Source organism: Ictidomys tridecemlineatus, chromosome 1 (assembly GCF_052094955.1).
Source record: "Ictidomys tridecemlineatus isolate mIctTri1 chromosome 1, mIctTri1.hap1, whole genome shotgun sequence".
NCBI classification, from domain to species: domain Eukaryota; kingdom Metazoa; phylum Chordata; class Mammalia; order Rodentia; family Sciuridae; genus Ictidomys; species Ictidomys tridecemlineatus.
In genome coordinates, this window is record NC_135477.1 from 10,568,548 (window position 1) to 10,712,726 (window position 144,179).

Below are 144,179 nucleotides of genomic sequence, written 5' to 3' on the forward strand. Positions count from 1 at the left end.
AAAGGAAGGGAAAAAGTGTAAGATGAATGTTCTCTTTTCTGACAGCATTAAACTCTAGGGTTGAGGCAGTAGCTTGGTGGTAGAGTGCTTGTTTAGCATGCAGGAGGCACTAGGTTCAATCCCCAGCACCACCAATAATTAAATAACTAACTAACTAACTAAATAAATAAATAAAGTCACCCTTTATTCTGGTGAGTTTTCTAATGTGTAACAAAAAATATGTCTTTTGTAAACTAAGTGTTAAATTTCACAATGCATGGTTAGGTAGAACCAATTTCCATTGTCAAACCTGATGTTAAAATGTAGCCATTGTGAGCTGGCCCAATAGGTATAGCATTGTCCACATGTGGGCAGTAATGCAGACCCCGACCTGGTCATAACCCCACCTGTATTCCTCTTTTGTCTTCAGACTTCCAAGCATAATGCTGTTGTGTCCTTAGTGATCCAATTGTAACTATAGACCTTCCCTTTGCCTTCCACAATATTAAATTAGCCAATTGTGTGGATCTTGACCTGAGCTCCTGTCAGAGCAAGGGGCAGTGTTGCATTAGGGACTAAAAACAGGTGGATTTCCTTCCCGCCCAGGTATGCTTGCTTGCCAGATCTTGTTCAGTAGCATGCTTCTCTGCTGAAGTAATATTTGCCTTACCCAGCTGCCTCCGAGTGCATGTGTGATTCCTCAGAACAGCCTGGTATTTCTAACAGAAGGAAGGAAAAAAGACAGAACATGATGAAGGAAATATTGATTATTTTTTTAAAGCAGTACTTATGTCTTTCTAAGAGCCTTGACCCAATCAGTGATTTAATTCCCTGATAGGGATTAACTGAGTGGTAACTGAAGTGGTGGGGTGTGGCTGGATTAGGTGGGAATTGGGGCATGGCTGTGGGTATACATTTGTATCTGGCCAATGGAGACTCTCTCTCTCTGCTTCCTGATCAACATGTAAGCTGCTTCCCTCTGCTGCACTCTCCCTCCATGAAGTTCTGCCTCACTTAGGGCCCAGAGGAGTTAGCCGGCCTTCTATGGACTAAGACCTCTGAATCCATGAGCCCTCAAATAAACTTTTCCTCCCATATAGTTGTACTGGTCAGATTCTAAATTTAGTCACAGCAGTGAAAAGGCTGACTAAAATAAGTACCAGGCAGTCTTCGTTGCTAAAGTATTTAGCATTTTGATGGGGATTGCATTGAATCTCTGAAGTGCCTTTGGTGGTACGCTCATGTTTATTTTGTAATCCACTATTTTGCTGAATGTATTTATTAGTTCTAACAATCTTCTGGTGGAACTTTTTGGGATCTTCTCAGTTGAGATAATCTCACTCACAAGCAGTGATGATTTGTCTTCTTTCTTTCCTATTTATTTCTCTTGCTTAATTACTCTGGCTAGAATTTCTAGCACCATACTGAATAAGAATTATAGAGTGTGCAATACATCCTAGTGTGCAATACATCATAGATTTTAGAGGAATGCTTCCATTTTTCTCCATTCATTGTGATGTTGTATTTGTGTTTGTTGTACATGGCCTTTATGATGTTGAGGTGGGTTCCTTCTGTCCCCACTTTTTCCAGTATTTTTGTCATGAATGGGAGCTGGATTTTGTCAAAGGCTAACTTCCATTTTCTCAATCTCACCTAAATTACCTATCACCAATGACTGCCTGTCTTTAATTCTTGGTTCATTCCCCTCTCTAATTTTAGCCACTTCTTACTACTATTAAAAAAAAAAATGGTGATGACCACTCTTGCTGCTTTGAGCTGAAATGGGGGGATATGGGGTGGGGCAGGCAGTTTGGAATTCCCTTTGGGAAATCAGGTTGGTTGAGGGGTCTGTGGGAAAAGTCTGGTTTGGGAAGAACAGGTTGCAAAGTCAGCTGGGGGTGGGTGCTTCCATGAGAGAAACAAAACAACGTGAGTACTGAAATGAGATTAATGACAGAGTAAGTGTTACAGCATCTGGAACATGTCAATGAATATCATGAAGAATAGAAATCAATAACCTCTCATCAGGAGGTGTAAGAACTGACAAGCTTTCCCCATAATAAGGCTAGATAGACAGGACAAGCCCTTATTTGGGAATGTACATCTTTAAAATTGACAGAGTTATAAGAAATGTAAACACAACATTGAAGCTACTTAATGTCATCTGATTTTTATAGAATGTCTTTTTATTGGCATGACCTCTGTGTTTAATGGAGATCCCTTTATTTCTGTTACTTAAGGGCTAGATAATCATACGAGCAAATATTAAATAAGCCTACCTCTGTTGGCTATTAGACAGATCTGTAGGCTTTACAATGAGTAAAAATTTCTGTTGGACACCGTGGTGCATGCCTGTAATCCCAGTGGCTCAGGAGGCTGAGATAGGAGAATCTCAAGTTCAAAGTCAGCCTCGGCAACAGGGAGGCACTGAGCAACTGTCTCTAAATAAAATACAAAATAGAGCTGGGGGTGTGGCTCAGTGGTTGAGTGCCCCTGAGTTCACTCCCACACCCCCAACACCCCCTCCCCCGCATTAAAAAAAAAAAAACTTCTGACTTGATAGTTGTCAGGCACACTTTTCCAGGAATCTCTTTTTTGTAGCCTCCAGTCTTACTTATTCTTGGTGTGGCTAATACAGGTGTACATGTTAAGGTACTTTAAAGTAACTATTGTGGCTGGGGGTATAACACAGTTTGTAGAGTGCTTGCCTTTCATATAGGAAGGTTCTGGGTTCAATCCCCAGCACCACAAAAAGAAAATAAAAGTAACCATTGTTTCTTCTTTTAAATGCCCAGGGACTAGTGTGCTTTGGTCTTAACTGTTTTGCTACATAGTTGACCTTTTTCCCATCTGTTGTTAAGCATTAGCTGAGTTCCCACAAGGGTCATTCTCCGGGAACTTGAGAGCAGCTTCTTAGTTCTTTTATCTGCTGGGTGTTAGTTTCTCCATGATGAGGTGCCTTCCATTGGAAGCATCAGGGATATCTCTCTTCTCTAATGACCCTCTTTTTTGCAGCAAGTGCATTGGTTGGCTTTTTGTTTTTTTGTAGGTCTCAGTGACCACCCTCTCCATTGGGAAGTCATGTGGCCCAGAGTTGCAAAGCTCTTGGAGAAATTCCCTAGTTTTAAGCTGAGTCAAATATTGGTGTTCCTGGCCCTGTTACTTTAACCTTAATCATTAAGCCTTAGTCTTAAACATCCAGCAAGCCCATCTCACCAGTCTTAAAGTAACAGTGCTTGGCTTTAACTTTAATGCTTATAACTTCACAGTCATTTTACCCTTTTTACTTAATTAGGGTCTGTATTAGTACTGGAAGTTAGCATTATATACTATCTGTCTATAGATGATGGCTTAATATCTCAAACTACTTAGGTTGTTATATTGAAAGTTGTACTTCTGTAAGGCACTAATAGATAATAGTTAAAGTTTCTAAGGAAAATTCAAAATGAAATTAACAAGAGAAAAACATGTTTAGTTTGTACATGATCTTGAATCTTGACTGAGTTATATATTATATCCCATTTTTGAGATACCAGTTATCTTAACAACAAAAGTCAATCTTTTGAACACAATTTTAAATGAACTTGAGTCTGGCCTAGTTTGGAGTAATTCTAACATGCAGTAAGATGGGAGGCAGAGCCTTATCTCTGGTATGGTGGAGGTCTTCACAAGTCTTGGGTAAAGTGTTCTAGTTCTGAAGCTGATCTTTGCCTTTTAAATATCATTTTATGAGGTTTACATACATTGTTTCCTAAGTCTATATGAATGAAAGCTAACACAGTGTGACATTACATCTAAAATATGAATCAAAGAAAGGCTAAGAGAGCTTTTAACTTTTTTGTGGGAAAATGGCAAAATGCTTTTATGTTTCAAAATATTAACTTTGAAGTAGATCAGGCTCTCATTATCTATGAAAAATACATTTAAATTTTTTACCCCAGGGTAAAAAGTAACAAAGAAATTTATATATAAATATATATCTATATATATATATATATATCTTAGTTATAACAGGTCAAGTTACAGAACATTAAATGATATAAATGAATCCCCAACAAAATTTGCTATACTTATAAGTCTAAAATAACTATTACAGACAACTTTAGTTTAGAGAACATCAGTTTGATAAAATGGTATTTTAAACCTTCTACTTTAAAGACTTGTATACTTGGAAGATATGAACCCATTCAATATACAAATAAGAGTAGTAGCACCACAATTACATTGATGTTTTTCCTATCAACCAAGTTTAGCTTTTAAAGAATAACCTAGTCTCTATAATATAGTACAATATATCAAAATAACCGTTGTTGTTTAATAGGAATTGTATAGACCCTAATTCTTTTGAGGATAGTTGCTTTGAAGAATAAAACTTAACAGACACAATGTTAAGAGTTAATTAATTTCTCTTAATTTAAAAAATTCTTGTCATTTCAACACATAGATTAAACTTTGGTCTATGTCAGTACATTGATATTTGACCTTAGTGAAAACCCTGAATAGCATTAACTGATTGTGTTATTTATATACAACCAACTTAGTTTTGCATAAACTTTTAAAAAATTCCCTGAATTTTAAAATTCACACAGACCTTTTTATCACATACTGTGATCCTCTAGCTGTTGTCTCTTTCCAAGCTGTTGACCCATTTTTAAAATAAATACTCTAAAATCCTTGTAAATTTCTGAATTTAGAGAAATAACTTCATTTTAACAAGCTGAAATACTTTTTTATTTACAGTATTCTAATTGAAATGTGGTTGAAACTTGGACTCTTGGTATATAGAATTATACCTGTTGGGACTTTTGACTCTTAATAACCTTGATTTCAGTTCTATACAAAGCAAGTTATACCTTTTTTTTAAATTTACCAATTTATGAAAACACCAATGTTTAAGTATGTAACCCTACGGAACTCAAGGAGTTAAGAGTACTTTATGTTATTTAGTAGTTAGCATTTTAACTTTGTAAAATAATTAGATACCTGTAATAAACACATTTATGATTAATCCTATATAAGTCAAATCCAATTTAATCATTTTTAAAACCCAAGATATTGGACAAGTATATTAAACAGCATCAATCAGCCATCTCTTTCTTGTTGGAGAAAAAATAGTAGAATCAATAGATATTAGACATTTTATAGACATCATCATTTTATTAGCTGTTTGACACCCCCCACCCCCCTAGAATCTTGTGAGGCAGTAACTTTTAAGAGATCTTTACTTTCATTTTTTGACCTGATTTAAATTAAACTTTTTAAATTGTAGGAATTAAATGTAACTGAATTCATTTTCTTTTTGTTTTTCATTTTAATTTATCTATATGCCAATTTTGATACCAAATACATGGACATAACAATAAACCAGTGTACACACATGCACTAAATAAACAAAAGCCTTGTAGCTATTTAAAACCTCTTAGATTGAGAGCTGACCCTTGCAAATCACCCTCTGAACAAAGCAAGATTTAAAAAAATCTCTATAGTTGAATGATAATAGGACTGATCAGGAAAACGTATTAACCTAGTTGTGCAGGACCAAAATGTGAATTTCACCATAAAATGAGGAGGTCAAAAATATAGAATTAAAAAAAAAATACAAGAGTCCTAGAACAAGTGATAGAGCTGTGCCTGGTAAGACATTATTTTTTATTACTTTTTTCCCTTTTTTTTTTTTTGTTTGATGCTGGAGATTGAACCCTCTTGTGAGGCAAGCACTCTACCAACTGAGCTATATCCATCCACAGCCTATTTTTTATTACTTTGAGGATAAAGTTTCTATCTCAAGCTCCTAACTGAGATATGCCATTGGTTGTCTATTATGTGACTATTTCTAGAATTATTTCTCCTCTTGTCAGTGACAAGCAGGTTAAATTTTGTTCCATAGGTAAGCTCAGGACAGGGACTTAAAGTAAGGCCACTTTTTAAGATCTTCAAGGCTTCCAAAGCTGGCTTACATCTCAGAATGGGAGTAGACTTTTTGGTAATAGGCTGTCCAGACACCCATCACAGAGGAAAGAGGTCGGGTAAGAGGTGAGTATACAAAATCTGGCACCAGTGTCCAGGAGGAAACTGACCTCTCCACTTCCTATGGAGCTCATGCGTGGTGATAGGAGTTGGGGGGGGGGTGGGGCATTGGAATCCACCAAGGGCCTAGTCAGGCCTGTGTGGAAGAGTCTGGCCTCGAATGACATTCGTTTCTCCAGTGATGACCTTGACATTTAGGACAGGGCTTCAGAAGTGGCTGTTTTGCCTATCCACAACAAAAACAAGTGCCTTTTGTGGCTCAGGGTGCGTTCCATTTTATTTTTTCTTTCTTGTCCAGGTAGCTCACTCCTCTTAGGACTGTGACCAGTTCTTCGGCCTTTTTCTTGTCTCTATGTTCTTTCCTTCTTATTCTGACCTTTGTTGTAAAAGACGGAAGTTGCAAGCCAGAGGTTATCATCTAAGGATGAACCAGGGCCATATGCCAATTTTTGTAATTTCCTCTAAATGTCTGGAGCCAACTAAATGACAAATGTATCCTTTTGATACATTTTTGGCCCTGTATGAATTTAGAATTCAGGGTGGTGTATTTTCTTATTGCCTCCCTGAGTCTCTCCATGAAAATAGAAGGACTTTCCTGAGGGCCTTGTACAATATTATTTACCTTGGAGTGGCTAATGGGCTTTGTTTGGTTTCCTGAGGGTATTGATGATTAACGTTTGGAAATGACTAATATTCCGGGCATTCTGCTCATCACTCAGATCCCAGTCAAGATGATTCTGGGACCACCTGTGCTCAAGAATGATGATTAGTTTGTGCTGCTGGGGCATGTGAGCAAGAAGGAGGCCATTCCCTGTTCTTTAGCTACTTTTAGGGTACCTCCTTCTCACTGGAGGTTAAAGTTTGGTTAAGTAATAACATTACTTAACCAAATAGTGGGGCCAGGGTATGGAGGACAGGAGGACTGCTGATATTGCTAACGGATATCAGCAGGAGATGGGCGTTTAGGGGGTCCCCCTGATTTCTCTCCCTCAGTAGGTGATTCCTTAGGCCTTCTCCTCTCGTGGCAGCAATTACTGAGGCAAGGCCTGGCAGTATAAGAAAATGAGGCACTTTTTCTTGATTGTCTGTGGGTCCAACTTATCTTAGTTTTTCAGTATGCAGGCTAGTGGTGAACCTGGCTCCCTCCTACCTGGGTCCTTGGAGACCTCGATCCATGAGCTTCTGGCAGTCCGGCACATCACCTCTCCTCACCTGGATCTGCCAATCCTAATGGTGGCTGGATTGGCAGGTGCTAAAGTTCTCAGTTGCCCTGTGCCAGACACTCAGGAAAATTCAGACTTAAAGGCATTTTACTGATCTCCCTGCCACTATAAATTTTCCAAGTATGAAGACCCACAAAAAAAAACAGAAGGGAAAAAAAAAAAAAAACCTGTACACTCCTTTGTTCTGTGGATTAAAGGACTCTCTGGAGGGTAAGGGAACATCTAATGGTTATTAGGCAGAAAATGCCCTTTTCCCGGAAGAGTTTGTTGAAGGGATTGATTTAAAAAAAAAAAAATCACTTTTCTCTTACAGCTTTAAAAAAAAAATACATTGAGCACATGTGAGCACAGCAACAGTAATGGGGAGATCCTAAACAGGCTAGTAAAGGCTTACTATGTAAATAAGGTGGGTGTTTACTAACAGTTCTCACCCTAGAGTCTGAATTTCTAGTGTCTGATCAGTGGCAGCACCCTGGAAGGATCGGGATTTGGGATAGTGTACCTTGGCCCCCAGGGCAGTGAGTGTCATGGTATTTTCCCTCAGGGCCACATTTCAGCAATCACAGCCTGGCTCCCTACATGGGAATGTGTTTACCCCCCTGCAAATAGGGTTTCATTCTGGGCTGTGGGTGAAGCAGACACCTTACCTGAACTGGTTCAAGTGTTTGCATTTCTTTATTTTTAATTGCTTTTATTGCCATGTAACAAATTTGTCATGCACTTAATTGTATTTCCTTGTTGTCTTTCTATTTTCTTGACTGAAAAATGAGTGGACGGAATTAAAGTGTGAGCTGGCCTTGGCCATGTAGCCGCAGGCTCTACCCAAGACATGGATGCCTGCCTGCTTCCTTTCCAGTCTGGCCTGACCTGATCCCACCTCCTCCCAGGCCAGGGTTGGTTGCCTTCACACGGAGTATTTTGCTTCGCACAAGATTTTGACTCTGTGTCCAGGCAGAAGATGCAGAAAGGGTCTCCTGAGAGCAGGAAGACAACAGGGCCTGCTTCGGACAGCCAGGGTCATGTCTGCCTACGTTGAAATGTCCCCCTGGTGGGATAGGTCCCCTTGCAGGGAGGAAACTTTGCCTGAAAGGGGATTTTGCCAAGAACCTGTTCTTCCAGATTCATTTATCCAGGAGTCTGCTACATTTCCTGTCACTCAGGGCCCCAAAGTGTGCATATATGGGCTGGCAGGATAGAGGGGTGTTGTAGAGCCTGAGCAGTCAGCAGGCAGGGGGTGGCAGGGGGTGGCCTTCCACAGTCTCACAGGCCTTCATCTCTCACCCTGCGCAGCTCAGAATCCATCTCCAGGACTGTGTCTTCTCTGCTGTGTGAGGCCCAAGTGGCTCTGGCTCAGATCTGTCTCCCTGTGATTTGCAGGTGCCATGAGATCCATAGGAAGGCTGTCAGGACTCCCCAGAAGGCAGGAAATGGTGAGTATGTGGGGTCAGGACTGCTCAGGTGGGAGATGAGCTGGTCAGAACTGGGTTCCAGCTGTGGCTGGACTCTGTCCTTTCACTGTCCACTCCAGAGTCAGCCAATCCAGACCTGAGGAGATGTTGCTACAGCTCAGCCTTTGACGCCATCAGGCCATGGTGTGGGCTGGTCCCGTTTGGGCTCCCAGTGTGCTGTCTGGTCTGCAGCCACTTTGGCAGAACCCTCTCTTCACAGCTGCACCCCAGCCCTAGTCTCTCAGTGTGCAATGAAGGCGGACCATTTTCAGGGGATACTGTCTCAGGGATGGGGTTTCTTGTTCAAGGTTATTGGTCTAGGGGTCACCATCCCTCCCCCTCCCACATCTTCCACATGTTTGGGAAACAGGGTCTCCCTTTCCTTTCCCCGGCCCAGCCCCTCTTAGCGCTGGCAGTGAACCCCTCAACTTGCACATCTGTCCACATTTCCAGACTCCAACAACTCCTCCAGTTCACAGCATTATCATCTGTTCCCCTCACTACATTCAAGTGGGCACAGTATTTTAATTATCACTTTTTCACTGAATGATGCATGATACTTTCTAAAAAGTTTGTTTCTTATTTGTGAATATCTACCATGAGGGGAAAGATGGAACTCCACTATTAAAACTCTTTGGGTCTTCCTTTATCTTTTCCCAGTACAGACACCTTCATATCTTTGGGCACAGGTTCCTTTTGGATACTTTACAGGGCCTTGTGTCCTGAGCCACTGTCCTGGCCTCTCCTGGGGCTGCCACAAGGTGCCCACAGTGGCCCCGTGTCCTGCAGGTGTGGGGAATTTCATGCCGTGGGTCAGCTCCTCCTAGAGGACAGTCTGAGTTTTGGGGTGTATCCTTTCAGGGGAGCAGCTGGGGGTCGTGGAATTGAGGAATCTCTGTAACAGGCCTCATCTCTCCTGCTGGCTCCTTGGGACATTGTCACTCCTGTTCCCACTTCTTGAAGTCAGGTGGACAGTCGGCCTCTAGATGCTGGTGCTGAGGGGCCAGGTCAGCAGTGATTTCCATCCCCTGTGTTCTCTCACAGTTGTGAAGGATCAAAAACTCTGCCAAAGCTTAAGAACCTCCCATCCCAGTGCAGTGCTGGGCAAACCTGAAAAGCCTCGTAGAGTGGAGTCAGGGTCCAGGTCTCTTGGGAGGGTGATCATGGAACGTTTCAATGAGCAAGACCAGGTGAGAGGGTCCCCAGCTGTCCAGAACCTGACCTGCCCCTTGAGCCTGACATACCTGTGCTCCCTCAGCTCCAGCCCTATCTGTGTTTCTCATTTGGAAATGACCTTATTTACAGATAAATGTAATATCAGAATTCACCGTGATATATTTATAGAGACACATAGCATATTTTGTTCCATTTCTTTCCACAGTTCCTCTCTAAATAAAATATCAAAATAGTTGGAGGAAGTGACTAAGTGGTTATGTGCCCCTGGGTTCAACACCAATTACCAAAAAAAAAAAAAAAAATTGACATTAGAATTATTTGTAGTAAAACATGCCAAGGTGACAAAAACTCTTGCTGAATCTCAGTTTGGATTTCATTATTTTTGGGGACATGTAAACAACATCTGTCACTCTTTGGCTGTGGGTCCCTCCAGAGATGCTAGGACACGGAAAGCACTCGGCTCATTGCTGTGGACCTCCTCCGGGCAGTTCTGGTACCATCCCCGGGGCCTGTGGTTGACTGCCCAGGGGTGCAGCCTTGTCTGTTAGGTTCTGTGATAGTTGCTGTGGGTAAGTGAGTACCTGCTGTCCTCAGCAGGTTGCTTTTCATGGTGATGTGGAGCGTGGCAGCTGTGTCTGAACATCTGTGGGTTCTCTGCAAGTGATCTGTGGTTCAGAAATGTCCCCCCTGGCCAGCACGGCTTACTGGGGTGCTGTCCTCAGTCCTGAGTACAGAGGTTCCACTGGTCCCCTGGGTTCTAACTTGCAGTACCCAAGGTCATCAACAGCAGGTGCCCACTCCTTCTGCTGAGTGACTGAGGCACAGCATCCAGCTAGTGTCCAAACAGTGCCAACATTCCTCAGCTGTGGCCACAATGGCTCAGGCTGGGAGCTGTTTCTCTCTGCTGCTTTAGCCCGGACAACTTTCTGCCTTGACCCACCTCCTGATGTCTCTGTGGACAATGTGGGCACTTCCCCTTCAATTTCTGGGGACTCAGGCACCTTCTCCTCACAGCCTTTGGTGGGTGGCTGCCACAATCTGGGGACCGTCTCTCCATGCCCATGGATTGCCGAGCAGTTTCCTCTGTCATTGACCACAGGTAGTCTGTGGCTAAATCGGTGGGGAGATATTCTTTTTTGGGTCTCATGCAGCTTCCTGCCACTTCTCCCCCCAGTATTGAGGTCAGTTGTGACAGCGATCCTGACGGTTGCCCTTTCCTTTTCTCAGAGGCTGACCCTGCCTTGTTGCTTAGCGGGAGCTCTAGATCATCCTGCCCCAGAGCATGCGTGCTGCTGCCTCTACCCAGGCTCCCCTGGGCGGTCGTTAAGGTGGTAATGCTTTGAGCTCATGATCACTAGGTATATTTCCATTTATTTGTGTCTCATTTCATTTCTTTTAGGAACATATTATAGTTTTCAGTATAAAATCCTCATTCTTGGTTAATACCTAATTTTTTTATTCTTGATATTATTTTTCAATACCTTTCTAAGGTTACTCATTTTCAGTGTATGCAACTGATTATCTGTGAAGGGAGATAATTTTACTTCTTCTTTTCCAATCGGGTGCATCTCTTTCCCACTCTTTTCTCCCTGCATAATTTCCCCTAGCCACTGTTACTATTGCTGCCTTGGAAGGACCTGGTGAAAGGAGCAGATCTCATGTTCCTAGAGAGAGCTTTTCTTGATTTTACCGTTGGACATGATGTCCTCTGTGCTTTTCACATATCGCCTCTGATTATGTTGAATGAATCCCCAGTTTGTTTTTATGGTCAATGAGTGTATTGTCTTCTTCAAATGCTTTTTCTGTATCAATTCAGATGGCTCTGTGTTTTCGTCATGTTGCTAATGCTCTGTCACATCGATCGATTTTCATGTGTCTGCCCATCGTCAACTCCAGGGATACCTGTTTCTTGGAAGCAGTGTATAATTCTTTAAATGTACCTCCAAAAATGCTTTGTTAGTATTTATATCAAGATTTTTTAAAATTTGTTTTTATGTGGTGCTAGGATTGAATCCAGTGCCTCACACTTATGAGGCAAGTGCTCCACCAATGAGCTACAACTCCAGCCCTGAAGATTTTTGCATAGGCACTTATGAAAGACATTCATCTGAACTTTTCTATATACATAATGAGCAGAATTTTGGCCTCAAAGAGTGATACAGGGAGTAGTTCCTCCTCTTCGGTTTTCAAAAAGCATTTGAAGGAGATCTGTAGTGATTGTTGTGAATGTTTGGTATTTCAGAAGTGAACCACTTGGTCCTGGGTTTTCATTTGTTGAGGGTGATCCGTGCTGTCCATCTCAGAACTGTTCGTATTTCCTCCTTCTTCTAAGCATGGCATGTTTCTGGACATCTGTCCACTTCCTCAGTGTTGGTCCATCTGTTGTACCCTTGGGAAGCTGTTAACTGAGGTGTGACACCTACAGCTCCTTCTTCCATGCTGTCGTGATGGAGGTTTTCTGCTGTTGACGCAGTGTCTGGGGGGGTGGGGGGGATTCTGTTGACTGTTGCCTTGGCCTGGGTTCAGGACACGCAGACCTTCCAGAGCCATTCTTCATGAGCAATCCTCAGCCCTCCCTCCTCCCTGATTAGAAAGGAAGGTTAGCGGGGGATGGAGCTAGGTGCTTCTCTTTCCCCAGAAAGTTTGGCTCCTAACATCTTGGGTGAGTCAGCCTTCCGAGATAGTTTTTTCTGAATGCAGGGCTCAGGAAGGATGGAGTTCTCTGGGCATACTGGAAAATGCCATCTTTCTGCCTTGCTATAAGCAGTAATCTTGTGTGTGTGTGTGTGTGTGTGTGTGAAAGAGACAGAGAGAGCTCTTCACTGTAATATACTGACGGTGTTTCTGAAGGAAAAACATTATGAATTTGTAAAAATAAGTCATAAAAATCACTGGGCTGTAGGTCATGGTAAATTTCAGGTAAGAGGAAGTACCACGCAGTGCCAGCTGTCCCCGGTCTCCACTGCTCGCTCCCTGACGGAGGGGTCCTTGTCCTGCACTTGGTGTCAAGCCTCACCTGCTTGGCCTTCTCCTGGGGTTTCCTCTTCCCTGAGAGGGGGTCCTTTCTCCACTCGTGGCTCTCCCCTGCTGTCCCTCCTCCTGTCTGTTTCCTGACCGACGTGCACTTACTCACCTCACTCTGTGCCTGGCTCTCTGAGGTCGTATTATTGCAGGTTTCTCCTGCACTGTTTTTCATCTTCTAATTCCCTTAATTTTAATGTATTTGGTTTTCTCGTTCTTCTCCATTACTGTTTACTCCTCTTAGGTAAAAATGGTTTTTCTGTTCCTCTCAAATCATTTCCTCTAAACTTCTGGGAGTGTTTTGATTTTCTTTGATGTGAGAATTTAGAATTGTGAAATAGGACTGAAACACATTTATGCAATTAGGATTGTCTTGACCCATGTTTCATATTGCTTGTGATTTTTTTTCCCTTCTAGAATACCTGTTATGTCATCAATTGGCATTCCCTATAAGGTCACCCCCTGAAAACTTTCTTGTCTCTTGGTTCCTTTTTCCTGTGTCTGCTAATACGACGCTTCTTGGAGTGTCATAACTGGAAAGACCTAGATGTACAGTCATGTGTCACTTAAATACAGGGTTGCATTCTTGAGCAACATATGTAGGCTGCCTCATGATTGCACAAACATCATTCTCTATTCACATGATCCTGGGTGGCACAGCCTCTTGCACACCTAGGCTCTGTGGAGTTGGTGGTTCCTGGGCTACAAACCTCCACAGCATGTTGTTTTACCAAATACGCAGTTGACAATGCATTAGGTTTGTTATTCCAGTATCACTGCGCACATAAGGAATCCCTTTGCTATAGACACCTGTGTATGTGTTGCCTACGTGACCAAACATGTCTTTGAAGAAAACATTGTTGTGTGGCTCCTGACTGTATATTAGAAAAGTCAGCAGTCTGTGGTTCAGACAATGTTGACAATTGTTACACATTTCTTATGCCTATTAGGCTTGGCAAATTATTTCTTGATCACTATGAAGTCTACTTTGGAGATTTATAAAATTAGGCAAGGCTATCATTTGGAAGAGGTGACCTTTATTCACACTGAGTTATTCCTAAAACACACACATCTTTCCACTTACCCCATTATGCTTTGTTCTTGTTAGAACTATTCGACATTTGTTGTTTATGATTTATTCTTCTTGTGTCCTGGTTGGTTAGACTTGGTCTGGAGTAACCCAGTTGCAGCTAATTTTTCTCAATTCCCAGTGAGCACATTGTTACTACCTGGATTAAATATTGTCTGCCAGGGAAGCTTCTATCTCCTTGAGCACAGGGTTTGTATTTTCACTTGTTTATTTTCAGATGGGTGACCCTTTAAGTTCTAAGGTAACAGTGGAACAAAATAATCAAATTTCTGAAGGAAGGCAGACGTTCATTAAAGATCATGCTGTTTACCTGTGCTCTCAGCACTAGGACTCAGTGTTACTGCTTAGTTTGGTGGGATTACTTAGTTCTCTTTATCAGAAAAAGTCCAACTTTATCAGCAGGCACTTCTAAGTGTAGGTACTCTCAGGATGACGAATGTTAGCTCTTTTCTGCACATGAGATAGAAGGATTTCATTATTCCACGTATTAGACATGCACCCTACAAAGGAATTAAGGGTGACCCAGGAGCATACTGTACTCACTGGACTCCACAATGAGGAGGAGGTTTTTGCTCTGCTGATGCATTTCTGGATAGTCCAGGACTTATATTGGAATCCCTCTGTTTGGCCAATTGAGTACACAAGAATACAAGTTTTTTTTTTGTTTGTTTTTTTTTTTTTTTTTTTTTTTAGAGAGAGAAAGGAGAGAGAGAGAGAGAGAATTTTGATATTTCTTTTTTAGTTTTCCACAGACACAACATCTTTGTTGGTATGTGATGCTGAGGATCGAACCAGGGCCACACGCATGCCAGGCGAGCGCGCTACTGCTTGAGCCACATCCCCAGCCCAAGAATACAAGTTTTGATGACAAAATCATGGAATAAATATTTGGAGATCACAGAAATGTGACAACATCTCACATGATGGGAATAGAGCCCTAATGCTGTCAGTCTCTCCTGGCCTGCACTACACTTTTCTGGAATATTTTAGAATTCAGTGGCCTTTGAGGATGTGGCTGTGAACTTTACACAGGAGGAGTGAGCTCTGCTGGATCCTTCCCAGAAGAATCTCTACAGAGATGTGATGCAGGAAGTCCTTAGCAACCTGGATTCTATACGTAAGGATGATGTTTCGTTACATAATCAAACACTGAGTAATTGGGAGGGTTTTGTTTTTTCTTCATTTTTTAAACCAAGGATTGAATTCAAGGGTGTTCAGCCACCGACCCACATCCTTTTTTTTGTACTATATTTAGAGACAAGGCCTCCATAAGTTGCTGAGGCTGGCTTCGAACTTCAGATCCTTCTTCCTCAGCCTCCCAAGCTGCTGGGATTACAGGCATTGGCCACAAGGCCTGGCAAGTGGGAGTCTTTTTCTCATGGATTTGGAATGTGGAATGGGAGTGCATTGGGGAATATATTGGGCCTAATGTCTTGCACTCTGCCGCATAAATCCCATATTTTTTTTTCCCTTTTTTCTTCATTTTTATTTTTGCATTAGAGTTGTTCATAATATAAATCCCATAATTTATTCTGAAATCATGATGATTTATAATGTTTGTTCTGTGTCTATATTTTAGGAGACAAATGGGAAGATCAGAACACAAATCCCAGGAGAGATCTAAGATAATTTGTGTTCACTAGAGGAAACAGTGTCTTGAGGGAATTGTAACATGTCCTATAATTTTACAACACGAGCATAGAAAACAACCATGATATGAATTACAGTTATTCTCATTTAACCAGAAATATGAATTTTAATGTATGATACATGTTTTCACAAATAATTGATTAATTGACAAAGCTGTAAAATGTTCTCATGATACTACTGTTTTGATATTAGCTCTGAGAATCAGTATTTTCAAACAGTTTGGACATGACAGAAAACATACTTTCCCTGACATTGGTAATAGTGTAAGTGCAACACCAACTCATTAATATAAAAGCGTTAATGAGCCAACCATAAATTTCCATATAATGTTTTTACAGAAGTCATATGGTAGGTTCTGGAAAAAACAGGTACTCAGTGTGGAAATACCTTTAGTGGGATCCCAAATCTTAGTCTTCACCAGAGCTTTTCCACTAGAGTAATTTCATGTGTAAGGAATATGTATAGACAAGTCTTCATATATATATTTTTTCCTTAATAGGCACATTATATCTCCCTCTACAAACAAACCACAGGAGAATGAGGAGATTGGAGGGAAGTCATATAAACTTAAACTGAACAGAACATCTGTAATTTCTTTTACAAGTGTTCAAAGACTAGCATTAGTGCACATTGTAAACAAAACTTCTGAATGTTTGACATGTGGAAAAGAGTGCAGTTGTTCCACGTATTTTCAAAAATATAAACAATCTCATACTGGAGAGACAGCCTACAGATGTAACCAATTTGGAAAAGTCTTCACTCAATCCTCTTACCTTCAAGTACATAAACATAGTGGAGCCAGGCCATATGAATGTAAACAATGTGGGAAAGCCTTTGTTTCTTCTACATGCTTTTCAGAACATAAACAAATCATACTGGAGAGAAGCCCTATAAATGTAAGCAATGTGGGAAAGCCTTTGCTTCTTACAGTTCCCTTTGTCAAAATAAACGAACTCATGCTGGAGAGAAGCCCTATGAAGGTAAACAATGTGGGAAAGCCTTTACTCATTCTTTACAACTTCAAACACATAAACAAACTCATACTTAAGAGAAGCCCTATGAATGTCAGCAATGTGGGAAAGTCTTTGTTTCTTCTACTTCCCTTTGGCACCAGAAATGAATTTAAACAGGAGAGAAGGCCCGTGAATGTAAACAATGTGGGAAAACCTTTGCTTATTGGACCTCCCATTCACAACATGAACAAATTCATATAGGAGAGAAGACAATGGATGTTATAAGGTCCTTGCTTAGCATCTGGATGGCCATATTAAGTGAGAGCTGCCATTTTAAGTAAAAAATTTTGCTTTCCCACCCAACGGCATTTCTGAGAAAGGCTCACCACTCCCTCATACCAACCCAACCCTAACCACCCACATTAGGACCCATCCACTCTGATTCCTGAGCCCTCCCATAAAACTACTGGAACCCCAAGCCTGTTTTGCCTCTCTCCACTATAGAGATATGCCTTTATTTGTCAGCTCTGACAAAATAAACTCTCATGTGTATCTCTGCCTAGTCTCTTTCATTTCTCGATTACTCATCTCTCATTCCTCACTTTCCCTTCAGTTTGGTGCTGAAACCTGGGATAGGGTTCTTCGGTGTGCCGGCTCCCCTCTTTGAGGGTCACTAAGGGTCCCCAAGCCCCGATCCAAATTCCATCATGGGACCAGGCGCTCATTCTGCTAATTCTCTACACCCACAACTGGACATTCCAGGTAAGCCCCTGTCTCTGATTGACCTAAACAAACTACAGGTCCTGGGAAATGACCATTGAATGTCCGGCACTCCCAGGATTACCGCATGGTTGGGACACCCCCAGCCCCAACTTTCACAGCTATGTCTGATCCCTACTGTCAATCGAGTCTATAGGTGGTCTTTTATTTGGGTTCTGGGTGATTGTGAGTTGTTCCTGGTGAGACTACCTCTAAACCTTGGGTTAATCTCTACAGGCTTCTACCTCTACTACATAGTCCCAGCCAGGCGCCCAAGTGCCTCTACAGGCTCCTGCCCTGACATTTACCCAACAGCAATGATGACCCTGAGTGTAACCATCCTCTAGACTTGGAGATACTAGAGACTGGGGGACACCCCACCTCTAAACTCATCTCCTAGGTCTCACCATGGGCAACTCCTCATCCATTCCCTCCCATAGTTCCCTAGGCTGCCTCCTGGCTAACCTAGAGTCTCTCTCTCTCTCATGTGTATCTCTGCCTAGTCTCTTTCATTTTACATGGTTTAGTAGACCTAAACCAGGTAAAACCTATCTGCTTGGGCAGTCAGATCCTTTGGATAACGTTTCTGAATTGCTACTTAACAGCACTCTAGATCCAAGTATTATCACAGATCTTTTCAACTATTGTGAGCAACTAGGGAAAATGGAAAGAGATATCATATGTTCAGGCCTTTTTCTTTGTACATTCTAAACCCTCTCTCTGCAACTCTTGCTCTCCCACACAAATCCTCTCAGCTCTCACCTCCCCTCTGACTTCTTCCAAAGGGACAGAAGATCTTACCCTGGAATCCCCCTCAACCCAGCGGATGAGCCCCCGCCATACCACAATTCTTTCTAATGAAACCACTGCAGCAACTGTCCCTTCAGCCCCTCCACACTTCTCTCCTCTCACCACACACTCGTGGGCTGCCACTGCCCAACCCTCATCTCTGTGTCCCCTATGCTAGTTGGCTGGGGTAGATGGTGTAATCTGGATTCATGTGTCTTTCTCTTTGTTAGATCTTTCACAGAAAGAAAAGTGGCTTGAGTCCTACAATTCAAACCCCACCACGTATATATCAGTTTCAATATCTGACTCAATCATATGACTTGACCTTCCACGATGTCCATACAATTTTGTCTAAGGAGGAGTGCAGGTGAGTTTGGGAGCAAGCTAGGAACTATGCTGATGAGGTACATCAGATCTCCCCTGTCCATCAGACTGGCACTGAAGCAATTCTTGATCGGGACCACAATTGGGATTAAAATTTGCCTAGAGGAATAACTAGTAGAAACCAATTTATTACTTGCCTCATGGCAAGACTTAGAAAGGCAGCCCATAAGGCTATCATTTATGAAAAGCTCCAGGAAATCATTCAAGGTAAGAATGAAACCCTTCAGCATTTTTAGATCGCCTGACCGAGGCTTTATTTCAATATACTAATCTGGACTCCAGATGGGAAACAACTACTAACGACCTACTTTTTTTTCCCAGAGTGTCCCCAATATTAAGGCCAAACTAAGGTGCCTCTAATTCCCCAAGCTGAGGTTTTGAAAGTGGCCTTTAAGTGTATAGTGAGAAGGCCCAAAAGTAGAAATATCAGATACTTTCTCAAGCCAACCGTCTAGTCTTAGCATCTGTCCCTGGTTCCACTGGCCTGTGGAAGCGTACCTTGAGACCACGCGGACCCTGTTTTAAATGTGGTCAGACGGGTCACTGGGCTCATACATGTCCGAAGCCTCGCAAGCCTCCGGGCCCTTGTCCTAAATGCCATCAGGAGGGACACTGGGCCATTGACTATCCCAAGCCCATCACAGCCCCTAGTCATCCAGCCCTTCTGGTTCCCCTTTCCAACTCTTAGTACTGGCTGCAAAGGATGAACGAGGCCCAGGTCCCCATCACCTGACCACTACTATCACTCCTCGAGAACCCAGGGTAACTCTGTATTTCAGGTAGGCCTGTCTCCCTCCTCCTAGACACCGGGACTACATATTCCGTCCTCAAGGAGTGCTGAAGGCCTACTACTGGTTCTATGACCTCTATTGTTGGGGTAGAGGGTGAACCTTACCAACCTTCACAGGCACCTAGCCTTGTTTGTGCTTTTGGCTCTCTAGTTTTACCACTCCTTTTGGTCATTCCACAGTGCCCTGTTCCCCTTATTGGAAGGGACACCCTCACAAAGTTGGGGGCCACGCTTTCCTTCTCTCTTCATACATGCTTCCATCCAGACTCACCTGCTGCTCTCCTGATCCTCACCCTGTCCTTAGGACCGGGTGCTAGTGCCTTCCCATTACCCCCTTCTGAGATGGACCCTACTATCTGGGATGTTTCAAGTCCTTCCATCGCTTCACACCACAAGCCCATTCACATCTATCTCAAAGACCCCCTCCATTTTCTGGCCCAATCACAATACCTGCTCTCCCGACAAAAACTCCCAGGCTTGCAGCCTATCATTCAAGACCTCTTGCAAAAGAGGTTTTTCAGACCTACTCATTCCCCTTATAACACCCCCATCTTGCTAAAAAAAAAAAAAAAAAAGCCCAGTGGTTCCTACCACTTGGTCCAAGACCTCCGTTCCATCAACTCTGCAGTTGTCCCAATCCATCCTGTGGTAACCAACCCTTAAACCTTTTTCTCCACCTTTCCTTCTGGGACCTCTTACTGCTCAGTGCTAGACCTGAAAGATGCCTTCTTCTCTATTCCCCTCCATTCTGACTCTCAAGACATTTTCATCTTTACATGGACTGACCCTGAGTCTTATAACTCCACTCAGCAGATGGGGACAGTTTCCCCCAAGGGTTCCGAGACAGTCCTCATACCTTCGGACAGGTCTAGGCTAAGGACCTAGCATCCATCATCTCACTCAGTCTATGGTGCTACAGTATGTTGATGACCTCCTTCTTTGCAGATCAGCCATCAGGGCACCTATAAACTTAACTTCCTTTCTGCCCATGGCTACGGGGTTTCTCCATCCAAGACACAGCTTTCCTTGGCAATGGTAACATATCTAGGCTTTCTCCTGAGCCCTACACACAAACCCATTATGGTTGACACAAAGGCCTTATCACTAATATACCAACGCCCTCAACTAAGGAAGAAATTCTCTCCTTTCTAGGTATGGCAGGATTCCCCAGAGCTTGGGTTCCTGATTATTCAATGTTGGCTAAGCCTCTATATGATGCGGCTCGGGGCCCACTCTCTGAACCCCTGTTGCCTCTGTTATAAAGCCCTTCTCCAGGTCCTGCTCTCCATCTCCCTGATCTCACACACCCATTTCACCTTTATGTGGCTGAAAAGCAAGGATTTGCTCTAGGGGTCCTCAGACACATGCTGGGGCCAACCTCTGCCCCTGTGGCTTATCTATCGAAGGGTCTTGATCCTACTGTTTGGGGAGGGCCCCTTGCCTATGAACATTGGCCGCAACCTCTCTACTCATTAACGAGTCAAAGAAACTCACCTTTGGGGCCCCATTCACCATCCTGAATCCCCATCATCTAAAGGAACTCCTCACTTCAAAGGGCTTACGTTCCTTACCCCCTTGTCGCCTTTATCTCTACAGGTTTTCCTGGTGGAAGATCCCAGTCTTACTGTCCACATTACTCACTTTTAAAGTGAGCTACTCTCTTTCCTGCTCCTTAGGATTCTTCTCCTCTAACCCATTCATGCATTGAAACTCTGGAGGAGCTTCTTCCACATCCCTCCCACATACAGGAAGGCCACTTGCTCCAGGCAACACACACATGGTTCACCAATGGCTCCTCCTTCCTTCAGGAGAGAGTCCTTTGGGAAGGGTATGCTACAGTCTCTAACCTTGGTTGTGGAAGCGTCTCCCCTCCCCAGTAATACATCCAATCAGCAGGCTGAACTGGTTTTCCTCATCAGAGCCTTCACTTTGGCAAAGAGAGCCTCCCTCAATGTGCACACTGACTCTAAATACGCTTTCCACATTTTTGGACTCTGCTATTTGGACAGAGCCTGGATTCCTTACCAGCAAGGTAAGTTACTAATGTCCCCTTTATCTCTGATCTCCTTCAGGCCTCAAAGCTTCCCTCTGTCATGGGAATCTCACATTGTAAATCCCATCAGAGAGACACCTCCTGTGTGACACTCAGCAACAACAAGGCAGACTGAGGTGAGGGCCACCACCCGCCCACAGTCTCCTCCACCTGCAGTCCTCGGCCTTGCTACTCCCCTGTGGACTCTTCCCCACTGACACTCAACAGATGCTCACCTTCCTTCACAACCTCTTTCACCTAACACCACATCTAAAAACAATTTCTCACTTCCCACCTTAAACTCTCTCCAGGGAACCTACAAATTCTCTCTATCCTCTCTGTCTCCTGTGAAATCTGCCAAAACACTAATCCCACCTCCAGTCTCCACCCACCTGCTTTCCTTGACACCAGGCAAGGGGACATCTTCCTTGCTCTGACTGGCAGCTGGATTTCACCCGTACGCCTCCCAGTCAAGCAGTACAAACTTCTCTTGGTACTTGTCAACACCTTCTCAGGATGCGCGGAGGCTTTTCCTACCACCAGTACACGTGCCCCCACAGTGGCCAGTGTCCTCGTTGAACACATTCTTTCCCATCTCCCCTCCTCACTCCAGTCTGATAAGGGTCCTGAATTTACTGCCCATGTTTCATGGTCTGTAGCTAAGGCACTCAGCATCTCCTGGCATTTTCATATCCATTACCATCCAAAGTCCTCTGGCAAGGTGGAATGTACCAACTGAACCTTGAAGAACATTCTCACTAAACTATCCTTTGAATTACACTTAGATTGGACTAAACTCCCTCCCTTGGCTCTTCTTAGGTTACGGGCCCTCCCAAAGCAGCCACTCAACATCTCCTGCTTTGAGCTTCTATGTGGACGGCCCATCTCCCTGCTCAGCTCACCTCCCTCTGATTCTCCACCACCCCTTGCTCCTCATCTTTTCTGGCCCCTTCTTGCATACATTAGGAACCTTCTTTGGCGATACAGTGATGCTCTTCTGGCAAAGCCTAGTTCCTCCTCTTCCCCTTCTCCCACTCTGTCTCCTGACGACCTGGTACCTTTTAACTACCCCCATCAACAAGTCTCCCTCCTCCTCTCAACTCTCCGCAAAATGGACCCTCTCGGGTCATTCTTACCACTCCCTTGGTGGCCCATCTTCAGGGCATCCCATATTGGGTTCATAACTCCTGTTTAAAATGGGTTTTTCACCCTTTTATAAAGTGACTCCCACAGGCCCTCTCAAGCCGTGTTTCTCCAAGGCTGGAACCCCCAATCTTCCTTTGGTCTCTGGGGACCACGAGGACACTGCAGAACCCTGAGTACCATCCTTCCCTTTTTCATTTTTGCCCTCCTCCCTCATTCTGCACTCACCTCTCAGGGGGACCACTACCAGGAATTACCATTCCAATTTCTAGGAGACTGACAGCAACTTGCTCAAACCACACGAACCATACAACCCCAGCTTGATTCTTTAGCAGAATCCAAGGGGCCTTGATCTTTTTAAGGCCCCAAAAGGCAGACTTTGTCTGTACCTACAGGAGGACTGCTATCTTTATGTCCATCAATCTGCTACAGTAAAGGACAAGATAAAACAACTCCATCTGGACCTTGGACGTCAGAAACAATAGCTCTCCTCTGCTAAAGGATGGCAGCTAAGTAACCCCCTTTACCACTGGGCACTTCCTTTCCTGAATGTTTGCCCCTGTGTCATTAGATTAGTTCAAGACCAGATCCAAAAAATCTTTAATCAAACTTAAACCAGTTTTTGTTACAGAAATACCAATCCCTCACCAAATTGGGTGGTGGAGACAGCATTCCACGTCCACTCAACCTCTGTCATCATTCTACTGACATCCTACAGCCCTAATGAGGGATTCAAATGCTGCCCCTTCCCAGCAGGAAGCAGTTACAGAATATTGAGCTACATCCCTGTTCCCGAAGGGGCCCAATAAAAAACAAAAATAGGGGGGAATATCAAGTCCTTGCTTAGCATCTGGACGGCCATTTTAAGTGGCAGCTGCCATTTTATGGAAAAAGTTTCACTTTCCCACCCAAGGGCCTTTCTGAGAAAGGCTCACCTCTCCCTCATACCAACTCAACCCCTGACCGCCTGCATTAGGACCCACCCATCTCTGAGCTGGGCCCTGAGTCTGCCCCAGAAAGTCCCAGAACCCAAGCCTGGTTCGCCTCTCCGCTGTAGAAAGATGGCCTTTATTTGTCAGCTCCACACACAAACTCTGCCTGGTCTTTCATTTCTCGCTCACCCCTCTCCTGGTTCCTGGATTTCCCTTCAGGGAAAACAAACAAAAAAGTGCAATGAGGAGAAACACAAAGCCTAGAGTCAGAATGAGAGCCCAAAGTGTGTACACTTAAAGAAAATCTTTCATGTTTTTCTTTGAGCATAAGGAACAAGAAATGTCCCTGATGCTCCAGAAAAGGGCTGACCCCAAAGCCAGAAAGTAAGCATGCTACATTTTCCTGCCATCAAAACAGCAGATTCGGGCTGGGCATGTGGCTCAAGCAGTAGCGCGCTCGCCTGGCATGCGTGCGGCCTGGGTTCGATCCTCAGCACCACGTAGAAACAAAGATTGTGTCCGCAAAAAACTAAAAAATAAATATTAAAATTCTCTCTTAAAAAAAAAACCCAGCAGATTTCTCTCTCAACAGGCAAAATACAACCTTTTTAAAGTCCTAAAGTAGAAGACAGAGATGGTGTGACCATCAAGTGATGGGTCTGTTTCAGGCCATATGCTCAGTGTCAGCTCAAGGTTTTGTCTGACTCATTGAGATAGTGGGAGATGTTGGGAAACATAAGGTCAAGGGTTTACACCAATTTCACACATTGCCAAAAATACCACAGTGTCACAGAAGTCACAGTGCTTCTGTGCATTCTCCTTACACTCATCATCACACGCCTTTATTCTCAGTGACTCTGGAGGCTGAGGCAGAAGGATTGCAGGTTTGAGGTCAGCCTCAGCAACTTAGTGAGACCCTAAGCAACACAATAAGACCCTGTCTCCGAATAAAACTTAAAAAGGGGGGATGGTGGTGTGGCTCAGTGGTAGAGCACTCACCTAGCATGTGTGAGGCACTGGGTTCGATCCTCAGCACCACATAAAAATAAATATAGAAAGGTATTAAAAAAATTAAAAAGGGCTGGGGATGTGGGTCAATGGTTAAGTGCTCCTGGGTTCGATCTCCTATACCAAAAACATAAACAAACAAAAACAAGTAAATGGCTTAACAAGCTGCCACAAGTCCACAAATGGTTAGAGATAAACACCTGACACCCTGACAGAACAGAAAATAACACCTTTTTGAGATATCATCGATGGCATCAGAATAAGAATTACTGTCGGTACCAAGAAGACATCTTGAGGAAATTGTGCAAATAAATTCTGAAGAAGGCTCTGGGCGTGGTGGTGCACGCCTATAATCCCAGCAGCTCTGGAGGCTGAGATAGGAGGATTGCAAGTTCAAAGCCAGCCTCAGCAACCTGAAGGTGCTAAGCAACTCAGTGAGACCCTGGCTCTAAATAAAATACAAAACAGGGCTGGGGATGTGGCTCAGTGCCCCTGAGTTCAATTCCTAGTACCAAGAAAAAATAAAATTCTGAAGAAAGGGAAGTCAGTCAAACAAGAAAAGCGAGGAGGCAGCCTCCATAGAGGCAGTGTAACAGAGGGTGAAGCCCAAGGTCCACATGGTGGTCTTTTCCCTGCCACAGGGGCAACGACTCTCTCCCTTTCCTAGGATCTTACTATCTCAATCCACACGTGGCTGCTGCAACACAAGTATATATTCTTTTAAGGTAAAAATAGAATATATTAGCCAGATGCAGTGTCACCGCCAATAGTTCCAGCGGCTCTGGAGGCTGAGGCAGGAGGATCTCAAGTTCAAAGCCAGCCTTGGCAACCCAGTGAGACCCTGTCTCAAAATAAAAAAATAAAGGGCTGGAAACGTGGCTTAGTGATTAAGCGCTCCTGGGTTCAATCCCTGGTACCCCAAACAAAAACAAAACAAAACAAAAACTTTTAAAAATAGAATATATTCATGATCATATAAAAATTTTCTTCAGATATCTCAAAACTATTGAGAGTCATGATTCTATTCTACCAATTAAAATAAGCCAGGACAAAGAAGTATAGTCCTTTGGTTAGTGTATTAGTTTCCTATAATAATTTCCCTATAAGACTGCTGTAACAAATTAGCATAAATTGGGAGGCTGAAAACAACGGAAAGGTGTTCTCTTATGGGTCTGGAAGCTGTAAGTCCACAGTCAAGGTGTAGGCAGTGGTTGCTGCAGTCCTTAGTGTCCCTTGGTGACACTATCCCCTTGTCATGTGGGTCCGTGACTTCTCTTTTTGTGTGTGTGGGGAGGGGAGACGGGATTGGAAATGAAATCCAGGGTGACATCCCCCATCTTTTTTGTGTGGAGACAGGGCCTCACTAAATTGCCAAATCTGGCCTTGAACTTGCAATCCTCCTGCCTCCGCCTCCTGAGTAGCAGGGATTAGAGGTGTGTGCCACCGCGCCCAGCTGAAATCTCTCTCTTCTTGTAAAGACACTGGTCATTGGATTAGTGCTCCAGCATGATCTCATCTTCCCTTGGGGGATTAAAAAGGACCTATTTCCAAATAAGATCAAATTCACAGGTATCGGGGTTGGGATTTGAACATATGGTTTATAGGGACTCAATGCCATCCATCACAGTGAGTTTACAAGCAGGATATTGCTACCTCGAGTTAAATACACTTAAAACTACCAAAGGCCATAACTTTCAGACAAAAAGGAAGACAGCATGGTGTTTGGTGATGAAATAGTCAAGAATCTTTTTTCAGAGAAGCCCTCTAGGAGTTCTTCCCCTCCAGAGAGGGACACCATATAATCACATTTTTGAGCCTCTATTTCTGTGTGGTAGGCACCATCAGTCTGATTAATACGATGTACATGACTGTTTTCTGTTAGGGCTGTGGGGAATGAGAGGCAGAGCATCGAAGGAATGTTCTCATGGGCCCTAAGAGGGTCAGGGTAAGCTATAGATGGAGGCACCCTAATTCTGGTCCCAAGAGCAAGACTGCTGGTGTGGAAGGATGGGGAGGGGAGGCGGGGGACAGATGCTTCCTGCCTTCTCTCTGTACCTGCCACGGTCTATTGGAGCTGCTCTTTCTGTTTGTGCAGTGTTGCCTCCAGCACCTCAGCAAATTTCTGACCAATGGACAGAGTTAAAATAAGCCACTCATACAATATTCTACAACAGGGACCCATTGTCACGGAGGTCAGGTGGCCACCAGCTAAGCATTATTGTCCTGATCTGTACCGTCCATTGTTTTGTTGTCGGATGAAACCATGAAATGTGAGCCTTCTTTCTGCATCTGGAAATAAACAACCAAACTGAACTCGGTCCCACGCTACCCCAGATGCCGTCTTTTCCCTCAACAGCCTTGTTTTTCCAGCTTCCCCTCAAAAACCATTTTATTCCCTCAATCACAACTATGTGCTAGCTTTAGCAAACTGATCACCCAACGTCACAGCAGACAGCAGCTCCCTTTGTTTCCTTTAGGATCTGCAAACCCTCGAGAGGCAAGTCCTACGGCCTGAAGATTTCATCTTCATGCAAGAGAAAAACAAATAACCAGATTTCTTCTATCTCTTCTGCCTTAAAAATGAAATTTTATATGATTTATTTTTTTCAACGCTAAGATAAACAAGTAATCTTTCATATTCTCTCTCCCTCTCCCTCTCTCTCTCTCTGTCTCTCTCTCTCTCTCTCTCTCTCTCTCTCTCTCTCTCTCTCTCTCTCTCATCACACATTTAAAACCGTGTTTATTGAATATCTCGTTTTTCATTTGGGAGATGCCAGAAGAGCCTGAGGCCCTTCAGCCTCGCTTATTCTGGAGGCAGAAAAAAGTGGAGCCCAAACCTGGAGCCTGAAAGTTCTCTCCGACACACAGCCCAGGCCAAGAACAAGATACTGCTGATTCCTTTTAGAAGTAAGTGAGGCTTCAAATCTGCTCAATTGAGGTTCAAATTCTGCTTCACTTCTCATAGGTGTCAACCTGGTCAGGTCAGGCCTTACTTCTGAGTATCCATGTCATACTACACAGGTGTCACAGACCAGCCTAGGGGCCACAGAAGGGACTTCAGCTCTGGCATCCTGGGATCACAGCCACGGAACAGCAGTAAGCCTTCTGCTCCATGCTGGGCCAGGGACCCAGGGAGTGGTAGTTGTCAGGAACTGGAAAGTCTGAGGTGCTCCTCCTTGCAGCTAACAAGGTAGCCTGGCAGTTTTATGACGTCAGCAGAAAACATAAAGACTCCCCAACTCCAGAAACATGGGAAGACTTTCCCAACAGCAGGCCCAGGGTATTCAGCACCTGGAAAGGCGCAGTTAATTGTCTGGAATTTCTATCACCTTGCTCTGGAGAGGGCAGGGCAAGGCCTCAAACCATTTCAAAAGTGTCCTGGCAAGCAGTGTAGGAATGCAGCAGGGTCACTGCAGACCCCAGCACGCTGCAGGCTTGCTGTCATTTTCTCTTTTGACCTGTTTTGCTTGGCTCCCTCACCTGCTGTTCCGAATTATTTTTATTGCCTTCTTTGTCCTTGGAATTTTCCTTGTCCCCCATTTTCTTTCTCCAGCTTCCTAGTTGTCCCAGCTGCTTGCCTGTCTCTTCCTTATGGTTCTCTCTAGAATCAGAAAAGCGTAGACATTTAAGGTGAAAAGGGACTTTCAGTTCTTTTAGCAGCATCATTTTGTAGATAAAGGGCTAAGACTTAGAGAATTTAAGGAATTTGCTGAATGCAGTTTGTTTGTGGGAGGACCCAGCGGCAGAACCCTACTCATAAATACTTTGTCACAGCTTCAATTCCATCTTTTTTTTTTTTTTTTTTTGTACCTAATGTCACATCCAGAGAGGAAACTTTCCCAGCCCGGCCCTGCTGGCTCATCTCTTGTGCTGCACAGTCATGTCAAATGCAGCCGCTGGGTCATCAAGGATAGACCTAGAAGCTATTGGGGTGCATAAAATCTTTGAGGAGTCAGTTTTCTGAGTAGGTGGCAGACAGTTTCATACACGCTTATGAAATGTGGCACCTTTATTATTTAACTCTATGGAAAAGAGAAATATAAAGAAGTGAAGAAAAGGGGAAATTTCTGTACAGTATTACCAATAGTGAAAGTATTGCGAAAGCAAAAGGAAGTGAAATTATACAAGTCAAAAATACACTCATGATATACTCATAGATTTCCCTCATGATCACAATCTAATAATAGAACATCGAGGCCATGGGTGAACAAGTCATGTTTATCAACACAAGAAAGATGAGGTTTTCTACCAATAGAATGGGATTAAATTTTTGTCAAATTCTGTGCCCCAGCAGCCCCCACACTTCTTTTATTTTAGTTTTCTTTTTAAATATTTTTCTGTGGTACAGGGGATGGAACCCAGGGCCCCACATACACTAGGCAAGTGCTTGACCACTGAGCTACAGCCCCAGGCCTTTTAATGTTATTTTGAGACCGGGTCTCACTAAATTACTCAGGCTGGCCTTGAACTTCAATCCTCCTGCCCCAGCCTCCCATTTTCCTGGTATTACAGGCATGTGCCTCCATGCCTGGCTTCTCACAGTTCTCCATGCATCCTAAATACTTAATACACTTTTTCTAATAATATTGACCCCCCAAAATAGGTTGTCTACAGAAAGTCAAGTTAGAAGATTGAGTCAATTCTGGATTTAGAGTTCTTTTAATGCCAACATTCTATAATTTTAATTCTGAAAAGCAGCACCAAGAATATTACTAGTTAGAGCGGCAGGGGGAGTAGCTTGGTGGTAGAGCACTTGCCTAGCATGTGCTGGGCCATGGGTTCAAACCCGAGCATCATACACACACACAAAAAAAGGAATATTGCCAATTAGTAATAAAGAACCCCTAGTGATGAGCTCCCTCCAGTCACTAGATGTTGAGTTGTTTGTGTAGAATGGGTATGATTCTAATTCTTTGTTTGCAAGAAACTGTAGCCAAGTCAACCTAACTTCAGCAAAAAGATAATTTATCGTGTGGCACAAATGTGTACCATGAATCACCTCCCTTACCTTTCCTAGTCTCCTTATAATTCATTTGAGGCCACGATGGGACTAGATCTAGCCAATGGACTGCAACATACAATACTGATGGTACCTCCCTGAAGACATTGTACTAGGTGAGATAAGTCAGTCACAAAAGGACAGACATTATATATAATTCCACCTATATGAAGTCAGGGAGGATGGATAGTTAGCATTTAATGAACACAGTTTCCATTTGAGATGATGAAAAATTCCAGAGATGAACGGTGTCATGGTTGCACAACAACGTAAAGACCACTGAACCGGACACTTAAAAAGGGTTAACATGGTAAATTTTATATTATGTATATTTTGCCACATTTTTTTTAAAAGTAAGAAGCAATGTAGGGAAATTTTATATGGCACTGAGTAAGGAGAGAGAAAAATATGTTGGTCTTCCCCATCGTGAAGAGTTGGCCCAGATGCTTTTCAGTCTGTGGCAAGGTATTGCTAAGTTGCCCAGGCTGGCCTCAAACTTGCTATCTTCCTGCATCTGCTGGGGTTATAGGTATGTGCCACTGCATCCATCTAGGGTGAAATACGGTGACCAATACAATGCAGGTCAAGCACATGGTCCGGCCCAGGGTGAGCACTCAGTACCTATTGCTAACACTGTCTTGAACCTGAGGGCACAAGTGTGGCTCGGCCTCCTGTTGGCCTGGAACCAAGAGTGAGATCCATCCAGACTGTTAGACTCTACTTCTGCCTATATTTTATTTTCCCCAGACAGAAACTGGTTTTCTCTGCTTCTCTCTCCTGATGATAAATAGAAGGTCACGATCCCACAACCCATAAATTAATTTTTTCTCAATTCAGGAGAGAAGTTCAGGTATTGGCTTTTAGTCTGATTCCCTAAAATCTCAATCCCCTGAAAAGAGTATTATTGGTTTAGTCTGGGTCAAGTGTCCATTTGTAATCCAATAATATGGTCACTGGAGAAGAGTCCTGCCATGTCTGGCCCCTGCTGAGTGGGCCAGACAGTCACCCCAGGCCATCCTCAGCAGCCTCCTCCAGACGTGTACTCCCAGATTGATTCTAGTAGTTAGAATATGGTTTCAGAGGCGCCAGATAATAACAGCTTGAACAAGGGAGAATAGTCCGTTTTACTCCCTTAAATTACCGTAGCTATACAGTTTATAACTCGTATGCTGATTGTAGTGAGATGAATAGTATCTCCCCAAATTCCATGTCCACCCAGAACCTAAGAATGCGACCTTATTTGAAAAGAGGGTCTTTATAGATGTAATTAGTTAAGGACCTCAAGATGAAATCATCCTCAACTTAGCATAGACCCTAAATCTGATGACTGTCATCTTCAAAGAAAAGGACACAGACACCCAAAGAGGGCCAAGGGAAAGTGGAGTCAGAGATTGGAGAGACACTGCCACGAGCCAGAGAACATCCTGGCCACCAGAAGTTGCAAGAGGCAAGAAAGGATCGTTCCTTAGTGTCTTCAGAGAGCCATGGCCCCGATGACACAGAGGCACATCAGGTTCCGAGCTGGCAGCAAGTGAGCCAGAGGAAGGCCACCAAGGCTGGGCTGAGATCCTGAGGAATGGGGAGCTGCTCCTTTTTTCAAGCAGAGATTTGCTCTAGCATAGTTAACATGGTGGTGATACACAGGACTTCTTTTATTATAAAATGAACATGGTAAGACTTATTTGATAGGGTTGTTGGGAGGATGCAATGAGACAGCAGTGCTTGGCCCATGGAAGGTGCCCGGTGAACAACAGCTGTTATTACAGAGGAGAAAGCCTGGGATGCATGCGTCAGTTCGTTCATTTATCTAGAAAATGTCTGATGAGAGCTCATAGTGCCAGGGTTAAGGGTCTAGGGAGTCCCCCCACCCACTAGGATTCATACCAATAGAATGTATGTCCAAGGAACTCGATATCATAATGCAAAGCTTTGGTAAGAAATGGATTTGAAAATGGCTTAAACCCCAGGCCTAAGGGAGACCTAGTCCTCCTGCCTCTTCACTGAACTGAATATTAGAACTCCCACAACGAGGGTCATCGGACCCACCCATCCAGTCCACAGTGGAGAAACTGGAATAAAAAGAATAATAGTTCCCCATCTCTCTCCCGCAATGGGGTGCCCTGCCACAGGGTGGGCCAAATGCACCGGAGCGCCCTGAGCACAGGAAGTGAAAGAAGGTGGAACTCTGGGGCCTTGCCTTTAAGAACAGTTACCCTACCCAATGATGGGAGTGGTACAAGCAGAGGGGTCACCTCTCAACTGGGAGAGAGCAATTAAAAGGAAGGAGAAGGATAATGGAGACATTTTCTCTGATATTCTTCCAAATGGGAAGAGAAGCAGGAACCTTCTTCCTTTTGTTCTCCGACTAAAAGAAACTACAATTTTATCTAGTTCTCTTTAAGCTGAGAGATATTTGAAAGTTGGGGAGGATGTTCCTGGAATAAAGAGGAGGAAATACAAAGACATGGTGCACAAAAGAGCCTGAGTTTCTTTTGTCTGCCATGCAGCCAGTGTGCGGGGGAGACAACCGGAAGAGTGTCTAGACAGGTGGGCAGGTACAGGATGGTTTTTCAAAACTGACTAATTTGAAGAAAGGTATCATCTGAATCTAACAGCAAACATGGTATTCATCCATGAAATGCCAAAGGCATTCTCATTAGGTGAGGGAACAGGAAAGGAAGTCTGTCATCTCTGATAGCATTCTGCCTTTTTTGCTAGACAATGTAATAACACAATAAATAGAACAGGATCCATAATAATTAGAAATGATAGGACAAAATTATCTGATTGCCTACCTCTTGCTTTTTTACAGAAGAAGCTGCACTGAAGATTTTATTCATCTTCTAGACTTGCCAAATCTAATATCTGAAAAATAAGTCTTACCATTTTCATTTTATAGAAAAGAAACTTCTATATATCATTAGCATGTCAGTTTTGCTAGAACAAATCTCTGCTTTAAAAAAGTAATAGTTCCCCATTTCTCACTAATAAGCTTAGGCTTATTAATCTGCAAGGATTGCCATAACAAAACACCACAATACTGGTGGCTTAACAACAGGAATTCATTTTCTGCCATGGTTATGGAGGCTAGAAATCCAAGATCAATGTGAGGCCAGTTGAGTTTCTCCTGAGGGCTCTCTCCCTGGTTTGCTGACGGCCTTTTCCCTGTATGATGCATCTATTGTGCCTCTTCCTCAATTTTTGTTTTTTGTTTTGTTTTGTTGGTGGTGGTGGTGGTGGTGAAGGCGGAGATGGTACTGGATATTGAACCCAGGGCCTCACATATGCTAAGCACATGCTCTACCATAAGACTACAGCCTCATCCTTATGACCTCATTTAACTTAATTACCTTTAAAAAAAAAAAAAAACCTTTTTAAGAAGATTTTTAAAGTTCACAGCAGAATTGAGAGGAAGGTACAAAGATTATGCCTAAATATAGTCATAGTGAAGGTTAGGGCTTCAACATAGAAATGCAGGGACGCAATTCCATTCACAACAGAGACTGATTATGACTATAATCTTTTTTTAACCTTTTATTTTATTTGTGCATAATGAAGGGATTCACTGTGATATATTCATGCATGCACAACACAAAATTTGTTCTATTTAATGCTCCCCCCCCCCACGTCTCTCTCTCCCTTTCTGCCTCCCTCCCCATGGCTATAATCTTAACTGGGCTTCTTGATCCCCTCCCCCACTGAACTGAGCTGAGAAAGGGAGGGCAAAGAGCTAGAGCCAGAGAGAGGCAGATTCAAGTTAAATAAGCTGCTAAAACCTCCCTACCCAAACCTGAACTTCTCCTTAAGAAAGTAGCCATGTCATACCAACAATGGTTGTCAAGCCTGGCTGATTTTTGAGAATCACTTGCAGTAGCTGTACAGACTTTTCAATGCCTGGGCCCCAACCAGAGTTTTAGAATTAACTGGTTCTAGAAAAAAATATGGGCTTATGATTTTATTCTTTCTTTGAGTTGTGTTTCACATGCTATACAATCCACCTTTTTTGAAGTGAATAATTCAGTGATTTTAGTATACTCACAAAATTGTGCAACCATCACCACTAATTCCAGAATATTTTGATCACCCCCAAAAGAAACCCCAGGCCCATTATGCATTGCTCCCATTGCCCCTTGCAACGTACTCCCAGCGCCTGGCAAGCACCCATCCACTCTCTTCCTGTAGGTAAATGCCTATGCTATTCCAGATATTTCACATAAATGGAATCATATAACATGTGGCTTTTGTGTCTGGATTTCTTCATGGGCTTGTGTATTTTCAGCAAATCTATAGTTGTGCTGCCAGGGTCCCTTTAGGAAGTCCAGCTAGGTGGCAGGGGCCTGTAATCCTAGCCATTTGGGAGGCTGAAGCAGGAGGCTCACCAGTTCAAGGCTAGCATGGTCAATTTAGCAAGACCCTGTCTCAAACTAAAAAAAAAAAAAAAAATTTTACTGCATCAGCAATATATATATATATATATATATATATATATATATATATATATATATATATATAGAAGGTTTTCCCCACCCACCCACCCCAAACAACATGTCTCTAAGTGTTTTGATTTTTTTTCCTTTTCTTTTTATACATAGAGATTAGGGAATTTCAGAATTTTTACATTCATTTTAGCAAACACATTTTGATCTATTGGCTTCTCGGTGCAGTAATGCAATGGTAATCCGTTCTGGTGCCAAAGGCTCATACCATTACAAGGAAGTTGTGAACACTAATTTCTTAGGAGGTGAGGCCAGCCCCACATGAACTTCTTTTGCATCCCTCTGGTCCACCATGATTCATAAATACTTAGACTTTTTTTTTCTCAAATGAATCATTAGATGTTAAAAACGGAACAAGAGAGTCACAAAGGGCCCCAGGCTTTTCAGTGTAAAGCATTCTCCTTCTCTAGGTTGCTATCACAGTGCAGACTGCCTGCCCGAATATGCTCAGGAGATTTAGTCAATATGGTCTGTATTGGGTTATGGAAAGGCTTTTTTTTTTTTTAATCCAAAGTGCATAGTGAGAACAAATCAAAGCATTTTTTCCTTTTCAGCAGCAGCGCGGGGCGCGGGGGCGCGAGGCCTGAGGCCGCCGCCAGCCCGGGGCTGGGGTGGGGGAAGCGGGGCGGGGAGATGGATAAACTGACCATCGTCTCAGGTTGTCTCTTTCTGGCCATTGCCAGCATCGCCAATCTCGACTGGATCAACACTGGGAGCACTCACTGTGGGGCTAGTGCGACAGTGTCAAACAATCCATGGACGAGATAGGACGTGCATCCCCCCAGAGTGGGTCACCACACTGTTTTTTATCATCATGGGAATCATTTCATTGACTGTCACATGTGGTTTACTGGTGGCTTCCCACTGGCGAAGAGAAGCTACAAAACATGCCCGATGGATAGCATTCACTGGAATGATCTTTTTCTGTATGGCTGCCCTAATATTTCCAATAGGATTTTACATCAATGAAGTCGGAGGTCAACCTTATAAGTTACCCAACGACACAGTAGTTGGGTCATCATATGTACTTTTTGTCTTGTCAATTTTCTTTACAATAGTAGGACTTCTATATGCTGGCAAAGTTTGTTTACCAGGCTGATGAATATCTAAACTGCTTGACTATTATTTTTTATTTTATTTTATTTTTAGAGGGTGGGAGGACAAAGACAAGGCATCTGAGCAGTCCTCTCATCGGAAAATGCTCAAAATAAAAATTTTAAAAAGGCTGAAGGTGTAATAGCTCAGTGGTACAGTATCCCCAGGCTTAATCCCCAGGACAAAAAAAAAAAAAAAAAAAAGTCCCTTCATGGAAACAGAGAATTTCAAATGGAATGGGCGAAGCCTCACATGACTTGGGTTAGCCCACAGCTAAAAGATTCCTAGGAGATTCAGCTGCAAAAGCTGGGAAGGGCTCTGAATGGCCCGGTTGGGTCACATGCTCACACCTTGGCCAATCAGGGTAGTCAAAGAATAATCACCTTCACTCCTTTGGACTCTAAGAAAAATGAAGATTTTTAAGTAGAGAAGGACATAATCAAATTTAGAAACCTCTACTTGTCCAGGAAGTTTAAGGTTCTAAGAAAACCAGTTAACCTTAAAGGCAGGCATATTAATATGTCAGGCATATTAATATTATTAACACTTAAGTGTCTATTCTAATGATGTTACTTTTAAAAAAATCTGCTAACATATAGGAAATACAGAAAACTGAAGTCCTTGTTAAATGATATACTACAGGGACAAAAACCCAGCTCTGTGGAAAATTTTATTAACAGCACATTTGTTTGCTTTTCTCTCAGCAAATAAATTGCAAGGAACATAACTATAAAAGGGATAAGGAGAAACCATGGATTAAGAAGCATTTGGGGCTGAGGTTGTGGCTCAGTGGTAGGGCACCTGCCTAGCACTGGGTTCAATCCTCAGCACCATATAAAAATAAATAAATAAAACAAAGATATTATTTAAAAAAGAAGAAGCATTTAAAGGCACAACCAATCACAAACTATGGAATTTAGATTTTTTTATACACGTGTGACATTCGTGAGAGAATCAGAAGTATAGATGTTAGTATTTAATGATATTAAAGAATTATTATTCTTTTAGTTATGATAATAGCATTATATGACATTTATAAATGAAATGATAGGGTACATGGGATTTGCTTCAAAATATTACATAAGAGCAGGATGGATTGGGATAGGAATGGGATAGGTCTGGCCTGGGTTGCTGGTTATTGGGGCAGGGGGAATAGGAATACTATATAATACTCTGTCTTCTTTAATGTTGTTCAAAGTTCGGCATGATAAAAAAATAAAAAGGTACAAAATCATATATTTATATTGAAACAGTCCGGCCAACACTTTTGTAAATAGTAGTTTGAGTCTATGTATGTTGGAAGCTGTGTATGAACTATGGATTTTTTTGAGCCAGTAATGCAGGGAAGCTGCTTTTCTGGAAACTCCTGGGTGAAATTCCCTGGTTAGAGAAAGATCACACTGGGGCCCTGCCTTAGCTCACAGCCCCAGGTAAAATGCAGCCATGATTTGGGTATAACCTGTCAAGCACCAAACAATCTGTTTTCCCTACTCTCATCTTGTTTTCCTAGAGAAGCTCCTTACTGATTCCCTTTGGTGTGTACCGCTATAAAGAAAGCATTCACCAGTCCACACCTCTGCAGTTACCCACTCCTTCCCCACACAGGATGTGGGCAGAATGTGTATACATAGAATTACTAAAACTTCATTTCTTTCTTTTCTTTTCTTTTCTTTTTTTTTTTTTTGGTACCAGGGTTTGAACCCTGGGGACGCTTGACCACTAAACCACATCCCCAGCCCTGTTTTGTATTTTATTTAGAAACAAGTTCTCACTGAGTTGCTTAGCACCTCGCTTTGCTGAGACTGGCTTTGAAATCATGATCCTCCTGTCTCAGCCTCTGGAGCCACTGGGATTATAAGCGTGCACCACTGCGCCCAGCTACCTACATTTCTTTCTAAAAGGAGGAAGGAAAAGAACACTCTGCGTCCCATGGGCAACTGGATTGGGGGGTTGGAAAACTGAAGGTTGGGAGCCAAGTTAGGAGGCTGTTTAGATGACCCCAAGAAAGATGACAGTATCAGGAAGGGAAAAGAAAAGATAAAGAGATACTTAGTGGAACACTGGGAACTGGAGTGGCTCACCCTGTCATCCCAGTGACTCAGGAGGCTGAGGCAGAAGGATCATAAGTTCGAGGTTAGCCTTGGCGATTTAGGGAGATCTTGTCTCAAAATAAAATTAGATAAATAATTTTTAAAAAGCAAAGCACAAGAAAGTAGAACACTGGGTATATGACACATGAGGAAATTATCATCAAGTCTTTTATGTTGGGTGCTTGGGTGTGAAGAGTGAGAGGGGTAGGCACTGGGCATGGCTAGAGCAGGTGGGTGGTGCCATCTGTTGAAATAAGGAATATCGGGAGAGAAGAAAATTTGAGGGGGAAGGTGGTGATTTCAACTGAGCATACTGTGACTCTAAGGTGCCTGTGGGACATCTAGGTAGACCTGGACAGTTGGTTAAAAGGTCTGGGAGGCTAGGTGCCGTGGCACATGCCTATAATCCCAGTGTCTGGGGAAGCTGAGAGAGGAGGATGGAAAGTTCAAGGCCAGTCTCAGCAACATGGCAAGTCCCTAAGCAACCCTGTCTCAAAGTTAAAAACAAAACAAAACAAAACAAAAAAACTTAAAAGGCTAGGGATGTAGCTCAGTGGTAAATTGCCTCTGGGTTATATCCCCAGTAGGCCCCTCCAAAATAAATAGATAAATAAAGAGGTCTGGGAGGAGGCGAGTAGACATATAAAGTTGGAACCTGTCAGTACAGAGCAGGTGACTGCGGCCATGGGGAGAATGAGGCTACCTGGGTAGGTCCTGCATAGGAGGAAGGGCTCTGGAAAAGAAAGGAAAATCTGGACCCCGAGGAAGACCAAAGGAGAAAGCAGAGACACAGAAAACGGAGCCCAGAAGACAGGCAGGAAAGGAACAGCCAGAAAACCAGGGTGAACTAGGAATGTAGGGCTGGGGCTGGCTGAGCACCTGCCTACGCACAAGGCCCTGGGTTCATCCCCAGCACCACAAATACTACTACTACTACTGCTAATACTACTACTACTGCTACTACTACTACTACTGCTACTAATAATAATAATAATGGTGATTTGAAAACAAAAAAAAATTTGTGAAAATTATAGGAAAAGGGTCAAGAGTTTAAAAAGCCACTGAACTCATACCCAGAAAGAAATGAATGCTGACCATTGGACTCAACGACAAAGACACTGTTTATGACCTTAGCGAGAGCGGCTTCCGGGCTGCTGAACAAAGCCGACTGCCTTGGGTCGGGAAGTGAATAAAAGGCATACAGATATGTCTCCCCCTCCACAGTCCCTTCTAGGGCAGGCTGCCCTGTTCCTGATCCCATGGCCATAAACAACCACAGTGTGTGGGCATGGACCCCATGGTCATGAGGCCAGTGACCAACTTGTCTCCTCCCTGGAAGAAGTTACTGGGCTAATTAGGTTCCCTCTCCCTTGGGCATCTGTCTGCTGAGTTGGGCTCAAGTCCTGAGGTGGACTGGAGCTGGACTGATTATTATGGGATGTACTAGATGACTAAGTAGAGAGAGACCACCAGAGAAAAGCAGAGAAAGAGACAATGGAGAGGAGGCCTGGGGAGAGGCGAGGGGAGGCCACGAGCCTCTGATCGCGATGGGAGGGAGGAGCTCCCTGGAAGCTTCCATGAAGACAACCGTTCTTCAGCATCTTGTTGAGATTTGCACGTGACTGCAAGTGCCGCCTTCCAAGAAACGAGCCAGCCCCGTGGGTCTCCATATCAAAGAAACTCAAGCAGCACAGGAAGGAGGAAGTAGAGGCAGTGGGTGTGGATAGCTCCGTCAAGCAGTTAGTTTTTCTTATTTTTTTTAATTTATGTAGTTTGGTTTTTGGAGCGAAGAGAGAAATGGGGCAGCAACCATGGACTGATAAGAGCCACTTAAAGAGACTGTGATGCTGCCAGAGATAAATCAAGAGAGAGGGAGGAGATGGACCCAAGAGAGCTGCACAACTGATAATGCGGGCTCTCGGAAGAGGTGGCTGGCAGATTGTCCTCAAACATTGACCCCAGTGCGTTGGGGTCTCCCTAGCAGAGTGGGTCTCCTCTCGGCTGCCTCTTCTGTTGGTCCTTCCCTGGTCAGAGAGGAGCCGCACTGACTCCTGCTCTGTCTTAATTGAGCATGTCTCTCTAATTAGGCTGACAGCAGTTGGTTTCAGTGCCTGATAAATCATGTCAGAGGAGGCATTTGACCCCTGGATGTGACGTACAGCTTCAAAGATGGAGCTGGCTGTGTTCTGTCTACTTCTAGTTGTATTCTTTTGGTATCTGTGCTCTATGATACAGTTCACTTCAAAATGACAACCTCTGGTTTAACAAATGAATTTGGGGAACAAATGGCAATTTTCATGTGTGAACATGATAGTAAACAAGGAATGAAGGATTGATGTTAGAAAATTTGCAACTTTATTTATTCTGATTCCAAAGGAAACCCATAGTATCAATCAGCTTTTCATTGCTCTGGCCAAAATACACTGAGAACAACTTAGAGAAGAAAAATGTTATTTAGGCTCATGGTTTCAGAGGTTCAGTCCACGATCAGATGGCTCCATGGCCCAGGATGAGTCAGCACATCACGGCAGAAAGGAGTGACAGAGGAAATCTGCTTGACTCATGGCAGCCAGGAAACAGAGCCAGGAGCCAGAGACAAAAACATAACCCCTGGTCCTACTTCCTCCAGCCACGCTTCACCTGCCTATAGCTACCACCCAGTCATCCACTCAAATTATTAATCCATCAAATGGATTAACCCACTGATTAGGTTTTAGCTCTCATAATATAACTACTTTACCTCAGAACTTTCCTCCATTTCCATGTGAGCTTTTTGTGAGACGTCTCATATCCAACCATAAAACCAACAGTTTTCCTTCAAAGTAAATCAAAAAAGTAGAAATTTCAAAGTCAGTGCCAGGCTTGTTGGTACATTCCTATAATCCCAGCAACTTGGAAACCTAAGGACCTCATTCAATTCCATTGAAATTGTAAGTTTCAATTACAATTCCCCTAGGGAAGGGGAATTGTAAGTTCAAGACCAGCCTCAACAACTTAGATCCTCAGCACTTAGTGAGATACTGTCTCAAAATAAAGCATGAAAAATCTCTGGGACTATAGCTCAGTGATAAAGCATCCTGGGTTCAATCCCAAGTAGAAGGAAAAAAGAAAATAAGAAAAAAGAATTTCAAAGTCCAAGTTTCTGTCTTTCATTTCCAGAGGAAAAATCTGTTTATAATTTGATGTATCTCTCAGACCTGAGTATTCACATATGATATACACAAATGGACCCATGTGACGTCTATATACTTATGGACATAAATCCTGTTAAGTTCTCTTCTAAAGTATACTTTCTCATTTAACAATACTTAAAATGGAATATGACCTGGTATAAAGTATATGTGCATAGAAAAAAGAACAAAGGGAAAATTATATAGTATTAACCATAATCCTGGGGGGTTAATATTTAGGAGAATTTTTTTTCAGCTGGGTGTGGTGGCTCATGCCTGTAATACCAGCAGCTCCAGAGGCTGAGACAGGAGCATCTTGAATTCAAAACCAGCCTCAGCAAAAGCAAGATGCTAAGCAACACAGTGAGACCCAGTCTCTAAATAAAATACAAAACAGGGCTGAGGATGTGGCTCAGTGGTTGAGTGCCCCTGAGTTCAATCCCCAGGACCAAAAAATAAAAAAGAATTTTTTTCTTTACATGTTTTCTTGCCACCTTGATTTTCTGCAATGGAAATATATATATATTACTTTGGGGTTTGGGTGGGTTTTTTTGTTTGTTTTGGGATTGAACCCAGAGGTGCTTTACCACTGAGCTATAGCCCAAGCTTATTTATTTATTTATTGAGATAGGGTCTTGCTAAGTTGCTGAGATTGGCCTTGAATTTGCAATGTTCATGCCTCAGCCTCCTGAGTTGCTGGGATAACAGGTATATTACTGGCAAGTATATTACTTTTAAAATATACATCTTAAAATATACATATATTGTACATAAATATATATGCATAATCTGTTTAATCATGTGTACATGTACACATGCATATGTATAATATATCTGTGCACATATATACCTGTACATACTTGAAAAAGAGAGACAAAACCTGAGCTACACTGGCGAGTTTCTCATTTGAACCATTGTTTCTGTTCTGTTAACGTTGATGTCACTATAGAATTCCATCAAGATCCGAGGTGACGTGCGGGCCCCAGGCCTCAGAAACCAAGTGTCCTCTCCATGTTGCTGCACAGGGCTGGTGACCTCATTCACACTCCATTGACACACACCATCTTGCAAGAAGAGTCCCCACAGCAGGTGGCAGTGATTCAAGGTGGTGGTGGTGGGGGTTGTGTCACAGACTCAAGTGACCCTGCTAAATAAACCAAGGATTAACACTTGTGAGTCAGAAAGAGAAGGAATGTGAGTCAGCAGTGTATGGATTCAGATGATCACAGTTACAACTAAAGCACGACACGAAACAAATTTTAAAACACATTGGTCCACACACTGAAAAGTCCGGGGGGCGAGGGTATCTGTGATGGTTCGGGTATGGTTTGTGTTCCAAAGGCTGACAAGCTGGAAGCTTGGTCCCCAGAGTGGCAACGTTGAGAGATGGTGGAACCACACTCAGAGGTGCGGCCCACTGCAAGGTATTCAGGTCATGGGGCACAGCCCTCGATCTCAGAAGAGATTAATACTGGTCTTGCACAGTGAGTTAGCTATCATGGGTTGTTATAAAGTGAGGCCATCCTACACACTTTGCCCTTTTGCATGTGACCACTTTCCTTTCTGCTCCTCCATCCTGTTGTTGTGACAGCTAGAGAGCCCTTGCCAGAGACTGTAGCAATGGGACTGACTGATCTTAGACTTTCAGCCTTCAAAACTGTGAGCTAAATAAGCCTCATTATTTCATAAGGTCCCCATCCTCCTGTGTTTTGTTACAGAAACAGAAAACGGACTAAAACAATATTCTACAGATCTGGTTGAATCCAGCAGTTCAAATCATATTGTGAGGACACAGTCTCCCTCTCTCCCTCTCTCAACTGAGTTCTCTGGTTGACTTTATTTGGGGGCAGGCTTTCTTTGCATGGTGACTGCTGAAAGCTCTGGAATATTCTACCAGATGAAGAGTTCCAGAGAAAGACAGTTTCCCACATCTCTAGCAAAATCACAGAGCTGAAGATGGTCTAGGGAGGGGAGGGTACAGCCCCATCTGAGCCATCTGGAGGAGGATCAGAGGTTTCTCAAAGCAAAGCTGAGGTTCCTCTGTTAACAGAAGAGGGACACCAAGCTGGCAATGATCAAGTGCCCATATTGATCAGGCTTACTCTGAGATCGGCCATCACCTGTGGCGAAGTCACCTCACCTCTCTGGACGTTGATATCCACACCCAATAGAGAATAAGTCTACACCAAATACCTCCAAAGTCCTTTAGAAAAAAGAAAGAAAAGAAAAAGCCCGTAGTGATGATGCTATAAGATACAGAACCCGAGGGACCAAGGGAAATAATCTGGAAAGAAATGGCCTGAAACATAACAGCTAAGAAAGTGTCCACCCAGGCAGGGTATCGGCTGCTGAGCTCTGGCCATCTGTCAGGCCAGGTGTCTGATCTTCTCAGGCAGCGGGGGGTCAGGCAAGGACAGATACAGATGGGTGCCTCCGTATCCCACAAGCTTGAACTCTGGGCTAAAATCCGTCCTCCTGCCCATATGCATGCTGCTGTAGTCTCCACCTTGACCTCCGATTTGGCCCCCGTGAAGACAAGAGTCAAGGGCAAGACAGGGTCCTGCCTAATGTATTTATGTGTGTAACATGCCACTTCCCTGATCAATAGATTTCAGGAGCTCCCTCTTACCAATCACATTTGGCAAAAGGCTTCACCTTGAGCTTCAAGGACAAAATAACCCCCGTGAAACCTGGCAGGCATATTCCCCACCGCTATTTTGCATGTGCTTTATGCTCCAGCTATTCAGACAGCTCCCTATTAGAATGTCCCCGATCAGGGACCTGTGCTTACCTCTTCCCTTTTCATCAGTGCTACTAGATAGAACCTAAGCAATCTGTGGGAGGGAGGGCGGGGAGGGAGTCTTGCTCGTGGAGTAGCATCTGCTGCTAGCATAGTGCCTGGCATAGAGTAGGCACTCAACAATCACCACTGAGTAAAATAAAATGGGCTGGGGATGCAGCTCAGTGGAAGAGTGCTGCTGACCTAGTATGCTCAAGGCCCTGGGTCCATCCCCAGCACCACCACCAAAAAAAAAAAAAAAAAAATCTGACTATATCATACTTTCTCCCTGACAGGATTTTGTTCATCAGAACTGTTTCCCACAAGATCCTCTTTCAATTCTGCAATCTCTCCTCACACCACCGCCCCCCAGTCCTGTGAACTGCTCCTAAAGCCCCAATTACATCTGCATCTTATTAGACAATCATGATCTGCCGCGCAGGACCCAGCAACCACTGGAATGAGCAGCTTATCATTTAATTCCACTCACCCACCCCTCCCCTGCCTCCACAGAGGGGTGCTCTTTGCAGACAAAGGATAAGTCTTATCCATCTCCACATCTGGGACTGATACTCTCTATTTCTTTGCAACAACTGAAATAATGTCTGCCCCATAGTAGGTGTCCAAGACACCTGTATAGTGTCTGAAGTACTTTGGGCTGAAGTATCAGGCAGAGAGTAGAGACAGGAACCAAATATTAGTCCTATCATCTCTCAATCTGGAAACTGTCCTTAGACCATGAGATGCTCTATGACTGGTGGTGCCTGGTGGCGTCTCCATGGCAACGGAGGAAGGTGCAGCAGTTCTCTAGGAGGGTCCCTCCCAAGCGGACCAGAGTGCGCTCACCACCCCTTTGCCTGCCTTTACTCGTCTTTGCCAAATCAAACCATGTACCCAAGGTCCAGGTGGATCTCACAGAGGATCTCTCAGGAGCCAAAGAAACGTGGCACTCACACAACTCCCCTGCACTGGCCCTAATGGAGAGGTCCTGGAACAAGGCCTCCAGAAAGAGGGCGCCCACAAACATGCTCCTTCTGTCCCCGTTTCTGCCCATCTGCCCTCTCTGCCCTCTTCCTCCTCAACCGCTCTCCTGCAACTAGACCGGATGCCCTACCCTTTTTCTCTTCATGGCTCACCCTTCACCCAAACCCCGGGGATTTTTTTTTTTGTTTTGCCTGCTTACTCTATCAGCTCCTGAAAAATGTGGCCTAAAATCTCCCACTATTATTGTCCACTCCCCTTTTTATTTGTGTCCATGTTGTCATGCATTTTAAGTTATTTTATCAGGTGCCAGACAACACACACGGAAAAATTACAGATAGAATTTGTGAATCCGAATGATGAAAAGCTTTAGCCTTGCTTCTGACAAGCAGTTTAGGGTCTGGCAGATGTCATTAATCCAGTGGTTTTCAACCAGAGGGGATTAGTGGGCACCTGGCACACCACTGGAATCCCAGCTACTTGAGAGGCTGAGGCAGGAGAGCATTACAAGGTTGAGGTCAGCCAGGGCAATTTAGCAAGACCCTGATTCAAAATGAAAACCAAAAAAAAAAAAAAAGGGGGGACATTTGGCCCTGTCTGAATGCGGTTTGGGTCGTCAAAACATGGGGAAAGGAATATGCTAGTGGCATCTAGTGGCTAGAGACCAGGGATGCTGCTAAATATCCTACAATGTGAAGGACAGTTCACAACAGAATTTTCTGTTCTCTGATGTCACTAGCAGTAGCACCAAGGAGGAAAAATCTGGCCTTAAGCCAATCAAACATTATGCTGATTGTAGCCTGGGCTTCTTTCTCTCTCTATTTTCACCCCCCACTCCTTTGGTGCTGCACTTGAAAAGTCCCAGCTGAAAGCCTGAGGTCATTACTTGCTCTTCCTCTTAGGTGGCCTTGAACTCCAATTGTTCTGCTGGAAGCTTCTCTGACTCTTGAGGTGGGCAAATGCCTCGAAGTGAAAGCTCTGCTAACCCTTCTCCCCAGGGTCTTGGCCCTTAAATCCTCACCACTTGGCAGCTCACCTTCAAACACATCTTGCATATTCTGCAGGCTTTTCTAGCAGTTCTTGATAGAAAGGTTCATCTTCCAGTCTGCCTTGAGGGATGCTGCCCCTCTCCACTGAAGGAAGAGGTTGCCGGTCAGTGCATTCTTGAACCTCTCAAGTGCAGGCTTGGGGCCCTACCATGACATCGATGGAACTTCTCCTCTGCCCAGTCTTTGCCCTTCTGCTTGGAGAGGAGCAGGGCATGTCCCAAGAGGATGAGTGTTGATGGTACACCCATTTCCCATAATTACTGCCTGCACCAAGAGCTGTGTGTGTGTGTGTGTGTGTGTGTGTGTGTGTATGTATGTGTGTGTGTGTGTGGGGGGGTCCTCTCCAGTTACCTAAGAATCAAATACACCCAGTCTTTAATTTTTCCTTTCTTATACAAAGGGGAAATTGTGCAGTCTCGTTCCAGAAATCCTATTTTTCCCTGAGAACATTATTCAATCCCACTCCTTAGGAAAGAATAAGGCTGACATTAAAATGCTGACAACATGTGCCTAGTTCCCCAGAGTCTGGTTTACTTTACTGGAAAACCAGCAAAGTATTGCCGGAGCCCAGTCTCAAGTGGGTGTGGTCAGCTTCCATTATTAGAATAGAATTCTAATCAGTTTGCAAATTAGATTATTTCTGATTCACAAACCTCCCCAATTTCAGAAAATGGGGTGCCTCATTTGTTCATGGAATGGAAAAGTGAAGGAATGCACCTCTGGGTTCTAACCAGCTGGGATAAACCCCTGACTAGAGCAGCACAGTTGGAGGCTTGGGTCCTCGGCTGGGTTTTCCGGCAAAGCCTTGGTCTTTGCTAAAGCATCACTGTGTTATAAGAAATATAAAATAATGAAAGAAGGCATTCTTCAGGTGATTCCTTCTAAAATGGAGTCACCCTCCCAGGAATGGCTTCCTGAGAAAGCGGGAAAGGAATTTTCTGGGCTGGGGTGAACAAAGAAGGCGCAATCACGATGCGCCTCCTACTGGTCAGAGAGGGGAAGTCCCTCCGCTCGGAGATTAATGACTGACAGGGGGTTGTTTACTGAGAACCAGAGAAATAAAGCGAATTTCATGAATCCCCGAGGAAGCGGCTTGAGTTCCTAGGGAAGCTGAAATGAAGAGCTCAGATCGAAGGACTCCAGAGCCCAGTCAAACAGCCACAGTTTACCAAGGCCACAGAGAGCTTTAATCTGTAGTTGTAAATCAACCCTCCTGAAGATTTCAAGCCACCAAACAGCCTAGGTAAAGCCTTGTAAAAAGCTATCTATTTTTTTTTTTTAAAGATGAGTTTCTCATTCCAGTGGATCATCAAAAATATAATATGTATCCAAAGTCAACCATTTTTATTTTATACCAGTCATTCTATACCAATTATTTTGGGGACCCAGTGTTTGCTCATGCACACGATTGCCCACCCTCTCTAAGGTCTCCTTTCTGTCCTTCTAACTTGAAACCTTATCCTTTTTTTTTTTAATAACTTTCTTTCTTCACAATTGGTATTCTTTCTATTTACTTTTTTTTAAGAGAGAGAGAGAGAGAGTTTTAATATTTATTTTTTAGTTTTCGGCGGACACAACATCTTTGTTGGTATGTGGTGCTGAGGATCGAACCTGGGCCACACGCTTGAGCCACATCCCCATCCCGGAAACTTTATCCTTAAAACTGTTCACACAAGGGACTGGGTTTGTAACTCAGTGGTAGAGCGCTTGCCTCACACACACACAGGAGGCCCTGGGTTCGATCCTCAGCACTACAAAAATAAATTAAAAAAAATATAGATATTGGGTCATCTACCAAAAAAAGAAAAAAGAAAAAAGAAAGAAAGAAACCCAAAACTGTCCATACAAACAGTTGCAGTGGCGCACACCTGTAATCCCAGTGTCTTGAGGCAGGAGGATTACAAATTCAAGGCTAATCTGGGCAATTTAGCAAGAACTAAAATAAAAAATGAAAAAGGCCAGGAATGTAGCTCAATATCAAAAGGAAAGAGAAAGAAAGAAAGAAAGAAAGGAAAGAAAACTTGTCCATGTAATGATTATAAAATATCATTTTATTTTTAAACTATACTTCTGATATCTTTATCGCTAATGTGAAATACAATGAACAAAACATAAAAATGGAGGGTTAGGATATAGCTCGGAGGTGGAGCACTTGCCTAGCACCACAAGGCCCTGGGTTTGATGCTGAGCATGGAAGAAAAGACATGAAAATGGAAGAGTTACCATGTTTTTAGTAGTTTTAAATCCTGAGGTGTGTGTATGTGTGTGTGTGTGCGCGCGCGCGCGCGCATATAATATATATAATATAAATTATCTCTATATATTATCTTTTTTGTCAGAAAGAGTTTGTGACCCAATAATTAGTCAAAATAATCTCCCCACATTTTTCTTGTCATTGGGCACCTACTGTCAACTGCTTCTGTCAAAGGGTGGAGACAAAGTCGTCTTAGGACTTCCATTATTCAGACAAGAGCCGTTGTGTGATTCTTTTAGTTGTGAAAACATTGGACAAGTAGATACTCGTTGCTCTGAGTAGAAAGTGGCATAAAATTTTTAACAGGTTGATGAAGCTCAGCGTTCCCAAGGCCTCTTGACAAGCAAAGCTGGTTGCCAGGGAGAAGGGAGATAAACAGTTCAGAAGCTCCTGGGGCAAAGTCTCAGGATCCCAGCCTTTGTTCTCTGAATTCCAAGAAAGGAGAACTTATAGGAATGGAAGAAAGATCATCACCAACAGCCCCAAGGGAAACTGCAAGGGAAGTCTGGACCGGAGAGCAGGGGTGTGGTCTTGGGGTGGGAGAGGACAGGGGTTAATGGGAGTTCATGGGAGGACATACCTGAAGCCCACAGATAAAGGTTAGTTGGCTGCATTCAGCTGTATTCTGTACAGTTGGCCAGGCTCTGGACAGTTGAAGGTGTTCTGTTATGGACCTCCTTTGTGTCATACCTGGGAGGAAAAGCAAAGTCAGTGTGCATCCGGAGGGGGCTTCTCCCGGCCCTTCCTGGGTTTTCCATTTGTCAATTACCAAGGATTTGCAAGCTCCTCTGTTAGCAGAACGCATTCTACACACTCTCTACCCTCTCTCAGCAGCCATACTCTAGACTAAGTAAAGTTTTTATTTGCTTGTACTCATAGGTGTGCGAGTTTGCAATCCGATGAACCGGAAAGGTTGTATTCATTACGCCTGGCTCAAGTCTGCGCCTCAGTCTTCCTGGGGAGTAGATGCTGGTTCCAGCGTATGGCATGGCCGAGGAAGAAGTTCTGGGTTCAACTGCCCAATGTACCATTGTGGTCCAAAAGAGCTTTGAACTGGAGCCTGGAATGTGGCCGCAGATGGTGGCCTAAGGGATCCAGACCTGGTCTCTGAACACCTTCACCTGTACAGAGCCTGAGCCTGCGTACAGAAAGACAAGAAGGAAAGAAGGGCCGGATTTCAACTGCAACACTGAGTGCTTCCACAGCGCTGCTGGTGGACAAACCTCTCTCTGGCTGGCACCTGCAGCAGGATTGACTCCCACTGACCTGACAGAGTGAGCTCTGGGTCCTTGGACAACTCAGGGAGGAAGGAAGAGGTCTTCAGGTGGAGGCACTAGACTTCTTGCTAATAAGGACATGTAGGAGTTCTAGCAATTCACTAGAATAATTAGAGGCCCTGACTATATGTGTTGATTGAAGCATATCAAACTAGCTACCAGTTCTCTTGCCTCATTTAGAGTCCCAGAAATTCCGTTCATATATATTTATCCCAGAGAAGCAAAAACACATGCCCATCCAAAAACATGAAAGTTCATAGCAGCATTATTCACAGTAGCCAAAAGGTGAAAGCAACCTACATCACCTACCAACCGAAGGATGGCTAAATAAACTATAGTGTAATATACAATAGATATTATTCAACAGTCAAAACAAAGGAGGGACTGACACATTTTACAATATATATGAACCTTGAAATTGAGAGTTAAACGAAAGAAGCCAATCACAGATGTATTACAATCAGATGTGTTACACGAGTCATTTATTTATTTCCTTTGTATACTCCTTTGTATGCTTTAAGGTAATTTGACATTGATTAATCACATATCGGGTTTTGCAATAGACCTTCAAGTCAGGTATCTGAATGTTAAGCCCAGAGAAGTAAATTGTTGGATATTTGTTTAGATGGGTATAGTATTTTGCTTTCTTAGGATAACGCAGTGCTTAGCCATGACCTTGTGAACCTTGGTTTAGATTAAAATGATCTTTCTGTTTAACTGCTCTGATATCTGACTATCTTCTCTAGTTTCGGCAACTCAGCATAAACAATATTTTAAATTTTGGGGGTAGATTTTCCTTTTGTGGGAATAGATCAGTCTGACCTGTTGTGAGGCTTTTTAAAATTATTATTAATACTTAAAACAGTTACTTGAAAGACATCATCACTAATAATTTTAGGAAGTAGGGGATAGATGTATTTATCCCTGACCTGTTCGTTGCTGAACCACAACACAGAATTTTCACTACTTATTGGTGGACAGTTAATAATTTTTTCCTGAAAGAACAATAAATACCCAGAATAGGCAAATCTGTAGATAGAAAATAGATTAGCAGTTGTCCAGGGGCTGGAGGTAAAGGGTAGTTTACCTGGATGAACTCATTTTGAGGGTGATAAAAATGTTCTATTATTGTGGTGAAGATTTCAGAATTCTGTGAAATGCTATCAACCACTGAATCGTATACTTTACCACTACTATTATTATTGTTATTATTATTATTTATCACTGAGCTATATTTGCAGTCCTTTTTTATTATTTATTTTGAGACAAGGCCTCAATAAGTGCTGATACTGGCCTTGAATTTGTGATCCTCCTGCCTCAGCCTCCAGAGTTGCTGGGATTACAGGTGTGCACCACCACAACTGGCAAATCATACTCTTTAAATGGTTCATTGTGTGGTAGGTGAACTGTATCTCCATAGGATTGATGTTTTAAAAATATACATTTTTATATGAGGATGAGACAGAACTGTGGAAAACCAAGATAAAAGGTATCTATATAAAGAAAGACCACTGCAGCCACGTGGAGCCGGTATAAGTAGAAGGTCCCCATACAGATGCTTTCTCCAGGGAGAGACTGTCTGAAGGAGGAAGGCAACAAGAAGTTCAGCTGAGGTGGTGTGATCGCACAGCTACCAAAGCAGTCACCACTGTCTCTAAAGATTTTTCTATGACCTTCCGGAATGCTCTGCCTCACACAGCTGCAAGCAGGCTAAAACACACCTTTATCCTCCAGAACAGAATAAACCAACATCAACTGCCTTCGAACCTGAGAGCTAGCTGCAGTGGTCCCTGGAGTCCCATGCTGCAGTGGTCCTCTGAAGCTAAGCCGTTCCTGGAGGCTGGAGCTCGTGGAGAGCCAGTGTGGACATTCCTGGAGCTTGCCCACGATGATTTCCACAGGACTGATTCCAACCTAGTCCTTTCTGCTGGAAGTTTGTCTGGGCACGGGTGCTGTGATATTATCACACCCTTCCTGTCACAGTTGGAGAGGGGCGGGAGGCACAGGGCATCGGGGTTCTGTGAGGCTGAGCCTATGTGCCTTTAAGGCCCTCTGCCCTCTCTGGCCAGCCCAAACCTGCCACCTGAGGTCAAATGTCCTTAAATCGGAAATGTGTAAAGGGCAGCGTTGGTCCTTGTTTTTAGGATTGGACTGTCCTTCTCAGTCCCCTTTCCATGTACATAATGTTGAGGGGCCTGGGGGGTGACCCCATGTCGGGCCCCCACTATCAGGCATCAATAGTTGGTGCTTGCAGCCCCTATTTCTATATCGCGTTGTGGAAGCTGCACGGCTTCCTGCTCTCCCTTTGCTGAAGTTGAGGCCAGTGATGGCCACCCTGAGTGCCTGCCCAGTGGCATTCTGTGCCCTGGTCCCACATCCCAGTTACCAGTGGACAGAGAAGTGCAGATTCAGGAAGAGCTGGAGGGCCGGGCTCTGGCGGAACACTGGCCCCTCAGGTTGTGCCCTTCTCAGCTCCTGCTCCCTTCCAGGGCTGGCTGGGTGTTCCTGGGCTCCACGGCTCAGAGATCATGGCCATAAACCCCACTGACGCAGGTCCTTTAAAGGGGTCTTCTGTGTCCTACCTGCACCATGCTGTAAAGAGATGTTCTCCAGGAGCTGGGGCTGTGGCTCCACGTAGAGGGCTTGCTAAACATGTGTGAGGCACTGGGTCTGATCCTCAGCACCACATTCAAAAAATAAATAAAATAAAGGTATTGTGTCCATCTGCAAACTAAAAGAAAGAAAAGATGTTGTCTGGATGCGAGCAGGGAGGTAGCAGAGATGGGTAGCAATGGCAGGGAGAGAAGAAATGAAGTCTGGTCGCCTCTCACCCGAACTCTGTCTGGACACCAGCTTGAGGTAGGAAGTAGAAGGACCAAGACCTTGGGTTTTGTTTTTTGTTTTTTTCTGCCCCCATTTTCCTGGTCACTGTGTCATGTGAGGAGAGAATGGTAGCCACAACACTCTTAGTCATTGAATATTTTGGGAAGTTATTGTCCTCAAGATTAAATGTGGAGCTAGGGACTCATATTGTCACAGTTAACTAAGGCAAAAACGGAAGCCTTAAAAGTTGCAAATGCCTAAGGTCATAGGTTATTGAGAAGTCCACTCTTCCTCCACCTTTAAACCCCCTGGGATGAATGAGGATGCCCAGCCAAGACAAGTGTGAGATCTGAAACATTTCACTGACAGAGGTCCCATCCTGGAGGCCACCAGCTGAACAAGAGAGTGGGGGCTAGGGACTTGGAACTTGATGCTCCAGGGAGCTGTTAGCAAGAGCCTTGGGTGGGGGTGGGGAATTAAAAGGGTTTCAGCAAGATGGAGGGAGGGGAGCTGGGAGCCACGCTCCCTCTGCCTGCTGCCATTTCGCCACCTCAAGTTGGGTGGTCAAAGTCCAGGAAACCCAAGTCACAGTCCTCGCCCTCAACACTCATGGGGCAGAGGAAAGGCCAGGAGCAAGTGGAGACAGAGCTAAATATTTACAGCACAGTGGGTCTTGGAACTTGCTCATTGGCAGCCCCAAGGCCAAATCTGGCCTGCAGATGGGTTTTGTTGGGTCTGCCTGGTTTTTAAAAAAACATTTTAAAATATTTTTTAAAAAGGAGAGATTTCACAGGAACAGATTTCTGGCCTTTCTTGAAAAGTAGAAAACTTACGACACAGGGTGCGTGTCCTGCCGGCTGGGGCTGGGCATCAGCCCCTGTTCCACCCCCACCTGTGGCAGCTGGCTCTGTCACTCCTCTACCTGGGTGGCCTCTGTGCCTCTGAGATGGCACCCATGGAAGGCTTGTTCTGCAGAGCAGACTCAGCAGTCGGGGACTGAAGGAATCTTGGGATTTGAATTCTAGGTGCCTTGGGCTGGGGATGTGGCTCAAGTGGTAGTGCGCTCGCCTGGCATGCGTGCGGCCTGGGTTCGATCCTCAGCACCACATACAAAGATGTTGTGTCCGCCAAAAAATAAATATTAAAAAAGTTCTCTCTCTCTTAAAAAAAAAAAAAAAAAAGAATTCTAGGTGCCTGGAGGGCATCAGACAAGCTCTCCCCTTCCTGGGTGCCCTGGAGGCAACTGAGCGCATAAGGTTGGTGCTCAGGGAACCACAAACAAAGATCCAGAGGTGACTGGGGTCTGACAGGAGGAAGCTGGGGAACTCTTGGGAACATGAGGAACATGGCTGGCTTCTGCTGCCCTCTTCTGTGATCTTGTCCCTCACCCTGCTCAGCATCCTTCCCTGGGGCTTATGTAGCTCTTCTTGGTTCCCACTAGGTTGGTGTTTTGTTTTGTGTTTGATTTGGTTTGGTACCAAAGGGCTTGGGTTGTGGCTCAGTGATAGAGTGCTTGCCCTGGCACATGTGAGGCACTGGGTTCAATCCTCAGCACCACATAAAAACAAATAAACAAAATAAAAGTATCTAAAAAAAAAATCTTGGTACCAGGAAATGAACCCCGGTACCCTTAACTACTGAGCCACATCCCCATGTTTTTTGTTTTATTTTGAGACAAGGTTTCACTAAGTAGCTGAGGCTGACTTTAAACTTGCAATCCTCTGGCCTCAGCCTCCAGAGCAGCTGGGATTACAGGCATGCGCCACTGCATCTGGTGCCCCTTAGTTCTTACTGGGCAGCGCTGGACCACAGCTTAAGAGGATCAAGAAAGCAGAGACACACCCAAGCATGCACACACATAACTAGAGAGATTTAATCTTTAATTAAAAAAAAAAAAGCACAACGTGTAACATGGGAGTTTCAGATCCTCCTTATGCTTCTCCTGTGGATTAATACATTTTTGGATTGAATTATGTGTGGGGGAGGCACCACAATTTTTTTCCACGTTCAGGGCCTTGAAGGGCTAAATCCAGCCCTGCTCTCCCCCTTCACGCTCAGCAGGGAGGATGTGGCCCACAGAGGGAGAGACTCAGGAAGGGCCCTGTGACCGCAAAGGGTGTGTGTGCCTGCTGGGGCTTTCTGTATGGCCAGAAAGCCCAAAACATGCTGCAACACGGAAAGAAAGGTATTTGCCCGAGTGACTAAGACATGTTCCAGCATTTTCCCACAGGCTCCTGCACATCCCAAAATAACTGCAGCCCTGGATCCTGTCCGTTGGCATCGGATCACATTTGTATAAGGTTACAGAGCAGAGAGAGGAAGGCCGCACTAGCACGGGGGTTTGCAGGAATGCACAGCCCACAGTGGAGTCCCAGGCCGGGCTTCCTGGCTGGCTGGAGGAGAAATACCAAGGACAGAGACCACACAGTAACAGGAGTGCACTTGGCAGAATCCCGAGAGCACCCAGACCAGGTGGAGAAGCCCACCTTTCACAGATGGTGGGGGGGGGGCAGGGAAGAGGCCTGGAGGGAGGAGATTACAGAGGAAGCTGGAGGGAGCGCTGGCCCTAACTTCCATCTTCTGAAGAAACATCTGTTTAGTCTTGGAATCATAAGATCTTGAACCAAAGGGACTATTTTCCTCCTTTTTTGGGGTGGTGGTGGGGATAGAACCCACACATGCTAAACAGGGGTCCACCACTGAGCTATATTCCCAGCCCCTCAAAGGGACTTTAAAGAGCCCACTGGGAATCCAGGGCACCCATGTCCCCAAGTCTGGACAACACGGTGGGAATAAGGTGTCAGGACAGACGTGCCGTCTCTCGGGGCACTTACAGTCTTGCCAAGGAAATGACAGACATTTAAGCAGCGAGAGAACAATGGAGGCTGGCAAACAGGCCAAAGGGCACTGGGCATTTTGGCAAATTCTGAAAGGGAACAGAAGGTCCAAACAAGGAAGGGGTTTGCAAGATCTCATGGGGGGCAAAATCTGGAAGGAGGGAGGGCATCAGGTAACACTGGAGGGAATGGGCTGGAGGAAGGGGTCGGCATTGAGGGGAGAAGAAGAGGGCACAGCAGAAAGCTTGGCAACCAAGCCCAGCGATCCAGGCTGCATGTGGCTTTAAGTGTAGACACCACCACTTATGGATGCTCAACTTAGAACAGGTTACATCCCAAGAAACCTATCACATTGAAAAGACCATGAAGAGCTGGGCATGGTGGCCCATGCCTGTAATCCCAGCGGCTCAGGAGGCTAAGGCAGGAGGTTCATGAGTTCAAAGCCAACCTCAGCCAGGCGCAGAGCAACTCATTGAGATCCTGTGTCTAAATCAAATATAAAATAGGGCTAGGGAGGTGGCTTAGTGTCAAGTGCCCAAGTTCAATCCCTGGCACCCCCCAGCAAAAAAAGAAGACCACATATTGAAAATGCATCTGCCACACCTGACCTACCAGACACAGCACAACGCACTGTGCAGCAGCAGTGGTGTCCCTCAGCGGGGAGCTGCCACTCGCTGCCCTGCCCGGCAGCAGGTGTGATGTCCGTATCACCAATTACTAGCTCAGGAAAAGATCAGAACTGAAGTGTGGTGTCTCCTTGAACATGTATCACTTTTGGACCATCCTAAGTCAAAGAAAGTTGAAAGTTGGGGGCCATCTGTAGTAACCCAAAGTCATTTGCTTCATGTGTTAGAACCCTGTGGGATTTTCAAATAGATGTAAAGATGCTCTCTAGGCTTGGAAGAGGTAAGAGGTTATTCTCACCTTTCTGTGGTACTTTAATAGTCCTGGCCCTCCTGGCCACTGCAGCCCACTGGGCACTAAGGATTACAGAGCACTCTGGTGAGACTAAGGTGGCCTTCGATGCCTTGTGGATCGGGACTCAAATCCAGTCCCTGCTCCTGGGTGTGAAATGAGCACATCACTTCCTGTTTCTCACCTGTTAAATGGGGGTGATAATAAGTCAACTCTTGTCTTCTGCCAGACCCCACTTTCAGTTCTTTGCATTTCTGAATTCATTCAATCATTTCTCTCCGTTTTACAAATGAGGAATCCAAGAAGAAAATGGGTCTGAAACTTCTCTCTCAAAGATTATCATACATGAAGCTGTGGTTCGAGCCCAGTTCTGATTCGTTTGTGCTCTTAACTGCTTCTCTAAAAGGTACTTGGATGGTTAAGCAAGGCCAAACTCCCTGACCATTGGTAGATTCTCAGCAGGTTTTGGCCCCCAATTCTACAGAGGCCAAAACATGTACATGAGTAGGAGCCTTTCTGGCAGCTGTACCCAGCCCTCACACAGGCCCAAGGAACACCAACTCTGGCAAGTGACCTGGCTCTGGATACCCATGCTTTCTCTGTCTTGGACAACTGAAGGTACTCTAGCTACTTACGATGCTTAGTGATGAAAATGCTATCAGTCTACTAGTTGAGGAGGCTTAACTAGCATTCAAAGTCCATTGAGAATAGATGCCCAGGTCCCAAAAAAGAAGTGGTCACACAGTCTTTGGTTCATTTTAAAAATAGTCTGGGAGTTTTCTTTTCCTACTTACAAGTTCAAGTTTCTAGAATCAGTGGCATGTCAGCTTGCCCTCCCCAAATGAGTTCACTCAGGAATGCTGGCAGACTCTCGTCAGGGTGACTTCAACCTTCCTCAGCAAGCTGAGTGGCAAGTACAGCAGTGTGTATTTTTGTGTGGCATCGTCAGGCACCGATATTAAACTCAGTACAGTCATGAGAAATTCAGCTCAAGGACTCTAAAGTCAGTGTGCTCGTTTGAGTTCCAAGGGCTCAGGCCTTTCTCTCCCTTTTCAAAAAATCTAGCACATCTCCACAATCTGGGGCCATGGCACACAGAGAACCATCTTCTGCCCTAGTGAATCCCGAGTACATCTGGCCCCTAACCCCAAAGGTTTCTAGGAACCCCGTCTGGGAAGGAAGATAAACCTTGTCCCAGTCTAGTTTGGTGACTCAGAGGTATCACATAAAGATGATCCCAAGGCTCTCAGAGCACATTTCCAATCCCGTGACCTAGACTCCACAGAAGTTTGGCAATTGTGGAAACTGGCTTCCCTGTGCACTTGTGAACCATCCCCGTCAGTCCCATGGGGAGGCCAGAGAGCAGCCCCAGTCCAGGTGGGCAAAATGCTGCCCAGTGGCACCTCAGCCACTGGCTGGCGGCCTGAAGGTGTGTGGCAGGCACATCCATTACCTGAGTCCACAACCCTGAGTCTTCCCAGGTTCCAAGTGTATCTGAGACTGAAAAGTGATCAAGATTCACACTCTCAAGAGTTGGAGGGGTAGAGACATTAGGAGTCCCAGATCCAGCTAGTGAGTGTCGACCATTGATTCTGACTACAGCCAGGGACAAAAAATCTTGATGCCACCATTCTTTTCAATGTTTTAGAAATCACACACACAAAACTGAGTTATATAATTACTTTATTTCCCCTTTTTTCAAATGTAACATTATAGTTGTCCAACATACAGATATGACTATAGCTCCTTACATCTTATTCTATCTAAAAGTTAGATATTTGAACTCTGAGATGAAAATCATCCCATTACAATGGCAACATTTCTGAAAAATGGATTTCATATTTGTGTGATGGGAAATTGACTCCCCATCTACGCCCCAAAAAAGACTCCTCAGTTCAGAGCTACAGAAAGACAGCTCACAACCACAGTTAACACAGGTGCCCATGCACAGTGGGGACCCAAAACAATAAGCGATAGGGTTAAACTTCTGAAACAAGCAACTTCTTATTTATACAGAGTAAGAATACAGAAGAAAAGCTTCATTTTCCTTTTAGCCCTTTTATTAGTGTTTTGCCTCCACCCAAGTTACTGTGTACGGAACACCTACAAAAAAATAAAAACCACCTGACTTAAAGTCCCTGAAATGCATGCAACTTAAAACTCCCTAAAGCACACACAACAGTGCCAAGTCTCCAAGTCTGATTCTTGTCTAATGGGGACTATGGTGCGGCTGCTGGGGGGCTAGCTGAGTCCGTCGTGCTGCCAGGGTTTGGAGCTGCTGCTTCTTTGGCTTCTGGCTGCTGGGTTGCAGTTTGGGCTTCTTCATTTCCAGCACTTTTCTTCCCCTTGTCTGCTGCTGTGGTACCCACCCCCATGATCTCCTGCAGTGGTGGATCGGTGTCAAGGTTGCTGGGCTGGAGTTCATAGACCTGGACTTGACCTGGGACGTCGATTGCTTTCTGCTCAAGTTTTTCCAAGATGGTCTGAACCTTCCTGACACCATCTCTCCTGGCCTGACGTACATCAGCTCGTCCTTCAGGGTCCACAGAATCCAGGGCCAGCAGCTCTTTGGTCAGATACTCTTCAATCATCAGGTACTTTTTGTCAGTCTTCTTGCCTTCAAAGTTGTCCACGGCCTGCTCCAGCCCTTGCACCTTCTCCAGGATGGCTTCCACTTTAAGCACACCTGGATGTTTTGGGGCGACCTCAGCCTCTCCTGGTTTGGGGGGTGTGACTTCTGTAGGTGCAGGGCTGGGGGCTGCCTTCTCTTCTGCAGCCACATTCTTGGGGGAAGAGGGGACAGCAGAAGGGGCAGGGCTGGGAACTGGAGAAGGGGAAGGACAAGGAATTGGAGCAGAGGGAACCTTTACTTCCACCTTCTCAGAGGCAGGAGGCGGCTTCTGGGTAACAGGTTTAGAATCCGCCTCCTTGCGGATCACTTGAATCGGGATGTGTCCAGGAAGGAGATCCGGTCCAGTTGGGCCTGGCTTACTTTCTGGTTTGTTTTCAGGTGGGGCAACAGGTGGGGATTCTCGATGGGTCATGGGCTGCTGAGAAACAGAGAAAAGATACAGAGGTATTTAAAATAACTGGCTAAAAGTCACAGGTAGTTGTTTGTAGCTAGGATCAATTAGAAGAAAAAAAAAACAACTATTTTTCTTGGTTAAGTTTAACCATATAAAAGATTTTCAAAGTCAACAAACAGCTTAAATAAACACATGGTATTAATCATGTATCTGACCATACTATTCTCCAAGCTTCCACTAGTCACTCTGGGCTATTTGTTTGTTACACCTCACGTGCGCTGGAGGTGACAAGTCTTATGGCAAGGAAAATAAAATCAATATAATTTTCAAAAATGAGAGTAGCAAAACCTAAGCTAACTGCTAAGCAGGGTTTGCTCACGGTACAGTCCCAAGTGAATCCAACTCAGGATGCAGACAGGAAGTGGCTGCCTTGGTCTGCCTCTTACCATGCGCTCCCTACTCCCGGGTGACCTTTTCATCTCCTATTCCAGGAAAGGAATGATCTTCTGCTTTTTCAGACCTATGACAACCTAGTGGTTTCTGCCCAAACTAAGGTATTTTGTGAGAATAAGCAAGATACTGAAAATAGTTAACTCTAGAAGAATCCTGCTTTAGCACATCTGTGCTAGATCCTAAAGCTCAGCTGAGCTGTGGTACCTCCCCCCAGGCAGAATCAGGCTGTCCACTCTTTCTTATGACTATAGTTGATAGCTATTATTTTTTTAAAAATGAACAATGCTCAAAACAGGAATACTGTGGCTCTTCTAGTATATAAATGAAAATCTAAAACCTGTTTAAAAATCTCATATGCTCCAGTTTCATCAATGGGGAAATAAATGTTGGATTATTTTATTTCTGAACTATTGCCAACTTAAAATATTAATTCTACTTTTATGTTCATAGCCAGGTACAGTGGCACACACCTGTAATCCCAGCAACTTGGGAGGCTGAGGCAGGAGTATTGCAAGCCTGGACAACTTATTGAGACACCACCTCAAAATAAAAAATAAAAGGGACTGGAGATGTAGCTTAGTGGTAAAGTGCCCCTGGGTTCAATTCCTAGTACCAAAAAAAAAAAAAAAAAAAAAAAAAAGATGGGGAGGTCACCATGATCCATGTAAAAACAGGATTAAGTACCATTTCACTAATTATGGATCTAATGTGATGAAGCCATCTCAACACCAGCATCCTTTTTTGACTGAATCTCTGGTCAAACTTTGGTCCTTACTACTCATGCACCCACCACATGGCCCTCTTTGGGTTTTAAAGGCAGTGGTAGCCTGTGTAACTAGTGACTTCAGCAAAACTTAGGAGAAGATGTCCTAAGGCTTGTGATCCTTAAAAATGTCAAGGTCATCAAAGCATCAAAGTCTGAGGAACTGTTCTAGAGACTGGATGATGCTACCACAGAACTCCCTGAATCCAGGCTGGTCTTCTCTGGCTAGCAATGTCTTTTTTTTTTAGGAAAATATCTGCTGAAGTATTTAGGAATAGAGGGATGACATTTGCAACTAACTCTCAGACAGTTAACATATGTAGTTAACGTAGGTAGAGAGAAGCAATGACAAAACAAATACAGAAAAATGCTAACTGATTGTGTGAAGGGTACATGGAACTTCTTTTTGAGTCTTGTAATGCTCTCTGTAAGGCTGATATTATTTCCACATTAAAGAAAAAAACACCAAAAATATATATATATAAAAATGAGGGTGCTCTCTCCGTTCCAGGGCCCTGGACAGTGTCATTGTTTGTAGGAAAAGGATTACCCACATTCATTCACAGGGAGCTTCCTTTTAATTCACTGCTCAAGCTGCAGCCAGAGGGACCTTGGCTGCTGATGTTCTGCTGCTAGGCTGCTCAGTCTCAATGACTTTCTCCTCCTCCCTGACTCAACTCCCCTGCTCCACTAGATGACAAGCAAGTTGGTGTCCAGGGCCTTCACCAGGCCAGGATGGCTTTCCACCCACTACGGCTGGCTGATGCATCAGCCAGGGACCAAAGCACCTGACCAAAAACTAAAGGTATCAGACACAGTTCCTGTCATAAGGCTCAGAGCTTACAGAGAAGATGAACACTTTAAAAGGCACAGAATAGGGTTGGGGCTGTAGCTCAGTGGCAGAGCATTTGCCTAACATGTGTGAGACACTGGGTTCGATCCTCAGCACCACATAAAAATAAACAAAGGCATTCCTGTCCATTGACAACTACAAAAAAGAAAAAAAAGAAGAAAAAAGAAAAAGGCACAGAATAATCACCTTATATACCATAAAGGGCTCATGGAAGGCACCATCAGAAAGATGAGCAGGTACCACAGAGAAAACAAGATTGACTGGTCTCTTGGGAGGCAGTAGGTGGGGAGAGGGCCTGGGACTGTACAGAGGGGCTTGCACAGTGGAGAAGGGGACAGCTGATCTAATCAGGCTGTGAGAGTGTGGACAGGGGTGTGGTGGGCATTAAGAAACCCGGTCTCAGGTATGAAGGTGACAGCACAGGTCTCCTAAGACAGCCAGAGTGGGAAATGATCAGCTGAAAAGAGCGGCAGGGCCACAGCCCTTGTCCTACATTTCTGCTGAGGACCAGCGAGCCTCACTTTTCTCCTGTTGTGCCCAAGTTAACAAGGCGGGAGCCCACAGTACCCACAGAGCTCCTGGCCCCTGGATGGAGACATGCTTCCACCGCAGCAGTCTGCTAAGAACCGACTTCCCATACCTGGGGCCTGTCAACCACGGTGTGCACGCGGATGGGCGATGGGGAGTGCACTGGTGTGCTGCTTCTGGCTGGCGAGGCCTCTCGGCTGGACACACCCCGCACTGGTGACCTGAACGGGGAGGCTGCCCTCACAGGTCGGGGCTCCCACTCATCACCCTGGATCTTGTGATACACGGGCTGGTGGGTCTGGTATTCACCCTGCTGAGCCGGGTAGTGGGTCTTCTGGGCTTGGTGGAGGGAGGGCTGGGCAGCCGGCCGGGCCACATTCTGCTCATGTATCACTGGGATGGGGATGTAACCCCGAGGCAGCTGGTGGCTGCCCAGGCTGCTCCTGCCAGAGGAGGGCAGGCTGGCCGAGGAGGATGAGGAGGAGCAGTCGGAGGCCGCTGGAGACTGGGACCGCTGTAAGAGACAAAGGGCAGAGGGTGTGGCCCCAGGAATGACCCCACAGCCCTGGCACACCAACCTTACTGTGCACCTACTCAAAGCTACACACTTCCCAACACTTTCCACACAGAAAGGTTTCGATTTTCAAACTGGGGTGTTAAGGGCTGAGGGGTGGCCCAGTGACAGACCAAGTGCTCAGCAGACATAGGGCCTAGGTGCAGTCCCCAGCCCCATAGAGTAGCATTAAGACTGAGAGCTTCGGAATAAAGGGGCCTGGGTTCAAATTCTTACTAGCTCAATAGCTTTCTCAGCGTCATCTGAAATACAGATAAAGCACCCCATATGTACACCGGCCTGTCCTGACCAGTAAGTAAAATCATCTGTGCATACACATGGCGCGCACAGGAGTGCCCCGTCCACGTGCTGGCTGCCCTCCTCCACCCTTCGCTACTCATCTAGGGAGGGTGACAGCTGGGAGCTTTATGTGTCCCCTGTGAGGCCTGGGGCAAGCCAGGCCCCTTTCTCTTCTGGGCCACCTTCTATTCATCTAGAAAATGAGGAGGCCTTTTCCCTGTGTTGGTCTCTAAGGGCCTTATTAGCTTAAATTTGCCAAGATTTCTCTGATGTGTCGCTTTGATTTTTACAGCAAACACACTGGACACATAGGTGTTTCCTTTCCAAGGAAAGAACGAACCTCCTGGGACCCCCCACTAACTATGACTTTTTACCCCCATGCAGATGGTAGAGCTGAACAGAGCTCAGAGGCCATCATGACTCTGGGTACAGACAGGAAGTGAGGATTTGTGCTCAAGAACAGTGCCAGTGGGCACAAGGGGATGATCTGCAGTCAGAAGATAAAAATGGCCTAGTGCTCAGGAACCTCCTAGGTCCACTGGCCCACAAATCCCCACCAAGGATCAGATTGACAACTATTCTTCAGCTGTTGTTGCCCTGAATTCACCAACATACCCTGAAGTGAAGGGCTCTGGGCTGAACCTATCTTTGGGCTGCTGCCTCTCTCATTCCTTATCTGGCTTTCCTGCAGGATGCTCTGAGGACAGGTATGCAGTCCTGTTTTCATTCTCTACATAGTTCTGAGCGGTTGATATCTATCCATAAGTACTGAACTAGACCAAAATAATACATAGCTCTTTCTGAAACAGAGAAGCCCAGTGTAAATAAGGAACATCAGAATTAGGAGCCAGGAGGCCAGTCTTCAGGGTACCAGCTCGGCTGCTCTCTCTTTTACGCATTTGGACCAAGCAATTTATAGTTCACCATCTTGGTCCCATTCCTTAATTATAAAAATAAGTCATGAGACTCCTGCCCTGGGCACCTAAAAAAACGCCTGTGAAATGCTGGGGGATAGCATGGGACTCGGGTCCGCAACCATCTTTGCTTGGGGGGCTGCTGATACTACAGACCAGGCCCTGATGCCTGCCCATTACCAGTGCCTGGCCCGGGGGTGAGCCAGGCCTCTCCTTACCTCAGGTCCATGGGAGGCTGGGGGCTGAGCTGCTGCAGCTGCTGCCACCTGTCCACACTGTTTGTCTGGCTGGGTGGCTTCTGGCATGCTCCGAAGAGGTGACTGGGACCTCTGAGGGGCAGCTGCAGCTGCCTCAGTTCTGAATCGCTGAGCCCCAGGATGGGGATAGGCATGGAAAGGGTACGTCTGTCGGTTCTCAGCCCCTTCGTGGAGGACGGGAATGGGAATGTAGCCTGGTCGGAGCTGGGGGTACACAGGGTGGCCTTCCCTTGTGGGAAGTAGCCTGGAGCCCTCCCGGGAAGGGCCATTGGCAGAGGACGATGTTTCCTAGAATGAACAGAAGAGAAACAGACTCATGAGAAAACAGAAAGAAAATACCCCCGAAGAGAAAATTGGTGCAGAGCCCTCTCTCTGCTCTTCCAGAGCGACTTGGGTCCCCAGCTCAGCCAGGGAGTCTGGCTGCTCCACAGTCCCTGCTTCTGTTGAACATCCCCTCTTCTACAGCGGCTGCTGCATGGTCAGGCGAAAGCAGAGGAGCCAAGGTAACTGCTGAGCACAAGGGAAGCCCCAATTTCCCAAACTGGTAAGACAGGTTTCTTTTCTGGGTAACAATGGGGAGGCAGTATATGCAGGAGAGCTTGACTGTCCCCCAAACCTTCAGATAGGAAGGTGATCTCCTAGGAACAAGACTCAACTCCAACTACCAAATTACAGCAAGACTCTCAGCTTCCAAAAAAGGCCGACGTTTCCCAACTGTACCAGGTTTATACTGGACCCAAACACAGACACAGTTTAGAAACTTTCAGAGAGAAGTAGGGTGGCGGTAGTGGTGCTGCCTCTTCAGAAATGCTGTTAGTACAAGCTACAAGGGAGGCACTCAAGATCACAAACAGCACAGAGAGGGAGTGAAACCCAGGGATTAATTGTGCTAGTCTTATGATGCCAACGGACAGTCTTTGCCTAGCCAAGCTTTAGTCAGACTCCTGAACCTTCTCCCAGGCCCATCTGTGCACTTGTAAAATCTAGTTTTAGCAAAAGAACTCCCTATACACAGTTACCAAATCCCCTCCTCTATGTCTGATCATCTCATTATCTGATGAGGTTCCTGTCTCCATCATCCCCAGGTGATTTCTGATCACCTGGACATCTGTAGCAAGAACGCCGTCACAGGTTAGTAGAATGTTAGCCAGAATCTCTCTTAGGCCTTGATGTTTCTTTCCTTTCAGTCATCTTCCATCCAGTGACCCTCACACGGCTCCTTGGCTATAAAGTCCCCACTTGCCCATGCTGTGCTGGGAGTCGGGCTCATCTGCCCCTCACCTGCAGAACTCCACTGCAGTGATCCCTACTCCTAGCCCAGTGGTCTGCTTTAACAAGTATCACAGAATAACTTTTTCTTTAACAGAACAAGGCCTACTTGAACTAGGAGAGTTGGGGTCCCTCTCTTCTGTCCTCTCATGAAGTTCTCTCTTCAGTGGCTTGGCTATTTTGGGACCCTTGAGAAGGCCAAGTTCCAGATGTACCACAGAGAAAGATCTTATTTCAGACAACAAGGCTGGGCAGCCACTCACTGGGTGATGCCACCTCTCACCAAGCAGAGGCTGCATAACACAGCTACCAACCATCTCCCAAGCATGAAGAGCCTTCTCCAGAGGAGGGGAGCCACTGACGTGTGTCACTTGTACATATCCGAGTAGGTCAGGTATTAAGGAGAGAGGGCCTTGCTTAAGGAAGCAGCTCTCTGAATGGCAACCAGGCAGAAGACCAAAAACCTATGAGCTTTCGGGGTATATTTTCTATTGCTCAGAGTTGGTCAAAAGCAGGGACAGATCCTGAGGGCTGATATATGCTTTGATTTTTAATTCCCCAACGTTTCCATGATGTTTCTATTTATGTAGAGGCTTGGACACCAAGTGGCTGGCCCTGGGATTTAGCCCTTCCAAGCCCATCAACTGCCTCTCTCCTGCTGAGACCTTGCCCCAGGGAGGGCCTCCAAAACACAGGAAAGGCAAGGGTGTCACTGTGTCCTTGGGATATAGGCAGACAGGCACTTGGCACTCTCAGATTAGAATGACCACGTGCTAGGGCAGGAACATTATTTTAGCCTGCTTAACTCTCAGGTCACCCAAGAGCAGGGACAGCATCCAGACCTCACAATCAGAAGCTGGTTCTTGCTATGAGACGGGCACCATAGAGAGCCACGAGAGGTGCTGCAGGAATCCTCTGCTACTCAGTGTTGAGTCCCAACAGTCCTTTTGGGCAGTCTGTCCACTAAATGGAGCAGCTTTCCTTCTAGCCGAAATCAGAAGCCCACCCAAGTCCTCTGATGTGGTCTTTGCTAGCTGACTGGGCCCACTGCTTCTCTAACTGTGAAACAAAAACCCTCACCCCCAGTAACCTCTGGAGGAGATGTGAGTGGCTGGGAGGGTTCTAGCTTTCTAGACTCTTTATCTTGAGGTGATAGAAATATTCTCTTTTTCTGGGTGGTGGCAAATAGGTGCACTCCTGTGTAAAAATCTATCAAACTAAATCAAACTGCACATTTCCTAGAACCCTGGGTAGAAGACTGGAAAATGACTAAGCCATCAGGCACAAACACAAAGGCTAAAGGGGAAGGGCGGCTGGGGCTGCTTTTCTTTACAGTCCTGAGGTCCATGGCTCCTGGACCTGGGAGGATTAATGACCCACTAATGCTGTTTAATAAAATGCAAATGTTGCATCAGAAAGAAGTTCCAGGTGCCCCCTCCACTCTGGTGGGGTTTGTGTAGAAAACTATTGCTTTAGGTGACTGAAAAATCACACCAACTTCATAGAACAATCAGCAATTCTACCTGAAAGAATAAAATTAAACCAAAAGTGACACTCGCACCCACAGCAAGGCCTGTGCTGGAGTGCTCACACCACTGCCTGAGGGCCCCACTCCCGGCATTGCTAGAGTCCAGTAAAAAGCACTGCCTGGAGACCTATAGTGCCCACTGCATTTTCATCACAATCAAGTTAAAAAAAAAAGAACACCCCCCCAAAAGTATAATATTATAATTCCCCAGAATATGACTAAAATATCTGTTTAGTCCATTAAGAGGTGTTCTCAAGTTGAAGCACAATTCTAGAGACAGTCTCTTGGTTACACTAGCATCCTTCAGATATGACTCATCCCCTGCTCCAACCTGACATCAATGGGGAGAAGCCACCTTCTAAGGGGTGGGGTATGGGTGGCGCTGGGTGATCACATGACAGGGACTGGGGTGCAATCACAGTCACCAAGCTGATGACTGCCCATCATCACCGAGACCTGCCTGCAGCTCAGCTCACTACCCTTATCTTTAGGTAAAAGGACATCAGGAATATACACAAAATCTAATTAGAAAATAAGTGCCCCAGGGCCTTCCACTGCTTATCTCACTAATTAATTTATAAAATGAATTAGTTAATTCTTTCCCCTTGCCTGAATATTGCATTAAAATCTTCTGAGGCTTGTCTTAGGGCAACAAATAACTCCATGAGATGGCTGGGATTGAAAGCAGGAAAAAGAATACCTCAGACAAGCCAAAATTTTGTCCTGTTAAAAACAAGACATTATTATTGGAGAAAGCCTGGGGTCAGGTTTGGAGCCCAGGCAAGCTGTTGGGCTTATCTGCTTAAGGTCACAGTTTGCATGACTAATTGTTTGTAACAAGCACCTGGCACTAAGGGGACAGCCAGGAGATCGGAAAGAGACTGCAGCTGGCCCTAGGTCTTGTTCCACCCAAAACCACCTGTGAAGCGAACAGCCTTATAGTTGAGACCTTATTTTCTCAACTATGAAGAGGCTGAACACCACCCTGGCTGCAGCCCTTGTACTCTAGGAGATGGGCGGGAAGCAGGGCTGGATGCCTGCCAGGTGTGGGTCTGGCAAGGCACAAGCTGGGTACAAGCACATTCACAGGATGGCCATACAGAAGGGCTGGCCTTGACCCATCTACAACTGATCCCCCGAACACTGAACACTCTGAACCCTGAAAACAGGCTCCCTCTGTGAGGCCCAACCCCACAGCTTTGATTCTATGGCCACAGTGCTCTTAAAAAGTGGGCTCAAGGGCTGGGGTAGTGGCTCAGTGGTAAAGCACTTGCCCTAACGTGTGTGAGGTCTTAGATTTGATCCTCAGCACCACACAAAAATAAATAAATAAAGGCATTGTGTCCATCTACAACTAAAACATATTAAAAAAAAAAAAAGTGGGTTCAATACCTACAAACCTCAGCTCCCATCACCCTGATGGGAACTGAGGGTTATAGCAGCTCCTGGGGCTGCCACAGCACTTCTGATGATAGCCCTGGAGTCTTAAAGTAGGACACGGATTCTATTAACTGGGTTTTTAGGCCAGAAGAGCCTTCACCCAGGCCAGGCGTTGAGTTCTCAAACAACACTTCAAAACTTCTAAAACAAAGGAAAGAGGTGGAGGAAAAGAGCAATCCTGGAACTCCCCATGTAGCTAGGGCCTGGTCATAATTCAGCAGCTTGGCTCACCTCCATCAGGCAGGAGACTGGAGCACAAAGCTTTTATGTTAAGCACAGGGCTGAGCCTCAACATGCTACCACCACTTTCTGTTTGGTACAACGGGCGATAGGAATGAAATAAGTATTACTGTCAATTTGTTATATAAATAGTCACTTCTGTCCCTACAAGGAACTCTTTCAGTGTCCACCAGATTGTGATACGGGGTCTTTTCCACCACTCCCTTTGCTGGGTGGGGTAGATAAGAGAATGAGCAAATTCTGAATAATAAGCAAGGCCCACATTCCACCAAAGTCCATTCATTGGACCTCTAAGAAGGTGGAATTTTGTCCTGGGACTTCTGGTAAAACAGAGACCCGTGGCGGCCATAATCTCTGTGAACCAGCCTGAATCAAAGCTGATGGGAGGTTTGCTCTGAAACTTGTTAATCATTTTATCCCAGGACTAATAAAATGAATGTCTCTCTCTGTTTCTACTGGAGAGTATTTTTAGAAGATGAAACCAGCACCATTCCTCCTCCTCCTCCTCCTCCTCCTCCTCCTCTTTCCTGTTGTACTGGGGACTGAACTCGGCCTTGCACAGGCCAGGCAAGTGCTCTATCTCTGAGCTGTATCCCTAGTCCCTAGCATTGCTTCTCTTTGCAGCTGTGTCCAAATAAACAGGAATGAACAACAGAGCCCTAGTCTGCAAGCTGTCACCCTGGGCTCCAATCCCTCCCTGCTGCTCACCAGTAAGGAGCCCCAGGCTCCTAAGACTCAGTTTCCCCAGCTGTAAAACTCCTAACACTCTGCAAGAGGGGAGGTTGAAAGACATAAGTGAAATAAAGACGTAAAAAGGCTCTGTGACTTCAAGCCACAACCTGCCCTATACAGTCATGTATCTTCACTCCACAGATAGCTATGGATAGATGCAGCTTTCTCCAGCAAGGGTTAGGCCTGCTGTTCACAAAGCCCAGTTCCTCAGTGGTTCTCACCAACTAGGTAAGAAGCCTAACAGCGCTGTAGGTCATTTATCTGAGAGCCTTGAGGGCACTAATTAACAAGGATGCCATTTTTTCTGCGAGAACTAACCTGGAAGAAAACACAGCCAAAAACCCCTCAGAAGGCCTCACCTCAGTACTCTTCCCTTTCCTTCAGGCCTGCAAGCTACTCTGGAGAAGGGCCTATACACCAACTCCCTGCTGGGAACCAACAGCAGGCTGGGGCTCCCTGCACACAACCAGAGACCTGGGAGAGAAAAGGCCAGGCCAGGCTGGGGCAGGGGGCAGTCCACAGGAGGCAGAACATCTGCAGGCATCTCCTCGACCTCCCTTACCAGGGCCCACAAGCAGTCCTCAGGCCAACCATGCACACTGGCAGCTTTTGAGCGTTTCTCCAATGGGGGAGAGGTCGGGGCTCAGAGCCAAGTCTCTAGCCTCCCTACTGTCCCCACCCCCAGGAGCCTTCCTCAAGGATTCCACTTAGCAAATGTGGAAATGGATGGGGCCCAAGGTCACACAGGAAGTGCACAGCCAGGCCAAGATAATCCAGCTCCTGTACTCATGGATTCAGGGAAAAATAAACACTACCTACTTCCTCTTCAAAAAACAACAAAAAAACAGAAGGAGCAAAGCACCTTCTTTAATCCATCTAAAGGTAGGAATCACAGAGGAAAAAGTACCTGAAATCTCCATACCAGGAAGCAAGATCTACCTGAATTTAAAGAGACCTGGAGGGACCATCCTCACACCTGGAACATTTCCACAGCCTTCTCAAGGACCTGTCCCACATCAAAAGTGGACACACCGGTTCCATCTGCTAGATACCAACCATGCAAACGTTTGTTAGGCGTCAGGGTAGGATGACAGCAGATGTGCATTTTGTACAAAATATACTTTGCCAAGAGAAAAAGAATCTCCCATTTGTAAACAGCACTGGGGCAAAGGGAGACCCTCTTGGACCAACAGTGAGTCCCTTAGGGAGATTCCTAGGAATTCTTCTCCCTACCCTAAACAGCTTCTCAAAGCATTCTTCACACAAAAACCACATCTTCCCCCAGGATGATGAAGACAATTAGAAAACTCCTTCTTCCATCTGTGGGGTCATCTTTGCCCCTCTAAGCTGGGTGCAGGTAACAGGGTCCATGGGCCCTTATTAAGATATCTTGGCTCTCCCCAGCTCCTAAGGATCCTGGTACCTAGTACCTTCCTGGCACTGTCCTCAGGGCTGTGCTGGAATGTCCAAGAGACAGCCTGTCCTCAAGGAGTTGGGCTGAGTAAGGCAGGGTTCAGGGCAGCTCCGTGCAGGAATCACCATCCCCAGGCCTGTCTCAGGTGGAGGATGAGGGATTGACAGGAGCTGGAGCTGGGGGCTGGCTAAGGCTCTAGAAGGCCTAACATTCTTCATGTGACCCCCTGGCTGCATATTGCCGTCCCAAGGGACACAGCAAGGCCAGGGTTCTGAGGGCTGTTTAGACACAGTTAAGGTGGAGTCAGCTCAACTTGGTGCAAAGGGGATGACAGGAGGTCTGACTTCTGAGAAGCAATACTCAGGCCCATCTGAGAGCTAAAGGTCCTATGCAAAGCCACATCTACTACATGGGGCAGCCAATGCCTATCTGCAAATACCCTCTCACCCAGCATCGAAGGCTGTGAACATCTCCAGGGACTGTGCATGTACCGATCCAGGTCCAGGCTTTGAACTAACCCCCTCCATGCAACATCTCCCTGCAGTCTCCCAACCCTATTGGACAAGTACAGTTGCAATTCCCATTTTATAGAAGTGGGGACTGAAGCCCAGGGAGGGTGAACAATTTAACTAAGCTCTCTAGAGCGTGAGTTTGTGTGATGGTAAGCTCAGCCCTTTCACTAGCCCTTTCCTGTCACACCTCTATGCTGTGTGGTTAACGTTCATGTGATTAACATCTCCAAACTCTTCTTTGTCTTCCTGGGGTAAATGCAGCAGGAAGGAAAGCATTTCATCTGGCCAAGCTGGGCTGAGGTTCAGACCTGGAACATTCAGTACAAGTGTGTGCTGGGTCAGGAAGCCACTGCTCTGCTGAGTCATCGGCCCGGCCGAGACAGGGCAAGTGAGCGAGAGTAAAGACACTGGCCCAGTTCTGAGTCACCACAACCTCAAGACTGCAATGGCGCCCAGCACAGGGCCTCTGGAGGGAGAAGACCCCATTCAGCAGCAACAACAGGGGCTAACCCTTTCTGCACCAGGCCCTGCTCTGGGGCCTATTCCACTGACCCAGGAGGTTCAACCCAGCAGCGAAGCAGCTGCCTTCTCCTTGGCACATGCAGGTGCCTTCCTCTTCCTCACTATCTGGGTTTTTTAAACCGTTCATTTCTTCAGGGTCCAAGAAGAAATTTTTAAATTTTGAAATAACTGCAATTCTACTTTAGTGAACACTGAAGAAGTTATTTTGAAATAGGAAAGGTCTGTTCTCCAACAGGATGCTAAAGAATTTCCAGTAGAAGGTCTCACCTCAATTCACCAGGGCCCAGCTCTGTGCTAGGAGCCTTGGGCAGCCCATGTGTTTACAACAGGCTCCTGACGCACAAAGGAGCAGGCTGCACTTCCAGGTCTTTCTGAACTGACAGTGAATAAGAAGTTCTGCATATGCGGCTCTGATCTTACTGCCCAGGACAAGAAAAAGAAATGAAAAAGTCTCCTTTCCCAGCGTCGCTGATCCCTAGCTGTGCAGACAGCGTCTGGCTGCTGTTGGCTCCCAGCCCCTCCCTCAGGCAGGCTGGCTGGAAGATGCTGTGTCACTGGTGGAAAACAGCTTCTCCAGACCCATCAGGATGGACTTGGGGAATTAACACTGACATCCTCTACGCAGAAAACAACATTCAAAAAGTGATCACAGGGACAGGCCTCTGGGGGGACAATTAGGAGCCCAGGACAACACTGCAATGCTGAGGAACCAATGGAAGACTTCCAGTGACACACACCCTCCACACTTCATCAGAGGCAGGCCACACAGTCAGCCATTAGTTTTTTCCAGCTCAGAGAATGAAACAGACGGCCCCAGAACCTACAACCGCCATATGAGCCAAAGGCAAAGCAGGGAGAGCCTGCTTCTCATTGGAAGGAGGTGGGACATGCTTCACGGAGGAAGGCATCGAACAGCACCCCTGTCCCTTATATGGCATTTAATTCTGTGACACGAAAACAGCAGCCCACCTCCTGAGTTACGACTCAGGTTCAGGAAATGGGCCAATGTTTCTCATCAACTGTACAAAGATGGATTCAGGGCTATTTATTACCTGGGGTTGGGCCTGGGTATGAAGCAGCCTGGCCCACTAAAGGCAACTGTGTCTGTCACTCCTGCAGGATCCTAGGTGGGGGAAAGCTATTTCAGTCTTTCTGTGACCCAAGGCCAGGCAAATCCCTTCTCCAAGCCTGTTTTCTCAGGTATTAAGACATACTTAAGAGCTCCTACCTCAGAGAACTGTCCTGAGGATTTAAAAAAGACAAGATCTATTAAAGTACGCATTCATATCTTGCACATAGGTATCAATATGTTGACAGAGCAAGAAAAATCCATTCATCCTTTCCTAAGGAAATCTTTCTGATTAAGCTTTTGCAAGCTGCCTGGCCTCCTGAAAAGCTGCCAAGGCCCCAAGACATCTTCATAGAAATATGTGAAGACTTAGTAACACTAGATATCACCAAAGTATCACAAGTGGCAGGCGACAACAGAGAGACACCACATCTGCAGAACAACAGGATCTGGCATCTGGCCCTAGAAGTCTGGCTGAGTCTAAGTGGTGAGGAAGACACAGACTGGGGGTGTGGAGCTGATTCACTATAGAGGGGAGCCAGGGAGGGGGCTGGAGAGTAATAGTCACATGTGGTGGGTTCCTGGGGGCTGATCTAAACCATAGGGTCTCAGAGGTTCCTAACAAGTAGGACCTTTGTCTTCAGCTTCCGGTGTTTCAACATAGGCCTCCCAAATATTTAAGAGCAGCATTAAATGGCAAAACTTGAAGGAGAAAGAGCGGGTTTGTATTATGTATGGTTTCCTGTTTTGGATGGTAAACAACAGAACATCATTTTTAAATGTCAATAAAAAGTAATAAACATGCAGAGTGGTTTATATAAGGCAACTGTGTGTCATTCCAGAAATGAGGACAGTGCTAATCAAGCCTCACGGGTGGTGTGAAGCTTTGTGACTCACCACCAGCCCTGATAGCATCCAACGTATAAGCCTTCCCAGCCCTGCCTAACGTCAAATGCCACCACCACTGCCACCGTCCCTGCACAGACTCTGCCCTCATAAAGGGGAATCTACTTCACAGAACAGGTATAAATTATACTCTCCGAGGTGCACTTAGTTCTTGAGTGAGCCAAACACAGGCTGTTCTTTAGAAAATGAAAGTCTTGGAGAGCCCGGCTCCCAAGATACGCCGCCACACTCTTCACCCACCCCCAACCAATCACTGTTCATCTAGTAGCAAAGGCATTTGCTCAGCCATGACTGCAACTTGCTGGAAATGCGAAGGAGAGAATGGGCCACTCATCTCCCGACTGTGCTCCGAGTCTGCTAAGAGACACAACCGCTTGCAATCGATCCAGAAAGAGCAAAATGATCTCATCTTTAAGAAAATTCAGGAGGCTTTGCTGAACCTGACGCAGAATAAACAGCTCTCCCTGCTCCAATCATACTTGAAATACTTCCAATTTTCTCTGAAGGGATGTTTCTTTCACAGCACCTGGGTACAACCTGCCACACTGTGATGGCGAGTGAATGCTGGGAAGGCCAGACAGGAAGAAGGAGTCCCTGATCTGGCTCATTTCTTCTGGGGTGTGGGGAAGTTCAGGCCAAGGGACTGACAACCTCCCCACTCTCACACTGACACCTTGCCAGACACACTCTGCTGTGAAACTGTCTTAACCCTGTCCCTACCTCTGCCCAGAGTCACACTGCAGAAGCTCAGGCACTGGGAAAGTTTCCCCAAGGAAAGTGAAGGCTAGACAATCAACTCTGCAGGCCAGACACGAAGCAGGCACGGCTGAGGGATTCCAGGGCCCACACAGGCTCCTATCACATCCCAGAACATTCCCCATCCCCCCACCCCCGTGCCAAGTAGGATCAGGCCCTGGTGGCTCTCAAGCCAGTCTGGCAGAATCAGAGTCAACAGAAAGCTCTTTGGACTTAAGATTTCTGGGCACCACTCTGAGAAACTCAGATCCAACATGGGGCCCAAGTTCCTTTGGAGACTGCCAGCTGGGAACCCCAAAGATCCACAGAGCAAGAATAGCCTCGCTCTGTGAGGGAAGAGTGCCTGCCTGCCATCCAAGAAGGTATTCAAGTGACCAGAACTCAGAATACCTAGACTCTGTTTACTCATGGAGAACTGGAGAGTGTCTACAGGTGACCGTGCATCTCCAGGGGCCACAATGATCACTAACTACTCTGACAGGAAAGGGGTCTGGGATCATACAAATTTGCTAGGAGATTAGTGGGAAGGCAGAAGATGCAGAAAATCAGAATCCAGGACGACTGCTGGTGGGAGGCCCAGCTACTTATGAAGACCAGGCACGGTGGCTCACACCTATGATCCTTAGTCTAGAGAATAAGGCAGGAGAATCAAAAGTTCATGGCCAACCTCAGCAACTTAGCAAGATCCTGTCTCAAAATAACAAATAAGGGGCTAGGATTGTAGCTCAGTGGTGGAGCACTTGCCTAATGTGTAAGGCATTGGGTTTGATCCCTGGTACCACATAAAAATAATCAAATAAAATAAAGGTATTGTCCATCTACAACTAACAAAGTATTTTAAAATAAATAAATAAATAAGATTTGGAGGTAGCTCAATGGTAAGGCACCCTGGATTTAATCTTCAGTACCAAGAAAAAAACAAAAGAAAAAAAAAGGTGCTGGATGAAGCCAGTGTCTTTGCAGTCACGACACTTGCTTTTACCTGCCCCCTTGTTAAGAAAAGGGGGTGGGGGGCAGAAAAGACCTGCTCTAAATACTTTAGGGAAAAGTGGAATATCAACGTAAGAGGACAGAATTTAAAAACTAAATAAAATACAAAATGCTAGTCTTTTTCTTCTTTCCATGAAAGCCATCTCTTTACCAACATAGTTAGATTATAAACATCCCGAAGCAGAATCCGCCCCCAAGAGAGCTTTCTTGTTTCCATGCTCCCTGAATACTTTTTATTGACTGGCAGCATTTCTTCTCCAACATGAGGATGCTTTTAGAGGGTCCTCTAGTTCAGCTCCTCCAAAAGAGCCATTTTCTTTAGAACCCAGCTCTTCTCTCCTTATGCATTAGGAAACCAATTTCTAACATAAAACAACACGGAAGGATTTTCCGCTGTATTTAGTCTAGATTAAGGTGTGATTCATGTAAGTGAAACTGCATCAGTTGCCCACATATTCTGTGACTATCAAAGCACTGTTTTGAAAGCAATGAAACCCAGACATGAAGCAGGAGCAGCCGGGAGGATCTGGCTCTCAGACTGACGTCAGTTTTCTCCTTATGTTTTGGTACCACACCGACAAATCCCAGGTAGTCAATTTGATTTAAAACAAAACAAAACAAAACAAAACTCTCTTCTTGAATTCATCATATCCACTCATCAAAATCCAAGCAAACACAGCAGAGTTGAGTGACTCAATGTGATGGGGAAGACATAAAGATGCTCAAGAATTCCATCCCACATGCTTCAGTCTTATAAAAACTCAAGCCACTTCTAACTTGTGAACAGACACTGCCTGTTCTTAGTGGCTCCATACTGTTCTCTCCTTGCTATTTGTGCTACTTCTATGACCTTCAGAAACCCACTTGAACTCTATGCATTTCTTTATCAATAAAATAAAGAGACTGAACCAAAGATCTTTGAGGATTTTCTTTTCTTTCTTCTTTTTTTTTTTTTTTATGCTACTGTGGATTTTACCCAGGAGCACTTTATCTCTGAGCTATATACTCAGCCCTTTTAAATTTTTTGTCTTGAGATGGAGTTTCACCAAGTTGCTGAGGGTCTTGCTAAATCACTGGGATTACGCCACCTATCCCAGAACTTTCAAGAACTTCAAAATTGTCACTGTGCTAGGTATGGCACACACCAGTAATTCCAGCAGCTCAAGAGACTGAGGCAGGAGGATCGCGAGTTCAAAGCCAGCCTCAGCAACTTAGTGAGGCCCAGAGCAACCTTTATATATATATATAAATATACACATACACACATACATATATTTATATATATATATATATAAAGGGGAACTAGGGATGCGGCTCAGTGGTTAAGAGCCTCTGGGTTTAAACCTTAGTACTAAAAATAAATAAATAAATTCAGATTTAAAAAATAAAATTCTGACCATAAAAATTTCAGATCAACTCTTCCAACCCAGCCCTTCTATTTTGGTAGTTCATAGCTTCTATTTGTTGAGAACAGTAATTTTTTTCCCCTTAAAAAGGCTTATGAAATTCCAGTCTAATCCATCCATAGGAAGATCCCAACTTGCTGGGTAAATCTCATGTTGAAAGCAAAGTACCAGAGCTGGGGATGTGGCTCAAGCAGTAATGCGCTCACCTGGCATGCGCGGGGCGCTGGGTTCAATCCTCAGCACCACATAAAAATAAAATAAAGATGTTGTGTCCATCGAAAACTAAAAAAAAAATCAATATTTAAAAATTCAAAAAAAAAAAAAGAAGCAAAGTACAAGCAATATATGTGCTCAAACTTAATCTTCAATCTCAAAAAAAGGGTGCAGGCAGATTTTGACTGGCCCTGTGTCTATAGGAAGGACACCTGAAAAATATAGATCGTTGGGGGTTGGGATTGTGACTCAGTGGCAAAGTGCTTGCGTAGCATGTGTGATGCACTGGGTTTGATTCTCAGCACCGCGTATCAAGAAATAAAATAAAGGTCCACTGACTACTAAAAAAAAAATATTTTTTAAAAATATAGATCTTCTACACCTATGCACCCTGAAAGAAGAGGGATAGAGTACAAGCTTCAGCCAATAAGGGGTTGAACAGACAGACAAAAAGATATATATAATTATGCCCATCCCAGATAATTACAGCCTCTTGTTCTGATTTTTAGGAATAAATATACAATTAATTTCTTGTAAATGTAAACTGCTGGATATACAATGCCTCACTCTTGGATACCTAAGTTTTATCAGTATCTTTAAGAAAAAAATAAAATGTGAGCTGGAGTGCAGTGTTTGTCCAGTATTTGGGAGGCTCTGAGTTCTATCTGTGGCACTGGCCAAAAAATGAAGTGCCTAAAAGTGAAAGTGAAGTGGATAATACAGATCTTTTTTAAAAAATAATGGTTATCAGCTCTTAATTGCTTTTAATTTTTTCCAGACACCAGTAATAATTACTCTTTAGGTATATTTATTTTTCCAAACTTTTTACTTTGAAAAATCGCTCAAATTTATAGAAATTATTACTACATCGATGTGTTAATTATAAAATTTTAACTATATTTTCAAATGAGCAGATTCAATCCAAAATTTTTAAATTATTTTTTAGTTGTCAATTTACTTTTTTTTTTTTTTACTTTATTTATATGTGGTGCTGAGGTTGGAACCCAGTGCCTCACACATGCTAAGCAAGAGCTCTACCACTGAACTACAATCCCAGCCCTCAATCCAAATATTTATTTTCAAATTTCCTTGCTCTTCATCCCAAATTTGTATTTTCAAATTTTCATGCTCTTGAAGGTATCTCTGCATATTTGAAACTGGGGTATATATTTGCTGCATTCACAAGAGCATCGCTCTTCAGTTATTTGTGTACTGTGAACAAATCCTAAGTATTTTAATACCATAACAAGAAGGGGAATGTGTGCCATTAAAAAAAAAAAAAAAAAAAACATATTCTCTTTCTCTCCAGTGTGAGGCAATGTGGCGAGGCAGGGGCCAACTATGAGGCAGTCAGGGATCTCTAGCACAGAAACTGCCCGGGAGTAGAGGACCTTGTGGGGTTTTTGTTTGTTTCTTTAAACAAGTGACATTAGACTACCTTATTGAAAGCAGTTTCAAACAGTAATACAGCTGTAATTTCAAATACAGAAAGAATAAAAACTAATGAAATGTATTTATGCCACTGTCCTGAGTCACTCTATGTCTGAGACAGAGTAAAGTCAACATAACCCTCAACCAAGTTGTGGAACTAGAAGGTGAAATTCCCCCAAAGTCCCCCCCACCCCTTGCCTGCAAGGGATTCTGGCATCCGCACAGAGGGACATGCATGAACCCTAGGGGGTGCCGCCGATCTCGGGACCCGAGGCCGGGTGGGGGGAGAGGCCGCGGCGGGGCCTGGCCAGGGCCTCGGCTGCTGACCAGGCCGGCCGCCCCTCCGGGGGCCCAGGAGCACGGGCAGTTCCAGCACCAGGCACTCCGCCCCTCGCCCCTCGAACCGGGCGAGTGGGCCCAGCGTCCCCCCGCGGGTCGCACTCTCTGGGCCAGCCCTCGGGGGTTTCTCTGGGCCCGACGCCTGTCAAGGGCGGGTCCGCAGAGGGTATTCGCCCGCACGCAGCAGGACGCAACGGGAGCGGCGACCTACCCCTGCGCGGGGGTCGCTGTCCGCCCCGAAGGCCGTGCGTCCGCGGTGGCCTTCGCAGACCTCCGGCGGTCCGGAGCCCTGGCGTACCCCGCCGGCCCAGTCCCCCCGCCCGGCCTGCTCGCCGTCGAAGTGAGGCCGCTGGCTCGGCTCACCTTGGGACCTTGGGGGGGCACGCGCGGGTCGTTCCACGTCGTGGTGCGACTGTTGTGGTCCACGAAGAAGGGCCAGCCGGTCTGCGGGTCGATCTTGATCTCCCAGCCGGGGGGCAGGGGGTCGCGGTCACCGGCGCCGTTGCCGGACGCCATCTGCACCATGGGCGAGTGGGTGGCAGCGCTCATGCTGGGTCGGGGTCGGGCCGCAGCGGCCGCGGGACGCGAGGTCGCGGGGTGCGGACACTTCGCCGCCGCCGGTGGAGGGAGAGCTCTGCGCGCCGCCGACGTGTCCGGGAAGCCGGCCCCGGGCACCTTTATGAATTAAAGGACGGGGTGACGTGGCCGGAGAGGGGTGGAAGTATCTGGAAATAGCCTCCTCGCTGCCAAAGGGGAAGGAGGAGATAAAGGGAGGTAGCAACTGGCCGGCTAGAAACTTCTGGTCCCATCCAGAGAAGTTGGCGGCCGTGCGGGTTGGATGCGGAGCTCCGCCCTGAGTCATCGGCTATAATCGTGGCGCGGCGGGGCGGGGCCGAGCCAGGGGCGGGGCCGGGGCGGGGCTCGTGTCCCCTCCCCCACCCCTTCCGGGTCCTCCCTCCCTCCCCGGAGCTGTCCCAATCGCGTCGCCGCGAAGGGATCACCCGGAGGTGGACCTGGGCTCCTGGCCGGCCCGGGGCGTCCTCTGTGCGCCCGGGCGGGTTTCGGTCTCCAGCCTCGCTGCCTCCTTCGCGCCGCATGGGTGTTCCCGGGACGGGAGTCCGCGCGCTGCCCCTCCTCTGAATAAGATACAAGTCGTCTTCAAACTAGGGGAGTCGCGCCCACCTCCAAACCCTCAGACACTGATACTCGGGGACCCTGGCGTCCCTTGGTGACGTTTAAAACACTTTCTCTCAAGGACGCAAGTGCTGTCCAGGAGGAGCTCCGGAACACTAACCTGACACCAATGACGAGCCTGGAAGAAAACGGAAGTGCAGAGGAAAAGAACCTGCCTGCCTTTGGAAACCTAAAGAAGAAATCATACCGACTGATGGTTTTATTCTTGAACCTCATATCTGTAATAGAGGAACAATTTTAAAGAAAAATCACATTTTTGTTTTTTGTTTTGTTTTGTTTGTTTTTTAATAGTAGAGGTTGGTTCTTGATGTCTTAAATCTATACCCTTGTTTGGAAAGTAGGCACCAAATCAAACCATGAAAATTCTTTATTTGATTGATTCAATGGCAGTTTCACTTGTAACCTCACAAGCACCCTGATTCTCCAATATTCCAGAAAGAATTTGGGGAGGTGCCAATTTAGATCCTTAGGCATGACGACTCATTCTCTTTCCTCAGAAATGTCTTGAACTAATATTGGGCCTGATTTCCCAACTCGAATTCAGAGAATATTCTGGAGTTGGGCTGGTGGTGGGCCTGTAATCCTAGCTATTTGGGAGGCTGAGGCAGGATAGCATGAATTGGAGGTCTGCCTGGGCAAATGACACAGACCCTGTCTCAAAAAAAAAAAAAAAGAAGAAGAAGAAGAAGAAGAAGCAGTAGTAGTCATAGTTGGAGGAGGAGGAGGAGGAACAATCCTCAGGTCTTTTCCTGCCCTCAGATTATTCCCCTGGAGCAAATACTAGAGAGGTCTGCCAACCCTTTCTAGTGGGATTATTCCCACTTGCAAAGGTCTTATTTGCTTTGAAGCAGTAAAAGTGCAGAGGTGATCAGGCCTCAGGGACTGACTCAGATCATGAAACATAAGAAGGATCCATGTACAAACCTGGATGCCTGCACACTAATTTACCATGAGAAATCTGGTGGTGATAGGGCTGGGTTCCATCTCCACCATCCTCAGCACCATTAAAAAAAAAAAAAAGTTACTGTGAAAGGAACTGGGCCCTCAAGTTCACGGGTCAGTGAACTTATATGCTTATGCTTCCTTATATCTGAAGCCCTGAGCACAGGGCTGGACCTAGAGTCCCTACCAATAAACATTGTTGATGTTCATGAAGATTGAATCCAAAGTGAATTTTTCTTTCTGTCTTCTTCTTTGCCTAGTTTGCTTCCCACTACAACTACAATTAAACACTGAGAGTGCATTCTGCTGGCCAGTCCCCTTAGAAGGGAAGGAAACAGGTACCTCTGGGATTAACATAGCAGCTTCTGGTGATTGTACTGTACTCTACTGGGACTTCAAATGGGCTTCTTTAAAATGGAGGCATATGCTCCGAGAGCTGGCTGGTAGAGCTCCTTCGAGCCATTCTGAATAAGGAGTGGCATGTATGAGTTCAATGGCTTTTTTCCCTCCTGGTCTTAGGACACTCATTCCATGGCCTCCTGAAGATCTCTTGCCCAGATCAGAAGTTCAAGTCTAACCTTGAATTCCCTTTCTCTCTCACCATCCAGTCATCACCTCTTCCTAAATATTACTTAACTCAGTGTGCTCTTATGTGTTTTCAGTGCCATCAACTTGTCCAGGTCACCTTTGCCTCTCATCTGGACACTGGCACAACCTCTTGTTGGGTCTCCCAGCCTCTAATCTTGTCTGTCTCTATTCACTTGCCTGTATGTCAGCCAGCATGATCTTTTCAAGCACAAAATGGACCTTGTCCTTTCTGTGATTAAAATCCATCCATGTGGGCTGGGGCTGTAGCTCAGTGGCAGAGCACTTGCCTAGCATGCGTGAGGCAATGGGTTAGATCCTCAGCACCACATAAAAATAGACAGATAAGATAAGGGCATTCTGTCCATCTACAACTACAGAAAAACATTTTTAAAAAATCCATCCATAACTCCCATTGCCCTCTCGGAATGCAAGTTCACATTCCTTGTCATGTGTGCACAAGGCCCTTCCTCCCAGTCCTGGCACACTCTGGCTGCCCCTGCAAACTGTGTCATGCACACACAGTGCACACACTGCTTCCTCCACCTGGACAGACCTCTCCCCACCCCACCCCCACCTGTTGCTCCCTTTGCTTGACTGGGGCCTCTTCATCCTCAGGTATCACCTTCAGCGTTGCTTTCCATCCTCCTTCTAGTCTAGGTCATGTGCCTCTTCTAGGTGCTCCCATGCACATCCTGCGCCACCTTGTCAATTGGGTTGTAATTGCTTGTTTCATTGTTTAAATTGCTCAAGGATTGAGTTTCTTAAGGGCAGGAACAGAATCATGATCACTGCTGTGTCCCCAGCCTCTAGCACGATGCCTGACAAATAACAGCTATTAAAGCAACAACAATTGCAATGTCTACCACTTATGGAGCAATTACTACATGCCACAGATTGTGTTGAGGATTCCATGTGGATTATCACATTTAATCTTTGTGGTGGAAGCTGTTATGTGCTGCCCAGGTCTCTTTCCAAGAATAAGGGACTTACTCTATCCATTACTGGGAATGCTATAGGAAAAGGGCAAGACACAATCTCATTTATTTGCACATCAATCGTAGCATGTACAGGCTTTTATTAAACCCATTGATTGGATGAAAAAATCAGCTTAGAGATGTCTAGAAACTTTTCAAAGTTCACATAAAAATCTCAGCTATCCTTCAGGGACAGGCTTAGCTGAAGAAAACTGCCTGACCCATGGTCCCGCTTCCTTGGGGGCAACCTGCATCCAAGGCTGAGCTACTAAGGGGCTTACCAACCCCAGTTCCTTTGCTTTGGCTTAAGACAGGGCCAAGGGACATCCTGGTTCCAGAGTGTTCCCTGGCTTTGGCTGCTGTTTTCTTTGGGACTACATCACAGCTCAACTCTGCCCAATCCTGAGATGTGGCTCTTCAGAGAATTCCCCGAGCAAGTCCTTCTTGCTAACTTTCATAGTCTGCTTCCAGAAACCTGAACTGGAAAAATCTTCTGAGCAGCTTTTGGGTCAGAGATGGTTATGATTTTCCTTTTACAGATGAAGCAATTGAGGTTTTAGAGTTGCTAACATAAAGCTTTAATTGGTGGAAGTGGGATTTGAATTGAGGCAATTGATTCCAGAGTCCACATTATTAACTGTGCACTCAATGCATAAGATAAGTAAATCAATGACTTGGCCTCACTAGTCACCAAGGAAAAGTATTAAAAGCTACAATTGAGAAACAAAGCTTGTGCACATAGTTTTTCTCAGTCCTGAGGAAACAAGCAGCAGCCAGCGGCTATGGAAGATTACAGATCAGCTCTAGCAATGATGTGTCCGAGTCTGGTTGACTCATAGCACAGGTCACAGACAGGGGACTCCAGCCCAGCTATGATGGCAAGTTTAAATGAAAATGTCACCCAAAAGATTTCAGTGTCTGGATGATTTGATCCAGTTCTAATGGAACATGAGCTGGCCCACGGGAACAGCCAGTTCTCTCCAATCTATGCAAATCACTGATTATCTCAAGTGGGTTTGTTTGCCTTTGAGATGTTAGCAGAGATTTGCCCACTCAGCCTTGCCTACTGTCCCCAGCCGTCCCCTCCCAGGGGGCTCTTCCTCAATGAGCAGCCTAGACAAGGGGAGGCCAGCACACACAGAAGGAGTGTGTGGATGGTCAGGTGAATCAGAGAGAGGTGTTAGCTCAGAGTGGCAGAGGACATATCTGGTCTGGTTATGCTATGGAGACTCCAATGATAAGTTCTATAAATACACCCTGGTGGAGGTGGAGGGGTGGGAAATCAATATGGCTTAGCTGCAGCATTTCAGATTGCAGCTCTAACTTTGCATCTGTTTGTCATTAAAAGTTAAAGTCGGTGTGTGCTCGAGCCCAGCCACTTCGTGCTCTCTGACCTCATGAGGCAGGTACATCCTGTAACAGGCATCTGTGCCTTTAATCATAAACTATCCTGTTTTGCCGATTAACTGTCTGCATTCTTCCCTGAGAGGATGGCAGGTGCCTTGGAACGGGGCACTTCAGTATTAAAAGCTATTTTTTTTTTTTTGAGAGGGAAAAGGGAAAGGGGGAGGGTTGGGGTGAGGGGGGTGAGGGCAGTAGAATCCCTGCGATGACAGCCTGGAGAGGGCTAGGCAAGCGTGGGGGTTAGATGGGCAGAGGTCAGGTGGGGGATCATGAAGGAGGTGTGGCGATCTCCAGGCCTGACTGGGGCTGGTGGGACAGAGCTTTCAGGGGCCGGAAGACAGATTTTATCAGGTCTGACTCTGGTTGGCAGGAAGTGAAGGCTTGTCCAGGTTTGTCAGCAGCCTTTGGACATGTAAGCACTAACCTGGCTCCTCTACCCCCACCTCAGACTCTGTCAGGACCTTCCAAGCCTGGAGCTGGAAGGCAAGTGGAGGACAGCCAGCTAGGCGTTGAAAGACAACACATCCTGGGGGAATAACTGCCTCCCCAGCTCCAGGGCCTCAGACCCAACACATCCCAACCTGTTCTCCTCACTTCTATCCCCCAGCCTAAAAAAAAGAAAAGAAAAAAATCAGGGACCCCTGGTAAGATCATCAGGATAGGATCTCATTTTTCTGCCCAGCAATAGAGGAAGCACAGACTTTTATTAAAATCCAATCATTATGGGATGGGGGAGCAGGCTTAGAGATGTTGAGTAACCTAACACACTGGCAGGAAGAGCCAGGATTTGAAAGCAGGCATTTGTACTAACTGCAAGCGCATGCACACACACACACACACACACACACACACACACACACACACACACACACACACATATTCTGGGGACCCAACCAGGCCTCATATTTAGCAAGAACTCTACCATTGAGCAATACCCTACCCCCCCCCCCAGTCTGTGCCTGACAAGGCTAAACAGCTCTGGTTTTTTGCTGCTTCTCCTTCCTGTGCAAGTCCTAGCTTAATGCATAGGTTGAATAGTATCCCTCCTCCCCCAATTCATGCCCACTTGGAACCTTAGAATGTCACTTTACTTTGCAGATGTGACCAAATTGAGATGAGGTTATACTGAACTTGGGTGAGCCCCCATCCAATGACTGATGTCCTTATAAGACCGGAATGTGTCACAAAGACTTACAGACACACAGGGAGAAGGCCATGTAACAGTGGTGGCAGAGATCAGAATGATTCATCAACAAGCCAGTGAACATCAAGGATTTCTTGGAACCACCAGAAGGTAGAAGAGATGAGGAATCTCCTCCCCACCAGATTTCTGACTTTTGGTCTCCAGGACAGTGAGATAATAAATTTCAATTGCTTTAAGCTGCCCAGTTTGTGGTATTTTTTTAGAGCAGCCCTGGGAAAGGAAGACAGCAGCCAGAGTGTGGCTGTTTAGTGACCAACTCAAGTGTCACTTCTATAATCGCTATAGGAGTCCCCCTTTGGAGTATGAGCTACAAATTGTTTCATTTGTCCCTCATCTAATGTGGCACTCCAGAGAGGAAGATTTTCTTGAAGTGTCTCTCTTTTCCAGAAAAAATGTACTCTTCCTGTTTGAGGAATATCTCCCCTGAATTGCACTAAACTCTTAGATCATTTAAAGTGCAACTCTTAATGTGCTTGTAAATGATTTTTTTTCCCTTTCTACCTATCAAGATTCTCCAAAGCCTAGGGCCAGCTTTCAGACGTCACCCTGGCTAAACATAAATGCACTGACAGCTTATGAAGCCCCAAACCAATAAATCATTATAGAAAAGAAGGAAGGAATTGAAAAATATCTAGTTATTTATTTATTCACTTCCACCAGCAAACCCTGGAGGACTGACTGGCTCTGGGACCATAATGAATGAATGGAGGGTTCAGCCCCTGCCCTCCTGGAGTTAAGATTTTGCAGAGGCAGACCCTTGTGAATAGTTAAATTACATTTACCACTGGGTAAATGCTGTTGCAGGGGTTTTAGCTGTTGCAGCTAAAATGGTTCTGGGGATTGAATCCAGGGATATTTTATCAATAAGCTACATCATTTAAGCCAGGTGCAGAACGGTAATCCCAGCGACTAGGAGGCTGAGGCAGGAGGATTCAAAGTTTGAGGCCAGCCTGAGCAACATTTTAGCTATTGCAACTAATGCCAGCTCAGCCTGGTGAATCAGGAAGGTTTCCAGAAGGAAGGAGTATTTGTGTTGAAAGAAATGTAAGCAGGATACAGTGGTATACACCTGAAATTCTAGCAACTAGGAGGCTGAGGCAGGAGGATTCTAAGTTTGAGGCCAACCTGAGCAACTTAGTGAAACCCCCCATATCAAAATAATAAGGGTAGAATTGGTAAAGCATCCTAGGATTCAATCCCCAGTACAAAAAAAAAAAAAAAGAATTTTTAATCACTAACACGTACATGCACTTTTGAATACAGAATTCAAAAGGGACTCGGGAATACTGTTATCAGCTTAATAGAGTACCACAAGCTGGTCTTGGAAGTAGAGGCTAGAAGTCTATGATCAAGGTATCATCAGGGTAGGGTCAAGAGGGAAAAATCTATTGTACACCTCTCTCCAAATTTCTGCTGGTTTGCTGGGTATCACCTGGTCTCTGCCTTCATCCTCAAATGATGTTCTCTGTCTCCTTGTCTGTGTCCAAGTCCTCCCTGCTTTTTTTTTTTTTTAAAGGGGCTCACTCTACACCAGTATGTCTTTATCTTAACTAATTGTATCTGCAGTGACCTAGTATGTCAGTCTCTCTTCCTCTAATGTTCTCCAGCCTCCCAGCTAGAGCTTTGGGTGCAACCAATGCCCCCCAGTTACTGGGCATTCTTCCAGGGGTCCTCCATCCATTTATCAACATCTGTGTGCACTTTCTTCTAGCACATCTTGTGCTCTGGCATCCAGCTTGCTTTTTTGACTTAATAATAATCCTGTGAAATTTTCCATCTGTCCATAGAGACCTTCCTTAATCTTTTAAGTGACTATAAAGCATATTCAAGTCTATACTTTAACTGGTTCCCCACCTTTTTTTTTATTGGGTTAAATTTCAAACATAGGGCTCCATGAGCACATCGCCAGCTTAAATTGGTCCCCTCTTGATAGACATTTGGATAGTTCCAGGCTTTTGCTCTTACCAACAATGCTAAAATGTATATTCTTTTGCAAACATCATTTTGCTGTGCATATACAAGTAGATCTGTTAATACCTGGAAGAGGAAGTGCTTGTTCATCAGGCCAATGCATTTTAAAATTTGAAATATTTGGCCAAATCCCTCTCCAAAGAGGTCAGAGAAGGTCAGCTTCCACCAACAAGGTTCAGAGTGCTTGCAACTGCTGCCCCCCACCCCCCAAACACATTTTACTGAACTGGCTGGCTCCTGTTCTGAACTTTGCCAATCTCACATCTTCCCCTGGTGCTTCTAATTTGCATTTCCATTATTAAGAGTGTAATTGAGCATCTTTTCAATGTGTTCAAAAGATTTTTGGAGTTCCTTTGCTGTGAACAGTCTGTACCTATCCTTTGCCCAGTTTTCTGTTGGGACAGAGAAAGAATGAAAAAGGATTTTTATAGATGCAGAACAGGGAACAAAACAAGGCCACCAGATAATTGTGGGGCACACAAAGATGTGGACTGGCATTGAAAAATGGCCTGAGGCATTCTACCTCTGTGCCAGTTGCTTGGTATTTCTCACCTAGGTGTCCCCTGCTCCTTCTGACCAAGCTGCAGTCTACTCTGGAACCAAGGGGAAAAGCCTGAAAATTAAATTCTGGGTTTAGAATTGCAAATTTGAGCTTGGAATGTGAATTGTCCAAGAAACCACTAGGCCCTTCCTCTGGACCTGGTTATCTCTAAAGAGTGAGGTAAGCTTTGTTGGAGATAAAGGGAAATGAGATGTAGGAGTTTATTGAGTGAATTAATAATAGGTTTGGGAGAAAGTTGAAGGTTGAAATAAGTACATATGTCATAAAGTGACATCAGAGACCAGAGTCAGGTACTTCCCTGAGGCCACAACTTTCCTATATATTGTTCTTTGGTCTTTTTTTCACCGGCTAGGGCTGTGCAAATTTCAAACCCAAATAGACAGATATTTCTGTCTGAGTTTGTTATTATCTTAAGCAGGTATAACTAAGTAAGGCGAAAGAGTCATTTTCAGGGTGGAGAAAGAATCAGGGTTGTGCTTTTGCTGTCTCTGCTGCCAACATGGTTTGCATGATGGGTTTTAAGCAGAGATTGGCAACACATCCTCTGTAGTTTCGAGAAGGTACACAAAGTTGCTTCTACAGGATCTACCAAAACTCATATTCTATTCTGCTACTCTTCAGGGATTGATTGAACACCTCCTGATGGTAGTCCTGAGATAGGCCCTGTGGGAGATTTCAAGGACATGTAAGAGTTGATCCATTCCTTTCATGTAGTAGGCTTCAGTTGGGGAGATAAGCCTAACCTGAGATTTAGTTTCATGTGTCAACTTTTTGGATGAGATTAACATTTAAGTCTGTGAACTCCTGAGTAAAGCAAATTGCCTTCTGGAGCCATAATATGAGTGGGTCTCATTGAATCAGTTGAAGGGTTTTTATTTTTTTTTTAATACTGGGGATTAAACCAAGGACACTTTGCCTCTAAACTATATCTCTAGTCCCATTCTTTCTTTACCTTTTCTTTCTTTCTTTCTTTCTTTTTTTTTTTAAAGACAAGTTCTCTCTAAATAGCTGTGGCTGGCTTTGAATTTGCAATCCTCCCCACTCAGCCTCCCAAGTTGCTAGGGTTATAGAAATGTACCATTATGCCTGGACCATGAAGGCCTTTACCAGAACAAAGACTGTCCTCCCCTGAGAAAGAAGGAATTCCACCAGCAGACTACCTTTGGATTCTTTTCCATGGATCTCCAGGCTGCCTCCTTACTCTGTAGATTTTGGACTTGCATTTCCACCATCTCATGAGTCCATTCCCTAAACTTATATAATTTTATGTAATATATACATCCTATTGTTTCTGTTTCTCTAGAGAACCTTCATCAATACAACCAGTAACGAGTTGCATGATCCTAAGGTGTTATCTGACAGGGTGTTATCTGACAGGGTCCAGATGAGGGAGATGCCAAATGGGGAGGTGGGGAGATGGACATTTCTAATCCAAGAGACCTTGAATATGAGCTGGAGACCTGAGCAGGATTGTAGATCAAGTCCCAAGGAGGAGAGCAGGCTGGGGTCCTGGTGCCTCCCTTGTGGCCGCCATCACAGGTACAGCTGGACATGTGTTAGAGGGAGTATGTGTTTAACACCCATTTCCCTCTTTAGCTGGGTCTTCTTTAGCCCTGTGCAATCTCTGTGCCTACTTAGTTCCATTATTGGCATTGTCAATTTCAAATAAATGTTGTGGAATTAATGAATTAACTTTGTTCTCCTAGTGAATCGTAATCAAGGGCAGAATGAGTTTCCTTCCCTGTTCCAAAAGATGATGAGAACTTGGCAATGACAGTCATGAGAATTGTTTTTCCCAAAGGGGAGATAACCTTATTACTTTCTATTCCCAAACACATACTTGTAAACAATTCAGACAATGAATAAAACTATAAAATAGAATATCTGGCTGGGCGTGGTGGTGCTCACCTGTAATCCCAGCAGCTGAGAGAGTAGGATCACGGGTTCAAGCCAGCCTCAGCAAAAGCAAGGTGCTAAGCAACTCAGTGAGACCCTGTCTCTAAAGAAAATACAAAATAGGGCTGGGGATGTGGCTCAGTGGTCAAGTGCCCCTGAGTTCAATCCCTGGTACAAAAAAAAAAAAAGAACATCTGTAGTCCCAATGCTCAGAGATGAGATGTGAATGAAAATAATGTTAAATCACCATTGACTAAAAATTTTACAAATTATTGTTGTCACCTTGTCAGATCCCTTCCTTGCTCTTGATTCAAGAGCCTCATATTTATTGAGTACCTACTGTGTGTTAGCCAGCATGTGGGGCCTTAAATACAAAGATAAACATGAACATAGGGCATTCTTGTCTCCAGGAGAGGCTCACCAATGAGAGAGTTTTCTAGAACCAAAGCTTTTACGGCTCTGGTGTTTCTGTGCCACCTCTTGGCTGCTGGACCCACACTCTTGTTTTTGTGCTTGAAAACACTTTTTTTTTTTTTGTAAAGGCACTTCCCCCTCAAAGGGTTGTGAACAAAATTCTCAGGACATTTTTCTGAAACCATTTCCATTTCCTAGAAAAATGGGTTGTTAACTGTTGAAGGGCCCTTTTCATGACTTCCCTTAGATCCCTCTGGAAACTTGCCCTCCTTAGTTTAATGGGTTTTTTTGGTGCTTGTTTGTGTGTGAAGATCTCATTCTTCTACAGGGGAGCGGTTATTCACCCTGACAGGTCAAACTGGTTCTGTTTGATCATTTTTGCTAATATAAAGGGGCACTGTTCTTTGTTAAAAGAAAGAGATATTTAGCACTATCTCTGCATTTATGTTTGGATTTTCCCCCCGGTGCTAAGGATTGAACCCAGGGCCTCATACATGACAGGCAAGCACCTCACCACTGAGCTATAACCCCAGTCCAATTCTTTTTTTTTTTTTATATATTTATTTTTTATTTATTTTTTTTTAAGGTGGACACAATATCTTTATTTTATTTTTATGTGGTGCTGAGGATCAAACCCAGTGTCTCACGCATGCCAGGTGAGCATGCTACCACTTAAGCCACAACCCCAGCCCCCGCAGTCCAATTCTTTGAACTTTATTTTGGTGTCTAGGTTGATCTTGAACTTGTGATCCTCCTGCTTCTGCACCTGGCTGGATTTTTTTTAAATGTTAATAATTTTTATGGAGATTAAGCCCAGGGATATTTTATCACTAAGCTTCATCCTCAGCCATTATTATTATTATTATTATTATTATTATTTCAGTTCATGAGATTGAACTCAAGGGCACTCAACTACTGAGCCACATCCCCAGCTCTATTTTCTATTTTATTTAGAGACAGGGTTTCACTGAGTTGCTTAGCACCTTGCTATTGCTGAGGCTGGCTTTGAACTTGCTTTCCTCCTGTCTCAGCCTCCCAAGCTTCTGGGTTACAGACCTGCACCACTGCACCCAGCTCCCCAGCCCTTTCTATTTTTTATTTTGAGACAGGGTCTCGCTAAATTGCTTTGGGCCTCACTAAGTCGCTAAATACTGGTTTTGAACTTGCAATTCTCCTGCCTCAGCCTCCAGAGCTATTGGAATTATAGGCATGTGACACCACAATCAGCAATGTTAATAATAAATAACATAAATAATACATAAAATACATAAATAATAATACATAAAAACCTATCCTTGTTTGAAAATGTGTTTCACATTCTAATCTATTTTGTAAAGGAAGTTCTTCATCTAACAAGACTGAATCTAACAAGTCTGAATCTGTCTTTGCAATCTTTAGGGTTGTTCTTATAGTTTCAGGTCTAAAGCTTAACCCTCTTTTACCTGGGAAAAGTCCGTTAGGATTTTCTAAAGCTTCTGTTTCCTAGGTTGATGATACTGAGTTTCCTAGGGGCTACCCATCTGAAGTACAGCTGTCCTATGCAGTATTGTTTTGCAGTATTGGTCGTGGTGCTGTGAGGCATGCTGTGGAGCGTGCTGGGCAAGCACACCACATGGAGCCTTGGCCCCATTCCTTATCCTGTGCTGTTGACTGGCTACAGGATGCCAGACCTACTCAGGCACTGGAGCAGGTATCATTGTCAAAGGCTCCAAGAACTGGGAGGCAACCTATTCCCTCTAGAACAGGACTGGTGACCATTGGCTGGCCATACACTATTCTAGGCATGGAGTACCAGACTGCTAAAGGCAAGAAAAACATCTGCTAGTTAGTGATGCTTGCAAATAGCATGCAGGTCCTAACAACGAGGACGAGTTGTGCTTGCACTGGACTCGGTCATCAGCTTCATTCAGGTGATTTGGGGCTCTGGCTGGCGAGTCAGCGGGGCCAGATCCTGCAATGGGAGAGGAGGCCAGTGATTTGATTCTTTTTCTTCTCTCCTTTCTTGTTTATATAAAGGTTGGAACAAGATTTTGTGGTTAGAGTTTTTTATTTTTTTTTAATTTTTTTAAAGAATTTTAGTTGTAGATGGACACGATGCCTTCCCTTTCTCTTATTTATTTATTTTTATGTAGTACTGAGGGTCGAACCCAGTGCCTCACACATGCTAGGCAAGAGCTCTACCACTGAGCCATAACCCTAGCCCCTAGAGTTTTTGAAATGCATTGTTTTCTTTCTAATTATGAGTGATTTATTCACACTTTATAGAAGGTGGAATCTTCAAAAGTCACAGGAGAAAATAAAAATCTCACAAATGGGGGGAACTCATAAGGATGAAGGATGATATGGGAAAGAACTTGCTAAGGATTCAGAGTAAGCTCCAGGTTTCTGGGGTATCAACAGCAGAGGACTAGACCATCAGCCTCTGAAAGGACTTCAGCTCTGATTTTTGTGATGGGGCAGTGTGAGTCCTCTGACTTCAAAATAACATGCCCCTTTGTCTCTGCTGGTGCCCACAAGACCAGAGGAGGCAGATAGTGTTCACAGAAGAGGGATATGGGTCCCAGAGAGGGAATGCCACATCTATCATGCATTTGTTCATTCATTCATCACTCTTTTATTGAGGGCCTGCAATGAGCTGGACAGCAGACCAAGCTCTGAGATGTTCTGTGGATGACACAAAGTCCAGATCATGTTCCTAATGGACATTAAAGTTGTGCAAATAAGAATTAATTGTTTAATTCCTTATTTTGAGATGCTGGGAGTCAAGTGCTAGGCAAGTGCTCTATCATCAGCCCAAGTTATACAAACAAGAATTTAACACAGTAGTTTATACCAGGAAGAAACAGAGGGAGAGGTCTTGTGAAAACTGTCCTGATCGGGAAGTGGGGAAGGTATCACTGAGGAAGTCACCGATTGCTGAGGCTGGTCCAGTGAGGAGGAGTTTGCTGGACAGTAGTAGATGGTGAGGACAGGCTGTTGTCTACCCTGCGGGAAGCTTTGTGCTGGGGAACCTTCTGGGGAAGGTGGTGAAGAGGCAAGGAGGCTGCAGGTGACTTGGGGCTCTGGCTGGCGAGTCGGCAGGGCCAGATCCTGCAGGGCCAGGGCAGCCTCTGTAGGGTGTGGGAATTTATCAAGGGCCATGGGATCACTTGCAGCGTTGTGAGCAAAGGCCCATCATGATCAAGTTTGAGTTTTTAGAAATTTTAGCTGCTTCGTAGCTGAGTCTTGCAGGAGGGCAAGACTAGAAGTGGATTAGGGGTGGATGTTAGTTAAGAGGCTAGATAAGAGGCTGACTGTGAATGTTGAAGTAAAAGACAGTGTGGCTGGAACAAGAATGAGGATAGTACTATGAAAGCCAGGCTATGGGGTTTTTGTTTTTGTTTTTGTTTTTGTTTTAGTACCAAGGATTGAACCCAGAGGTTTATGGCTGAGCCATACCCCAGCCCTTTTTATTTTTCATTTTGAGACAGACTCTATGTTGCTTAGGGCCTCACTAAGTTGCTAAGTATGGCCTCCAGTTTGTGATCCTCCTACTGCAACCTCCCAAATTACTGGGGTTACAGGTACGCACCAACACACTGTTACACCAGGACGCAAGAAAAGACCATTGACTCCAATTAAAATCAAGTTAAAGCAAGCTTATTATTTCGACCGGCCGGGCTGCCTCTCCCACCCAAAACCTCGGGAACAAGACAGCAGCAGCAGCAGCTTTCCTGCAGCCCAGCTTTATAGCCCAGAAAGTTACACAAAGGGGGGGGGGGTTACAGATAACAAAACTCTGAGGAGCATAACACTAATGGTAGTTTACATTTTTTGCTGGCCAGACACCACAGAATTTATGAAGGTCATTAGAGCCTCAGAGAGGGTCGTTATCTGGCCAGGGAAGGCCAAGATTTGTGAGGCGTCACTAAAATCTCAGAGAAGGATGCCATCTGGTCAGAGGGCCAGGCATGGGTGAGTTCAAGGCACAGGCAGGCATTCCAAGCAGGTTCAGAATTTGCAGTAATTTATAGTAAAGCCGAAATTATCTTTTCATGGCTTTGTGGCAAGATGGCTCCCAATTTTAAGAAAAGATCAGGTTGGGTCTATCAACACCTGGCTGAAAATTAGGTTTGACTGAATATAAGACTAAGTACCAGGCACTGTTCTCAGCATTTTATCTGAATGATCTCACAAACACCTATGAAACAGATAGCATTATGAGTTTTGACTAACAGAGAATACAAAGGCTCAGAGAAGTTAAGAAACTTGCCCAAGGTCACACAATTGGTGTGGAGAGTCAAGATCTGAGCCTGGGGGCTTAATACCCACCCAGAGTGGAGAGAACTAGATGGAATCAAAGCATATTTCAGTGTAAGAAGCAACAAAACTTGAAGATGGGTGGAATGATTTCTTCAATGAGCCCAACAAGATAATTAGTTCCATTTGTTATCATAGAGACTGCTAACTCAAAATGAAAATTTGATAGGGTGTGGTAGCACATGCCTGTAATTCCAGTGGCTTCAAAGATTAATACAGAAGGATCCCAAATTCGAGGCCAGCCTCAGCAAATTAGTTAGGCCCTAAGTAGTTCCTTAGTAGGCCCTTAGTGAAATCTTAAATAAAGGGGGGCAGGGGTTGAGGGTTGGAGACATAGCTCAGTGGTAAAGTGCCCTCGGTTCAATCACCAGTGCAAAACAAACAAACAAACAAAAACAAGAGAAAGCTAATTTGCTGAAGGTATGGCTTAATGAGTTGCAGATCAATTAATTTATACCAAAGTAAAAATAACAATAACAAACACTCATATGGAATTTTCTATGTGCCACCCAAATATCCTCTAAGAGTTTCGTCCTTAGAGGATTCACTGAATTCTCACAAGAAGTCTCAGAGAGAGGGGCTGTTTTTATTATCCCCATTTCACAGGTAAGGAAACTTAGGAACAGAGAGCTCAAGGAGCTTTCCTACAGTGGCACCATAGAAAGTGTCAGAGGGTCTGTGACCTGCAAAGGTTGGGCTCTGAACCACAGGTCACAAGACCTGCAGCTTCCTGGGCTTCTGCAACACAAAGGTCCCCTTCCATGAGGCTGGCCTCACCAGAATGGCCCATTTCCCAGAGTCACAGTCCAGAAGCTTGCTTCTACCTTAAGCCACCCTATAAACGTGGTCCAGTGACTCAAAAAATTAGCCCTAGGACTCTTAAATAATAGAGGCAGATGGTATACTCGATCCACACTCCTGTGGTGAGCTGCTTAGTGGTCTGGCCTGAACTGCAAAAAGGGGTTCCCCATCCAGACATTATTTTCTGAATTTGCTGAGAGGTTGTTTATAGGAGGAAGAGGAATTATCTGATAAGGAGTCCACAGGGAGGCTTTTCCCAGGTTTCTGGTTAAACCTTTTCATTATGCAGATGTGGCCTTCTTGGTGCTTAATAAGGCTGGGCTTAATTTGGATGTCTGTGGAATTGTATTTGAAGGGATTGCTATTAATGGGAACCAGTGGAGGAGCAGTCACTAGTTAACTAGGATGGCTTTTTGGTAAGGAGAATCTGGCTTTCTAAAACATCCCACTGGACACCTGGGAACCAGGCTCAGAACAGCAGGGATACTCCTGTGCATCTTTGGGCCTAGTCTCCCTCCTTGGTTGCTCTCTGGTAAGTCCCTGGAGCTACCTGTAGTACTCATTTCTGTTTCAAATCCCTCAAGGGGTCCCCATTACTTGGCAGAGCCCCCACACTGGCTGAGCCCACCAAGCCCTTCATAGAGTCACCCCAGCTGACCTCTCAAGCTTTGCTCCTATCCTCCGGCCCTCTAGTCCTACCTATAGCATCTTACCTTCCCCCAAAATATCACCTGCAGGTTCCTTTCAGCCAGGCATGTGGTTTATTCTCCTCTGTCTCATCAATTCCATCTTGCCCTTCAAGACCCTGTCAGTCTTCCTGGGGAGTCGTCCCTATCAGCCCCAAGTATAGGCATCGTCCCCACCCTAATGCCATGGGGTATTTGGTTATGAGTGTCTTCCTCTCTAAACAGAGAGTCTGGCGATCAGTTTGTCTTCCTTTTCTTCCTTGTCCCTTCCTGTGGCCCCTGCATTGGATACCAGGCCTGGGGAGCAGTAACTATATATGGCAGGATGCCTGTCCTGAGATCTGTCCTGCTCAGCATCCCATCTTAGCAAGACTATCCTGACCATAGCCTGGGGCTAAGGTCTTTATGTTTACTTCCTCAATGTTTAGGCTAGGAATATGTCCTAAGAAGCCACCCCATAGGTTGGCATGTGACTTGCAATGACCTGAGGAAAACATGACCTGACCCATCAGGCTCTACTTTTAGGAAAGTGAGCTAAGAGACATGGGAAGAACTGGCAGTAGCAGAGGGAAGGCTGTGGCCAAGTCACATGAAGGGGACAGAAAAGACTGAAGACTCTGGGCCCTGCCACTAAAGTGCCCAAAGCTGCCTTGCTTCCCACAATGCCCTCCAGTTCTTGTGTCTCAGAGGCCTGGCTGAGCTATGGCACTGTTCTTGATTCCTGAGACCCAGTTCCCCTTCGTAGAAGCCAGCCTCCCAGATGGCCCCATGATCATTGCTTCCTGGTATTTGCCCTTGTATATTTTCCTCCACATTGAATAAAGCTGATGTGACGGAAGTGATGGTTGTGACTTCCAAGATAGATCATAAATGTTGCACATTCCGCCTTGCCCTCTTGAAACATTACCTCTGGGGGAAGCCAGTCTCCGTCTTCTGGAGATGATCACATAGTCTCATCCACTCCTAGAGAGGCCCACTGCCGAGAACCAGCACCAACTTGCCAAGCCCATGAGTGAGCCACCTTGGAAGAGAATTCTACTTCCCCAGTCAGGTCTCTGATGACATTTTGACTGCTTGATGCACTGAGCAGCTTCCAAATTTCTGACACATAGGAACTGGGTGAGATGATAAATATTTGCAGCTGTTTTATGCAATTAGATATTGGGGTAAAATGTCATGTTGTTTCTTTACAACACAAAGTTCTTGTATCAGCTTGTGTGCTAAATACAGTCAAATGTTTCATAATAAAATTTTTGACTGCACAGTCCAGCAACCATTCAATAGCATGCTATCACTAGTGACATTGTAGCCATCTTAGTTGGTGAAGGTACTTTCTATAATGATTGTACAATGACAAAATCACCTAACAACTCATTTTTCAGAAAATATCCCTATTGTTAATGATGCATGATTATTCTTGCTATTTACACATAGCTGCTTCATGTGATTGGTGGGTTCCCATTTACATACAGGGCAGTTAATGCCCTAGGACTAGCACCATTGGAAGGATAGAAGAGGAAGAAAACTAACTCACTCTCTCTCTCTCTCTCTCTCTCTCTCTCTGAATTTCATCTATCAGTAACACCTTGTATAAGTTTACTGTGATTCTATTTTCAAAGCAATTTTCATTATATCTCATTGACCCTCTTTAGCAATTGACATGAATACGTAGATCTCACACATATTTACAACTAGAGATACTGATTAACTTTACATTAAAAGCTTTGGCAGGAATAAAGGTCCATTTTGCAGTTCTTTCATTGTGTATGGGACCAAAAGATTCATTTATTCAACAAATGCTTACTGACTCCTACTATATTTAAGAAGCTAGAAGACAGAAAGTGGAAATTATGTTGCCTTCAGAAACTTTATAACCAAGTAAGAACATTCAAATTTGTATATAAATAGCTAAAAAGTTATATAGAAACTTCTAAAGTCCACCACCTAGACCAAACAGTGGCTTTGTCCGGAGTGTTTTACTAAAAGCTTTATGTGGATAATCTTCCCTGCTAAGATGTGATCTTCATGAGAGTGGGGATTCAACTTTACCTCCCACACCCAGAGCTGTCCTTGGCACATTTTACTACATTTGGCACACAGTAAATATTTATTTCATAAATCTCATTGTGTCCTCACAACAACCTTATGAGAAAAACAGAGTGGTTAGTATTTCAGTTCTAGAAAAAGTCTCCTGGATTTGAATCCTGGTTCCATTACTTGCTGCAAACTGATCTTCGAGAAGTTACTGACTGTCTCTGTGACTCAGGTTCCTGGCATGAAAAGTATGAATAACAATACCTAAGTACAGTACCAAATAATCATGCTCATAGAGTTATCACGAGGATGTCATGAGATAATTCATGGACGACCCTTGGAACAGTGCTGGAACATGATAGACACTAAAAGTGCCAACACATTACTGTCACTATGATGGTCCCCATTTTGCAGATGAAGAAATGGAGGCTTGGGGATGTTCATTAAGCCATGACTGTGGGGCTGGGGACGTGGCTCAAGTGGTAGCGTGCTCACCTGACATGCATGCGGCCCAGGTTCGATCCTCAGCACCACATCCAAAGATGTTGTGTCCACCAAAAAAAAACTAAAAAATAAATATTAAAAAAAAATTCTTTCTCTCTCTCTCTCTCTCTCTCTCTCTCTTAAAAAAAAAAAAAAGCCATGACTGTGTTGGTTTTTTTTTAAAAAAAATCTGTTTGCTTTTTGTTTTTGTTAGTGTTGAGGATGGAAACCAGGGCCTTGTGCATGTTAGTTGTACCACTTAACTGCACCCCCAGCCTCTATGCTGCACTTTTAACTGTATCATTCTAACATCCTCAAGAAAGCTGGTAAAGGAAGGCAGACCAGGATCCATGTCAAAGTACATTCTTGTAAAGAGAAAGAAGAGTTGGTTTCCATCCAAAGATGATGATTGGACCTCTTGAAAACGGTGTTTTAAACCAAGGTCAGCTGGACCTTAGCCATGAGGTTTCACTACGTTTCCTCTTAGAGGGTTGTTTCGGCAAAGAGGCCTGCCTGGAATAGGGAGGCAGACATGCTGTTGGTGCAGCCATCTTTGCACAACTCACCAGGCAGTTTATAGCACAATTTAGAAACACCAGGGATAGCAGGATTACCAAGCACGATGTCTGCTGATGTAAACTCTATTTGGATACAACAATGCTTTAAAATAACCCACAATACAATTACCACCCTGAGGATGGTGCTGGTTGAATGACTGCAGATATCATTCAGATAGTTCATTAACTAATCACAGAGCACCACAAACAGAGCTTACTGCCAGGCAGAGGCTATGGGGATGACTCACAGGGCTGAGCTTAAGGGTGTTCAGTTCTCTGTTCTGGCGTCAGTATCAGGAAGTGGCACTCTTGACAGACAAAGAGAGGCTCTTTCCTCCCTTGCTGTCTGTAGCATCCATGGGAAGGTGCATGGGAAGCTCAGAAATACTTGCATTCCATTGTTACATGGCATCAAAAACAAACAAACAAATAAACAAAAAACCCTACTCCTCCCATCATGGCTCATTGCATTTATAAGTCAAGACAGTGTCTCAGAGAGCTTGGACAGGTCCCTCATTTAGTGTTCAGAGGTTGAGCACTACAAGGGAGAAATATTTACTAGGGACAAAGGGGCCCTGATGCCCCACAGCCCTGCTACTCGGGGAGCACCTGCTGGAGGGTGTGAATCATCCCCATGTGGAACCATGTGGATTGGGAGCAGCCACCCAGCCCACTGAGTTTGTTTTTTTTTTTAGGAGAGAGTGAGAGAGAAGAGAATTTTAATATTTATTTATTTTTTCTTAGTTCCTGGCGGACACAACATCTTTGTTTGTATGTGGTGCTGGGGATCGAACTCCGGCCACACGCATGCCAGGCGAGCGCGCTACTGCTTGAGCCACATCCCCAGCCCCTCACTGAGTTTGTTGCACTGAGAATATTAAAGTTGTTAGGTGCAGGAGTGTTTGCAGGGCATGTAGGAATCCTGACAGTTTGGACAAGTCAGTCCTTGAATCTTTTTTTTTTTTTTTTTTCCAACTGCAAATGGGGTGGGTAATAATGATGACTACATCAAAGAGTTATCAGATCAGGGCTGGGGATGTGGCTCAAGCGGTAGCGTGCTCACCTGGCATGCCTGCGGCCCGGGTTCGATCCTCAGCACCACATACAAAGAAGTAGTGTCTGCCGATAACTAAAAAATAAATATTAAAAAATTTTCTCTCTCTCTCTCTCTCAAAAAAAAAAAAAAAGAGTTATCAGATCAGATGACATCAGGACTGTCAAGTTTTTAGAATAATGCTTGGCAACAAGCCATCTCACATAACATGAGAGCTATTCTGTTGTCTTCTGGTTTCACGCATCTGTTTCCTCATGGCCTGTAGAGGAGGATTCAGACTCGGCACCTTGTCCCCAGCTTCCCCCAACATGCAATTCTATCAGTGTTCAGACCCCATGCTCAAATGCCAGCCTTGGTAGTCAAGAACAACTAGCCAAAATTCCTCCTCTGAACTTTTAAAACCAACAATAATAGCACTCTATCTCCTGCTTTCACTGGTCTCCCAACAGCCCCTGTTTTGACTTCTCAGACCCCCTCCCCACCTTGTTTTGAAAACAAAACAGTCTTTAGGAGACAATAATTGAGCCTAGTTGACTTAGACTACCTTACTTTTTTTTTTTTTTCTTCCAAAGTGAATGCCAGGCATTTCTGGGGCCAAAGACAGGGATTAACATTTCTCAGCCTAGTAAACACACCCATCTGGATTCAACACACGGAGCTTTAGTGCTCCAACCGTTTCCTGTAATCAGCTTGAATGATCTAGGCTGCAAGCTTGGAAATTAAATTCTAGAAGCAGTTTTCCCATCCTGGAAGCTCTTTCAATTACAGCTTCTTGCAGATGAACCTCAGGTAAATGGCAAATTTACAAGCTCTGGCACTTATGTAATGAGGCTGCACAATGGGAACCTGGCCATGATACAAGGAAGACGCCACCTGGAGGCTGAGACAGGGGGATGTGCCTGCACTGAGCACCTGTGGCAGACCAGACATCCAAAGTCTCTAAGCTGCCACAGAGCAGCCAGACTTGGGCCTCCTCCTTAAAGACTTGCTGTACAATGGGGGAGACGCATTGCTAGGACATTTCCATGTGATAGATGGCATTAAACTTCAGCTCAGCTAATGCTGACTCTCCATGATTAAATACTGCTCACCAACCCAATCAATAAATGGGTGAAGGAACTGAACAGACAGTTCTCAGAAGAAGATATACAATCAATCAACAAATATATGAAAAAAGTTCAACTTCTCTAGCAATTAGAGAAATGAAAATCAAAACTACTCTAAGATTTCATCTCACTCCAGTCAGAATGGCAGTTATTAAGAATACAGGCAACAATAAGTGTTGGCGAGGATGTGGGGGGAAAGGCACACTCATACATTGCTGGTGGGACTGCAAATTGGTGCAACCAACCTGGAAAGCAGTATGGAGATTCCTTAGAAAACTTAGAATGAAACCACCATTTGACTCAGCTATCCCAGTACTTGGTTTATACCCAAAGGACTTAAAAACAGAATACTGCAGTGACGCAGCCACATCAATGTTTATAGCAGCTTAATTCACCATAAATTTTGGAACCAACCTAGATGCCCTTAAGTAGTTGAATGGATAAAGAAACTGTGGTTTATATACACAATGGAATATTACTCAGCATTAAAAGAGAATAAAATCATGGCATTTGCAGGTAAATGGATGAAGTTGTAGAATTTCATGTTAAGCGAAGTAAGCCAATCCCAAAAAACCAAAGGCAAATGTTTTCTCTGATAAGTGGATGCTGATCCATAATGGGAGGTGGGGGATGAGAGGAATGGAGGAACTTTGGATAGGGCAAAGGGGAGGGAGGGGAAAGGAAGGGGCATAGGAGTAGGAAAGACGGTGGAATGAGATGAACATCATTACCCCTAGGTACATGTATGAAGACACAAATGGTGTGACTCTACTTTGTGTACAACCAGAGAAATGAAAAATTGTGTTCCATATGTGTACTATGAATTGAAATGCATTCTATTATCATGTTATTATCATGTATAACAAATTTAGAACAAATAACTAATCATGTTAAAAAATAAATACTGTTCACCCATGTAAAGAAAGTGGAGAAGGGTATTTCAGGCAGAGGAAAGAGCAGGTGAAGACCTCTAGGTATGTAACAGTGTGTGCATGTGTGCACATAGTCAGCCTGGGATCCAAGTGTAAGGAATGTGGTGCCAGGAGACTAGCTCTGCACACCTTTGCCCTTCACTATCATTTTTAGCATCAGAAATTTCTTTGGATGTTGCTCCAGGATCTTGCCTTTAATGTACCAGATTTCTAGGGTGTGAGAGGTAGAAGAGTTCCACCAGCCCTTCCAAGATTTGTGGAGGCCATGCCTTGGTATTTCCATGCTCCAGCTCTAGAGTGCATTGGGGCCCTGGTATTAGAATTAGGCGTCAGTGGATGGCAAAACAGGTAGCCCAATGAGGTGAGGAACCAGATCCCAGGGGAAACCTCAGGACACAGCAATCACTCTTAGATCTTGGCTATAGGCTACAGGGATGAGTTTCAGAACCAGTTTCAGAGATTGTCTAGGGAAGAGGCTACAGGGTGATCTGAAGGCAGATTCTCCTTCACTGAGAGTTCCTCCACTGTGCAAATGACCTGGGGACCAGGGTGGATACTAGCAGAGAGTCAGAAAGTCCTGAATTCAAGTAAGTCCAATCTTGCAGTTAGTTGTGTGTGAGACTTAATTTCACCAAGTGCCAAGTTCTTCACTGTTATAATAGGGACTATGAAGCTCATGGGTTGTTGTGGGCATGAAATGAATGTTCATGGGAGGTCTGGTGTCACAATGAGTGTTTAATAATAACAGGTTTTATCCAGGTGCTGCTGGATACAACAGCTAGTGCCTACTCTTGAAATTTTCAGGCTGCATGGGGGTCAGTTTGGAGGTCTATGATGTCTCTATGGTGGGCATTGTTAGGAAACCCAACTTGGCTATTTCCAAGGGTCTCTCACTGGCCTTTCCTCCTCGCTGTGCTTCTGCTGAGCTCTGCGTGTGAGACCTACGGTCCCTTAACCACCTTCACAGTACAAGGCTGTGGGGAAAGGGCACCCAGCTAGAAGTGATGCAACCTGAGTTTTCTTTCACTGCCATCATAGGAATTGAACATTTTTATTGCTCATCTAGGTTTTTAAATTCCAAAAGAGTAAAAGATTTAGTTCGGGTTTTTTATTGTTTGTGAGTATGGGGGATTGGATTTAGGGGCACTCTACCACTGAGCTACATCCCTACTCCCCTTTTTTATTTTTTGAGACAGGGTCTTGCCAAGTTGCCAAGACTGGTCTCCAACTTGTGATCCTTCTGCCATAGCCTTCTGAGTAGATGGAATTACAGATGTGAACCATGGGCTCTGGAAGATTTTTTTTTAAATGAGGTTAAAAAAAAAAAAAAGCTGGGCGTGGTGGTGCATGCTTGTAATCCCAGTTTCTCTGGGAGGCTAAGGAGGGAGGATCACAAGTTTGAGGCCAATCTTAGCAATTTAGGGAGAACCCATTTCAAAATGAGAAGGTCTGGGGATACAGTTCAGTAGTAGAAGGCTCCTGGGTTTAATTCCCACTAGTGAAAGGAAAAAAAAAAAAAAAACATCTTAAAGAGTACAGGACACTGAAGTTACTTTCCTTCTCCTGGCCTCAATGTCCTAATCTGTAAACAAGAGACAATAGTAACACCTTCTTTGTAGAGTTATTGTGGAGATGAAATGGAGGCATAGGAGAAGTGTTTGATGCAAGCTTGGCAGAAAACAACTACCTGACGTATTGTACCAAGTATCATCATAGCTGTTCAACTTCCAGAGATGACCAAGCATCTCTTTCCAGAAAGATTCCACACTTATAATAAGGAAAACCTTTACACACAGGCACACAGAGAGATATTATGTTTAATGCTCTTCAATTTGTAGTTTTTGCTTTGTAATTATCTTGAGCATGTTTTCAAATTAATGCATATTTATTCTCCACACTCTTTTTGAATAACCTGGCAGTATTTCATTGAATGGTATATCATAGTTTACATGACCACAAATGAATATTTTGAATGTATAATTACATATCTATTCAGGGTTTTATACTTGGAAATTCTTGCAAACAATCATTTAATAATTCAAACACATTTTTTTCTTTTTTATTCAAATATATTTTCAACATTTGCAAATCCTATAAACGGACCCACGTTATGTTCAAACAATGCTGCTGAGAGACAAACTGGAACCACAAATTAAGAGCATTATGGGCCAGACTGGACATGCCTAATAGGGCAAGGTAAAAACAGTGCAAGTTGCTATATTACTCCAGATTTATTTGGAAGAGAACAGAGCATTAAAGGAAGTGTGATAGTCATTTGTTCAAGCTTTTAACTACAATCTCTTAAAAGGACCAGTGGTTTTACTATTTTATTTTCCATTTGGCTTCCCTACACCTCAAATTCAATCAGTGTCCTGCTGTTCAGAGGTATTTTGAAATGTGCCAAGTCTTAATTGAAGTGGAAGCACCTGAAACCAGAGTTAATATCAGTAGCAACAGGAAGCCGAATTTATGGAGGTAAACTGTTGCTAGCCCTGCATTTCAATTCCTTTTGGCTCCTGATTATAGATTGAGGGTTGGGCACTGAGCTGGACCACATAAGAGATGCAACTCTGGTAATTCTGCAGAGCTTTGGGGTCCCTTGGAATATAAGAAAAGAGTTGTGCTACAACAGGGTCCAGGATACTAAGAGAGCACCTGGCATGTCTTCCACCACTAATTATGAAGCCTAATGAATACTTAAGATATACTGCTGAGAGCTAGAGATACAGAGGGCAACAGGATGAGATTGGATCTCTGCCCTCAGTGAGTTTAGATTCTAGTTGGGGGGGGGAGCTGACATAAATAAGAAAGTAAATGAAATGGAACTTTTAAATAACATAAAAAAAGAAATAAATGGGGTGATGAAAAAGAGAATACCGAGGGGAATCCATCGTATTGGTCCATTTTCTACTGCTATATTAAAATACCAGAAGCTGGGTACTTTATGGAGAAAAAGTTTTATTTTATTGACTCACAACTCTAGAGATTCAAGAACATGGCATTGGCATATACTTGGCTCTGGTGAAGGCTTCATGGTGGATGGCATTACGGTGGAAGTATGTACAAGAGGGAGAGTTTACATAGTTAGAAAGCAAGAGACTGGTGAGAGACCAGGCTCACTCTTTTCCCCAGGAAGAGCAGAAAAAGACCATTTTAGGCAAAAAGAAGAACAAGGGCAAAGCCTTTGGTGGGGATGAGCCATCATACTAGGTGAAATGAAAAACACCCATGTGGAGCAAAGTGAGAAACAGAGGAACAGAATCAAAGCCAATGGGGGCCATGTCTTGCAGGGTGTATAGACCACCATGGGATTGGTTTTTGTTTTAAATTCTATGGGAGGCCATAGAAGTGTTTAAGGAAACAATGCAATAGTGTGATTCTTATCTTTTCAAAAAGACCACTTGACTACTGAGAGCAGAATGTATTAAGGGAGACCAACAAAGAAGAAGCCTGCAGTGCCCCTTGCAAGAGATGATGCTGGCGGAGGCAGTAGCCATAGAAGCAGAACATGGTTATAGATTCCCTCCAGCAGGTCAGAGCCCTGACCATACTCTTCAGAACACAAGACCTCCAGGGATCTCCAACCGATGCTCAGGTATCTACTGAGCATTTGCCCAGCACAGGGACAAGTGTCTGGTGTAGTAGAAGGCATAGGCCACATTAAGACACTTGCCTTATGGGGACATGAGGCAAATGAAATTGTAAGATGCCAGCCTTCAGGCAATGGTGAGTGCGGGCACTGGAGTCAGAAGAAGCAGTGACAACTTTGTTAGCATGCCAGACACCTGCCTTCGGGACCCTAGACACAGCTGTGAATGTACACCCTCTATGCCAACTTCCCTTTCCCCTGCTAGGAATGCAGGCTGATCCCATCTTCCACACAAACACTCTACTCAGACTCCTTTTGCAGAATTAGGTCCCTGCAACAAACATCTGCTTCCCTCTCATCCCCAGAGTGGGAATTACACACTGGACGTCACGCATGCTACGTCGCACTCTACTGTTGAGCTACATCCCCAGCCCCCCATATCTGCTTTAGTTGCTATAACTCAAATGGACTTTGAGTTTTGAGTCTGTGTGGGAGAGATTTGTAAGGCCTGGCTCTGACTAATGATCTTGGCCAGCAACTCTCTGCTGGTGGTGAACAGAAAGGCCCCACACATCACAGGTTTGGGACTAAACAAGTGCTATGTATGTTCAGAGAAGGCAAACCTCCAGGCAAGATCTCTTGGAGAGACAGGCCTGGAGCTGAGCTGGACAGCTTTTCAAGGCTGGTTTTGAGGATGCATGGAGGGTTCAGGCGACAGCAGTGGCCCAAGCTAGGTGGAGTGAAAGGCTGTTTTCTTCATAATGCCAGCCTAAACATTTGAAATACAGGTGGTAAGAACCATTTGTCTGTTAACAGGGCTATGGTGTTTCTCTCTGGTTGCTTTATAGGCCTTCTGTTTGTCTCCGTGGTTTGCAGTTCCACTATCTGGTGTTGAGTTGTGGATTTCTGGATCTCTTTCTACACATCATAACTACTATATACTGTGGTTTGTATTGTCTTGGATCATCGTGTTTCTCTACCAATTCATACGTCAAAGCCCTAATCCTCAGTGTCTCAGAACGTGACTGTATTTGGAGACAGTATTTGGAGATAGGGTCTTTAAAGAGGTGATTGCCTTAAACGAAGTTTAGTAGGATAATGTTTTTGAGGGGATCCTGTGGCAATTTACCACAGAGCTATCCCCAGCCATTATTATTTTTTGAGATAGGGTCTCACTAACTTGCTTAGGGCCTTGCTAAATTGCTGAGGCTGACCTTGAATCTACTATCCTCCTGTCTCAGCCTCTTGAGCTACTGGGATTATGGGCTTGCACCACCACACCCTGCACTAGGGTCTTTTTTTTTTTTTTAGTTGTAGTTGGACATAATACCTTTATTTATTTCTCTTTATGTGGTGCTAAGGATCGAACCCAGGGTCTCACACGTGCTAGACGAGCGCTCTACTGCTGAGCCACAAGCCCAGCCCAGTAGGGTGAATCTTAATCCGACATACCTGGTGTCCTTGAAAAGGTGAGGTTAGGACACAAACAGAGAGAAGACCATCTGTAAGCTATAGAGAGACTTTAAGATAAATCAGTCCTGTTGACACCTTGACCTCAGACTTCTAGCCTCTATCCTGAGAAACTTTGTTAGGATAGTACTAGCAAATGAATATACCTATCTCTACTATGTCAGGTTTTTCAATTTTTAAAAAAATTCCCAGTCCTTACCCTCTGACTATACTGCTTCTTGTTCTTTCTTACTGTTCTCTGATGAGCTTCAATTTGATATATGTTAGATTATTTTATTCTTTCCCCAGACCGCTTTCCCTTCTTCTTCCTCTTCTCCTCTGTGTTCATGTTGGGTAATTTCTTCAGATTCACCTTCCAGCTTACACATTTCCTCAATACCTTTTTCAATTTTAGGTTTAATTTATTATATTTGTTTAAACGATTATATTTTTCATTAAGAAAATTTTAGTTGATGATGGAATTTTATTTATGTGAGGTGGTGAGAATCAATCCCAGTTCCTTACACATGCTAGGCAGGTGCTCTACCACTGAGCCACAACCCCAGCCCATATTTTTCATTTTTAAAGTATCAATTCTTTTAAAATCTAGCCTTTATTTTTTGAGAAAAGTCAGTTTCTTGAGATGATAACGAAATTGACAGGTTGATTCTCCTAACAAAGAATAGAAGGTAGAGAAAGGGCAGAACATGACTTCAAGAGAAAATAAAGAATGAAAGCAAAATTTAAAAATTAGTTTTTTGATTGTCTCATGGTTATTAGCTAGGAATAAAAGAATATTACTTCAAATCAAACATTGGGGAAGCAGAAGGATTGGCCAAAAAAGAGTATTTTTGTAACACTATAGTAATGATTGATGTAACACTATAGCAAGACTCATAAATACTAAAACTGTCAGTGAAAGAATGTTGGATAATAGACTTTTGAATGGATTTGAAAGATTGTCTCAGAGATCATTTATGAATTCAAAGGGTAAAAGGTATCTTTCTAAAAAGGAAATCCAGACAACATTATTTTAAACTAGCAATCAGTCTTAACACCAACAAAGGGACAATCCAATACCAGATCTCTTCTGATGTGACACATTGATGATACAACACCCCCTACACATTAGTCCTACCAAAATATTTAACCTGAATATAATTGTGAGGAGACAATAAGACAAATCCAAATTGAGGGCCTGAACTTTTAAAAAGTATTCATGTGAAAGGATAAATACATGGTGATAAATTTGTTTTTTATAATTTTTAAAGGGTACAAGGCCAATAATCATCAGATGCTAAATAACTAAGGAATTATACTTCTGAAAACTTTTTAGAGGATTCCACATGAAAAACAATTGAGTTGCCCTATGCGTGCCACTGAGGACAGAGACCCTTTTTTGTTTGTTTATTTTTTATGTGGTGCTGAGGATTGAACCTAGTTCCTTACACATGCTAGGCAAGTGCTCTACCACTGAGCTACAACCCCAGCTCAGAGGCTCTTTTGAAAATTAGTATTTTTTGAGTAGAACCACAAATTCAACCTCTTGTAACTTACCTTCAGAGGGGAAGCAAACTGGAGGACAAGGTGCATATGAATCAGAGTCCCTTTAAAACTAAAAGCAGCTTCCTGAACAGTGCTTGTTTAAGTCAGCTTTTGTATCACTGTGTGACCAAGATACAAGAACAACTTAGAGAAGGAAAAATTTATTTGGGGCTCAGGTTTCAGAGGTTTCAGTCCATGGACAGCAGCCAACTCCATTGTTATGGGCCCAAGATGGGACAGCACAGCACTTGGAGAAAAGCTGTTCAGCTCACCCAGATCAGTAGGGGTCTGGAAAGGAGCGGTGTACCCTGAGGGCAGGTGCACCTTTCAGAGCATGACCACCCCCACCTCCTCTCGCCATGCCCTATCTGCCTACAGTTACCACCCAGTCGTTCAAATTAGGATGGACTGATTAGGTTACAGATCTCACAATTCAATCACTTTACCTCTGAACTTTCCTGTATTAACACAGGAGGTTTTTTTTTTTTTTTTTTTTTTTTTGGCGGGGGGACACCTCACATTCAAATCATAATAGTGATTTTCTGCATCCCAAATTTCCTTATGCTGAGAATGAAAACCCAGAAAGCCCTGCCAGGTCCTGAGGCACCAAGGAAGCTGAAACTGACATGTGGTCTGGCTACCACAGCCTAGCTAAATCAATCAATCAATCTATCTATCTATCACCTGGCTCTGGTTTCTATAAATGGGGTGGAGAAACAACCTAGCTGCTTCTCACCAGCTTGATTAAATTGGACAAAGTTCATTTTTCCTTTTTATAACCCATTTCATATTGCAGGGGTGGGGTGTTGAGTCCTGGCCAGCCTGGATCCTGGCTTGGGAGCTGGTAATATGTGGAGGTACAAATCCAGGTGTGGGTGATGCACACATTCTTAAGCTGGGTGTAGTGTTCCTAAGTATCCATTTTATTATATATATATATATTCTTTAATATGAGTTATATGTTACATAATTTAAAACTTCTCTGGTATCCCCAATTAAACTAGAGTGCATGAGAGGCATACTATCCCTCTCCTCTCTAGGAGGACCCCACTGTCTCCCTTGAGAGCATCCCCTTTCCCTTTTCCTATCCCTTTAAGAAACTCATGCTTATTACTCTAAGTGACATGTCTGAAATCTTTCTGATAATAGCAAGAACGTAAGTTCAAAGGGGATAGGTCATCATGATGCCTCAGTTTCCCAGAGTGCCCAGCCCTGTAACAAATGGAAGATCAAGAGGTTACTGAAGATTCCCTTCAAACCTTGGTGCAGAAAAAGCAGGGAAGCTGGGTGGGTCCAGTGGGTGTTTTTATCTGAGTTTGGCTTCCAGGCCTGTCTAAGTTCCAGGGTCCAGTGTTTACTCTCCTGGTTCTCAGACTTGGATTTCTGATTTTGCCATTATGATAGGGGAGAAAACATCCATTTCACACAGACCTGACATCCTCAGTGAGAATGTTCACAAAGAGTAAGAACACGACAGCCTCTAAAGGACTGGGGAAGTAGCTCAGTGGTGGGGTGCTTGTCTAGCATGCAGGAGGCCCTGGTTCCATTGCCAGTACCTGTTCCCCAACGACAGTGCCTAGAGCCAAGTGCAGAGTTGGTGCAGGTCTGAGAGAGGAAGGGAAGGGGAAAAGCAGGGTGATCCAATGTTCTCCAAAGAGAGAATAGGCCTGCCCTCTAATACTCCTGCCATGCGGCAAGGAGTTTGGAAGGAGAGCCACACCCATGTCCCAGATCCCCCTTACATGGTAATTCTGTCCCCTGGGAAATGTGCCCCGCTAGAGAGAAAAACCCATTAACCATGGGATAGAATCAGGAATAGAGTGGGAGGAGGACGGGATGGGATCCTGAATTCCTTTTGAGGAACAATCTGCTTCCAATAGGTGGGTCCAGTTTATTTTAAAATTAAATTAGCACATTTTCTGAAGCTTAATCCACATTACCTGGCTTCTTGTCCCTTCCCCTCAAGGAAGCTGCCATTGCCTACAATGACCTATCTGCCCAAACCTTTCCACCATCCACCAAGATGGATATTCCTTGTCCTTGTTCCCTGCTGGGTCAGTGGAAGGTGACTAGCTCCTTAGGGACTGGCTCTGTCTGCTGGTTCATGAGCAGGAGGCTTCAGGATGTTGGACAGGCCCTTCCAATGGTGATATCAACTTCAAATAACTGCCATCATAATAATCTGCTATAGATTATCAATTGCTGTAGATTAATAGTGTTAATATAAAATATGTCAAGGGCTCTGGAGTCCAATGAGGTCCCCATGGACCTTTGGCATACTTAATCTCTCTGAGCTTCTGTTTTATCTTCAAAATTGCAGGATCCATCAGGGTCCAGTGAAGGAGACAGAAATTACACTCGCTGATTTAACAGAATACGGGGAAAACTGCTAAGCATGTTGGAGGGCTAAAAAAGCAGAGTGGGTATTTGGAGATCACAGGTAAACACTTGGGGAAGCAGCTGCAATCCCTTTGTGGAGGGAAGAGGTTGGGATTATCAGAGCTTTTCTACTTTCATGTGACAAATTTCTCTCAATCTCAGAGGCCTCCCTATTCCCAGGGATGGCTCCCTAAGGCTCATTCATGCTGCCCTCTTATGGAAGGTCAGCTAGGACATCTGGTTGACTTGGCCTCTCTGTTTTTCTTTCATCCTCACACAGTGGCATCCACAGTCCAAGAAAACAAGTGCTCAGGAAGACTCTGCTTGCTCGTTTGTGTCTGTCTCTCAGGCAAAGCAGTTTCCTGGCCTCATACAGGGTGCTTGTGCAGGAGACAACGGGGGCGGGGGCAGATATCAGGGGGCATGATTCATCAGAGGCTAATGGTATAACCAACTATCCTAAGAAACTGAAAGTTGAGTGGAGAGGGTTTGTGGGACTTTGGCTACCTTGGGAGCTTGGAGGAGGGGTTTCACGGAGCTAGAGCTGGGACATGTAAGAATGGGCCCCCACCAAGCTGTGCTGGGAATATGGAAGTTGGAAATTGGAGCCATCTAATTGGAGCCGTCTAGAAGAACTGGCAAGAAAATTGGGACAAACAAACCCCTTCTTTCCTCTTGCTGCCCTCTGGTGGCCCCATATTAGCAGAAATTATTAGGATGCTTGCCAACAAAGGAGATGTAGTTTCCAGACTTCTAGCCCTGAGCCACAGCATACAGTAGAGAATGACAGGAACTGAAACAAACCTTCAAACTGTGCAGGGTTGTTGTGAAGACTGGAATTGTTTGTACAGTTATTAGCCCAATGAAATGTCAAGTAAGGACAATTGTTTATTGTAATTAAAAAGCTAACTCTTGTAATCTTAAACATAATCTTATTGAACTCTCACTATGTAGGTACCATGAGGTGGGATAAAATCTGGAGGTAACTGAAGTTTTTCCTAACCCAATAGAGTTGGCCCTCTGTATCTGTAGTTTCTACATATGTGGATTCAAACACTGATTGAAAACTTTTGCAAAAATGGTGCCGAGCCAAGGGGATCACCAATTCAAAGCCAGCCTCAGCAATTTAGTGAGGCCCCAATTTAGTGAGACTCTGTCTCTAAATAAAATATAAAAAGGGCTGGGGATATGGCTCAGTGGTTAACCACCCCTGGGTTCAATCCCTGTAACCAAAAAAACAAAAAGCAAATAAACAAACAAAAAAACTACACTGAACATGTACAGACTATTTCATGTCATTATTCCCTAAACACAGTATAATGATGATTTACATAACATTTACATTGCATTGGATATTATAATAAGTAATCTGGAGAGGACTTAAGATATATATGAATACATGAAAAGGGTTCTATGTAAATACTATTCAATTTTTTAAAAATATATATATATATTTTAGGTTTAGATGGACATAACACAATGCCTTTATTTTTATTTGGTGCTGAGGATCGAACATGGGTCCCACCCATGCTAGGCGTGCACTCTACCGCTGAGCTACAATCCCAGCCCCAACTATTCCATTTTTAATAAGGGACTTCAGCATCCTTGGAATGTATATATAGCATTATAAATTTTTAAATTCATAATCCCCTTCATCCACAGTTTTGCTTTCTGTAGTTTTAGTTACAGTCAACCATGGTCTGAAAATATTAAATGGAAATTTCCAGAAATAAGCAATTCACAAGTTTTAAATTGCTTGCCATCCTATACAGACAAGCACCCTGAAAAGCTGTCCCTTTGCAAAAAGAAACTTACATCTGCATTGGTAAACAGCAGATGCAAACAGAGGCTTTTCTGATTACTACCTTCCCCCCCGCCAAGAGGGGGACAAGAGGGGATTGGGGTCTGACACCTGGCCCAGGCAGAGATTACCGCAGGTGGTCTTCCAATGGCTGCTACCCAGAAGACTATCTGGAGAGTAAGACAACCTTTCTCTGAGATTCAGTTTCCTTCCCTCACTCTTTCATTACTTGCCTTAAAACCAGTTACAAGAAGCTTGAAGCATCTATACTATATAAATTCCAACCATCTGGCACTCCTTTGAGTTTTCTATTTTGCATGACTCCCCTACTTATGCAAGTTAATTTATTATTCTTGTCTTGTTAATGTCTTTTGTTATAAGGGTGTCTTCCATGACCTGTTATGATGTGAGGGAAGGGACCACCCGCTGTTCTGCCCCTACACCCTCTTCCCCACTACAATCATAGTTTCCCTTATTATTACCAATTTATATTACTGTGGCACATTTGTTACAATTGATTTACCAATACAGAAACATTAGTAGGTCTTTGCTTACGTTGGGATCCACACTCTTCAGTTGCAGTTTTTTGGGTGTTGACAGAAATTTCACTCAGAATTTTACCACCTTAAAAATGCAGTTATCGGTCTGGGGTTGTGGCTCAGCGGTAGAGTGCTCGCCTCACACTTGTGAGATCTTGGGTTGGATCCTCAGCACCACATAAAAGTAAATAAGTGAAATAAAGGTATTGTATCCAACTACAACTAAAAAAATAATATTTTTAAAAAATGCAGTTATCCTCCCTGATCCCCTAAACCCTTGACACCTACCAATTTTTTTTTAAATTGTCTATAGCTTTGCCTTTTTCAGAATGTCACATAATTAGAATAAAGTATGTGGTATTTTCAGATTTTTTTTTCCCACTTAGCAATATGCATTTAAGATTCCTCCATGTCTTTTTGTGGTTTGAAGGCCTATTTCTTCTTATCACTAAATAATGTTCCACTGTATGGATGTACCACATTGTACCAGAGTTCATTCATTCATTTACTCAAGGACTTTTTGGTTGCTTCCAACTTTGAGTAATCTAAATACAGCTGCTATAAACATAAGTATGCAGGATTTTATGTGGACATGTTTTCAACCCTGTGATGGTTTGGATATGGTTTGAGGGTATCCCCCAAAAGGTTTATGTGTGTAGAAGCTGGTCCTCAATATGGTGATCTTGAAAGGTGGTGTAACCTTTAAGAAGTGGAACCTACTCGAAGGGGTTCAGGTTATTAGAGGCACTGCTCTTGGAAACAATTAATGTAGTACTCATGGGTTGTTACTTAGTTTCCATGAGAGTAGACTGTTATAAAAAGAGTGAACCTGGCCTCTGACTTCCTATCTTACCAAGCAGATTATTCACTTGTACTTCCATTGTGACCCAATTTGCCATGTTGTAGTAGAGCCAACAGGGACCCATCAGAGGCCAAGTAGACAAGGCCACACTATCTTGGACTTTCAGCTTCCAAATGGTAAGCTAAATTGACCTCTTTACAAGTACCCAGTGTCAGGTATTTTGTTATAGCAACAGAAAACTATGATAAATTCATTTGGTAAATACCTAGGGGTTATGTTTAGCTTTGTAAGAAAACATCAAACTTCCAAAGTGGCTCCCACTGACATGAATGAGAGTTCTTGCTGCTTTAAGTCTTCTCCAGCATTTGGTGTCCTCAGGGTTTTGCATTTTTAGCCATTCTAATAGGTGTACAGTGGGCATATAAGTGATATATACTTTTCATAGGACTACATACATATGTAACACAATTCTGTAAAAGGAAAGCAAGAAATAGTAAATGAAAAGCCAGGCACAGTGGTGCACACCTATCATTCCAGCTGAAATAGGAGGATTTCAAGTTCAAGGCCAGCCTCAAAATTTAGCAAGATCTTGTCTCAAAAAATTATTTATTTATTTTTTAAATATTTTATTTTTTAGATTAAGGTGGACCCAATATCTTTATTTTTATTTTTATGTGGTGCTGAGAATCGAACCCAGTGCCTCACACATGCCAGGTGAGCACGCTACCACTTGAGCCACATCCCCAGTCCCTTGTCTCAAAATTAAAAAAAAAAAAAAAAAGCTAGGATTATAACTCAGTGGTAGAGTGTCTTTGGGCGCATTCTGAAGTACTGCAATAAATAAACAAACAAGTACACAGGATGATGGTTACCCAAGGTGAGGGGGATAAATTAGTATTGTGTGTGACATATACCATACATTTAGATGTAAATTGCTGTGATGACTTTTTAAGATTTGCAGCTATTACATTAAGTTCCTAAATTAGCAATAAGTAAACTGATATTGCCCACTGAGGTGTCTATGTCCTAATCCCTAGAACATATGAATGTTTGTTTTTTGTTTTTGTTTTGTACTAAGGATTGAATCCAGAGATGCTTCATCATTGAGCTACATCCCCAGCCCTTTTGATTTTGATATAGGGTCTCACTTAGTTGCTGAGTTCTGGGCTGGAGATGTAGCTCAGTGATACACTGATACACTTGCCTAGCATGTGCAAGGCTCTGGACTTACTTCCCAGCATCATAAAATGTATAATAGATATATAAAGGATAACATTAAAAAAAAAAAGTTGCCAGGCGCAGTGGCACATGCCTATAATCCCAATGGCTCAAGAGGCTGAGATGGGAGGATTGGGAGTTCAAAGCCAGCCTAGGGAACTTAGTGAGATGCTAAGGAACTCAGTGAGACCCTGTCTCTAAATAAAATACAAAATAGAACTGGGGATGTGGCTCAGTGGTCGAGTGCCCCTGAATTCGACCCCTGGTACCCTTTCCCCCCCAAAAAAGTTGCTGAGGCTGGCCTCAAACTTGTGATTCTCCTGCTCAGCCTCCTGAGTCACTGGGATCACAGATGTGTGCCACTGCTCCAAGCTGAATGCTTTGTATATAAAAGGGGACTTTGCAGATTCGATTGAGGATCTTCATATGCAGAGATTATCCTGGTCAAAGTAATCACCTAAAATCATCAAAAGTAAGAAAAGGAGGCAGGAGGACCAGCCAGAAAGACAGCATTGAAGGAAAGAAGATATGCAACAGTTTTTGAAGATGGAGAAAGGGGCTAAGAGTCAAAAAATCAGGCAGTCTTTAGAAACTGGAAAAGACAAACCAGCCCTGTCACCATCTTGATTTTAACCTAGTGAAACTGAACTTGGGCTTGAAACCTCCAGAATTCAGATAATAAATTCATGTTGTTTTAAGTCTCTAAATTTACACCAATTTGTTATAGTGGTAACAGAAAACTAATACATTGGGCTAGGCACTGTCAGTGAATTGGATTATGATTAATCCAATTCTGTACCTAGGTTCAAGTTAAAAAAAAAATAGCTTCAACTTTTCAATGGTTCCTCACTGCTTGGAAGATAAAACTCCAACTCCTCAGCATGGCATAGATCCTTGATAACATGGTACTACAGGCCCAGGCTTAAATCTCTAGCACTGAAGACCAACTCCACATTGCTGCCAACACTCCCACCCCTAGACCCAGACATTTTACCCATAGATGCTGGCCTCTGAACCCTTTAGCTATTCCCATTGAGTCTTATGGGGCTCGACTCCTTTGTCAACCATTCTATGAAGTCCTCCAGGTTAAAATCTCCCTCCCCACCAATTGACAGTACCATGCGATGCTGCATGGCTGATGGTGCCTACAAGATTAGGATCCGATGGTACCTGCAGAGGTCTTCAGAAACAACTCTGTTAACTGAGAACTGTCAGGTCAGGCAAGAGACTGAAAGTCCTCTCTTCACCTCCACCCTTCACTCATCCACAAGAGCTGCTACAAACTGTGTGCTTTTTCCTGTCGGTGCTGAGGAGGTAAAAAAGCATACAGAGAACTGGTGTGTGTGTGGGAGGGTGGGGGGGCTGCAGAGCTCATTTGAACGTGGCTTTCCACTTCTTCAAGCAAGACTTCCTTCCCCACATGGCTGATGTCTGTAAACACAACCTTAAATCTGTGCATTTCTGTTAAAAGACTTTTACTTCTACGATCAAATACGGGGGGAAGGAGGGCAAGTCATTCAAATGGACGGTTGCTCGTCTCACCCGCTAACCCGACGAGGTATGGAAGGTAGGCAGCCCTCCGAAACATACAGCAACCTACCAGACTATCTCGGCTAGGAATTCCTATCTGCGGGAAAAGGCGCCCCCAAGACGCGACCGGCCCCTGGGGAGCCCGCGGTCCGTCAAGTCCCGCCAGGTGCCCGCCAGGCCAGCCTCTCTCGGGCCAGGCGCGAGTTGGCGGTTGATGACCGCGGGCCAGCCGTTCTGCCTCCAGAGGAAGGCCAGCAGGGCCTGATAGCTCTGACAACACGCGGAGCCGGCGCACCGCCTGAGCCGCAGTTGAAGAAACCGCTCTTGGCCAGGACGGAGGCGGAGCCGACGCTCACGCCCGGCCAACAGAAGGGCCTTAAGATGCCTGGAGCGGTCCTGAAGCCGCCCCCGGCGCGAGGCACGCTGGGACTTGTAGTTCACTTCCCGGACACCGACTCTCCCACTCGGCCGGCCCGCGTTTTACCGTCGCTTGTTCTCTTCCCTCCCCTCCCGGCACGCCGACTTCCTGGTGGCCGCACGCCCTCACGTACGACTACACTACCCAGAAGTCTCTCCTGCGCGTCCCGGCGAGGCGCGGGGTCTCCTTCGGACTACAGTTCCCAGAAGTCTCCTGGAAAGTGCTTCCCTCGCTCCTTCCCAGGACCGCGATTCCCAGAGACTTCACTTCACGACGTTTCTCTTTTTGCCCGATCTCTGCTGGAAGTGGCTGGGGTTCGGTCGGACGGCCAGCAGACAGGCTCTCGGCGACAACGGAGTCGTCGTGAACTGGCACAGGGCTTGCTCCGCGGCCTGGCTTTCTGCCCCCCTCAGCTCTCCCGGGGCAGGCCGTCGCGGCTGGCCTGAGCGGTGACCTGGCGGGCCGCGCCTGCGCCCTGCCCCGTTTCCTGCCTGGCTGGTGGCGGCGGCCATTTTGTTCATCCTCCTCCTCCTTCTGCTCCTCCTGGTTGGAGCGCAGTGTCCGGAGCGGGCTGGGGGGAGAAAGCCCTAGAGCAGGGTTCGGTGCCTTTTCCTCTGTCCCCAGCCGGTGCCCGGAGCCCCCCTCCCCTTCCTCCCCACCCCCTCCCCTCCCCAACCCTGCCCTCCCCCTTGTCCCGGGATCGCTCCGTCGTACCCACCATGATGGAAGACGACGGACAGCCCCGGACTCTGTGAGTACCCGAGACCGGGGGTGCCGGGAGCCTAGAGGCCCGGGCACCGCGGGACGCTAAGGGAGGGAGCAGGAGACAGGGGGCCGAAGCCGGGACTCTCGGCGGCTCCCTGGCCGGGGCGGCGTGGACGCTAAGTGCATTCCTCATCTGTCCCCTTTTCCTAGGGAAGGAAGCCCTCCCTGCCCCCAAACGCAGTCACTTCCTGGGGTCTGAGGCTTGTCCCAACCTTTTCCTCTCGCGCCCTTCTTCGCGCACCTTTCCTAGGCCTGGCTTCTGCATCCGCTGAGGCTGTCAGGCCCGAGAGAGCTTCTGCTCCCCCTGTGCTTGGGGGCCCTGGGCTGGGCCGGGAGCCGCCGGTCCTCACGGGGGCTGGGCCTGGTGGAGGTGGGACTGGGGGTGGGACCGTCGCTGCATCCCTTGCGGGCCCGGAGGAATTAGCGCTCACGCCCTCCACGTCCCGGGCTGGAGGCGCCCCCGGCTCTTTGCCCGAACTCGGCTCTCGGAGGAAGCCAGACACTCTTCAGCCACGGAGCCCCTGGTCTCTTTCTGCCCCACGTGCCCCCGCCCACGCTGTCAGAAACACCCGCCCAGCGCCCGCTACTTTTGAAGTGCAGGCGGAATGCCTCTGGCCGCCGCAGCATCGCTCCCTTCTCGGAGAGCGAAGTTTACTTTGAGCGCGCCCTACGCCAAACTGACAACCAGTTGTTACACTCTTTTTTGCTTTTTGGTGTTGCCGCCTCCTAATTGGTGTGTGGAAATCATCAGAATCAGATAGAATCATGTCTTCGTTCGCTATACGATGCGTGTTTGGGGGGCGCTTCTTTGGTCTTGCTGTTGCATTTTGCCCAAAGCCCAATCTAATGAATGGATTTCATCTTCCAACCACCTAATTCGAGTTTTCCTTCCTTTTCCAATGAAGAGTGATGACTCAGCAATTACATTTCTTTCTGAATAGCGTGGCATTCTTTTTCTTCTCTTGTATCTTTTTTTTTAATTTTTATTTTTAGTCTGAGTTATTTCTAATTCAGTGTTTAAATTGCGCACCTTTGGCATTCCCAGCCTCTGAGGCCCAGTTCTCCTACCCTGAGTTACAAGGAGTCCAATCTCTGCTTTGTTTCCCTTGCCTGTGCCTGATATTGATATGATCAGAGTTCACTTGGCTGGGTTATCTGCCGGGGAAAGTACTTTTTGGGGAATAGATGAAGGTAGATGGACACTCAGGAGGTTGATTAGCTTCTCAAAACTTCACTCCTACCAAAAAAAGTATACACTCCCTAAAGAAGGTAGACTTATATGTTCAAACTTGATTTTTTTTTTTTTTGCCTGTATTTTCTTTTTGTTCATATTTCTTTTAGTGTCTTACTCTGAAGTACTTGTCATCCTGTTTTGGGAATTTAAGGCCAATTTAAGCACATCTACTACTTGAATGAAAGGCTTGCTCAGAAGAACTTTTTTGTGTTGTCTTCCATTTTTTGCCCATCTTCCCAGAAAACAGAATTGGGACAAATTTGAAATTTGTCCTCAACATCTGTTGAAGCCAAAGCTTGGTAGTTAACATCTGAGAAAGTTAGATTTAGGGGCTATCATGTATTTAAGGAAAATAACAGTTATATTGTATCTGAAATGTCATCATCGCATCATAATAACTATTGAATAATTGGTAATTTCTTATGGTTAATGTCTCATTTAATTGTATCATTTGTTCCCAAGAAGAGGAATTCCTGGTTTTGTCCTTCTAAATAATGTACTTTTTCAGTATCTTTCATTCATATAGTTATCTATGCATCTGCCTTGTTTTCATTTCTATTGTACCTTCTCCAGTAGTCTAATAAGCTAATTCTTTGTTACTTCCTACCACTACCTTTTCCAGTATCTTGTCCTTTCTCTGAAACATACTTAAGTTGTCTGTGTTTATTATATTTATCTAAAAATGTGACATGTATACATAGGAGTAAATAAAAATCTAAGCTCTGTTATTTCTCAATGTAGTACATGTTTACAACTCTCCTTTATTCTTCCTTTTTCCTTCTCCCACTTTTCCTCCATGGGAAGGTTTTTATTGTTTAAGATAAGGACTGCTACATCTTCCTAGGTCTTACCCCTTAAGCACTTAGTTCACTGCTGGGAACATAAGAGGTACTTAATAAACATTTTACAATGATTATATTTCTCTCATTAAATCAGTTTTAAGTCCCTTTTTAATAGTAGTCCTGATTGATTTAAATTATAGGCAGACATTATTGTCATACCTTGGGCAGTTGATGTGTGTGTGTGTGTGTGTGTGTGTGTGTGTGTGTGTGTGTGTGTGTGTGTATATTTTAAAACCTTCAAATGTAAAATCTTGAGATAAAATCAAATGTTTCACAATTCAGATTTTTGCCAGCATTTAATAAAATTAATGCATAATAATTTTTAAAAAGTATACGTTTTATATATTTCTGAAAGGGCTCTTTTAGATACAAATAATATAATGGAAACTGAATATGATTTTGGAGGTTGTTATCTAGTAAGGTTTGGTTTTGTTAGTTTATGGAGATCCTATATTTTGCCTTGTGATCTATGGATGAATTTTCAAGTGGCTAGTATGTTTTTAAAGAATGTACTCTTAACAAAACTTATCTTAATCTGTTTTCCTTAAAATGCCTGTGTGTTACTAGTGAGGTTTTTTTCCTGCAGACACACACAAGCTAAGACATATGGTTCTATCTTCAGAAAACAATATGGTGTTTATAGCCTAGGTAGGTCTTTAAATATTCATTACCTACAGTATTACTAATTTATTTGATGGTATTTAAATGGTATAGAATTGCTTTGATGTTGAGCTTAAAGTTCTGTTTGTCATATAGTTGCTTTAAAGGACTGTTTTTTCATGTTTTTCATTCTCACTTGACATTTATTTTGGGATATTATGTTTTGGCTAACTTGTGATCTTAAAAAATAAACAAGATCATGCTGTGTAATACTGGTGTTTGAAAGTGGACAAGCCTTTAGGACATAAGTTGCAGGCTTGTGTATTTTTATAGTACAGTGATTTGATCCATGGTATATATCTGAATCTATAATGTGACACTAAATTACATTAGTGTTACACTATAGTTTATTTTACTCAGCTATTTGATGCACTAAAATCAATAGGAATTGTGGTTCTGGGATAATAATAATCATGTTATATAATGCCATCCTTTGAGCCTATTGGTTCTTCCTGATACTCACTCCAAAAAAGGGAAATCTATGATTTAGAGTATAATATGAACATCTAAGAACACAGCAGAAGGAAATACTATAAAATCTAGTTATAAAACTGAGTAGCTATACCATGGATTTGGCTAAATTGTGGCTGTAATCAAGCCCTTCATTCAATTTAATCATAGATTTTGTTGTTGCTGTATTTTAAGTGTGTGTGTGTGTGTGTGTGTGTGTGTGTGTGTGTGTGTCCCTTATAGATAGATGGTCAATTCAATGGTTTCCTTTTCCTTTTCCTTTTCCTCCTTCTGACCTCCTTCCACAGTTCTGACAAATTGAACATTCATTAGCTGTCTATTAAAAGGTATTGTTGCAAAATCTCTTGTATAGGAACTTGTCAAGAACAAAAGCAAAAATGTTAGTTTTATGGAAGTATGACCATAGTATTTTGAGTAAAACTGCTGGTAATTTTAGCCTTGGTAGGGCTACTCTTTGCAGAGAGAGCACATTCAGTGTTGAAAACTATCATTAGTCTCCTGCATGTCATGATGTTCTTTAACTTAAAATTCTGCCCAGTTGGACATATGAAGTAGTTCAGCAGTGTGAACTTCTGCCTACTGTGAAACTGCCAAGTCTCTGGTCTCAAATTGGATTTTAACCCTAATGTTAGGATAAAGGTATCATTCTCAGTTTTTAATACTTCATTTCCTGTTCTTAGAAGACAAAATAGAGTGTCAGGTATGCCTTTTTTTTTTTTTTGTGAGATAAAAACCATTTTGGAATTTCTTAAGTGTTCTCTCTTTTGAATTGACCTCTCACTATAAGAACTCAAAATCATTTGTCTTTTTTGTTTTGTTTTATTATTTTGTATAGGTTCTTCAAGTAGAACTATATATTTAAAAAACTTGAAACTTTAGAATATGTTGAGTACTTCATAATCAAAGCAGAAAGAAAGTGAAGTATAGAGGCTGTCATTTGAAAATAAAAACAAATTTTCAGTCAACTACCAAAAGATGATGCTTACTAGGTTAACAATTGAAATTTGTCTTATTTTTATTAGTATTTAGTTCAGGACAGGTTATTTCATGATAATGTGAAAGTACTTAAGCAGTATAGTGAAGTGTTTTAAAAGCTACAAATTGTGCCTCTATTAAGTATTATGCATGAAGGCATATGTAAATACATGAATTATATAATTCTGAGTAAAAGAAAAAGCAGTCTGAAATTTTAGGGGAAATTATATAATGAATTATGTTCTTTTTATCCTGGTAAATTAAGATGTTCTGCATGTTATGGAAGGCCTTTTATGTTAGTTTTTTTTTTTAAGATATCATTTAGATATCTTTTTTTTAAATATTTTTTATTGTTGATGGACTTTACTGTCTTGATTTTTGTGTGGTGCTGAGGTTCGAACCCAGTGCCTCATGCATGCTAGATGAGGACACTACCACTGAGCCACAACCCCAGCCCCATAGTTTTTGTAATTTAGTTTTCTGCTTTTTTATTTTGAGACGGGGTCTCATAAGTTGATGAGGCTGGCCTGGAACTTGTGATCCTCCTGCCTCAGCCTCCTGCGTTGCTGAGATTACAGGCGTGTGTCACCATGGCCAGCTCTTAAGTTAACTAACCTTTTAGGTTAGATGAACATTGTATTTAGAATATTAGCATCACTTGTTCATTTTTCTTATAGATACATCTCCTGTGTTTAAAAAAAAAGGAAAGAAAAATTATTCCATGGATACAGGCTCACAAATCCCTGTGAGTTAAAAAAAAAAAAAAAAAAAAGGAGGCAATTGTCTCTGGCTAACTCATAATTCTTTAATCTTTCACTACTGGTGGAAAAAATAAGTCATTGCATTGGCCTACACTTTTAATAATAAGGAAAAAAATGGCATATTGGACCAAAACCAATTTGTCAACTGTTTTGATCTTCTATTTAAGTAATATAGGACTTATTTCAGTTTTAGAACATGTGTCCTATGGTTATTAGTGCCCATTGGGGTGAAATTCTTTTTTTTTTAATATTTATTTTTTTAGGTGTAGAAGACACAACACAATGCCTTTATTATTTATTTTTTTTATGTGGTGCTGAGGATCGAACCTGCCCCGTGCTAGGCAAGCACTCTACCACTGAGCCACAATCCCAGCCCCTAGGGTAAAATTCTTAATCTTAGCTTTCTCAAATCTGTTTTTCCCTTTTAGTGTATTCCATCTTAAAGCAGTTTTGTGTTTAATGTGGCAACTGTGTTGCAAAGCTTCTTTTGGTCTCAGTACTCAAGTTTCCAGATGTTGTATATTATGGTTAGAAAATTAAAACTTATATCCATTTACCTTCCAGAAGAAACTATGTTAAATTTTACAAGTACTTTTTAGTTTATGAGGTTTGTTCATGACAGATGTAAGTTTTAGGAACTATTTGCTGAGTACCAGAAATATTCAAAAGTTTGACAGTATACTGACATAATTAAATCAGTGTGCAAAAAAAAAAATCAAAGTGGCATCTCTTGGTGGTAAAGTAGTGATTTTTCTTTATTTAAAAAATTTTTATACAAAATGTGTATGTTCAATCTGTAATCTGGGAAAAAAAACCCAAATATTTTAAATATCTATAGTCAACAATATATCTAAATTGGTCTCAATTTTTCTCTGAATTTCTAAAGAAGTCTTTAAGTTTGCTTTATTTGTTACCTGCATAAAAATGTATTTTTTGTTGATTCTGCTTTATTTACTTATTTGTGTGTGTGTGTGCGTGTGTGCGTGCGCGTGTGTGTAATTACTGGGGATTAAACCCAGTGGTTTGTGCATGCTAGACAAATGCTCTACCATTGAGCTACATCCCCAGCTCTTTTTATTTTATTTTGACACAGGGTCTTGCTAAGTTGCCAGGACTGGTCTTGAACTTGCGATCTTCCTACCTAAGCCTCCTGAGCAGCTGATTTTACAGGCGTGTGTCCTCACACCCATCTCAGATGCATTTTTGACCAGAAAAATCTTATTTTACCTTATTCTCCTAAAACAAAGCAATGAAGACATACCATTTGCAAACAGTCTTATTTAGCCAACACCAAAACAAAACTCCTCCATTCTTTGTGTTTTGCTATAACTTTATTCATCTCTGTTCTTTGTTCATGTAATTGCTGTGGTTGGCATTTTTAAATAAACCCACTGTATCTCTAATAACTTTTTATGATCAGTTGTTTTAGTATTTGTCATAATATGTCTATGCTATGAATTATTTTGATAGAAATTGTCATTATCATGAGACTGGTTAGAATAAGAAAATGATATATAGGGTATAGAATAATATGTATGCCTTTGGGCGTATGTATTCATATATAAGATCATATTGATTTGTTCTTTACAACATCTTTGAATTTTAGTGGGAAAGGAACAATTGTTTTCCTTAATAAGGGTTAATCTTACTTTGATAGGATCAGGCTTACTTTGAAATTTTTACTGAAGACACAAGAAGTTAAGTTGAAATAAAAGGTGATAAATTAAATGATAACACAGAGCCAGAGCTAAAGGTAAATTGCTGATAATATATATATTTTTTCTCATTCAGATACGTAGGTAACCTCTCCAGAGATGTGACAGAAGTCCTTATTCTTCAGTTATTCAGTCAGATCGGACCCTGTAAAAGCTGTAAAATGATAACAGAGGTAAGATCTTCCCAATTATATGTGCTCTCAGTATGATGTTAAACATTTTGAAATTTATTGGTTGATTAGTATCATTTTTTAAAATTTATTTTAAGCCTCAGGTTATTCTGGTGGAGAGATCAGTGACTTATTTGATTTGGCTGGTAAATGAGACTTGGAATGGAGTCTTGAAAGGGCAAAGTTTCTGTGCTATTATTCTAACACAGTCATTCTTTGTGATGTAGTTATCTCCAAGTGGTTTTGCTTGTAAACATCTCAGAATGGTGAAAAACTTGATGGTATATCATATAATTCCAATTAGAATGTTAATAATTCAGGTAGCATTCATTTAAAGTTCAGGAATTGGTGTATGTGAGAGAATATTAGGTTATTATGTGCATAGTAAAGCAACATGTATCGTGCATTTTTAGTAAATATTAATGATCACACAATTTAAGTAGTTAGGCATTTAAATTGTTAGAATAATTTGTTGAGGCTGGGCATGTGCAGGCGCTGGATTCAGTTGACTGTAGTGATACCCAATGATTCACATTTTAGTTATTCTTTTCTTCCTGTCTTTTTGTTTGTTCATCAACATGTTTTTTGACTATTATGTACCAGATTCTGCGGTAAGTACAAAGGATACAGTAGTGAATAAGACAATTCCTAGTCTTTAGTATTTCACAGCTTAGTAGGGAAACAGAGAAGTTAACGGGTACTTAGAATATAAAATAATAATATATGCAGTGTGGTTCGAAATCAGGGAGTCTTCTTGAAGATATTAGTATACAGGCTGAAACCTAAAAATATAATAAACACTGATCAGAAAGGAATTTGGGGAAGAAGCAATTCTAGTTAGAAGAATGTTGGTCTGGGCTGGTAGACAGAGCAGGAATGCTTATAAGAGGATAAAGGGGGGAAAAATACAAGTCTGTTTTTTATTAGAAACCTGTATTCAATAGTAGCATGGTTGGAGTTTAAAATGGAATTAGTTGTAAGACATCAGAAGCTGTGATAAGGAGTTGGTGTTTTATCCTGAGATGGGGAACTGTTAAAAACCTGTAAAGTGCACTGATTTTTTGATCTTTCTTAACTCACTATAGTTATTAGTTTGTGCTGGTATATTTTCCTTTTTTATTTCCTGACTTTATTCATTCATCTTTTCATAAATAAAATGTCTACATTGCACTAGGCACTCTTCAAGGCACTGGGCATATAATGGAGAGGCAGAGAAAGGAGGTTCCCAGGCAAATAGGGAGATAAGAGTCATGATGAGAATAAAACAGTTCTGTGATGATTGGAGGGTTGGTGCTCTGTAGAATAGGTAGGTGAGGCAAGATGTCATCTCTTTGAGCTGAGACAGTAATAACAAACAAGATGGTGCCTGTCTACAGTAAGAGCTGGAGGCAGAGGAAAAGCAAATACAAAAGGCCTCGAGTTTGAGGGTGGGGCTGTGCTGTGGCTCAGTGGTAGCACACTTGCCTGGCATGTGTGAGGCACTGGGTTCGATTCTCAGCACCAAATTTAAATAAATAAAATAAAGGTCTATCAACAACTAAAAATATATTATTAATAAAAAAGCCTCAAGTTGGTAATGAGCTTGTTGTGTTTATGGAACCAAAGACCAGATGGCTGCAGTCTGGTGAGTGATGGAGGATAAGTGGTGGGAAATGAATCTAATAAGGTAAGCAGGATTCAGAATCATACAGGGCGGTATGGGCCATGACAGAGTTTAGGTTGCAGTGGCAGACCTTTGGAGGGATTTTAATAGGGGGATGAAGTGTTCTGATTGGCATTTTTAAGATTGCTTTGTGTAGACACTGTGGTATAGAGAAGGATTGTAGGAGACAAAAGAAGGAAAAAAACCAACTGGGTTTGCTAGTCTAGGTGAGAAGTGATAGGTTCTTGTGCTTTAGAGTGTGATGGATAAAAATAGGGGTAGATAAAGTTTGAAATATATTTTGAAGATAGAATCAATAGAACTGGATTGGCTGTGGGATATAAGGGAAAGGAAGAAATTAGGAAAGACCCTAAGATTCTTGTTAGTATGATTATGTGGGTGGTAATGCTGTTTACCAAAATGGATGACTGAGCAGGGCACAGAATGCATGGGGTTTGGTGGGAATTAAGCATTCTATTTTGGTTGTGTTAAATTTATGTATTAGATATCTAAATGATCACTGTATATGGGCAGTTGGATTAACTAATTTGGAACTCTGGAGAGACCAGAGTTGAAGCTTGCAGCAGTATTTGAATCTATGGGACTAATTGATAGCAGAGAAGAGTAAAAGGATTAAGGTCTGAGCCCTGGAACCTGGAACAGCTCAGCATTTAGAGTTACATTCCGACTTTGAGTTAAGGAAGAACTACCTTCGGAAAGATCCTCCACTGAGGAAACAGGAGAACTGAGTGTATGGTAGGTTGAAGAGAAGAGAATGTTTAGAGGAAGGAAGGTAGTGGTCAGCTATTTTGAATTCTGTCTGGAAGTCAAGATGAAAACAGAAAAGGGGTTATAGAGGTGACAGAGTCATTGGTGAGCTAATCTCAGTGACATGCTTGGGTTAGAAGCTTATAGGAGGGGATTTAGGAGAATGGGATATGAGAAAGTAGAGTCTAGAAAAATTTTGAGAAGCATTTGATAAATATTTTAAAAATATTTTTGAAAATTCTATAGTTATAATAGCCATTTGAGGGATGAAATGATTTGAAATTCGAAATTTTATCCATATTCTAGAACTCCTAGATTTGAACTTGTAAATATAAAACCTCATATTTCTGTCTTGACATTTATGTCATCCAACAAAAATAGGTGACAACATTAATTAAGGTAAGGACCTAACTGATGATTAGAGTGTCACTTAGTGGTGGTGGTATAAATGGGAAGCTTATAAAGGGCATGGACTGTAATACAGAATACTTCATCTAGGCATTTATTTTCCCTTCATAATTTTTTTTCAGTATATGAAAAATCTTTTTCCCCCTTAATTTTATGACTTTTAAACTGTAGATATTATAGATTCTAGCTTTCCCTATATAATAAAATAAAATCTATTCTAGATTCTAAGGCAAACATTAAATGTATATATATATATATAAGTAAGTGTGTGTGTGTGTGTGTGTGTGTGTGTGTGTGTGTTTGGTGGTGCTGGGGATCGAACCCAGGGCCTTGTGCATGCTAGGCAAGCACTCTACCAACTGAGCTATATCCCCAGCCCCAAACATTCAATAATTTTAACACCTTTGACACTTAGGATTTGACTTAAAAAAAATCAGTTGTGCTTTAAATGAAATGCAGCATGATACGAGCATATATGTGATGTGACTATTTAAATACGTGTGTACAGTTTTTTCTATCTGTGATTTTTTTTTCCCCTCAGTTTTGGCTGTGGTCAACCTCAGTCCAAAATATTAAATGGAAAATTCCAGAAGTAAAAGATTGAAAAGTTTTAAAATGCATATAGTTCTGAGTAGTGTGATGAAGTTTCTTGCTGTCCTGACCAGAACATGAACCATTTCTTATCCAGTATATACATACAGGGATCTAGCTTACTACTAGTTAAGTAAATTTGATATTAGTGTGCATGTAATACACTAGTTTCTTAAAGCCTGTTTGATTTTTTTCATAGTTCTACCATTGGACCTGCATATATTTTTCCATAAATATTAAGTATTTTCTTTAGAGACCATCAGGGCTGAGGAATAGAAGGAAAAATGGACCAGCACAACTTTAATTTTTTAATTTACTTTTAAATCCATCAGAAAAAGTTTCTGATAAATATTAACTCTTTTCACAAGAGGAACTTAAGTGTTTGTTTCTATTTGGAGTCTTTCCCCCCATTTCCTTTCTCTACCTCTAAAGAACAGTGTTCACATGTCTGTGATAGTAAGATCTTGTGTGAGAGCCCATAGTTTTCTTGTCAATGATAATGATCCTACTTTTTTTTGCCTCAAAAAATTGCTTCTGCGTGCTGTGGGGCTAGGCTCAGAGGAAGAGCACTTGCCTAGCATGCATGAGGCACTGGGTTCAATCCTTAGCACCACATAAAAATAAAATAAAAGTATTGTGTTCTCCTACAACTAAAAAATAAATGTTAAAAAAAATTGCCTCTGGTTGCTTTGACACTTATTGTTTAGACATCTTATTTTTTTTCTAATTTTTACTTATTTATTTTATTTATTTATGTGTGTTGCTGAGGATTGAACCCAGGGCCTCTCACATGCTAGGTGAGCACTCTACCACCAATCTACAACCCCATCCCGTAGACATCTTATTTGGGATTTTTCTTCTAAAACTTTCCTGGAGCGATAAACAGTGGTTGTTTTAAAGGTCTTTATTTTATCTGGTATTTTTATTCCTTGTAGGTCAGCCCACAATTTCACATTTTAAATATATTTTTAGGGTATTTCACATTGAAGAGTGAATGTTTTTAATCTTATATTTAAAAAAATTTGTACAGTTGTGCTACTATCTAATATAGACTGCATGTTATAAAAATTTGTTTTTGTTGTTAGTACTACTTTCTCACCCTCTTTATAAGTATGTATTTTCCAACTACTATGAAGCATATATTTAACAAAGATTTTTATATATTGGTGTTTTTGTGATGATAGAATATATGTAGCTTTATCCTGGATTCTCCTCACCACCACTTTTTTTTTTTGCAGTAAGGGGGTCAAATTCAGAGCCTGGTACATGCTAGGCAAGTACACTACCACTGAGTATACCCCATTACTCTCCTGGACTATTGGAATATTTTATTCAGTCACATTTTTAGCAGTTATTTTCTAGTTCGCTAGTGTATTTTTTGGACTTTGGAAGACCACATTCAAAGTATATAGAATCTTCAGTACATTAGACTATTTTGAAGGATTGCATTTTTCTATTGTTTATTCTTACCCAGAAAAGGAATACATATAATCCAGTCTCAGTAGTGATACAAAAACACTTATTATTTGTGGTACCAGTCCTGGTTTTGATCAGGAAATAAAGCTTATAAAGTTAGTTCGATTCTGTATCTTTTTATAGTACTGGAATACAGTTTGGGAAAGATTATGATACATGAGTAGAATATATTCATTTCAAAATAATTTTTGGAAGAGGAGAGCAATGATAAAGAGTGATCCTCATCAAATCTGAGTTTGAGGTTTGGTTTGGCCTAATCTATTTCATATTAACATACTTCACTAGAATTTTATATTTTCGTTTAATTCTCAAGGTTATGATTCCATACTGCTTTCTGTTTGAGTACAGCAGTGCTGTGAGGCACAAAGTGAGGTTTAGCTGTGAATCTTTTTTTTTTTTTTTTAAAGCGTTAGGCTTTCATAAACTTTTGCAATCTCACTTTGTACATTCCTAGCTATCAGTAATGTTTTTTCCTGGATTTTCTTCTCAGCAACCCGATAGCAGAAGGGTCAACTCTTCTGTTGGATTTTCTGTTTTGCAGCATACAAGCAATGACCCATATTGCTTTGTGGAATTTTATGAACACAGAGATGCAGCTGCTGCATTAGCTGCTATGAATGGGAGAAAAATTTTGGGAAAGGTAAGGTAATAGAATGGTGACGCCTTATGAGTACATATATTTGCATGTTTATATTCTTTCTTAGCAAGTTTTTAAACAGATATTGAACTGCTGATTGATGGTTTTGCTTTATTCAGCCTAGTGCTTTTACAAAAATAATCCGCTTGATAAATGGTTTATTAAGTGGTAAGTGTTATAAATGCATAATGACATGCTTAATAATTGTATTAAATATAATCTTTATTTTTAGGAGGTCAAAGTAAACTGGGCAACAACACCAAGTAGCCAGAAAAAAGATACTTCCAGTAAGTACTCCTGCTGCGTTTACTGTGGAAGAGTTCTGAAATTTTCCTGGCAGCATTACCAGCTTAACTAGGGTTTTTTTCCTCCTTAGTGTTGCCTAAAAAAGGTTTAGTAGCTGACTTCTTAAGTATTTGATTACCAAATGCTCTGATTTCAGATCACTTCCATGTATTTGTTGGGGATTTGAGTCCAGAAATTACAACAGAAGATATCAAATCAGCATTTGCCCCCTTTGGTAAAATATCGTAAGTATCATAATCAGTACTACACTCAACAGTGATAGGCAAAATTGTATATGATTAACTTGTATTGGAAATAAGATTTTCTTTCTCTAGTTAGTGTACTTTTCTTTTGCTTTTTGATTTTCTTTTTTTGGTTTTGTTTTTTGAGTAGATGTTGTTGCAAATGTTGCTGTCATTTCAATGTTTTGGGGTCTTGTTTTCATATAATCCTGTGTATAATATGTTTTAAAAATTTAAGTGATTCTGTTTGTTATCTTTGAAGCACATGTTTAGGTGGTAAAACTTACAAAGTCCAACTTTTTGTCAAATGTTTTCAAAACTTGGTGGTTAAGAAAAATGGGTTAACAAAAAGCAAATGTGATTATACTGTGTTACACTTTTATTGGAGGAATTGATAAGTGGGGAAAGTAGTTAAATCTTTGGGTATATTGTGGTAAAATTGAAAATGTTCATGTTTAAATGTGATGATAAATGTGTTTTGATATCTTAGGTATAAGTAAAAAGTAGTACTATTACAATATTAATGTTTCATGTCTGAATTATAATGTGGGACTAATTAATAGATGTTTTTTTGTTAGTGATATTTGATTCTGCTAGTAAGGGGACAAATATGGTTTGATTTTTAACAAAATTTATGCTCAAATTTTACTGTTACTTGATCAACTGTATTGGAAGATTAAAAATGGTTATAAGTTGTATAAAGTATTTATCACCGTTTGTCTTTCTAATTAAAATCAGTGTATTTGATATATTTCCTGTAGATGTAAATTAAACGTTTTAGTACTACTTTACAGAAACGTGTTTCAATTAAGAACAACAACTTTTTTCTTTGTATAATTTGTTGTTCTGTAGATTTAATTTTATTTGAAGGAAAGATTTAATTCTTAATTTTCTATTTTGATATTTGCTTTGCTTTTTAATATAAATGTGGTAAGTAGTACTGTTTTAAAAATCAGTATAAAAATAACAGGTTGCTGTTTTTCAATCTTTATTTATACCTGAGACCTGCAGTTTTCTAAAGTCCAAGTCACAATTAAAAGTAATAGCATTCTGGTTATTTTGCAGAATTGCTCATAAGAATGGACAGGATCTTGAAGGCTAACTGCAAGGAACTGTGCACACTGGAACTCAGTTGTAGATTTTTTTTCTCATTTCTATTTATTCTTATTATACATTATTTATATATACATATTTTAGTATTTACATTTTAACATTCTATATTCAGTGGAGTTCTATATTTCCAATCATTTTAACTTACTCACTAAAATTTCTGTGTAAATTTGTTGTTTTCGTACTGGTGTGCTTAGCATTGTTGTTAGTTTTTTATTCTCCTTTCTTAAATTTCTGAAAATGTCAATTTTTCAAAATTTACAGCTGCCCAAACTCCAAAATGATGATAGAGAATTGACCAAGAAAAATAAAGAAATCTGTTAACAGGCCATGTATGCCTTTTTAATTCCTATTTTTTCCTCTTTTTCAATTTTTTAATATTTCATATATTTTGTATCACTAGGCAGAAGACATTTAACTATTTAGAGATTGCATGGTAAAGTAGTTAGCATTGTTACAGTAATTTATAGAATCAGTAAATCTTAGAGGACACTAGCAAATAGAATATTAGAAAAGGAAACTATTGTTCCTATTAAGCTTCAAATTTGAGCATTTAGTTTAGAAAGCACAGGCTATTTGATTAGGTTGCATGTTTATTACATGTTTTTGTCCTACTGCTTTTTTCTAACAGGTAAAGAAGCATTAGGGAGAGTTCAGGAATGGCTGTAGTTAATTAGGGCTAACTGGAATTTTATTTTAAAAAATGCTCACAATACAGTGTGTGTGGTTCCTTTTAGTTTTTATTTTGAGGGTGACTCTTACTTCCCTCATTTAGCTGTGCTTCTTTTCACAGGGATGCCCGGGTAGTTAAAGACATGGCAACTGGAAAATCCAAAGGCTATGGTTTTGTATCTTTTTATAACAAACTGGTACGTTCTTTCAACTCAATTTAAATTTTTTTTAAAAATATTTTTAGCAGTAGAGGGACATAACTTTATTTTTATGTGATGCTAAGGTTCAAACCCAGTGCCCTCCTGTATGCTAGGCTGGCACGCTACCACTGAGCCAAACCCCAGCACCCAGTTTAAATTCTTTAATTCTAGATTTAATCACTAGTTAATACATAGTAACTGAAATTTGAAAGTGCTTGGATATTAACTACAAATCCAACCTCAACATAAATTTTTGTGTGTTAAGAGTAGAATATAATTCATTCTTTCAGAAACCTGAAAGTAAATAGTTGAGATAGGGTGATTACACTCTAAAGACAATTATTAAACTTGCACTTGTGCATTAATGAAGGAAAAATGTGTTATAAATCAAGCCTAAGACTAGGACAAGTGAACTAATACAGAATTTGGAGGGGGAAACTAAATTATATTGAGTCTTATTTTTTTGTCAGGGTGTGGGGGAGTCCTGGGGATTGAACCCAGGTCTTTTTAATTTTTATTTTGGGTCAGGCTCTCAGTGTTGGTGAGGGTCTCACTGAGTTGCTGAGGCCAGCCTTAAATTTGGTGATTCTTGATTCTCCCAAATCTCAGGGTTTCCAGGCGTGCGCTACTGTGCCCAGATTATATTCAGTCTTTAATCATGATCTCAGTTTTCATTCTTTCTTTAAAATTATCCATACTTTTATAACTGGTATGTTATTGATGACAGCAGTTCTATAACTGAAAATTTAAGCAATTTTTCTTGATTTTTTTTTGTATGACTTTTTTTAAGAAAGATGATGTACCAAAGTACCTAAGCATTTGCATTTATTATAACATGCAATAATAAAATAGAGTTTAGTTCGGTTTCAACAACTTAAATTACCTACATTTTTTGAAGGGGTATGATAAAATTACCAGTTATATTCTGTCTTTGCATAGATTAATCTCAGGTTCATATTGATTTGGATAACCTAAGCTTTTTTTTTTTTTTGTGGTGCTAGGTGTTGAACTCATGGCTTTCATAATAGTCAGGCATTGTACTGCTGAGCTATAATCCCTCACCCTAAACTTATTTTTTGTTGATACATTTTTTAGCATTATAAGTCATAATTTAAAAGTCTTCCATCTCATGTCATAGTCATAACTCATACTAATAGAATACATTGTAAATTTTGAGGGGTAGGCAATTTAGACTATAATGTTTGTTTTTAAATTTTCTTCAGTAAATATTACATTATAAATCATCCATAAAATTAAGATATTTGATTACTTTGTCTTATGGGATTTGTTTTTATTAAAATGTGTGTATTTGAGGAACTAAACCTTAATTTTGGGTAATCAGTAGGATTATGATTTTTTTTCATATTTCAATTATGATAAATGTTCCTTTACATCAACTTAAATGCTATTTTCGTAATCTGCAATCAACAAATTAAAATAGCTTTATGATTAATTCAAGTTCAAATTATTTTCTTGTTTAGTGAGTTCATTTACTGTTGAAATTTAGTGAATCCAGCAGTGCCAACTTTTATTTATTACTGGCCTTGTATACCATTCCGTTTGTTTGTGATTGCTCTATCTCTCTCTCTTTCTTTCTCTCTTTTTTTTTTCCCCCCCATAGGATGCAGAAAATGCAATTGTGCATATGGGAGGTCAGTGGTTGGGTGGCCGGCAAATCAGAACCAATTGGGCCACACGTAAACCACCAGCACCTAAAAGTACACAAGAAAGTAAGCTATGTTTGTCACATATGTTAAAATTATAGATTATTCACAAATCACTTATTTCTATATAAGATTTAATTTCTTAATATTTAAATTGTGTGGGAAGACTTATTTTGTCTTGAATTTTATTATCAAAAAACAATTGAGATTTGATGTATTTTGTGAAGATGTGAACCACCTGATTTTATAATCAAATCATAACATTGAGAAAAAATTATATTTTCTTCTTTCTGAGGTATATCTTAACAGTATATAAATAATTAGTAAGACTATGTGTGTGGTGCTAGTCATCGAACCCAGGACTTTGCACATTAGGCAAATGCTCTGAACTACACCCACAGGCCAGAAAATAATTTTATAACATTGTATAGCAGTCAGCATTTTTCTTTTCTTTCTGCATGTAGATAACACTAAGCAGTTGAGATTTGAAGATGTAGTAAACCAGTCAAGTCCAAAAAATTGTACTGTGTACTGTGGAGGAATTGCTTCTGGGTTAACAGGTACAATGTTTGCTTTCCTAGTCACTTTCTTTGTGGGGCTTCATTGTTATTAGTATGAATTTTTAAAATACTTTTTAGTTATCAGTGGGTCTTTATTTTATTTATTTATACATGGTGCTGAGAATTGAACCCAGTGCCTCACGCATGCTAGGCAGCGTTCTACCACAGAGCCATAACCCCAGCCCTATTAGTATGAATTTTATGATGTATAAGAACCCTAAATATTATATTCATATGTTTTATAGATCAACTTATGAGACAAACATTTTCACCATTTGGACAAATTATGGAAATAAGAGTTTTTCCAGAGAAAGGCTATTCATTTGTCAGGTAATAGTCTATTTGTAATATCATTATTAATCTTATATTTGATTTACTCCTACACTTGTGTTATTTGACCCTGTGAAGGAATCAGGTTTTTATTTTAGTATTTCTTTACACTATAGAACTTCTAAGTACATGATGTAATTTAGGGGAAATACCAATTTATAGTAATGAACTAATGAGTTTCTGTATTAAGTTCTTAAAAAAAAAATAAGACAAACATGATTATTTTCTTTCTCTTAGATTTTCAACCCATGAAAGTGCAGCGCATGCCATTGTTTCAGTGAATGGTACTACGATTGAAGGACATGTGGTTAAATGCTATTGGGGTAAAGAATCTCCTGATATGACTAAAAACTTCCAACAGGTAATTGGATTTTTCATAGTACTTTTTAAGGTTCCATCTTATATATCTACAATACAAGCTTTGGAAACTAAAATAAACAGTAAATAAAATAAATCATATATCTACTTTCAGTTGATTGTATTAATGCTATTTCAAAATTGATTTTGCGGTATTAACTGAATCTTAATACTTTCTTTTCACAGGTGTCACCACCCCAATAAACTTAGACAATGATAAATAACAGAGTCCTATTCACATAAGGGTGCTTACTTAGTTTTTCTCTTCCTTGTCTCCCACTCTTTCTTCAAATACGGTGTTTCTTACTTGTTTCTTAAAACAATAATTTGCTTTTTTCTAGGTCGATTATAGTCAGTGGGGCCAGTGGAGCCAAGTATATGGAAACCCACAACAGTATGGACAGTATATGGCAAATGGGTGGCAAGTACCGCCTTATGGAGTGTATGGACAACCATGGAATCAACAAGGATTTGGAGTAGAGTAAGTTGTTTGGGTTTTTCCATTGTAGACACAGAATATAGTTCTGACAAAAGAAATTTAAAACTGTGTTTTCCTAGGGATGATCTATTTAAATTATGTACATTGAGGTATTTGGATTATAAACATAGAAATAAATGTACTGAAATGTGATTTATAATGTTAAAAAATTACTTCTCTTTACCTAGATGGAAAGGGAGGTTAGGGTAACCTATTAGTGTAACCTGTCTTTGTAAGCAGATGGTAAAATTTGACTTAACATTTCCAATGATACTTTTATTTGTCTATTTTTGTATGTATAAAAGATTTGTTTTCTAGATAAATTTTGAAGTTTGATGATTTTATGCCATTTGGCATGTGTGAGAAATCCTTAAAATTATGTGATATAAAATATCTTACTTTTTAGTGTTGTTGATAGAGTGGATTGGTTCTCCCAAGTTTTTCCCCCAGGCCAGCCCAGACCTTTACTTTTACTGGTTCCTTCTTTTGAGACTCTTTCCAACTTGAACTTGAGTTTTAAAATTTTCTTATAAATTCATAGATCATGTATGCATTTTTTAAAAAATCACTCTTGCGAGACGTGCTTAATTATGCTATCCTAACAACTTAAACAGTGGGATGTACATTCTATACATGTAGCATTTATTTATTTATTTTAAATATTTATTTTTTAGTTTTAGGTAGACACGATATCTTTATTTTACATTTATGTGGTGCTGAGGATTGAACCCAGTGCCTCATGCATGCTAGGTGAGCAAGCTACCACTGAGCCACAACCCCAGCCTCTACATGTAGCATTTATTTCTTTGATCTATTTAATGTAGATTGTTGATTTCTTCTAGTTGTTTATTCTGTGATTGGACTGCTTAATTTTTCTATAAATGTATAGATGATTTTTTTTTTTTTTTTTTTTTGTCTTGTGTTTGCTGAAGATTTTTTTTTTTTCTTCCAAGTCAATCACCTTCTGCTGCTTGGATGGGTGGATTTGGTGCTCAGCCTCCCCAAGGACAAGCTCCTCCCCCTGTAATACCTCCTCCTAACCAAGCTGGATATGGTATGGCAAGTTACCAAACACAGTGAGCTGGGACTCTAAACAAAATTGTAATTCATGATAGGCTTCGATTTCCTGTGACACTCTGAAGACATGAAAGTAGACATCGGAAAATGAAAATATTTATTTTAAAAATTGAAATGTTTGGAACCTTTAGCACAGCTTTGCTTTGGTGAAGGACACATGTCTTCTAGTTCTGCCTTTTTAAGTTTTTGTTCATGATGGATATGAACATGATTTTTCTTTGTGTACAAAAACTAAAATAAAGTCAATAAAGACAATTCTGACTACAAATTTTGATATAATAAGAAATGGGTAAATACATTTTGATTCTTAGATACTATTCCATTTTTATCTTATTGTTCAGTATTTTAACTCACTGTGTTTTTAAACGAGCAAAAAAGGGAGGATCTTGAAAAACTGGGAATCACATAAGTTCATCCTGAATCCTGATACTCCCCTCCCCTACCCTGAGGTGGACCACATTTGAAGTCAGCAGAAAACAGTGTGATATTCAGAAGAAATGCATGATTTTGGAGTCGCTTTTGGAGGAATATTTACTTTATGCCTAAAAGAAACTGAAGCCAGACTGAAATTTTGCAACCTAAATAAGGAACAGCGTTGTCTGAGTTCCTTGAGCAAATGTTGGTTGGTCCACATTAAGACATATTTTTAAAACTTCAGAAAGTGTTATTAAAACTGTAGTATATTACATTTCATTTTGGGGAGAAATTCCAAGTATGGTGTTTGTATTAAAGTCAGACAGTCATACTTGTGCTTTTACATGAAGTTTAAATGATATACATTGTAAATATTGAATACAGTGTTTAATAAGCATGCTTCAACATAGAAGTAGCAGCAATGTAATTATTTGAAGTAACACTTAACATACTCCACTGCATTGAATGCAGTGGATTGATAAGAATGTTAAAGACTGACATTTCCAAGGTTGGCTATCTATGTAAAATTAAAATGACACAAATTATTACACAGAAAAGGCCTTAATTTCAATTCAATATGAATCTTTGATGGATTAGTACATTCTAAAATGTCATTGGAAATTAGATTTTCGTTCTTTGCTTATACATTATTTGGTATGTAAATACCTTGATTAAAACCTGTAAAACAATTTCAAGGTTCCTATAAGTTGTATAGCACAAGTGTTTTTTAAAAATCTTGGGGTGTTTTTAAAAATTAGATATATTTTGCCCAAGAATTTTTTTAACAAGATTGCTAAAACATCTTATTTAGACAGTTTGATGTACCAATTTATAATTGGATATTCAGTTTAAATAGTACACAAAGTTGTGACTTTTATTTTTGATTAATTTTTTTTTTCTTGTGGGAAGTGTGCATGGGATAACAAGCCTGGATAGAGGCTTGAGCTGTATGTGTGTAGTTTGTAAATGAATCCACTGGAAAGATGCAGAAAAGGTTGAGGTTTGTTCCAAGGTATTTTTCAGTCTATGTGGATAAAATCTGCCTCAAATTTCTATAAAACAGGAATGTAAAATAGACAAAATCTTACGTGTTTAAATTGTGACAGCTAGGGGGTGCACATGTTTTGGCAATGTATTCAAATGTTGGTCTGGGCAATTGAGAAAATAGCCTTTTACAGTTAAGTAGTATGATGTAACTGGCATTCACAAATTGCCATTTTTTAAAACTTTGAGGTCTTATAATTAACTTTGAAATAATGATGATTTTATATATTGATGACCATAATTATTTTGGTATTACTTTCTTCCTTTTCCCATTTAAAACTATAGCCAAGTGTATATTCAGCATAAAAATACACAGGGTCTGAAGTTCATCTTTGAGCCAAAATTTTTAAAATACCTTAGTTTTAACCACCATATTCATCTTTTGCACTTTTATTAGTAAATATAGCTTTGTTTCTTTTGCTCATGCTATCTTGGGGGAATGTTGTTTTGGAAAAGTTACTTTATATTTTTAGGGAGACACGAATTCACATCGATTATGTTCCTGAGTTAAAATGTTCATGAATATTTATGAAACTTGAACAACTAAAGACTTTTTTAACTTGATAAATGCCCACTAAACTTCCAGATTTTTTTTTTTGTTGTTTCCTCTGCCAGTAAATTAAGTGGCTTATAGAGATAATGAACAGCTAAGTTTGGCTGTAATGTTTCCTGGTTTGTATATTGTGACTTAATTAAATTATCCAGACTAGTTATATTGCCATAGTAAGCACCTGACTGAATTGTCCTTCATCTTATTCTGGATGAAAATATGATTTCATGATCAGTTAATTGAAGTTGTTTCATATTAAACAATTTTAAAGCATAAAACTACTTGTCTGAAAGATGCACCATTTAGAAAATGCAACTGTCAAGCTTACAGACTATTTTCTAACACAAATTGAAGTCAGCGCTATTTTAATCCAGTTTGAGCCTAAGAATCGTTGTCTTTTCTTTCCCATGTTCATTAAAAACAGCAGCAGAGATTCTTTGGCATGCAATGAAATGTTTCTTATTTCAAAATTATTTCAAGATTTATTTTGATGATGTGTTTCTGCCTGCCATCTTCTTTGCTTAAATTATCTCTACCAGTATTTCCCCCACGCCATTCCCATTTGGTTTTTATGTCAACTGGCAGTGAGAGGCTAAAATGATTGGCCAACTAAAGCCAAAGCTGTAAACCACAGTTAAAGTAAGTCTTTCAATAAAGACTAGACTATATGATAAGTGGCTTTTTCTTATTGTCGTTTATTACATAATTGTACTTTCTAACCTACCATAAAATAAGCAATTTGGTTTTAAGTTCAGTAAGATATAAGAAGTACATATATACTCAGGATTTATTTCTATGTTCTGTGTATGTATTTAAAAGGCCATTAGCCTTGCTGAATTAAATTTTAATCTGGATATGGAAGAATAGAAATTTGTATCCTTCTAATACGTGTGTTCTGTTGAAAATTATAGTAAAATTTTATTAATTTGGGGCTAACAAATAGGGAACATTTTAACTTGTCTAGGCTGATCCTTGGTAGCATCTATGTAAAAATCATGCTTGACAGTTAATTGTGAGGGGGTTGCGGTTATAAAGGGTCTAGACACTTATGACTTTTTGTTGTTGTTTGGGAGTTTTTGGTTTTTGTTTTGGGTGCTAAGATTGACCAGGGTGCTTTTTCACTGGGCTACATCCCCAGTAATTTTTATTTATTTATTTATTTATTTTTAATTTTGAGATAGGATCTCGCAGAGTTGCTGAGGCTGGTCTCAAATATGTGGTCTCCTGCCTCAGTCTCCTGAGTTGCTTGGATTTCAGGTGTGTGCCACTGTACCTGCCTAGCTGTACTAGACACTTGAATTAGTTAATGCCTCACTTAAGTCTTCCAGCATCTGGGCTTCTACTTAATACATTATAAACATTAACTGTATTTTTGGTATGTTTGTAAAGATGTAAAAACTTTTTTAGTCTTTTACTAGTTTTTAAGAGCCTTTATTTACTTTTTATAAATAAACTTATTTTATTTATTTATTTTTTATGTGGTGCTGAGGAACAAGTCCAGTGCCTCACACATGCTAGGCAAGTACTCTACCACTGAGCCACAACCCCAACCCCTTTATTTACTCGTAAGTGGTTCAAATGAGTGGAATTTTGATTAAATATATGTTTAGTGATAAAATATTTTAATAATTATGTTCATATAGGTTATATAATTTAGATTGCTATTTATTCCATTTTTTAAATAAAGAAATAATGTGAATAATTATAGCTTTACAAATATGTTGGTGCAGTGGTGCATGCTGGTAATCCGTCTTGGAGGCTGAGATGGATCAAAAGTTCAAGGCCAGCCTCAGCAATTTAGTCAGGCCCTAAGCAACTTAGTGTTGTCTCAAAAAGGGCTGGGGATGTACTTCAGTGTTAAAGCACATCTGGGTTCAGCACTAAAAAAAAGTGGCAAAGTAGTGTGGTGTCTATATATATATTTTGGCACAGGGGGTACCAGGGATTGAACTCAGGAGCACTTGACCACTGAGCCACATTCCAGCCCTATTTTTTTTTTTTTTAAAGAGAGAGTGATAGAGGAGAGAGAGAGAGAGAATTTTTAATATTTATTTTTAGTTCTCGGCGGACACAACATCTTTGTTGGTATGTGGTGGTGAGGATCGAACCCGGGCCGCACGCATGCCAGGCGAGCGCGCTACCGCTTGAGCCACTTCCCCAGCCCCTCCAGCCCTATTTTGTATTTTAATTAGAGACAGGGTCTCCCTGAGTTGCTTATTACCTTGCTTTTGCTGAAGCTGGCTTTGAACTCAGGATCCTCCTGTCTCTGCCTCCTAAGCTGCTGGGATTATAGGTGTGGTCCACCATGCTCAACTAAATGTTATATTAATATGAAACCCGGACTCCTGTTTTTTTACTGAAGTTGGGTTCATTTGGAAAGACATATAGCTAGGTGAGGTACTATAATTCATAAGGTACTTTGTGCAAATACCTCCTTTTATAGGGCAGGAATGGCTTTTTGGTTTAGAATTGCTTAAATATAAAAGGTGTTCAATTTAGGATATAGAGGTGAGGGAACTACGTATATGTATTTATTATCTTATCAGGGATCGATAGTAATTGATCCTTTAAGAGACCCATGCTTTTATTTGGGAGAAATAAAATCAAACATGATGTTTAAGGTTTGTTTTTTAAATAGGAATGTCAGGGTATAAATTGACAATGAATGCACTGAACTTTGTTTCTCAGGTGTTATGTTGGAAAAGTGATTCATATTTAAAGTGTTTATGTGTGTGCATGTGAGCCAACGATCAAACTCGGCCTTGAACATGCTATCCTTTTCCCCTGAGCTATACCCTTTCAACATCTCCCTGCTCCCTGTTTTCTATTATTGTTATTATTATTATTTTATTATTATTATTAAAGAGAGGATCTTGCTCTGTTGCCCAGGTTGGCCTTGAACTACTGGGCTCAAAGGATCCTCCTACCTCACTTAGCCTCCTGAGTATTGAGATTACACGTGAGTACCCTGTACCTGTCTTCATATCTAGTGTCCTAAAGTCAACTTGGAAAGTTTACAAAACTGAAGTACTTATGCTGAAAAGCAGTCTCTCCTGGTTAAGCTGTCCAGTTGTCGAACTTGCAGCTAAGCTTGACTTGTCAGTGGACCTCTTTTGACTCTTCATTCTTATAGGTTTTGCAAAATCCTGGTTATTCAGTGATGCTGTAGAATTGATTCATTTTGGCCAGGCACAGTAACACACACCTGTAATCCCAGCAAAACAGGAGGTTGAGACAGGAGGATCCCAAGATCAAGCTGGCCTCAGCAACTTTGTGAGACCCTATGTCAAAAATAAAAAGAACTTGGAATGTGATTCGGTGGTCTATTTAACCCCTGGGTTAAATTCCCAGTACACCTAAACAAACAAAAAAATGCATTTTTAAAGTAAACCAGATTTTACTGTATATAACTGGTATACTCTAACTTGCTCAGCCGTGATACATATTTTTTTTTCTGTTCTTTAAAAAGAGAAGTCCAAAACTATACTGGCAAAATGGGTGTGAAATATTTAGCCATGGGCAACTGTGTATGATCTAAGGTTTAATATTGTATACATTGCAATTTTCACATTCAGTTTACTTCACTGATAAAAAGAGTTGAGTTGAATTGTTCCTTATGTGGTTTATATGATTGCTTTTGCTCAACAAAAATAAAGCAGCTTTTAATATAGCTAAAAAAAGTTTGAAATTCCCTATTTAAATCTTAGATTGTTTCCTTTTGAGAAGGAGTAAAGTTGAAAACATTTAACTGATTCCATTGGCTAGGTTATATTTTAGCACATGGCACAGCTTATGCTTTGTATCTGTTTAATGAAGATTTGGACTAGGAAAGGAGTAGTAACTAGAATACTGAAGAAGAAAGTCCTTGATTAAGGAGAACGCTGACATTGGACAATCCTAAGCAGGGATAGTAAGCTATTTGTGATAGTAAGCTATTATCTAGTTAGGTGTTGATATAAAAAAAAATTACTGTTTAAAACTGTACATACTTTATCAAGAGGATTGAGAGACTTATGTCATTAAGAATAAAATATTACCAACTTCTTTGCTGGTAGATGGCCACGATAGTTTAAATTTCCATTAGGATGTGCTTTTACTTAGTAATGTGTATTCTCAGTGTGTTGTATTAGAAAATTGGGCAAATGTTACTGTTTTCAAATAACTGAGCATTTGCGATAAAATTAGGGGATTTGGAGAACCTTTAAAATGCACATTTAATTCACATCCAAGGATATATTTTATTTTAAAATATTGGTAACCTTATGCCCTGATTTCTTCACCTTTTTGTATATTTATTATGTCTGGCTTCTTCCATTGGAATGTAAGCGGCAAAAGAGCAAATTCACTGGGTTCTCTCTCTTTTTTGGTTCAGTACACAAATCCTAGGGCCTGTAACATGTAACAGTACTTGGCATGTGGTAGATGTTCAGTAAATGCTGAATGCGTGAACGTGATTGAGGAAGTGAGAGTGAACATGTATTCTAGACTCCCACTTGAAACTGGAACACTACCTGGTATTCTATTTGAATACAAGTTAATCAGTTGATTACTTATTGAAATACAGTTTCTGGGGCTCCATAGTTGTGGGTGAAGTCTGAAATACAATTAATTGGCCTGGGATCCTTTTTTTTTTTTTCTCTTATTAGGAGAAGAAAACCCATGGTCACAGAAAAACTAGTTTTTTGGAGTTAATGATCTCTTACTGCTACCCAGTATAGTTTGCCACACATGTTTCAAAGGTAGGTTGCACTTCTAATGGGAATACCTGGATACACCAGGTGGCAGCCATAACTGCCTCTACATGGCACTCTTTAAGACGGGGTGGTGATGGGCATCAGTGCTAAATAGCTTGAGGAAGATTATTTTTTGGGAAGAGAGGCTTGCCAGCACAGTACAATTGGGGTTTTGGTTGGGAAATATCTAAGTATAACAGACAAAAATGGAACTAGCCATGGAAAGTGACACAGTTGAGATTCTTGAAGTGGCGATTATATATATAGCACAGACATTTAAATTCAGTGTGTGCTTCAGTGTTTTAATGATAAACTGGTTAGCATAGGAGGAAGTTTCTTAATTAGAAGAATTAGGTGAAGATGGTGATCAGACAAGAAAGACTTGTAGCAATCCTGGGAAACAGTACATAATTAACAGTATTGGTCTTAAGCAGTTCAATATTCCTTTCTATCATGAAGGATAAATGTCTTTTGAAAGCTTTATGTTCTACAATATTAGTTTGGTTGAGTCTTAACTGTGTGCCTTGAATCTAGTCATGCTGCCAAATAAGCTTTAAATTGTATTTTATTAATTTATTTATTGTATTGGGGATTGAAGCCAGGACCTTTTGGTGCTAGACAAGTGCTCTCCCACTGAGCTGCACCCCATTGTGCAGTATCTTCTTACCTTGCCTTCATATATATATGCCTTAAAAATAAAATGTTACACAGAAAAGTCGAAATCAGGTGTGCAGCTCAGAATTTTCACAAAGTGAACATATTCATGTAAACAGATGTCACCCAAACAGAAAATATGAGTGTGCCAGGACTCCAGAAGTCTCTCATGCTCTTCTCCTGAGATAACCACTAGCCTGACTTACATGACCACAGATTATTTTGTGTATTTTTAACTATGTAATTGGAATTACCATATACTCTTTTGTATCTGGCCTACTTAATACTATGAATCTCCATGTTGCCTGTAACTGTTTCAGTGCTACAGTATATTTGAATGTTCAACAATTTGTTTATTCTACTCCTTATTTACTTATTTATTTTTGTGGTGCTGGGAATTGAACCCAGGGCTTTGTGTGTACAAAGCAAACACTCTACTAACGGAGCTATATCACCAGTCCCCTCCATTCTTTTTTTTTTTAAATGTTTCTAGTTGTCAATGGACCTTTATTTTTATTTATTTATATGTAGTGCTGAGAATTGAACCCAGTGCCTCACACATGCTATGCAAGCACTCTGCCACTGAGCCACAATCCCATTTATTTGTATAAGTAAAAGTTTCAAAATCTGAATATTTGCCTTTCCATTTAGAAGCTATCATGTCTACTGCTGTTAGATATTTTTTAAATGTCATTGGGGGATGTTATGGGACATTTCTGTTGAGTATGCACCTAGGAATG

General features: G+C 42.7%; 2 protein-coding genes, 2 long non-coding RNA genes, 2 other non-coding genes and 1 pseudogene across 13 annotated transcripts; 3 read left to right on the plus strand and 4 right to left on the minus strand.

Moving 5' to 3' along the window:
* Nucleotides 1–8,519: 8,519 nt before the first annotated feature.
* On the plus strand, nucleotides 8,520–15,668 carry LOC144366178 (uncharacterized). The gene is made up of 3 exons (XR_013425101.1): nucleotides 8,520–8,659; nucleotides 14,707–15,081; nucleotides 15,544–15,668. It is a non-coding gene; the product is annotated as an uncharacterized LOC144366178 (long non-coding RNA).
* A 12,043-nt stretch (nucleotides 15,669–27,711) lies between these two features.
* On the minus strand, nucleotides 27,712–27,845 carry LOC120886006 (small nucleolar RNA SNORA9). The gene has a single exon (XR_005728789.1). It is a non-coding gene; the product is annotated as a small nucleolar RNA SNORA9 (small nucleolar RNA).
* A 6,687-nt stretch (nucleotides 27,846–34,532) lies between these two features.
* On the plus strand, nucleotides 34,533–36,212 carry LOC101978074 (uncharacterized protein C16orf52 homolog B pseudogene; annotated as a pseudogene).
* An 11,143-nt stretch (nucleotides 36,213–47,355) lies between these two features.
* LOC144375390 (uncharacterized) lies at nucleotides 47,356–48,580 on the minus strand. Its single transcript, XR_013435137.1, has 3 exons — nucleotides 48,087–48,580; nucleotides 47,898–48,007; nucleotides 47,356–47,742 (listed from the first exon to the last, which is right to left on the minus strand). It is a non-coding gene; the product is annotated as an uncharacterized LOC144375390 (long non-coding RNA).
* An 8,255-nt stretch (nucleotides 48,581–56,835) lies between these two features.
* Bag3 (BAG cochaperone 3) lies at nucleotides 56,836–78,454 on the minus strand. Of its 2 annotated transcripts, none has more exons than XM_013356574.4 (4): nucleotides 77,947–78,454; nucleotides 62,778–63,104; nucleotides 60,905–61,306; nucleotides 56,836–58,216 (listed from the first exon to the last, which is right to left on the minus strand). In XM_013356574.4, the coding sequence occupies exons 1-4, from the start codon at nucleotides 78,130–78,132 to the stop codon at nucleotides 57,389–57,391; spliced, it is 1,743 nt and encodes a 580-aa protein (XP_013212028.1). In that variant the 5' UTR covers nucleotides 78,133–78,454; the 3' UTR covers nucleotides 56,836–57,388. The 2 variants fall into 2 exon arrangements, with proteins under 2 accessions (XP_013212028.1, XP_005320782.2); XM_005320725.5 differs by having other exon boundaries at nucleotides 56,836–58,219; nucleotides 77,947–78,453.
* Nucleotides 78,455–116,177: 37,723 nt separating this feature from the next.
* Tial1 (TIA1 cytotoxic granule associated RNA binding protein like 1) lies at nucleotides 116,178–138,726 on the plus strand. Of its 7 annotated transcripts, none has more exons than XM_021723350.3 (13): nucleotides 116,179–116,705; nucleotides 119,382–119,443; nucleotides 123,454–123,550; nucleotides 128,923–129,072; nucleotides 129,302–129,356; nucleotides 129,512–129,599; nucleotides 131,500–131,575; nucleotides 133,200–133,308; nucleotides 133,707–133,802; nucleotides 134,048–134,132; nucleotides 134,370–134,493; nucleotides 134,831–134,970; nucleotides 135,921–138,726. In XM_021723350.3, exons 3-13 carry the CDS (start codon nucleotides 123,539–123,541, stop codon nucleotides 136,045–136,047), a joined length of 1,062 nt encoding a protein of 353 aa, XP_021579025.1. In that variant the 5' UTR covers nucleotides 116,179–116,705; nucleotides 119,382–119,443; nucleotides 123,454–123,538; the 3' UTR covers nucleotides 136,048–138,726. The 7 variants fall into 7 exon arrangements, with proteins under 7 accessions (XP_005320778.1, XP_021579025.1, XP_005320779.1 ...); XM_005320724.5 differs by having other exon boundaries at nucleotides 116,180–116,705; nucleotides 128,974–129,072; XM_005320721.5 differs by lacking the exon at nucleotides 119,382–119,443 and having other exon boundaries at nucleotides 116,178–116,705.
* Trnaa-agc (transfer RNA alanine (anticodon AGC)) lies at nucleotides 126,667–126,739 on the minus strand. The gene has a single exon. It is a non-coding gene; the product is annotated as a tRNA-Ala (tRNA).
* Nucleotides 138,727–144,179: the final 5,453 nt, after the last annotated feature.

Coding starts and splice junctions, on each gene's coding strand:
- Bag3 (XM_005320725.5), bottom strand. CDS start 78,132: ATGAGCGCTGCCACCCACTCGCCCATGGTGCAGATGGCGTCCGGCAAC. Junction 61,307..62,777: donor CAGCCTCCCATGGACCTGAG/GTAAGGAGAGGC, acceptor TGTCTCTTACAG/CGGTCCCAGTCTCCAGCGGC. Junction 58,220..60,904: donor CCGTGGTTGACAGGCCCCAG/GTATGGGAAGTC, acceptor TCTGTTTCTCAG/CAGCCCATGACCCATCGAGA.
- Tial1 (XM_005320721.5), top strand. CDS start 116,674: ATGATGGAAGACGACGGACAGCCCCGGACTCT. Junction 123,551..128,922: donor GCTGTAAAATGATAACAGAG/GTAAGATCTTCC, acceptor TTTTCTTCTCAG/CAACCCGATAGCAGAAGGGT. Junction 129,600..131,499: donor GCCCCCTTTGGTAAAATATC/GTAAGTATCATA, acceptor TTCTTTTCACAG/GGATGCCCGGGTAGTTAAAG.